The sequence below is a fragment of the Lissotriton helveticus genome, chromosome 12, assembly GCF_964261635.1.
Source record: "Lissotriton helveticus chromosome 12, aLisHel1.1, whole genome shotgun sequence".
Lineage (NCBI taxonomy): Eukaryota > Metazoa > Chordata > Amphibia > Caudata > Salamandridae > Lissotriton > Lissotriton helveticus.
The window spans coordinates 380,478,721-380,622,899 of record NC_136073.1 but is presented as its reverse complement, the minus strand read 5'-3'; positions in this window follow the sequence as shown (position 1 = coordinate 380,622,899).

Below are 144,179 nucleotides of genomic sequence, written 5' to 3'. Positions count from 1 at the left end.
CAACAGCCCTACAAGATAGACTGTATTTTATTCATGCTGCTATTTGTTCATACAGTAGAACAAGACTCTAATTGGTCTTTTTTTAATGTTTTATGAGAAAACTACATGCCTGGTGGTTCGGCGTTTGTTACCTCCGCCTGTATTGTTTATTGACAGTCGAGCGCTTGTAGCGTGACTGTGGCCTCTGGATCGTGCTACGAAAATAAATATGTGAAAGCGCTTATTAGCAAGGCTTGTGCCCAAAGGCGGAAAAAACCACCCGCCATCCATAATCGTTAAAGAGAAAAAATGCTAAAGAAGAAGGCAGACATACCTTTTGCGAGGGGGCACGCACTCGATGCGGCTTTCAACTTCCTTATTAGGCGAACCTTTCAAACATTCTTACGGGACTGTTGGAAAGGAATAAGAATAAGAATAAGCTAGTTTGTTTTGCCGAAGTTTAAGTTTTAAAGAAATAATAACTCTGTTTAGGCTCATACCTTTATTTCAAGATACATCAAAACTTCCTTTCTGATGTCAATCGCGGAATGGTGGCAGTGCAAACATGGCAGTTTTGGAAGGTATACTTGGGGGTTGTAGTTGGAAGAATTTGTCCGATAAGATTGTGAAAACATCTTGCTAGCTCTCCTCAACACTCAAGCTGCATTATGGCATTGGTGGTTTTTTTTTAATATTGAAGCCTTGACTAAAGTGGAAGCAATGTGCCTTGACAGTTCTCCAAGGTGTTTTTGGGAGTTGTGGTTGGATAAATAACCAATCAAATAGTTTGAATGTCTAGTGAGCCCACCTCGACACTCATGGTGCATTCTGGTATTTGCAGTTTTTAGTTTTTTTATTATTAAACTCTCGGCAGCTCAGTCATGCTATTAAGGCCAGTCAGGACACTATTGAATTTTAAAATCAAGTATGCTTCTTTTTGAAGTAAAGCATTCTCAATATCAACCACTTGCTGTGGTGTATTAAAGGATGCCAATACAGTCCATTTGAATTGGTGTTCATTATGCAATTTTTCAACAAAGTGCTCAACCATGGGAGCAGTCATGATCTTTTTCTTAATTCTGGAATGGTGTTGTGTGATTCTTGTGTTTATTTGTTGGTTTGTCTTCCCTATATAAATCTTTTGGCATGGACAAACAATTGCATAAACAACGTTTTTTGTTTTGCAGTTGGTAAATTCTATGTTTTTCCATTTGATCGTATTGTGAATGAACTCAGTACCTTCAATTATTGTGGCGCAGGCCACACAGTTGCCACAATTCCAGTAACCTTCAATTGCTTTTAGATTCCAATGCGATATAAGGTCATTGTTCATTTTTAGGAGTTGGCTGTCAGCTCGCACAATTTGTTGTCCTATGCTCTTATTTTTCTTCATAGCAACAAGAGGTTTTGGAAAAGGGCATTCTAGATTTTCAAGCAAATGCCAATTTTTTAGAATAATCTGCTTGAATTTATTAGTATCTGGAGTGAATGTAGATACACACACCAGTTTCTCAAGAGTACATTTTTCCTTAGTCTGTAAGAGGACATCCCGAGGAGTATATCTAGCTCTTTTGGTTGAACGTTTGAGCTTTTGGTTGAACGTTTGGGATACCCTCTCTAGATCATTTCATTACAGAACATTTCAACGTGCTCCTCAAAATCAATGTTCATAGAACAATTGCGTTTAATTCTTTACAGTTGCCCATAGGGCAAATTTTCTTTGGGGCTTTTCGAGTGAGCACTTGTGTGGTGTAAAATAGTGTTCTTATCTGTCTTTTTTCGATAAAGCGACGTCTTTAGCTCCGTCTCAATCGGGAAGATCTCAACATCTAAGAAGGTCAATAAAGTTTTACTGTAATTGACAGAGAACTAATGTCTTCATGCCATGTATTTAACCATTCATGGCATGCTGCTAACTCATCTGGAGACCCCTGCCACAGGCACCAGACGTCGTCAATGTAGTGTAACCACTGCTGGATTTTGTTTCTGAAAGGATTGTTATTAAAAATGACTTTCACCTCGTACTGGGCCATGTAGAGGACCGCCATTTCCGGGGCAAAAGGACACCCCATGGCGGTCCCCTTAACTTGAATGCAGAATTGATCCTCAAACTTGAAAAAAGTTTTTTTAGAGCAACTTCTGCTAGTTGTAGAATGAAGCTTGTAGGTACCCTATGGGGACGTTCCCTGTTCTCGAGGTATACTTCAATCACTTGTAGTGCTTCTTCCTGCGGCTTCTGGGTATATAATGATGTCACGTCAAATGACACCTTCAACTGTGTGAACTCCTCAAATGGGGGCCCTTCTATCTTATTGATAACATCTGTGGTGTCTTTCAGGTATGATGAAACATTGGCAAGGAAGGGTTTTAAAAATAAATCAACATATTTACAGATGGGCTCTAAAACAGAGTCACACCCTGAGACTATTGGTCTCCCGGGGGGGTCATTCAATCTCTTGTGTTTTTTTGGTAAAAAATACACAACAAGTGTTCTCGGAAATTTCTTTTGCAAAAATTCAAACTCCTTAGGTCCCAGAAATCCTTCCTCCAGCCCCAATGATGATATTTGTAATATCAAGTCTTGAATTGCAAGACTACACTCAAACTAATGATCTGACCCGAGTTTCTGGGGAGATCTGCTGTTTTTCTTGGTTGAGACACTATGGTATCTCCTTCTAGTTAATATTTCTAAATAATCAAACATTTGGTTAAGTGTGCTGTTTTTGTGGTACGATGGCAGAAAAGGACGCCAGAGCTCAATATAAAAAAATCTAAGGCAGAACGGGCACTCTATGACTCACCAATCAAGGCCAAGTCAGATATACACAGCACTATGGACATGATCCTAAAGAAATTAACCAATGTCCATGGCCTGGGGAAGTCAACAAAGCCGAACACTGATTCCATGCAACTAGAACTCACCGCCATCCGTGCAGACATGAACACAATTACTTCAAAGATTAATGATGCTGAGCAAAGAATAAGCGACATGGAAGACACCGCTTCTCTGGCCAACAAGGAAATAAGATATCTTTTGGATACTACAAGCAATCTCAAGAGACAAGCTGCTGATGTGGAGGATCGCAACAGGAGAGGCAATATTAGAATATTTGGGATTTCACAGGGCTTGGATCTTGTGTGACATTTCTGGAATCCTGGATACCCATGGTCACAGGAATAAAATTTGATCAAACCTTAAAACTAGATCGGGCGCATAGAGTTCCAACGTTTAACTCCTCGGCCAGAAAATCGTTTCGCCCTATCATTTGCAAACCACTGGGTACCAGCACACGGAAGCCATCCTTAACTTTGCTCTAAAAAATCGCCAAGTCTCCTGGGAGGGACAAAGAGTAACGTTTACACAAGACTATTCAAAAACCACCGTGGACACGAGGAAGGGATTTCTTTTACTAAGAGACAAACTGAGAGTCAAGAACATCCTATTTTCTTTTGCAGGTCCCGCAAAATTTAGAATCTTTGAAAATGGTAGCCACATTTCTTTACAGACCCAAATGACCTACCAAAACACTTGGAAACATCACCAGTTCAAAACATGAACCTATCATTAACAGCCTCGAACAAGAGGAAGTCATAATGTCCTTTAACCTCTTGGATGCTATGGGAATTCCCCTGCTGTGCTGGGATTTCGCGATCCTCGCACATTCATGACGAGCTGGGCTCGTCATGAGCGTAGCAGGAGGCTACTGCATGACGAGCCCAGCTCGTCATGAGCGTCGAAGGGGTTAAGTTTTGCAAATATTTCAAGATAAGATTCAAACTTATTACTAGTCATTTGTGTTAACAGTCAATGTGTTTCGCTAGAATATTTTCATGGTGTACAACTACTACACAATGTCAGTATGATGCTAAATATTCTTTTGAGTGGGTTTTTACTCTGAGGTATTGATTTCAGCCATAATTGGTGATGTCCATACACCTAGGTCATTTGGAGATTTGTTACTCTGTTTTTATGCAGTCTAACGCAGTTTTAGTCTAGGTTGGTTACAAGATCACATCTCTGCTTATCTCAGAAGTGAGTTCAGGATTAGAAGGAGAAGTGTGGCTCAATGGTTAGAGCGGCAGACCCTGATGCAGAGGTCTAGCCCGGGACCAGGGTTCAATTCCCGCCTCGGCAGGGTCTTGGGCTCAATTTCCTCGGACCTGATATTTCTTGTCTCGGTGCCTATTCTAATCATGGGTCCCACTCTGCAACTCTGGGCAATAGCTTGTTTAATCTCCACAACGGCCCCAACAACGCTAGGATGCCTGGCTTCACCTTGGGGGTACCCAGGAGTGGGCACTTCACTTGGTAAAGCCAGGAAGGGTTCCACAGCGGTATGCGTACAAGCGCCTGAGATACCCCTTCGGGGGAGATTTCGGGCGCTATACAAGTACTACTACATTTACATTTAAGATAATCAGTTGTAATCTAGTTTCTTGTGTTGTTTAAGTAAGTACTGAGGGACCTAGATGCAACTGCCAGTACACATATATGTTGCGAATGTTGATCTCGCTTGACTATAGTCACTTCAAAAATTGGAGGGCAATTACTGTTTCTGTGCTACTCCAGATTGTTAATACCATGTTATAACCCTCTTTGCTCTCAGAATGACGCTCCTGTCGTTGCAGCTGCTACACTCAAATTATTCAGGTATGGAATGGAGGGGGGGTAAAGCGACTGTGGGTAAGATTAATCTTGGTTGTTTTAATTCTTTGTCTGTTCTTTCTTTTTTTAATTTTTTTTCCTTTCTTTTCTTTTATGGTCTTCTAGGTCTTACTGGTATACATTGCATTACATATGCTAGTAGAGCCATAGATTTGGCAGTGTTCATCAAGGGACTCCCAGATCTGTCTAACATCCATATGGAGCTAAATAGGGGGGATACACATATATTATATGGGAGTGTTTATTATGACCAACACAGACTTCAACAATGACTCAGGTTAGATGCAATAATATTGCGGAGTACATCAACGTTGTTTCCTTAAATGTGAAGGGACTCAATCACCCAGTCAAACATAGGAAGATCTTTGATTACCTAGCTAAAACCAAAGGTGATATCATACTTTTACAAGAGACGACACTATCAAAGGAAGATGCAGCCTTTATTAAATATAACCGGATCTCACACGTTTCATGCTCACCGGCAGATCATTAAAAAAAGGCATTTTTACCCTAATAGCTAGGAAGTCTATCATATCCATTGAATCACAATCACATGATGATGAAGGAAGAGTAGTAGTTACTCATCTGAAAAAGGGTAAAGATCTAATACATGTAGTCAATATATATGACCCTAATACCGATGAACCCAACTTCTAGGAAAACATCTCAAACACTATCAAATATTTCCCCCAAGATGATAATATCATAGCTGGTGGAGACTTAAAATTACCACTAGATCCTATAATAGACCACTAATCCAAGTGTAATTACCAAGTCACTAGATCTCATGATATCATTCAGAAAATTTGTTCTAAATTCAATCTCAAAGATTCTTGAGGTCTCCAACACCCGGACTCTTGTGACTATACATTCTACTCGGCTCCACATAATTCTTATACCATGATAGATTATATACTACTATCTGGCTCATTCATGCATCTAATCGATCAAACAGACATCTCACCCAGGTTAGTTTCAGACCACTCATGTATTAACACCAAACTAGCTGGTAGCCACACTACACCCTCTCCTAAAAGATGGCGTTTTAATGAAGATGTCCTCTGAGATCCTTAGGACAAAAAGAGAATTGAAGAAGCAATTCAAGAATCTCATAAGCATTATGATCTCACGGAGACTGATGTTTTCACCCTTTGGGATGCTCTGAAAGCAATGATTAGGGGAGTCCTCATTGGGGTAAAACGAAAATCAATAAACAGCTTAACTCTGAGTTAATTAATTTGGAACGCGAAATTAAACTCCTGGAGACCTCACACGCTAACGCGCTGGACAACAATAATCTCCTTAACCAATTAGTACAAAATAAATATGAATATAATAAAATAGTAAGTAAACGGGCGGGAGAATGGATCAACAGGTTGGAAGCCCTTAAACTCTTTGAAGGTATTAGAGCAGTCAAGCTTCTAGCCTCCTATCTCAATCATAAACAGAGACAACACACTATTTCATCAATAAAAGACAACAATAACAAAATACAGAATAAACAAAAAGAAATTTTGAACACATTTAAGTAATTTTATGAAAATCTGTATAAGAACGAACAAACCCTTAATTCCGAAGAATGTGGCAGATACTTGGATACATTAAACCTCCCTCAGCTGTCTGAGGCAGGCAACCTAGCACTTGGAAAACCTATTTCTGACATGGAAGTATCCAACTCCATCAAATCATTGAACAATAATAAGGCTCCGGGCCCTGAAGGCTTCTCAGCAGATTTTCATAAGTCATTCGGAGAGTTAATCCAGCCAACCATGCTAAAAGTATTCATTACTATAGCTTAGAAAGGACACACAACCAATTCGATGAAGGAAGCCAACATTATAGTTATACCCAAGGAGGGGAAGGACCCTCTACTGCCAAAAAACTATAGGCCAATATCTCTAATTAATGTTGATTGCAAAACATATGTGAAAATACTTGCCACAAGACTTAATGGAGTCCTACCACATCTGAGCTCACAGGTTGAATTCCTTAAAAATCGAATGTCTAATGATAACACCTGCTTGCTGTGCAATGTCTTAGAACACGCAAAGTTGCGGCTAGTACCGACTATAGCAATCACTTTGGACGCTGAGAAAGTGTTTGACAGAGTATCATGGCCGTTTTTAAAACAATGCATGCACTCCTTCAATCTCGGGGGTTCCTACATTAATATGGTAATGGCTATGTAATCAACGCCTACTGCCCATATTGCAATTTATGAGACACTCTGAAGCTTTTACTCTTGAACAAGGTACCAGACAAGGCTGCCCTCTCTCTACATCACTTTTTTATTAGCCCTTGAGCCCTTAATACAGGATATCAAACTTAATAGCGAGATAAAAGGAATATACTTAAAGGACACCCTCGTTAAACTAGCCGCCTATGCGGATGATATACTTATAGTTACGGAAGACCGGAGTCATTCAATTAGTACCTTGATGCTAACCATAGAGAAATACTCAATTTTCTCGGGATACAAGCTAAACAGAGATAAATCAGGAGTAAAGCCCCCAAATGTACATAGTACCAGTGACATTTTAGGCAACCCGGGCCTTTCGTGGCAACCTGGCTACATAAAATATCTTGGTATTGAGTTTGGCAGCAATATAATCGACACTCTACTTCAGAACGAAGCCTCCACACTGGGGAAAATTAAAACCCTCTTAGATACATGGTCTCCAAAATGTATTACATGGTGGGGTAGAATTGAATCTATTAAGATTATGATCACGCCCTTAGTGAATTATTTAATTACCATGCTCCCTCTTTTATTAACCAATGATTTTCATCATAAACTAGATGTCCTCCTAACTTAGGGGCCGATTACGATTGCGGTGAATCCGCATCTTCGGGCCGGCGGAAGCCACCGTCGGCCCGGAGGATGCGTATTCACCGCTGCGGTGACTGAAAAGACCCCCGCCACATTAGGATGGCTGGGGGGTCCGCGGCGGATGGCAAGACCGTCCGCCGCTTTTCCGACGGTCGCGAAATAGTGCATACATATGGTGGCGGTGTCTGCGAGACACTGCCAGCCATATTATGATGCCCGCGGTCCCATGCCTAATGCCGCAGTGGAAAGGCATACGGTCTTTCCTTTAGGGGGCCCGTTGCGGGCCCCCAGGGTGAAGGGGGGGTGGGGGGGGTGCACATGGGGGGTACCTATGGTACCCCCCTGCATGTGCATGCACTAAGCGGCAGGCACCGTGCGGTGCCTGCCGCTTTGTGCATGCACATGCAAAGCATGCATTTTTAACCTTGCGGCGGGTGCTGCTTCAAGCAGCACCCGCCGCAAAGTTAAATATACAGGATGTGACCACCAGGGTGGCGGTCACATCCTAATTTGCACGGAGGGACCGCCGCTGCCCCTGCGGACGGTCCCTCCACCTCTGGGGTGGCGGAGGGACACAGGACCATCCGCCATCATAATAGGCCCCTAAATGTTTATGGCAAAGTAAAAAGGCCAGAATTGTTCTAAAAAAACAAACATTGGACAAATCCCTCTGCGGGGTTAACTTAGCCGACTTCAAAATGTACCAGACAGCTTTCCTGGCAAAACAAAGTTCATATTGGATTTTGCCCCCGTTAATTACTCTCCAGTATGGTTAGAGGTTGAAAAATCTTTACTTAATAACCTTCACCCGGTAGCCCTACTCACCTCTAAACACACAAGCCTTGTCTGTTCAAAATCCATATTAAAAAATCCTAAAGCAGCTCTACTGAAATTAGATAAGAAACTTAACATCAGTATGAGATGCTGTAAATCAGAATCGCTATGGGACAATTGCAATATTTTATACAAAGGGAAACCAATATCTTACGATACCTGGATTGATAAAGGGATCTTTTTCCCTCATCAACTAGAAAACTTAGCATACCCAATCACTTTTAGGGATATCCAAGCTAAATATAACCTAGAAAATATTGAGTTTTATAACTTTCTAAAGGTTAAGACAGCACTGTCAAAGGCTAAACTACATACCTCAGCTCCATCCTTGCCAAACTTTATAATGAAGGTTAATGAGTTGGGTCACCAGGTCTCTAAGATCTATAAACTAATTCACCCAAAGAACTCAACCCTTAATAGGAACCTTTTGTCCTTTTGGGTATTACACTCCTCTAACCCGATCTCTGAAACCAGTTGGCCACAAATATAGAGCTCTGTCACCAGAAGTAAAATATCCCCAGTCCTATCTCAGACAAAATTTTGGCTCCTACATAAGGCATATTGGACGCCGGCTCGCCTGCATTCGCTAAATATAAGGGATGATCTTGATTGCTGGAACTGCAAAGAGGAAACAGGAGACTTGGTTCATCTAATACTGCACTGTAAATGTGTTACAGTATATTGGAACAAGATATTTAATTTTTTATCCAAATTGTTTTCTTGTAATCTTAAAAAACTATTTTCCACTCTAATAACCGGCTATTTCGGTGTCGATACACTAAACGATGAGGATAAACCACTACCAGACTTTCTGCTTATGTCTGCAGTTAAGATTATCCTGAATAACTGGAAAGACACACAAAAGGCGACATTTAATTGTTGGTTGAACTGGATTACTCACCTTAGGGGCGCTGACAATATCGATCTCCAAAACTCCCCATGGAAATCTCACACTAGACACATGTGAGATAGTTTAGACACATATTTCAATATGCATAAACCTCCATGAAGCACCAGTGAGGATGTGTCGACATGGCCCTTTTCTTGACAATCCTGTGAGTTACATGTTTCGTTTCTGATTTTTATTCATCTCTTGACTTACTGTACAAGGGTGCTACATCACTACTACTATATAGTTTTTTATTTTTTTTATTTGTAGGAATTTTGTGATCCAGTTTACAACCAGTACATGGATTCTACTAACACCCTCACCCCCTCCCACCTCCCTCCCATAGGCCATAAGTGCAGCGCCATATAGAATACTCTTCCACAGCTATCTCCAATGGGTACACAGCCATTCAGCCAACAACCCCACGATGAGGGCAGGCGGCGTGTTAAGGGCACTGTAACATTGATACACACATAGCTCAGATTGCATAACGACAGTGAACTGATTCCACAACTCCCAAATTCCACAAACAGACCCATGATCCATCTGTTGCTGCAACTCTCGTGTTATCTAGCCTCCCCTAGGGTTACCTGCGTCCCCTCCCCTTGATCTGAGGCTGCGGAGGTCGTCAGGTACATATGGTACAAACCCCAAACGTTCTTTGGCCTACTGGTAGGGGGCGGAGTATAATTGGGGGGTTTTACCCAAATAGAGTCCCTGGGACCTGGGTTAGTTAAGTATTATGAGGAAGGGGTCCCATAGGGATGAAGAACACAAATTATAACTTAGTACAAAAAGCAATCACGTAGACATTGAATCAAGCCACCATGTTTTAATCACAATGGGGATGTATAACAAATAGCGACAGTAATCACGTATTAGAAATGGACAGGTGGAGCAAGGCCCCGAAGGGAGGGGGAGTGCGTGATGATGTGAGGATATTGTGATGAGGAAGGGTTTAGGATGACAGAATAATCAATACTTTAAACCACAATAGTTATGATGGTTACACATAATGTACAAGAAAGAACAAAAGAACTTTGGATTTCAAATCAAACTATATCATACTCCACACAGTACAATATATGAACGGTTAGGCCGTGGAGTTGACATTGTGAAAAAACCAAATAGTTGTCGACGTTTCGACCCTCTCAGAATTGCAGGTCCTATTCTATCCTTGCAGCGGGGTCTTCTTCAGGACAAGGGAGTTGGGGCAGACCACCTATTTCGATATACAATGTCTGGTATTATTATGCGAATAAAAACAAGGAATTTAATTGTATTTACTTGAATGGAGGAAAGCACACGGTTTAAATTAGGATGGGAGGGAACATGCACCAATGTAGAAAAGTAATTGTGACCCCCTACTTTTCAGATTCCAAATCGTTTTCAGTAAGGTAACGGTAGATATTCCTTTGTAAACCAGTCCGGATTTGTCATGCCGGTTACACCCCACCTGGTAACGGATCACTAGTTTCCCACGTTCCTTTTTTGAAATATATCTCACCATCCATGGTGTAATAATCTATTAATGACACCCGTTATTTAGGGGGTCACTACACGTGATGCACTAATAGCATTCCGCGCCCTCAGTTTGTCATATATGCCACCATTCACGGTGATGCGAACATCCGATTATTGGCACCCCACAAGTAGGGGGTCACAATTACTTTTCTACATTGGTGATTAGCCTTACTAGCCCGTCAGCTGGTTGCCCCGGAGCAAGCAGGTTTCATTCCCAGCAGGAACCTTACGTACAACATTCGCACTGTTTTAGGCACAATTCAACATACACGACAGGACAGGTCTGCGCTTGCTGTATTCCTCGACATGGAGAAGGCATTTGACTCCGTAGAGTGGCCTTTCATGCGACGGGTACTACAGGCCTGGGCCTTGGTCAACCATTTTTGCAAATGTTGGGAGCATTGTACCATGGACCGCGAGCCCGGCTACGGATTAACGACCTAGTGACAGACCCATTCCCTATCACTAGAGGCACAAGACAGGGGTGCCCACTCTCTCCCCTGCTATACGCGCTGGTGGCAGAACCGTTGGCTTGCGCCCTACGGGAATACCACGCCAATGAAAGCATCTGCTTCCCCAACTTCAAGATAATAGTCTCGATGTATACAGATGACACCCTGCTCTATATTAGAGAACCAGAAAACAACTTAGCGTCTGTGCTGCGAGAGGTAGTGCGGTTTGGTGCGCTTTCGGGCCTCAGAGTTAACTGGTCGAAGTCGTTAGCCTTCCCATTGACACCAGTTACACGACAGACGACAATGGAATTCCCGCTCACATGGACCACTGACACGGTCAGGTACCTCGGGATTCATCTCCACACGGACTCTGAGACCCTATTTCGAGCGAATTATGGCACGCCTTTAGTGGCTGGAAGATGACGTGACAGCATGGTGCAAACTTCCCCTCTCCCTCATCGGGCGAATAGCTATCATGAAAATGGTAGTGCTCCCCAGATTTCTTTTCTTATTCGCAGCCATACCGATGGTGCTACCTAAAACGTTCTTTCGGAGGCTGCAACAGGAGCTCACTAGACTGGCTTGGGCGGGCAGACTACCACGTGCGAAGTGGTCGCTCCTTACATTACCGTACAGCATGGGGGGTCTCGGAGCTCCGGATCTGGAATTATACTACAGAGTTGCACAGGCGGCGCATCTTCACACCTGGGTGCACGGGCACAAAGACATACCTCACCTGCAGATGGAGGCCTTATTTGCTCTCCCGTTGTCCCTCCCACACCTGCTCTTTGAACCTGTAGACAGACGCACAGGAATACTTGACTCACTGACAGCTACGACGCATTTGTGGCATAACCTCCTGCAGAGGCAGGGTGGTGCGTTGCTCTACGCACCCAGCATGCCTATTGATTGGGTGCGGTGGCTGCCCCCTATGCGTGAAAAGGGGGTGTTAGACGCGATGCGGCAACTGGGGATTAAGACTGCAGGGGACTTATTCAGTGCCGGGGTGGTGAAAACATGGGACCAAGCGCGGGCTACCCGGGGGGACCTTTCCCCACTGACGAGATTTCACTTCTTCAGAGTGAGACATGCTTGCACGGAACTTCTAGGGGGGGACCTGACGGAACCACCCGAGGTTAAGGAACTCACGTACATCATAAAGGTCACTACCCCTCAAAAACTACTGACTCATCTATACGCCTTAGCACTCTCGCACAGGGAAAACAGGTACACTAAAGCGAGGCTGGCCTGGCAAGTAGACTTACAAATGACGCTGAGCGACGATATTTGCAATTACTGCTGCACTAACACGCAGGGCATATCTCTGAATGGCCGACACAGGCTTGTCCACTTTAAGTTTCTTAACAGGGTATACTACACACCGTCCAGACTCCACAGGTATGGTCTCAGACCCACGGCAGAGTGTGACAGATCATGGGCGTCCGCAGAAATTTTTCCAGGGGGGGGCAAAATGTTAACATCATCACCATCCTCCGACATGATGTGTGCCAGGTGGGGCACAAGAAACACTGGGGCGCAGGAGGAGCCATGGGGGGCAGGAAGCAGGCCGCATATGATCTCATACACCATAGGGTTGTTGTTCCACAGCCATCTCTTTCTTTTGCGGCACCCCAAAATCCATAGTTGCCCTGGTCCCTAAAATTACCCGCTAGCACCCCAAAACCCATACCCACCCTGAACTCTAAAATTACCCCACCCCCCCAAAACTCATACCCTCCCTGAATCCTAAAATTACGCCCCTGGCACCCCAAAACCCATACCCACCCTGAACCCAAAAATTACCCCCTAACACCCCAAAACCCATACCCACCCTGAACCCTAAAATTATCCCCCTGGCACCCCAATCTCTAACCCACCGTGAACCTTAAAATGACTCCCTGGCACCTTAAAACCCACACCCACCCTGAACCCTCAAGTTACCCCCTGGCACCCAAAAAGCTGAACACTACATTCTGATTGTGTATCGCGCCGTCTCCCTGCTCAGGGAGGATCTGCTGGTCTGGATCGGCTTGCCCTTGTCCGGTTCTGCTCACCCTTCTCTGGAGCTGTTCTCCCTCTTCCGGACCCACCAAGCCTGCCTTCGTGCACACTGCCTGGACCTACTCTGACTGGCCTGGTTCTTTCTCCTTTGGACCTGCTGTCTTTACTGGTGGAGTTAGAACACAGGTCTCACTTCTCTGAAGCTGCTCTCCCTCACCCAGACCCCCCACTCCCCCTTCACTTGCTCTCTCATCTTCCTTCCTCCCTACTTCTTGGTCTCTCTTTCCCCACTGCTTCTATCTCTCTTTCTCTCCCCCCCCCTCTTCGTTCACTCTCAACCCAACCGTATCCACCATCTCTCCTACCCCTCCAAGTCTTCCTCTGTCCTCCCTCTCTCTTCCTCCTCCTCATGTCGGTGATAGGGAGCCCGGGGCCCTCTCTGAAAATGCGAGCTGGAGGTGACGTTAAGTGTGAAAGCACCAAGGTGTGAACCAGGAGAAGAGGCGGGGGAGGGGTTGGGCAACAGGTAGAGGGTTAAAGGGGGCACAGGCTCTCAGAGAGGTGAGACGGGGCGGGGAGCAGCCTGAGGACAAAAACAACACCAGAGCAAGAGGCAGACGCTACTCTTTTATTCAAATGTGACTATTCTTTCTGCTTAGAAGTTTACTTAACAGCAACTGTTCTAGGCAGTCAATCACTATAATCCAATAATTATTTGAAAAGACTTTGCCTCAATCTTGTTATTGTGTTAGAGCTCGCTATAAAGTCCAAGGTCTCCTGGCGCTTCTGACTAAATTATAAGATGGAGGGGGTGGGGGATCAGAGGGTACTCAGAAGGATCTAGAAAAGAGCAGAGTCTCCAGGTGTTGTCTAGATGTGACATGCGATGAGATGCACAGGAGTTCAGGAAAATTAAGCCCACGTCTTGTCCTACTGAACCCTAAAATGCAGAGGAGCTTCAGAATAGAACAAAGAGTGCGAGCTAGAGAGGAACCGTGGCTGGTGCACCATGTGTAATGCATAGTGGCATGGGCGTCCGCAGGGGGCAGGGCCGGCTTTAGCACTGGTGGCACCCAGGGCAGCAATGTTAGTTGGCGCCCCCATTGACCACCTCCACCACGGATTCTCTCCCTAACACCCTTTAACAGTGACCAAGTCTCCATAACCACTCTCTCTCAGATGCATTGAATTCGTTATATAGCGCTCCTCATACCATTAAAGTATATCAGAGCACTTTGCATCACACACACATCACACAGACAATCAATCATACTTGTGTAAATCAGTGTATAGGAAATGTTACATAAGCCAAAGGACAAAGGGGCATATTATCAAGGCCTAGTGATAATTTTATTGCCGCATTTGCGTCCGTTTTCGGACGAAATGCGACGATAAAAATATCGCTTAATTTACAAGAGCACGCTAACGCGTGTTTAATGGGATTAGCCCTGGTTTCAACATCGCATCACCTTGCATCGCTAATGAGATGCAAGGGAGGCGTGTCCCGTGAAACAACATGGGATATCATCACTAACCCTGATTCTCTCTATTTTCAAGTGTATCGCTAACACACATAGCGATATTATAATCAGCGCTAACCGGGTTTTTCGCCGGTTTGTAGCGCCTGCTATTTTCCTTACTAAGCCATATCTATAATGGGATATGGATTGTTATGCTGAGTCCACGTCTCCCATTATAGATTAGGTTTTCCCTAACGCGGTTTTCTATCGCTGGAATTACGGCGATTTTGACTCTTTCCGCCGCTTTTGCCTGGATTTCTATCGCCTGGGAGATGCGCCTTGCTGATAGTGCGCTCACCGGGCAATAGAATAAGGCGATATGCGGCGTTAATTTTTTGCACGCTACACACGGCCTGCGATAATTATCGCTGACCGTTGATGATATGCCCCTAAAAGTGTAGGGGTCACATGTCATCCATACTGGTAGGCAGTATAGTTTAGGAGTGCTTGGTGTGGAGAAGCACAAACTCATAGTCGAAAAAGAAACAGCATAGTTGGGAGTTTTCTTTAATAATAAGAATCCATTTCTACCCAAGTTAACCCTTTTTGCAACATTAATCAAATTTCTATACTTAGCAGAGTGTATGCACTTCTATGATGAAAATTAATACCTCACTATTCTATATTAGGACTTTAAGTTATAAATTGCAAGTAAGAAAAGGAAAGCTCTTTTAAAAGCTGATCTATTTACATTAAATGCACTCTTTAATCTACTTGGTACACGTTCTTTGCAGCAGGCATATTAACCCTCTGTACTACCTTCACAGAAGTAAAAAACCTCAACTACATAAAACTCTGATCTCTGGCCAGGAAGAACATTAATCACAGGAGTTATCTAGACATTTTTGTGAGGCCCCTTAATTGCAGGAGGAAAGGAACGTGCAGCAGGTGCTTTTAAAATCATAATTAAGATAGTAAACAGGCGCCCCCAGGAAGCCAGCACCAGGTGCGATGGCACCGGTCACACCACCCTAGAGCCGGCCCTGGCAGGGGGCAAGGAGGGGCGCTCCAGGGGGGGCAAGTGCCCCTCCTTGCCGCCCCCTGCGGACGCCCATGTGACAGATGCCATCTCCCGGGTGCAGACTAAGGCTAATCTAGTCGCCAGAACCTTAGCGTAGAGTTTCGCGTCAACATTGAGGAGGGACAGAGGACGATACGAGCTACATATATCACTCGGCTTTCCGGGTTTCGGAATGGTGACTATTTGCGCCTCTTTCATCGAGTCCGGCATCTTGCCCTCCACACAAATTTCGTCAAACAGAGTCGTCAAGTGTGGGATTAATTGCTCCGTGATTGCTTTATAGAAGCCTGCCGTGAGACCATCCGAGCCAGGCGCACTACCAGATCGCATGCTCTTTAGGGGGTCGGAGATTTCCTCTTTGTCAATCGGTTGCATTAGGAACTCCCTAGCTGAGTCAGGCAAGCAGGGGAGGTCTATGTGTCCCAAATAATCGTCTATTTCCTCATCCAGGTCCCCTCCCTGAGCTGTGTACAGAGTAGTGTAGTAGGTTTTAAAAGCGTGAGCTATGTCTTTGGGATCAGTCAGGGAGTCCCCCGTAGATGATTGAATCGCAGGTATGACCTGGCAGTTCCTCCCTCCTCCAATTAGCCTGGCTAAAAGTGTGCCTGGTCTATCACGTTCACCGTACGTCCTAGCAGTAGCGTATTTTCCCAGGTGTTTCACTTCCCTATCTGCTTCTTCATGATATTCTTCCAGTAACTGTTTAATTTCGGTGCTCAAGTCACAGTCTGCATTGTGTCTCTGCCGTTCTTCCAAGTCACCCAGCTGCCTCTCCAGGGTTACTAGTCGCGTGCGGATCGCCTTAAGGACTCCTGAGTGTTTGGAGATCGCAACCCCCCTAATATAAACTTTAAATGCCTCCGAGACCGTCTGGAAGCTGTCGACCGAGCCAACCTTGGTCTCGAAGAACAGGTCAATGGCTTCGGCCAGCTCCCCCCTAAAAATCGGGTCTAGCAATGAATACGGTGGGAACCTCCACGTAAAAGGTGGGATGGAGGCATGCTGGTTAAACAACTCCAGAAGAACAGGGGAGTGATCTGAAAGGGTTCGAGGAAGGACTTCGCAACTCTTGATCATTCCAACTCTAGCCTCGGTGATCAGCCAGTAATCGATTCTTGTGTGGATATTGTGGTAGGCTGAGTAATGGGTGTACCCCCCCCCCCGAGTCGGGTTCAAGGAGCGCCAGACATCACATAGTCCAAAACGCACCATAACCCCCTGCAGTTCCACCGCAGCCGCAGCTGGTTTGCGGTATGGGCCAGCAGACCTGTCCAGGGTGGGGTCCAGGGTCAGGTTCATGTCTCCCCCCCACAAGAGGTCGTCAGGGTGGTATCGTCTGAGCGTGCTTGCTAGTGTCTTGTAAAAATCGGGGGAGTCGAAGTTAGGACCGTATGTATTGACAGCCACAAGTGATGTTCCCCGACCCGTGCACCTAGATATGACATAGCGGCCCTCTGGGTCAGATTCTAGTGTCTGTTGCGTGAGCCGGGATCTGGGATTCCCCCATGTTATTACCCCCCTGGCGTGTGTAGTGAAGCCTGAGGTCGCTATATTACCCCCAGTCCCCTGAGCTGTAATGTTCTGCTGTCTATAGGGAGGTGTGTCTCCTGCAACAGGGCCACGTCTATATGATGTCGCTGCAAGTAGCTAAGTACCTTACGCACCTTTCTATGATCATTGAGGCCGCACACATTCCAAGTGAGCGCCCGTATTGAGTCAGGGCGTGCGGTAGTCATGTCAGTCGCCATGGTGTCAGATGCGCGATAGGCTCGCATAGTGAGTGTGTGTCATCAGTGTCGTCTAGGTGCAGTTCATCGTCGCGCTCTTGAAATGTTACATCTCGTGCTGTGCCGTGAGTGCTAAATAGTGCATAAGTGGAAGTGCCCAGATTGGCGCCGTCTGTAACTGGCCCGATTGCCCCCCTGTAAAACAATACCCCCCCTCCCACAGCAGACCATCCCCAACTTGGCCCTGCTTGAGTTTACACCTCCCTCCCGTGTACCCCAATTGACCAACATAGATCCCATCAGGAACCCATGGTGCTAACAGCGCTGGGGCAAAGGTTGCCAGATGTGTAACAGGTAACATTCGAAATAGAACAGTTTCTGCTATCCGGCACCCCGCTTCCTCACCCGTTACATGACTATTAACGACTGACCGTATCTAATTGTCTGCTTATGTAGGTGGGCATGTCCTGTCAGGGCATGATCGTATACCCCACAAAGTTCAACTACCCCCAGAGCAGCCAGTCTAAATCGTGGGCGTCTGCCCGAAACCCTCAGTTCGGTAGTGGTAAAGGAAGCAAATGCAAAAAATAAACATTACAACTTTATCATGGAACAGTCTCACCATGTCGCAAAGCCTCAGGCCTCACATAGAAGATCCTAAGGGTCTGCCCCCGGCACGTCTTGCAAGATCAAGGAGACGAACGTTCAACGCTCTTCTCCGGGGTCGTCTCAGCAGATTGGTGCAGGTCCAAGTTGCCCCAGGTGGTACAAAGGGCATGACGCCATCATCCCTGTTCTTCCAAGCCACTGTTAAGGTCCTGCTCCTCCGAGTGTCCCCTAGGGCTGTTCCGTTGTTCTTTGGACCAAGTCTTGAGTGCCTTCTGTAAATCTTTTGGGTCGGTAAAAAAATAGGAATGACCTTGTCGATTTATCCTCAGCTTTGCTGGATACAGCATGGCATAGTCCAGGCCTAGGTCTCTGAGTTGTCGTTTGTATGGAGCAAAGTGACGCCGCTCTTCATGCACCTTAGCAGTGAAGTCTGGATATATGGAGATGTTAGAGCCCTCGAACTGCAGTTTACCCTTCTCCCTGGCCACTCGCAGCGCCGAGTCTCTGTCCCTGTAGTTTAGGAGCTTGGCTATTATAGGTCTTGGGGGGGCGTCCGGGCTCGGTATCGGACCCAGCGTGCGGTGCGCCCTCTCCACTATAAACATAGGCAAAAAAACGACCTCTCCCAGCAAAGTTGTCTCGACAAAGAGCTCCATCTTACCCATTTGGGTCATTTCGGGAACTCCTGTGATTCGTATGTTGGATCTCCTGGAGCGGGCTTCCAAATCCTCCGATTTGTCTTGAATCACCTGTAAAATCTTAGCCATGTGTTTGCGATCTTTATCAAGTTCCATTTGACCTTCCTCCACTTCGGTGATCCGTCGTCCAGCCATGTCGAGGCGTTCCGCATGCTTGTCGACCCTTTAAGACATCCTGTCCATACGGTATGTAAGAGCATCAATCCTTGTCCCTAATGATGCCATGCTGTCTTGTAAGCCCTTTTCCATGCTAACTAGCAGTTCCTTAATGTCGGCATAAAACAAGTTGTCTTGCGTTGTGGGAATATGACCAGTTCCTGGCTCTCTGGTGCCCGTATCTTTATTGCGCCTCTGCTCGAATGGCAGTTTAGTTTGCGTTTTATCGCATTTCCCCGACGTGCTGCGTCGCTTCCCAGAAGGCCTGCTCCGCGTGTGTGAGCGTCAGAGGAGGGGACGTCTCAATGGTCACCGCGTTGCTTCCAAGACACTCAGGGTCTCAAAGATGCCTCTCCGCCAAGCAGCCTCTGAAGTCCAGCAGACATAGCAGGCGCGACCAGACCACTATGGGGAGGGAGCCGCAGGGCAGGGGCAATTGGCAATTAACTAACCTCTCGCAGTTAGTCAGTTATGGCTTAGTAGAGTGCAGCCTCCAGCCGGGCTTCTCCTCGTTATTGGTGGAAGAGGGGGTTTGGATGAGTTGTCTTGGTCTGCTGCAATGAGGCCCCTCTGGCCCTGATGACCACCTACTGCCTCTCCGACGCGCCCCCCCGATTTCCTCTGCGCTCACCACTCGAATCGGCTCCTGGCAGTAATGGCGCCAAGCGGGCCCACCGTCCTGGGGGGGAGGGGTGGGCGCTCCGGGCGAGGAAAGTTCTCAGGCAAATGTGATAAAGGCCCCAGCGGGTAGTAGATCAGGTCCGCTAAGTCCCGATGTGCTGCACCACAACACCTGGACCCACTCCAGCTTGCTCGGTTCGTAGTCTAGGATTCGCGCGGGCCTCTCACTTTCCGGCGCAATCTGGGGCCGCAGCGCCCGTTGCAGGCTTTTCCTCCCTCCGCCCGAGGGTCTCGCAGAGCCCGACAGGGTCCGACACTCACCGCTGTCTCAGCTCGTTGACCAGCTCGCCAACACAGTTCAGGTTCCCCGCCTCTGCAGTTTCCGGTCGCGCGGCTCAGCGCCTGCCGCACGTCGCGTGACGCACCCCGGGGGCAGGACTGCGCAAGGCCGCGGCTCCAGGGCCCGCACTCGCGCCGCGCCGGGGTTCCGATTCTCCTCACAGCGGTGTCAGGCGTCACTCGTTTTGGGCGTCGAGGGTGTAAGTGGTGCCCAGGAGCTGTGTGTCGCCCTCAGTCTCCAGTAGTCGCCGTTATAGAAGGATTATTGCAGGATTTTGTCGGGTGAGTTGGCGGAGCTCTGCCCTCAAGCGTCCGCCATCAACGCTAGCAAGCTCCGCCCCCCTACTACTATATAGTTTATTGCATATTTATGTTTGCTTACATCTTATGCGATATGTGTCAGATGGTATTTAAGGACCACTGAGTATCATATCAATGTGAATTACTGTGTATCTATTTAAAGGCTGTATAGAGTTAATGATACCATGCTGTTCGACATGTACCACAGTAATTCTTGTCTTCTATTTTAGTTTTCTTTCTAATTCAGATTTTTCTTTCCGAAACAACCAATAAAAAACATTTGAAATGGAAAATGAACTTAGTTTAGACACAAAGAAAGTTGTATGTGATGTGTGCACTAATGTTACATATTTGCATTTAAATGTAGTTCTTAGTCATACTTATACATACGTATTGAAGATTTAAACTGTATGCAATGTGTAATTTGACTCTAAAGTACTGACAATTCCCACTTATTAGCCTTTGGAAAGTGCACAAACATATTAAATGTGCAGCATTGATTTAATATGCTAACTTGACATTGCTAGGCCTGTATTTATTTCTCCATGAAATACTGTTTTCCATTTTCAGATTGTTTGTCTTTTTCGTGCAGGTGCGATTCATATGGTTTGTTAATTTGAGAATAAATATAACCCTTTACTAGTGCTAGAGGGAAAGCCTGAGAAGAAGACTTTGACAAGGAGCATGGAGAGCACATGGACAAGGAACAAAACCATTCCCATGTTTGTCTTGGGAGAAATTGTTAATGTTTCAACTCACATCGTGAGAGTGGGAAGGACAATGGAGCTCCTGATGATGTGAACAGAGGGGGTGTTACTTAGTAGATTTAGGTGGAACTAACTGGAGTTCACACTGTCTGAAGTTAAGCCATGTTCCTTTGGACTTTGAGAGGTTTAGACCTCTAAACCTATTCCCTTTGATTCTTTACTGAGAGTGGCGTAGGCTCATGGATGTCATTTGGGGGTAGACAGGAGTCGCACCCTCTGAGGCCAGGGATCACAAAGGAAGTGACGGGAACAGCAGAGAGAAAGCTAGAGGTCATAGCTTCGAACCAATACTATTAACTTCAGTTGCAAACTGATAGGGTGTGAGCAGCTGTGGCCCATCCATACGGGTGGGAGGACCCGCTCCCCACATTTTTCCTTGACAAGAAGAGTGTCTGTGAGGTTGAACATCTGTCAGCCTAACAGACACTCTTCTTGCTCAGGTCAAGCAGCCAGGAACAAGACATGCGATAAATGCGCAGGTGCCTGATTGCCTGAGCCAAACTTTGCCAGGCTGAAAATTTCACAGCTATGTGGGCGTGACCTCCTCAGTCTAGTAAAATTGTCTTCAGGCACCCCCCCTCGTGACGAGAGGGAGTGTCAATGAGATTACTGATCCCCCACTCTGTGATAAGGTGTCACCGATTGACACTTTGTCCTGGCACTTTAGGGCTTAAAACTGAAGTGCCTAAGTTCGAGACTCAATCAGTGATACCTTGTCACCTTGTCCCAGAGTGTGGTGGGGTCAGCCGTCTCATTGACCCCATCCCACGCCCACTCTGTGATGAGTGAGGGACTGCTGCTGTCCCCCATTGGCTGAGCCCTATGCATGTATAATTGTATTTATAGGTGTCGGCTATGGACAACATCTGCCCTGGAGTCTTATTGGAAGGGCATTAAAGACCTTCTAGTCCGGTCCCGCAGTGTCCAAGGAAATTTCTGTGGCTTTGTACTATCAATGTCCCAGGGGAAGGTATACCAACTGACCCCTTATTAGGCCCGGGTACTTAAATAGCTATCCTTTTTCTAATTCGGAAGTGGAAACCGCCATACGGCGTATAGTCCCAACAAAGGCAGCGGGTCCAGATGGCATCCCTGGGGACCTCCTTCGGGCAGACCCTGCAAAATGGGTGAAATTTATTTCGACCTTATTTAATGCCATTGATAACGGCTCCCCGATTCCAGATTCCTGGAAAGGAGCAGAGGTCGTCCCCATATATAAAAAGGGTGCTAGGGACGACCCTGCTAACTATCGCCCAATAAGCCTGATTGACTCAGTGCAAAAGGTTTTTGAGAGGGTGGTGTTGGAGAGGATCCTGGAATGGGCGGACAAAAACAATATCCTCTCCGACTACCAAGCCGGTTTTAGGGCTGGCACCGGGACAATCGAGCAGGTGTTCAGGTTGGTTCTCCTTTACTGGAAGGTGGTCCAGATAGGCAAAGGCAGTCCATACCTCGCATTTATAGACCTAAAGACTGCCTTTGACCTAGTCCCCCGGGGGCGCCTGTGGCAGGTATTGGCTGAACAGGGGGTCCCAAAGTATATTTTAAATTTGTTGGTGCGTCTTCATAAAGGCAACTACACCCAAGTTAGATGGGGCCCTCAAGGACAGAAGACGGATAGAATATCGGTGAACAGGGGTGTCCGCCAGGGCTGTGTATTGGCTCCCACCCTATTCTCTTTGTATGTGAACGGGGTGGTGGAGCACCTACAGCGAATGCCATCTGACGCACCAGCCTTGGCGGGCGAAAAAATCCCTACCCTCCTGTTCGACGATGATACCCACCTTATTTCTAAAACCCCAAGGGGCTTGCAGAGTCTGCTGGATAATTTCCAGTCATTCTGCACCAATGGAGGGCTGGTTATCAACTCTGAGAAGACAAAGTATCTGGTGTTGAATCCCCCAAAGAATCTCAGGACTCCACCCGTACTAAACTCTGTCCCACTAGAGAGGGTCACCACGTTCGATTACTTGGGCATTCGCATTTCTGATTCAATGCTTTGGAGCACCCACATACAAAAATGCTTCTCAGCCACAAAAGGGTAGTGGGGGCAATACTTAAAGACCACCGCACCACAAGCAGACCCATCGCTCACGCAATTGACATATATAAGGCTAGAGGAGTGAGTTCAGCCCTTTATGGCGCTGAACTTTGGGGCTTCTCCAGCTCAGATCAAATAGTAAGATCAGAAAACAAATTTCTAAAAGATCTCATGATGTTGCCCATGAGGACACCCACTAGGGCCCTGCTGCAGGACTTGGGGTGCCATTAATTTAGAGATTTAGCCAGACTTTGTCCCCTCCTGTTGTGGACCCGCCTATGGCGGACTCCAGAACTGGCAAAATATGCAATGGGGCTAAGAGAGATAATGAATATGGAAGGATGGCATAAAATTAAATGGCTAAAGGATATACAAGCACTGCTATGTGACCTTGACCTCCTAGAGGTGTGGACGAATAGAACTGCTCCACCAAAGGCAGAACTCAAGAAGGCCTATTGGTCCTGGGTCCGTACCAAGGGTTTCCTCGATCCGAAATTAGGCAGGTTATCTGAGGAGTTTATGCAACATAAGCACTCTACTTTCTACGAACCGTATCTAGATATCATCCAAAAACTGTATTACAGAGCACTGTTTTTCGTGTTCAGGGTTAGTTCGCTTCTCACTCGTGAAATGACCGCTTGCTGGAAGGCTCCCTACCAGACACCAGCCTCCTGCCCAAACTGTGAGGCAAATTGCGAGTCAATAGGGCATGTTATGTTCGCCTGTCCAGCTTATAAAGTGCCAAGAGAACGTTGGCTGAAACCACTCTGCAGGGAGTTGGGTACTCGTAGCCACTTTGTGGCGTTGCGCATTCTAAGATCTGACGCACGAGCCCTGTATGTGTGTGGTTTGGCCAAATACCTGAGTTGGGCTTGGAACATTAGATCGAGAACCCTTAAAGCCAATCCCCAAGCATTGACGCTGCTATGAGCTATCTGTACCTTGTGAATTGCACTTTCTCTTTCTTATGTTGTATACATCTTTTTAATGTCATTTTTAAAATTCCTTATCATGAAGATTTTAATCAAATTTGATATCCAGTCATTAGGGTATATTGACTATGTCTCGTCCTTTTTAATAATATTGCTTTTTAATTGGTGTATTACTGCTTTTAATATATGTTTTTATCGAAATAAAGCAAAAATGACTGACTGACTATCAATGCACTACTTCAAAGGTTAACATTGGGCAAATACTGGCTCTCTTCGGAGACCATGTTTTCGATTGGCATAGCCAGTATTAAAGCAATTTTTTGGGAGAGTGTTGCAATTGATACTATTATGCAGTGTAAGGGCTACCTATTTGTGGCCTTTATTCACCACAAACCAGTGACTCTCCATGAAAGTACCATTGATGAAATTGTTCCCTGTTTAGCTAGAAAACTATATTTACAGTTTAGGTATGAAACTGTACCTGTAAAAATATTTAGAAGCAAATGGCAACAGGTTAGTTGTACTAATGATGACATGTTCGCAGGGTGCAAAGGGGGTCCCAGACTCCCTTACTCATATTTTGTTTTTCTGCCCTCTCTAAAACTAACGGCGTGCAAAGTGAGTGTTCCCCTTTGCAAAAACCTGGGCACTAGGCAATACCAGGAGGCATTTAGATTACTGCAGTTCAACACCAGCCGGGTTGTGGTTTTTTGCCTGCCCAACTTTTTAATAGCAATCTGGATAAGGCACTTGAAATATTTACAGCCAGCTTTTAATCTGTGAAATGGACTATCTGATCTCTAGGATACACTGAGGTTGATTGTGCATTATTGTATGTATGTATGTGTATTTGTGAGAGAGTGTTCTGAATGGGTGTGTGTGCACACGTCGGTGAATGCAAGGGTGTGAGTGAGAGTGTATGAATGCATGTGTGGCCCCATCCCTGCTAAAATTACCAGCTGTCACTGAGCATGAGGCTTGCATGAGGGAGGATTGCATCAAAGAGGCAAAGTCAGACCACTTCCTGAATTAACTACATGAAATGGCCATGCGTATTCGATTAATGGGACACCAAAGGGAGTTGTCAAGATTACAGCAAATCTCTTGGCATGAGCACTGAAGCCCAGTAATCTTGCTGCTGTGAGTATCTGTTAAAGGACTCTCTAAGGCAACACATCAGCCGATAGGTGGTGGTGGATGCTGACTACCAAGCAGGTTCATTTGTGAATCAAGCCCATTGTGAGTATTAGGACTTACATAACTAATCAAACACTAAGAATGTGATCGGCACAGCTGGTTTTTAAACTGTAATAGAGGAATGCATAATAATAACTGACACATGATGGGTGTTCGAATATATCAGATAGAGGACTAGGATATCGTTCTCACACACATGTGATCTAAATTCGCAAAACAGTATATTTGTTCAACATTTGCTTCCTTGCTCATCCCTGCCTGATGCTATTTTTGGTTCACTGTTTTTTAAATTTAATACACAAGTATGATTTGTTGAGTGTAGGTGGGAGTACCCAGAGTCGATATATTTGACCAAAGTGGAGTTTCCCAACATCATAAGGGAAGAAGTTGAGTCAGAAAGGAGAACAAAAAACAAAACTGAAAATAAGGAAGAAGCAAACATAACAAGAAGACAAGAAGGAAAGCTAGTATTTGTGTACTGATGGGAGCATGTAGTTAGTAAAAAGTGAAAATATTGCTTGGTGGAGCTTTAAATGAATAGCTTTGGGAAGGTGGGATGATTAATTAGTGGCATTCTTTCAGTTGGTGAAACAATGGGTGTGCCCTCATACCCTGTTTCTTTTCTTAGTAATCAGCAAACCCTTGGTTTAATGAATGAGGTAAGAAATGCCCCCCATGTTTTTATGTTAACAGGATGTAATGCTAAATTTCATTTTTAATACTGCAAACTTGCATTGTGCTCTGAGCTTAAAATTATCTTAGATTAACGTAAGGGTTCTTTAAGGAGCTGGATGCTCTTGTGTAGCTCCATGTCTTCTGTAGACCGAGGCTTGTTGGCTCCATAATGATAATTATGGGTGCATCAGTACATCTGGGTGTGCGTTTGTGGCGTGCTTGACTTTTGTCAACAATATCTATCACATGAGGAAGACACTGGGTAGTCTTGAAAACATTTTTGTTTGAATTTCGAAGTTCTTTTCTCCTTTTGGCTTCTGGGGCAGGATGAATGGGGTTGTGTGGCAGGAAGGTGGCGCTCAATAATTGAGTTAGATTATTTGGGGGTCAAGTATATAATCACTCTAATAACACAAAAGGGTTAGGGAGATCTGTGGCAGAATGGGGTGTCAGAATATTTTGGTTTAGATGTTTGAGTGTCATTCATGCCATTTTTCTAACGATTCTGGGCAATCGTTGTCTTCGTCTTTGGCAGTCTGAAGTTGATCTAATAAAGCACCGGGTGTCTGGGTAGGTAAATATACCCAATACTTCCTAGTTAGTTATTTAATGAATTCAAAATGAATGCTTAAAAGCACTGAAATGGGCCAGTTATCGTTCAGTGAGCTAACTTTAACTTGCACACATGCTAGGCACTGCTGATGAACTCCCATATTACATCACTCATGGCATGTTTAATGACATAATCGAGGGCATCACAGACGAACTCATCCAAGTTACTTCTCCTCAAATTAGTCTGCAAACTGCTTGATCAATTTAGAAAGGAAAGAAATTTGCTGTTGGAAGTTCATGTTTTACCCAGTATGTCAGAGTTTATTCTCACATGGCTGAGAAAGCAAGTGTGAATTTACAGAAGATAGGCCAATTAGAGCGTATCTGGACACCAGAAAGTCTGACTAGCACTAGAATTTGAATGCTAATTTCTTGAAAACGGTGAAACAGATTTACACCACATCACAAACAGCATGCTTTCTGAGTAAAGATCTAGCTTTCTGGCAAATTTGGTGTAATTATGTGCAGCCCTTCTTGTGTATTGGACAACAAAGTTTCCCATTGTAATTAATATGGAAAATTCTCTCAGGAACTAAAATGGAAAATCAATGTTTTGGGTCAGGCTCATGCAGTGCACAGCATGGGATTGGCTGCCGGGCCAGACTGTGGCCAGGGCCTGTGCCCAACCCCCATGTCCAGTCAACCTCCCATAAAAACGGCCTTCAGCGGTGCACTGCATGCAGTTGGCCACAGTCTTTGCACCTGCCCCTGTGGATACTACCCCTGTGGATGGCGACCCTTGCAGTGGGTTCTATCGCTGCAATTTATGGCATGAGAAATGTTAAAAGAAAGACTTAGAGATGTGTTGATTTTTTTTAATAAGGCTTTTATGAAAATCATTTTTGTTAAACTTTGCAATGTGTGAATTTATATATTGTTCTTTGATTATAATTATTGGTGACTGTTTGACAAAAACAATAGGTCTGCTTTATATATGTTAATATGCAGACCCCTTCATAAAGGCCACTTCATAAAGGCAATAGGTCCAGTTTTTATGTTTTAGTGTTCTGACCCTTTGACAAAGTCAGTAGGTCTGTCTTACTTAAAATGAATAAATAAGTAGAAGGGAGGTCTCCTATCAAATCCAATCAGGGACGAGGAGAAATCAACGATAAAAAAAGGAGTAGTCCCTACCTAGCTGTGTTAAAAACATGAACACAAGTTGACAACTTGTGTTCATGTTTTTAGCACATCTATGTGTACCTATGTACATTTTTAAGTACATTTTTAATTGTATTTAATCGGCACTATATATTAATTTTTGTATATGTAATTTGTGAATTAAAAATTGTACAATTTTCTACATCTTGTGTTACGAATTGTTTTATGTACTTTTCCCTCGAATATTGTGAATTATTTTTCATGTGGTCATGGCATCCATAGGCTAATTGCCTTTCCCCCCCCCCCTTCCTTTTTTTATCTTTTGTAAGGAAGATACTTCATTCTTGCCAAAACTTTTGGTTAGCTAGGGACTACTCCTTTTTTTATCGTTACTTAAAATGAAACCTTTTATAATGCAACATCACATAGTCAGCTAGTGCATGCATGCCCGCTGGGGTTCGGGAGCAGTGGGGGGTAGTGAACCAGCGCGAAAGTTGAGTACCACTACATGCACAGCGATGGATATCATACTTTACTTTGAAAAAACATAGAAATTAATTGAAAAAATAAAGGTTAAAGTTATGTTCTAGTTAGGAAATGTAATTATATCTTACTTTTCCTAAAATAAACCATAGAAATTCACTGAGAAAACAAATGGTTAAAGGGACAATATAGTTAGGTGAGAATTTCCAGAGGGCATGCTGGTACAAGGTGATTTAAGAGGGATGATGCCCTTTGCCATCTTGCAGGACATGCTAAAGACTAGTAATCTTGATCTTCTGGTCCAAAAAGACTATTCCATTCTTCCTATGGGAAAAATGTAATCCAACCATTGGGCCATGGGGTGGATAGTATAGCTGTCTCTCAAATGAGTGGATCGTGGAACCAGGAAAAGAAAGAGGGAACTTCTTTGTTGTCTTCAAAAGGATCCATATATGGGTGGGCACACCTCATTTATATCACTGTAGCTAGCTCCTAGCAAACCACTCAACGGGGGTAGCTCACTTGATGAAGGAAATCACCAACTCAGTCAATCATCTACTCACTTGGAAATTCCCCTCATCAGTGTGGTCATCAAAAACATTTCTCAGTTTAAGCCTAGGCTTGCCTGGTCTGCCAAAACTATTCATCTTTCCTTTTCTGGGTGATTGGTATACAATTTAGATATTATTTGTTTTGTCTCCATGAACTCTCTTGACCATGAAGACACCTTTGAAGGGCCAGCTGCAAAGCTCCCAGCTCCTTCCAGTTCGATGTAGTCCTTGATTTCAGTTTCTATCATCACCCTTGTATTGACTTTAAGCCAGGGATTGCCCCTCATGGAATAATACCCAAATGTGTTGCCATCTATGACCTGACATGTAAATAATTCAGCTGCACTCTTCTGAGCAGATTGTTGGAGTACAGACACCCCTGAAGATTCTTTAGAATATGATCAGAAACGGGCACTATAACTTCAACTGTCTTCTTCGCTAAATCCAAGAAAAGCAAGCGATAATATATAGATGGATAAAAATGAACCTAAACCCATGAGAAGAAGAACACTGATGCAGCCATTAAGTCTAAATTAATGTAGCCATTAATTGCTGGGTATTTCTACCTCAACAGCAGAGAGATTCGAAAAGACATTTGCTTCCGCACCCAAGCCCCAAACAGGTTGGCTGCTCCTTTCATTTTCATGAATGAAATCTCCATGAACTTCAAAGCAACAGTCCATATTATCCTGAATTTCATTGTGTTGAAACTTCTACAGCACGGAACAGACTCAACATGTGTCAGCCATGGACCATCTGATCAATAGATCATGCCTAAGCCAATTGTTGAGATATGAAAGAATTATTTCGCCCTACGCTTTGTTGGATCCCTCAACTGGTGCCATCTTGATGAAGGAAGGCAGGGGAATTTTAGCTGAAAAGTAAAAATATAAACTGGAACAAAGATGTTTCTAATCAATCAAAGAGATGACAGGCATCATGGAAATTGATCACTGTCAGAAACTCACTGGATTGTACCAAAGGCAGGATTCTTTGCAGTGTCTTTATCTTGAATTCTACTATCTAGCCCTACTTGTTAAGGTTCTTGGAGTCCAAAACCAACTAAAAAAAACCTTGACACTTTTTAGCCCCGAATAAATAATTTAGAAAAGCATAAGTGCCTTATCTAGAGGATTGTTGTCTAACTATTCTTGTATCGCTACTTATGCTGCTTTTTTGTCTACCAATGCTATGGGCCACTGAGTTCTAGCAATCCATGAATCTGATGGAGTCTCAGGAAGTTGCCACTGATACTCTTGATAGACCATTGACAGGACCTATTCATGTGTCCCCAATCTGCCCCAGAACTTCTAAAAAATGAGAGATATTGTCCACAAGCTGCAAATCTCCTTCTTTCAATTGGCATGGTCAGAACCAATTTTGCAAAAATTTTCTTAAAGTGGGCTGAAACCTAATTTTCGCTATAGGGAAAGTTTGTAAATACTGCATAACCATTATTTTAAGAATTCTCTGATCCCTTTCTGGAAAAAGACAGTTAAGACATAGAGGACTGTCTTTTGACTCATGTCCAATGTTCAGTATTTATGGCACGAGAGAAGTACTAACAGACCTTTTGAGTTTATGCCTCTATTCCATTCAAAATGTAAATATTCCACCACCAATTAAGCTCTTTCATTAAGTGCAGTTTACCAGACAGATTAAAATACATCTGAAAGCACCCCGATTGCTGTTTAATCATCAGTAGAGTACTGGAATTAATTAGCTATCCTAAAAATGATTTTTGTCAAATAAAACTCCAAGGTCAAAGGTCAAGGTCAAAGGATCTTTATTCGGAATAAAAACATCCATAAAAGTGCATACAATTGCAATTTAAAACAATGCAGTATAATAATAATATGACAGCTGGAAAGAAAAGGCATAAACCAATCAATCTATTTCACATGAACACACAGAGTGTCCCTCCTGTTCTTAAAGACAACATTTTACACAATTAAAACTGTTTTCTAACAAACAGAGATAAAAAGATGGATGAAAAAATAGCAGCAACATTTAATTAGTCCTCATCAGTCATGTGCAAAGGAGCGAATAAAACCCAATGTGCAAAGAGAGCATTTATAAAGTGCATAAAAAAATACAGTGTGCGGATGTTATACATCAATATATAAAGTGGCTCGTGATCGAACAGCAGCTTTGAGAAAACAGCTCACTCTGAATATTACTTCATCAGATTCCAATAATAAAAAGGTTCTCAGTGCTTTTCTAAAGCAAGTCAACTTTTGTTTTCTGCAGTAAGACATTAAATAATGAGCAGAAAGAATTTTATAAAAACCGCAGAAAAACAAAAAGTGCAAAAGGCTCTGTTTCATGTTTGGGTTACAAGGACAATACAGGGTTTCTAGATGTTTATTGTAGCCCAAAGGAAAATTTAACAGATTTACTATGCTCCCATCACGAAAGCGAAACAGCAAGCTTCTGTTCCATCTGCCAAGGTGTAAACATAGATATCTGTGAGGAGGGCCTGGATGTTTAATTTGCGAATCAGAATAGCCCATGTATTTTGTGACAGTACACTTTGACAGATTTTTCCTTTCCCGCTCTTCTCTATACAAATGATACAGTGCCCTATGAATAGTAGTCTTGTGGGAACGATTTATTAAAGTGGGTGAAGTAAACAAATGACCATGACCTACGCTGTCAAGGCAATCTTTTACAGCTTTTAACCAAGGTATATAGTGTGCCCTGTCACATTTTAGGCAGTCCAAAATTATATCACGGGTCAAAGTGGCAGCCGGGTTAATCCATAATTTTAGCCAGAAGAGTGCTGGTCTTGATCTTACAAAGTCTTCTATATATGAGATGTTTAATTCATTATGACATATATATTGAGGAGAACAAATGACCCCACCCAGCACCTTCCGACAAAACCTGTTTTCTTCGGTTTGGAGATGGATACAATTTGTGTAACCCCAAACCTCGGCGCCATAAATACCAGTTGGGATGCATTGGGTTTGATAAATTCTTACTAGTGGTGTAATCACATCAGCGTGGGAAGGTTGTCGCAAAGAAGTGACACAATTTATAGCTTTACCCACCTTGTTCCTGGCATAAGAAACATGTGGTTGCCACGAGCCAGAGCTAGAAAATAGCAACCCCAGATAGGGAAAAGTGCAAGTGCTTTTCAAAACATTTGACCCTGATTTAATCTCAGCAATTTTATGTTTTTTAGGGCCACAGTTCATAATTAACGATTTTTTAAAATTAGTGGTCAAGCCTAGGTCTGCCATAAAATGGACAAAGCCGGAGATTAAAATACGGAGTGCCTTTGGTGTGCGGCCCATTAGGACCGCATCATCAGCGTAAAGGAGGGTAGGTATAGGGACTCCGTTCACATAGGGTACATCTTTTGTTAAAGTACTCAACGAGGAGCTCAAATTATTGATGTAGAGAATAAAAAGGAGGGGGGCCAGCACACATCCCTGTCTGACCCCCCTGCCAATGCTGATGTCGTCAGAGACTTCGCCGGATTGATTAATACGCACACGAGCTCTTAGATCACTATGTAAAAAAGCTAAAAAGTTCACCAAATAATCATCCAAACCATAATTAAGAAGGGTGGACCATAGACGGGAACGATTAACAAAATCAAAAGCAGAACTTAAGTCCATAAAACCAAAATATAAAGGAGATTTTTTAGCAGTATTATATTTTGCCATAATCAAACTCAAGTTCAAACATTGTTCCACCGTGCCAACATTACTACGAAAACCAAGCTGGCTGGGATGTAGAATCTTGCTCTCCTCCGCCCAAGTTTTTATCCTTTTAAAAATCACCCTTCCCAAAACTTTCAAGGTATTATCGATTAACGATATAGGGCGGTAACACCCAGGGTCCAGCCTGTCACCTTTTTTAAAAATGGGCACGATGGTGCTACAAGACCATGTTTCTGGTATTTGTTCATTCGTTAAGTTATTAAAAACATTACATAGCAATGGGGCCCAAAAGTTAAGTTCACACTTTAACTGATCGATTGAGAGCCCATCGGGGCCAGGCGCTTTATTTCCTGCACTTTCAGCTATGGCATCCTCGACCTCAGAGACAGAGATGTTAAGGGGGCTTAAAGGGAGGGTGGTTAAAGCGGGGTTGTCCGGTGTGGCGTAAATTTTAGCAAAATGTTCAACCCATGTGGGTCCAGTGATGTTACAATTAATTGCCGTTAAGTTCGACCCTATCGATCTTAGGTTCTTTACCTCCCTCCAAAACCCGGTAGTGTCTTTCAGTTCGGCCGAGCGTGCCAGGGAATCCCAGTGAGTCCTAACCAGTTCATTAGTTCTATTTCGTAGGATGGATTTATACTCTGTTCTGAGTAACCTTATTTGAAGGATATCTCTGGGTTCAGATTTTAAAGCAGCCCTTAACTTCCTATTTGCCTTAGAACAAGAGGCATCAAACCATCTAGGTGTTTCCTCAGATATCCTCGAAGCAGGTCTGGAGATCTCACTTTTTATTACAGAGCAGAGTTCACTAAATAAATTGATTATGTTACCCCCATGGTCATCGCTGGTGAGGCAGATGTCAATCAGGGCTGGATGTTTTTTGATGACCTTTACCAGGATTTCCCTGTTATTCACGCCCCTCCAGGTTACCCTCAATTTGTCACTTGATACTTCCAAGTTTCTTGCGCCTATTTCAGTTTGTGGGCATTTACCCCTTGGAAGTAGTATGTGAATTACAATAGGGAGATGGTCACTATATACTTTACACACAACCTCAGCCTTCGTTAAAACATTGGCGACAGTAGGTGAGACAAATACATAATCAATCGTGGTACCACTACCATGACCAATAAAAGTGGGAAACGGGGCAGTGCTGATTTCCATACCAGCATGCTCCATGCAATTTAAAAGTTCTCTACTTGCAAGGAAATTTAATAGTTCTATACCTCTTCTGCAGGGGGGGGTTCTAAAGTGTAAATGTGCATTGAAATCCCCTCCTATACAAATGCCATCGAATTTCCCATATTTCTGTCCATCCATAATTTCATCAATAAACTCAAATAAAAGAATAAAATTACAATTTGGTTGAGACAAGAAGTCATTATTGTAGAAATTGATCAAACATAGTCTTGTCCTATTGATGTATGCCAGTGCCATGAAACTTGGGCTATTAGTTTGAAGTAGGTTGATTTTTACTTCTGCAGATATTTTAACCCAGATGGAAAGGCCCCCACTGGGGCGGCCTAAGGGGGGGGCCGAGACAGTCCTGTTATGGCAACAGTACCCCTCGAGTAGCAAGTCATCGGTACACCAAGTTTCTTGGAACATCAGTACGTCGTGAGAAGAGACCCAATCCATCCAGGATGTAATTTCCATCTTGGCCTTCAGGCCAGCAATGTTCCAGCTGAGTATTGACAGGTTATTATCGGGCCTCAAGCAAGGGGCCTGGTCAGTTACTAGAGAAAGTAGTTTGCCCCTGTAGTTCACATGGTGTTTCAAATAAGAAAGTTTCAGATGTTAGTGGGGGTACCTCAGAGGATGTTTCCACTGTGGAATCAGAAGCCGGACACATAGAAACAGGTACTTCAATGGTGGGAGGCAGTCAATCCAGTGTACCCAAGTCGTGAAGTGGTGAGAACCTGTTATGTAATGGAAACACAGGTGGAGGCTGCATCATTCTGTGTGGGGGACGATAAAAATAATTTAACGATAAAGGGGTCACCAGAGTGGATGGGCCATGATGGACAAAGTTCTTGTTTAACAGAGACTTCACAGTACCAGGATTCCTAAAATCGACTTTAATGCAGTCCCCGTTAATGTTTTTAAAAAGGGGACCAACCCATGTTACTCGGCGTGTGGATATAATTTCTTTGGAAACATCATAACCAACCCCCTTATGCTTGGTTAGCCAGTCGATACATTTATTGTGCAATTGCACCCACGACTCTCCTTGCCCTTCCCTGAGAGGTGGAATCCCAGCCAGAACTAAAACGTAAGGACACGCCTCAGGTGGAAGATGTAAGGCAGGGCCTTGATGTTTAAAAGGCCTTGTGTCTTCATGTAGGGTCTTATTATAGCGCTGGCTTGGGTTTGAAGAGGCGTTCTGCGTTGTTGTACCTATAACGGAATTACATTTATGGTTGTTCTTAGGTGCACTAGTGACAGTGGAGGGCAAGGAAGGTTTACTTGGGGGATCAGGGGGATTACTTTCCCTTGTGCTGGTGGTCGCCACAGGTGGTACAGTTGTTGGCAAACCATTTGCAGCTTCTATTGCCTTAACCCTATTTTCTATCGGCGAATTGCCATTTTTTGTGTGATTACTGTTAGTGAGTGCGCGGGTAGTAGATTCCAGGTCTTTTAGCAGACGTTCACCTCTTAATTTATCCAGGGACACTGTGCCTTTTCTTTTGGCATCATCATTTTTAATTAGATTTTCCAGTCTGTCAAGTCTCTTAAAAATATTTTTAAATTGTTTGATCATTTGACCTTCGAGTTGTTTAAAAATTGTATCCGCAATGGTCTCCTTGAGATTTCCCTCAGATTTAGAGTGCGAGCTATTTACATTGAAAGAATCCGTCTGGGTGGAAATAGTCATTGAATTTAGACCATCATTGTTTATGACAACGACATCATCCAGATGGGGTTGAACCTGCTCGGATACTGTATATTGTTTTTGTTTCTTCCCCCTATTCCACATACTTTGTGGTGTTGGTTGGTTAACAGTCCTAGGGGGCTGCTTCCTTTTGTTAATATGTTGATTTTACTGGGCCTCTTTTACGCTTAGCTCCTGTATTCTCAGTGAGCTCAGTGGTTGTTGATAGAGGGGTAGGGTCCGGGGCTACGGCTGAGACTGTGTAGGTGATAGTGTTTTCGTCCTCAAGAACAATTGGCAAATTAACAGCAACAGATTGTTGTTTTTCCACAGTTACTTCGGGAAATATGTGCATGTTACCACTTAAATTGCCCGTTGCAGCTGGTAGGTTAGTGGTAGATGAACCCATTGAAAACCTCCTCTCAGTTTCAACAATCTCATTGAATGCAGTGTCTATTAATGCCTCAAAGGACGTAATGAGGGATGCAGAGTTTTCAGCGTCCTGGGTGGCAGTGTTTACAGTTTTGCTAGCAACATTACGTTTGGCCATGGTAACAGCCAACTAGCCAAGAAAAGTCTCACCTTTAGAGAGGGGCGTTAGAGATGTGGCCTGCCCGACCACTGTTGACCTCTGAGGGCCTCAGAGGGGCCCGCCCTTTGCCCGGGCTTCGCCCTGCGTCGCCCGCGCGCGTCCCGCGATGCGCGGACACCCGCTGCTTAAGAGCGCCTCTGGGCGCGGTCAGGGCGTCGGCGGCTTCCTGCCGCAAGCACTGCTGGGACCTGTAGTCCCCCTCACTCGGCGGCCGTGCCTGATGTCAGGAGGCTGACGGCGGCGGAGAGGGACCGGTCGCAATGCAGGGAGCCAGGTGAGAATAGGGCAGCCCCCGTGGTCAGCGTGCAAGGCAAGGCGAGGCAGAGTTCCAACAGGCAGCGTTCCCCCTCTGCTGATCTGCGGCGTTTGTAAAAAATAAAACTCCATAAATTGGGGTGGAGCGATCAAGCGAATAACTACCTTACATACTTTGTGTGCAGTACACATGAAGGTAAAAAAAACCACAAACAATAGCTGAAACTATGACACCATGACACATGCATGAACAAACACATTAAAATGCATTAACATGCAACAGGCTTATAAATGATGCACCATATATGGGTATTGTTACACCAATAATAACATGAAAGTCTGGGAAGAACTACAACAAACATTGAACTACAAAAACAAATTCAATATACAATCAAAAGCACATAGGAAATGTGCACCAATTCAGATATACCAAAACAATGCTGTTCCAGTATTGTTACTCTGGTAGAAACTAGGCTCACACCGAAGTCAAGTCCCCTGCCACGCAACCACCGCAGGTTATTATATTCAGATCACCAGAAAGTGACTGGATAGTTAACCATCTGTATGTCACATTCAACACAGGCCATGCAGTGAAGATCCCATTCAGTACACACAACACAGATATTGTCACAAAAGCAACAAGCAACCAGAATTAATATTTAAGAAATATCTAAATCCCTTTACCACAACAGCCACAATACTGTGGGCATTAAAGAGCACACTGTGCATGAGGAGGAACAAATAACATGAGATACACATTGTGTAGGTGAAGCATGAAGTGGTGAATTGGGTCAAATTCAGCCACCACAATTAACATACATTGTAATGAACATCATCACATTGCTCTTGCAACCTTTTCTGTGGATTTTCTAAAAAAACATACTAATACCAACCACCGCCTTCTTACCCATCATCATACAGACCCACTGCAAACAACTTGAGCTATGCAGCTCAACTAATTTAGGGGTGGCCACGACAAAGCACTATCAAAATGTATTTGCAAAACTACACAACTGGTAAGCCAACACCCATCCTCCCAAGCAGTGAACCTCCCACATCAAGCAAGTGAACAACCACCCAGGACTAAACCTGAGACAATCCCTACTCCGGAGGGACAAGGAATATGGCTATTTGCACAACAATAATGCCACATTTGAACCTGCCCCCATGATAACCATTAGCTTTCCCTCACACACAATTCTAATTATGCACATAGCATCTGAATCAAGTTATGACCTAAACAGAATGGTGTGCTGCATGTACATAGAATATACCTGCAGCTGCAGGCATTACACACCTACTTCAGTACACTTCTCAACCTGCACACACACATGCAATCTTACAAGATCAATTAACAAAATAGGAATGCAGTGGAATACATCTGTGTAATGTCCAGTTAACAAAAGTGCTCATAGTGTTATGAGCCCCAATGTACCCGAATATAGGCCTAGGTAGATACACAACCTTTTACCTACATTTGTCCTACCTTGTTCTACTTAATGGTTCTGGTGCTGACCTTTTACCTAGTTCTGTGCTGAATACATTTTGTGTGGTTTTCTAGCCTCATGTATTATGCATGAGGATTCTTGGTATCACAGCAGGATTATCATCTTCTGAATAATAACTCTGTACAAGAGTCATCACTTTCGTCATCCTTGTACAACAGGCCCACATTCTAGGTAGACCCCCTGAGGGCACTTTTTTGTTATATAAGCATCAAATCTTTACTGGGCAAACCAGAGTAGAAGCTTCCATGCTGATATGAGACACTGAGGTTCATGCACACAGACACTCCAGCCCGCAGTGGCCTGACATCCATCGCCGGGTTTGTAACTTGAGACTAAAATGGAGTCCTTCATTCTCTCCCATAAGGTAATAGGTTTGGCTCTTTCCTAGGAGGATTCTTGGCTATACACCTACGTGCTTGCAAGGTTCATTTAGGTACATTTAGTTAGGGTTTGCATCTTAGGAGTACTCATGATTACTGCCATGTTTCTATATGCCTGCATATATTCACTGTTTTAGCACCATGGTAGAATTCTACCTTGTATTTACTCTGTTGGTGCTTATAACTGTATATATCTGTTTCTGTCTAATGGTTGTTGCAGCACACATATTTGATACTAGAATGACGCTGGTTCAATAAATGCTTATTGAAAACTTCCACTCCATTTATTCTGTATGTTTCTCTGAGAGCAAGTGAGTACGAGGACTGAGCGAAAAGTAGTACACTGTTTTCACGTTCCCTGAGGGGTCAGGGTTGTCATGTTCGATATTTGCCCAGAATTGTTCCCTCCTATGTAAGGTTGTGAGGCTTATAGTGGCACTGTGAGGTAGCTGGTCTACAGACTAACATGTCCTTTGGTGGTGTCTAGAATCAGTCGGGACACCAATCTCTTAGTTTATGTTGTCTAAACGCGCAGATCCTATATAGATTTGTAGGAACTACATGGCAATAGCAATACAAAAAAGACTAATAACCAGGGACCTTTTGCACTTGATTCTATCAGGTGCAGCTACCCGGTGCATCCCATGACCCTACTTCATGAATGCTGGGACTCAGCACCCAGCACACAATGCAAAACTGCCTCTATCTGTCTAGCATTCAGACAATGCTTGCTTTACCTAACCAACCGATCAACAGGTCCCTCAACACGGCTACCAACTACTTGTGTGAGCTCATACAAAGAACAACCACAAACAAAATAAACATTGGCAAAGACAAAAGGGCAAAAACCAACACTAATACTGTTGGATTTGCCAATGCATGTTTCATGTATGTATTTGGAGCCCTTCAAACACAAATGCTGTAGATAGTGTAGTGGGTTTGTCGATAAGGTCATAAACTGATTGAATATTTGCACATGGAAAGGTTGTTGGTGCTTGAGGCATGGGAATAGAAGTTCAAACACAAACAAATCACATTACATAGAGAAGTGTGATCAACTAAACACAGGAAGTAGGAAATTATAAGATCAGATATTCAATCTTTTCTGCCTGTGAAGTTCAGGTGTCTGGGTAAAGGTTGTATTCAGCAGAAAGCATGTGTGAGGCGTTGGAGATACAGTCATGCAGGGTTATGGTGATGCAATGATGATGCAGTGCTGACGGTGCTTGTAGTGTAAGGTGACCTTGACTAGATGTGGCAGTTGTTTTGATTTGTTTGATGAGTCCCAGTCGGGTGTATTATTATTATTAAAATTATTATTATTATTATTATTATTATTAAAACAGTCTTGTATCGCGCATGGTTACCCTGGAGCATCCCAGCGCTTGACCAAACAGGGAAGGTTTCAGTGAGTGAGGGGCACAACGAATTAACAGAAGAGGAGAGTTTTCAGTTGTTTACGAAAGGGCAAAAGGCATGACTCAGAATGTAAACCTAGGGGGAGTGAGTTCCAAAGGGTGGCAACCTTTACGGAAAATCTCCTCCCTCCTGTGCGGGCCTTTTTGACCCTAGGGATCTTAAGAAGACGTTGCTGGTCTGAGCGTAGTGTTCTGTTTGCCTTATAAGAGGTGACCAGCTTTTGTAGGGCGGGGGGGCCTTTGCCTTGCAGGATTTTGTGTCTGATCTTAACTGCAATGCATCTTTCCTGATTCAGGTCCTTGCTGCTCAGCAGAACGTTGGTATGTGTGGTGAGGTCATAGAGTGTTGGGATGCCTGGGGAGTGTCAGTTGAGAGCATGGGCTGAGCAGCAAGGGAGCTGCTCCTGGTGGGGCTCGCATTATAGTCTAAGGACTATATCAATAAAGTACCATCTTCTTCATCTATACCTTGGCTACATGGACTTATTTACCCATATAACATTGGCGACGATCTGGAATAATCTACAAGTGCCTCTAGATAGACCAATTGAAATTTTGAAAATTCCTGAAGTAACTACAAGGTATGAACTTCATTTTAACGGTATGAACTTCATTTTAAGGGCATACTGGCACCATGTGAGCCCCACCAGTGACCTCCCATACGTCACCCACAACGCTTTCCTGCCAGTTCCTGCCTTACTCTTCTTTATACTACCTTTTGTCCTACTGCCTACTTGCCCTGTTGCCTGTACATTACACTTCTTCCTGCCTGCCACAAGCTACCATGGAAGGCACTACCCTTTTCCATTTTGAAGAGAGTCAAGGGCTACTACTACTACTTCATTCTATTCTGCGACCGTCAGAACTCACACTGAGCCTATCACTGCGGTCTTTCTGCCTACAGACGGTCTCTACACCTGGTGTAACCAGTGTTTCATCCTCTTGCTACCTTCTGCCCCAGAGTCTCCTTTTCCCTGCTCCTGTCTTCATGGAGAGGACTCCTACATTTGTTGACATTTTGGGAGAGTGCCTGCTGTGAACTGCCTTTCGATAATTACTATGCGCGATCAGGAGCGTATGTAAGTCTTGCTCTTACTCTTCGACCACATTTCTTTGCGTGGTTCGAGGCTTCAGCGGTGAGTGAATCATTTTTTTTATTTTTTCCTATATTTCTCTGGTACGCCCTTCAATGGCAGTTTAACTGTCTTTCCATAATTGTAATCGCTGCTTGAGCTCACACAGAGCCCGCACGCACTCTTACCCTCAATCCTGCTACCTAGCCTCGCAAGCCTTCATGTCTTTGTGACATCTCCTCTACTCACAGCTGCTTTCCTCCTTCCGGGCCCCTGCATTCATCGACGTGCCTGGAGCCTCCCGGCAAGGTATCACACTACGTGCCTCCATCTTTTCTGGCACCACCGGAGCACATTAAAGTCAAAGTGCTCTAGGACTTCCTATTTGTTTGTGTTATTCTGCCAACCATGCCACCCACGTTTCCTTTTCAATAAAGCTTGTGTGAGGTTCACTATTTCAACATTTTCTCCCCACGCATGGTTTTTCATTCAAGGTCATTGAAGCCTCTTTTGGATCATCATTTTACCCGCAGGTACTGTTTCCCTTTTCTAATGCCATTCAATGCGCTTCTTACTATGTGCAGCCATCCTTTAATATGCTTTGTCATTTTGAAGACATCGGAGTGGCTGTCTCCATTTTGGCACTGCAAGTACTGTTTCCCCTCCTTGGTAAATCTTCTGCCCTTAGTATATTTCACAGCAACTGTCCGTTCTCGTTTCTTGCCTCGGGTTCAGCTGACTGGTCACTCATCCAGCTGTGCCATCTTTTACTTTGCCTGCTGTACTATTTGGTATCTCAGCGTTTACAACTACTTTACATTAAGTTTGGAATGTGCACCATTTTAATGTGAACCACATTGCTAAATTGCGTTTGCTTGGTGTTCTAATGTATTTTGTGGTGACATGAGGTTTTTACATATTACTAGTGTGTTGTTATCTCCAAATGCTCAATTGCTTTAAATGTGTCATCGATTAAGGTTTAACTTCATGTGTGCTTCCTATGCGATGCTTCCTGTTTTGTTTTCATTACTAATCATTGCCTCCAAGTTTTACAGACATATATGAGTTTTAATGGTCTTGTGACTATGTGACTTTAATTGTCACCTACATTTCCTGTTTTATTTTACACTAGCTGTGCAGGCCACGCGTTGCTGTGGCTCAGTCTGGTTAAATGGAAGAGAAAGAAAAGAGTAAGCGTGCGTTTCTAATATGTTTAATTTCACAATGCTTGTGGGTATACAATATGTTTTTGTGACTATTGTCTCTATGCGTCCCTTGTAGTGGTGGCGCAGCAAGCAAATCAATAGGGTCTGTTCGGCCTTTCGATTAAACATGTGAGTATTGTACACACGTGTATTCAAATCCAATGTTGTGTATTTATTAACACACGCTAATGTTGCAAAGTGAACCAACTCGGCCCCCCTCCCTCCACCCACTTCCCGGTCTGCCATCCTGACACCAACTGTCCATCCTAATATATGTAGACTATTGTCTCTATGCGTCCTTTCTTAATGTTGCAAAGTGAACCAACTCCTCCCCCTCCCTCCACCTACTTCCCAGTCTGCCATCCTGACACCAACTGTCCATCCTAATATAGGTAGGCTATTGTCTCTATGCGTCCCTTGTAGTTGTTGCGCAGCAACCAAATCGATTGGGTCTGTTCGGCCTTTTGATTAAAAGCACACGCGTATTGGACACGCGCGTATTCGAATCCAACGTTGTGTGTATATATAAACACATGCTAATGTTGCAAACTGAACCAACTCCTCCCCCCTCCCTCCACCTACTTCCCGTCTACCATCCTGACACCAACTGTCCATCCTAATGTATGTAGACTATTGTCTCAATGCGTCCCTTGTAGTTGTTGTGCAGCAACCAAATCGATAGGGTCTGTTCAGCCTTTCGATTAAAAACACTCGCAAATTGGACATGCGCGTATTCGACTCCACTGTTGTGTGCATATAAACACGCGCTTAACCAAATCCAATGTTGTGTCAAAACTTCAAAGCAATCTGTGAACAACTTTCGGAGATTTAAAATTTTGGACAAACAAACATTGACATTTTTATGTGTCTGTTCGGGCTTTCGATTATAAACACGCGCGTATTCGACACGTGCATATTGGAATCCAACGTTGTCTATATAAAAATCCAACGTTGTGTCAAAATTTCACAGCAATTGGTGAAGTATTCATACACCAGCCACTGGCCACTTGAGTCCTAATACTAGAGCGATTAACCACTTCACATATATATCATCTGAGGTGGTTATAACATGGACTTCCCACTGTGTGAAGTGGTTCAGATGATGAATAGGGCGGCACAGAAAAGTAACTGATGGATATTTCTTCACACTGTGTCAATATCCGGTTTTAAACCCCAATGTTTGAGGCTTATACATAGAGCTATCAAGGCACACATAGACACATATTTCTTTCTTTTCTTTTGTCTTTAGACCCATAGTCACTCTATTGAGAGGCAACGCCAGCCAAGCTCTACACACAAGAGAGAATGCACGCGTTGAGCAGCTGAACAGCTTCTCCAGAAGTATGGCTCTCGAGTCGGTCCGACCCCCATCCTGCCGTCTTAAACTTGGGCAGACAAACAGTGAGCTGGGGAAGCCAGTATTACCTGCACCACAGAGAAAAACAAACAAAGCACACAGCGCCTCTTGGCTAGTACTCTGTCTCTTTCGAGTGAATTACGAGTTCTGCTATTCAGGGGATCGTATCCTCCACCGTCATGTGGGTGGGGGTTGCTGTCGTTTTAAATTACTGTGTGTGTTGAATGCCTCCTTCACAGTACAGTACCATGTGTCCCATAGTTTCATTAAGGGAGCCTGCAGTGTCTAAAGAGAAAAGCAAGGGGGCTGCCTAATGGTTGGAGGGAAAGGGCCCACCCTTGCGCCATTCCATGATGAATGATTGCCTAGTTAGCACGAGGGTTAACAAACCTAGGGGGGGTGGAGGAGGGGCTGCTCAGCATGTGCATTTTGTCTTGTATAGAGACAGTCTCTCTTGTGTAGAGCTTGGATGGCGTTGCCTCTCAATAGCCAATGAACGCCTCAAATCTGAGCCCTATGTTCTTACATGATGCGAGTTTTGAATACAGTGAGGAATAAAAGTTGTGAATTATTTATATTGCTTCTCTCTACAAACTTTAAAAACAGTTTCGGGGTGGAGGGAAAGGGCGCGCCGTCGCGCCATTCCAGGATTGATTGCTGCCTAGTTAGCATGAGGGTTAACGAACTGCAGGGGGTGGGGGGTGGACCGACTCGAGAGACATACTTCTGTCCCTCTGCGATGCCTCCCTGCTGCTTTAAACATCCTCCTGCTGCAGCCAGGGATGAGAATGTAGAAAGATTTGTGTTCTTAGATTGGGGCAGAGGCGTAGCTAGAGCTTCTGGCGCCCGGGGCTATCCCCCAGATTGCCGCCCATAGCAGGTAGCGCGGAGAGGGTGGATCTGGGGAAAAATTTCGGCGAGCAGCAGGGGTGGATTGGCAGGGTTTAAGTTACAACGCCACTCTCTACTCCACTGCATAAGAAAGGGTGTGAAACTGCGGCGTAAGCCTAAAGCAAACCTCGAAGGTCAAGTCTCAGTTGATGAAGGCCCACTAGCACTAAAATGGTAGCTAAATGCATAAGTAAATGTATCCCTTCCTTCCCTTCCTCCTCTTATACCTCTCCATACTGAACTGCTGCTACAAGACCACAGCAGTAAAACCATCCGCTAGACATCAAGCAGAACACCAAAACAACTCCCACATAGGTCACACTCTACACCCACACTCTACCAAACAACGACAGTATTTAGAAACATAAGCAAAGCTATAGCAATTGAACAGCTTCATTATCTCTTCCATCCATGCATCTATCTATTCATTCTTTCACCCTTCCATCCACCTACTGGCATCCACTGTTTCATCTTTAGATTCTGTCATCCATGCATTCTTTCATCCATCATTCAATATTTCCCCATTCTATCCATTTTTCTATCTATCCATCCATCCAATTTGCCATCGATCTATTATGCCATCCATCTGCCCTTCCATACAATCTAAAAACCAACCATCCACTCTGCCACCCATTGATCCATTCACTCTGCCATTCACTCTCTTTGCATCCATCCTCCACTCTTTTATCTTACCATCACCTCTGCCATTCATCGATCAACTGACATCCTTTCATCAATTCATTAACTCTTCCATTCATCCACTCAGCCATCCATCAGCCTACTCTGCCATCCATCCATCCTCCTATCCTCTCTTCCATCCATCCATCAATCCACTCGGTCATTCACCCTCTCTGCCATCCACTCTGCCATCCATTCACCATCCATCCACCCTGCCAGCCATCCATTCATCAACTCTTCTATCTATTCATCCAACCACCCATCCACTCTGCCATTCATGCATCCATCAATCCACCCACTCTGCTATTCAACCACCCATTCATCCACTCTGCCATGCATCATTCCCCTCCACCATCCATCCATTCTGCCATCCATCTGCTCATCCATCCATCCATTTATCCACTCTGCCATCCATCCTGCCATTCATTCATCAATCCATCCACTCTGCTATCCAATCATGCATTCAGTCACTTTGCTTTTAATCCATTCACGCTGTCGCGCATCCATTCATTTACTTTGCCATCCATCCAATCTGCCATCCATCCATACATTCATTCAATTTGCCACCCATCTTTTCACCCTGCCATCCATTCATCATCCATCCACTACGACTTCAATTCCCAGATCTTTCGCCCACTCATCCAGCCCTTTACTCTATCCTCCTTTCAGCTGTCCCTCCACCTATTCATTCACTCAACTATTCATCCATTTGTTCTGCCATCCTTTCACTTGTCCAGCCACCTATCCATTCACGCACTCACCCATCCACCCATCCCTTTACTATACTTTCATGTGTCCATCCATCATCATTCACTTCTTCTTTCACCCACTCATTCATCCACATATCCATTCATCCTCCTACTCCATCATCCCTACTTCCTTTTTTTCACCCTTTTCTTCCAACATTCCTTCTTTCTTTCCCTGTTCTATTTACCCAGCAGTCGGTTTTCCTCTGTGGCTGTGGGAGTGCTTCCGGTTTCCACGTGAGACATGACTGCATGTCAAAAACTAAACATGCACCTACATGATCTGTAAGGTCTGGATTTAATGAGCGAGCCCGCACCATCCAGCAACAAACCACTAAACAGCCCATTCTTGGATCATGGTGAGGCAGAGCATTCACTACAAACACTGTGCGAAAACACTTAAAGTTTTTTTGGGGGTGTGGGAGTTGGGCTACGCAAAACTCCCAGGCTCCCTGCAAAACCAAATGGGGGAGGGGCAGGGGGCTTAGGGGTGGTCAGAAAAGGATGGTGGAAGGAAGGGGCAGGGTGATGAGAAAGAGAATATGGACAGAAGCATCGGGATAGTTAGGCGCAGTGTGAAGAAATGTGCTGGAAAATGGGGGCGCCAGCTGAGTCACCGAGGACAGCTTCTTTCACCTCCACAGTGTCTTCCCTGCATGGGCAGAATCGTGCACACCGAGGAGGCTTGGGGCAAATGAAGTGGAAGCTCGCATGTCTAAAATAAACACAGTAAAAGAGGCTGTGTTTTTTCGTCTGAAATGTTCCTAGAAATCAGGGAATGGTGGTCTATTTTAGCAACGGATGATGTTTGGGGTCCTTCTTGCTAGTCCACAAAATGTAATGAACTGAATGTTTGCTTATTGTGGCGCTGGGAGTGAGCCTCGCATACCAGAGCACACGAAGACGGAGACGAGAGCAGAGAGACAGGCGGGGCGAACATAGGAGGATATTTGACTTTTTGGGAGCACTGCAGTCAACGTCGGGCATCGGAACGCTTAAGAGAAACTGAATGAACAAGTGCAGTCCTATCCTAACTTGCACAGTGCACTTACATACACGTGACGTGTGCAGTGCTGCTCGAGTAAATCCTGGGCTGACCACCAGTACCACGCAGCTGCCGCCCCCAAAATAGTGCCGCCTGGGGTGGACCGCCCCCACCGCACACCCCTAGCTACGCCAGTGGATCAGGGCAGACAAACAGTGAGCTGGGGAAGCCAGTATTACCTGCACCACAGAGAAAAACAAACAAAGCACACAGCGCCTCTTGGCTGGTAGTCCGTCTCTTTCGAATGAATTACGAGTTCTGCTATTCAGTTGTGGATATAAAACATCACGCAGCCTGTATTCTAAACTGCCCCAGAATGAAATATTTTCCAGGCTAATATGAGTTATTGACATTAAAATATATTCACAAAGTGGGATGCATTTCTAATCATAGAATGTCCTAAATATCCTTAAAAGTGGAATTGCAGGCCATTTGTTTCCCAGCCATGGAGTTTCTGTCAGCAATTCTCCTCCCTTTTTCCATAAGAGTAGTTCAAACATGAAAGGCAAAATATCCTAGTTTGCAACAATGTAGGCAGCATAGTTTAATAGTGATTGGTCTGCAGAAACAAACTCAGAATTTAAAACGTACTACCATGGTTGGGGAGTCTCTTTAATAATCAGAATTGATTTCTACCCAAATGAACCCTTTTTTACCACCTTAGGATAATCAAAGACTGGGGAAAAACCATAACGCCCCAACTTATACCTTGCAATTTGCATGCAGCTCGTAAATTATTTTTTGGCGCTAGACATCATGTACTGCAAATTGACACAAAAGAAAACATTTGTAAATACATTTCCATCAAGGGAAGCATGACATACTAGAAAGTAAGAAACCCCTATCCCACAAAAAGACATCAGTGCAATGACATACTGGCATTCTCAGAAGCAAGAATGGCCAACACTGTGTAATCTTTCTTTGAATCTCTTGGCCATTCCGTCATCAGCAAATATTGAACGGGTTTTCAGTGGTCTTCAATTCATTAACAAACCAGAAAGAGCCTTAATGTCTGCAAAGTCTCTTTAAATGCACATGTGCTTGTACTACAATGGCAAAGTTTTCAGATGACTGTATTGTGTTGACCAATAACAACCGGGCGCTGGTGTGCATTGTCAATTTAAATACATGCTGAAAAATACTGGCTGTAGCGGCGTCTTTTGCGCGCAAAAATAAATGTGGATAAATACAGAAAAAATGCCCAAAAAATAAATATGGATACATACAGACGGAAATGGGAAAAAAATAAATACCATAAAACCGGGAGCCCTAATTATAATCCAAGGACTACATCAATAAAGTACCATCTTCTTCATCTACACCTCGGCTACATGGACCTATTTACCCTTACAACACAGTCCTTGTAGATATTAACAGTAGGCATGAAGGTAACATCTGAAAGCAGGAAGATATAAATGCACTTAGTTTTTTAAAAAACGCTCATTTTGAAAAAAAATTAATTGGAAAAAAAAAGTTTCAAATTCGAACTTTGACCATTACCACAACCTGGCCTCATCACAGTGTCCTTACTGTCCAAATTGGCTAAGACTGGAGTTAAAACATTACATCGCCCTACTGAGATAAAGGCAATGCAAGGAAATGGCGGAGGATGAATTTATGGTCAAGTTCAACAGTAAAAAATAAGTTTTAAGTCAACATTTTTTTTCAAACGTTTTGCAGACTAGAGGTTTTTAAACTAAAAGCAAAATACAGAGGCAGATAACACTTTTGAATACAATGTTTCTCGCTGGTTGTATTTCTAAAGAAACAATTCACATTTTCAATTTAGGTTTCTTCCCAGTTCCATTTATAACAGGCTCCTGCCCTTAGTATGAAACTCTTTTTGTAGGCTGTCCTCACAACACTAATGTTGTGCATGGCTCAGTGTGCCTGCTGTAGTTATGTGCTGATCATGGTTCTTCTCACGGTTCCTTTTCTTTGCTTCTTCGGGTGCTTGATTGCTGTATTTTGTTATCATCGGTGGGCGAGGTGAGGCAGAACTGGTTATCCTAATGGGACTGAGACTCCTGCTTCTGTTGATGAAGCCGGTGTAATTGGTCATGTGTCATCTATCCTGTGATGTGATGATTGTGTTATCGTTGTGATTGCAACTGATTTCGTGAGTCTGAGTGTTGGAATACATCCCAATTGTGAATCCTCCCATGGATTTAAAATTTCTCCCATCACTCACGTTGTTTGCCACTATTACCAACCCCACATCAAGCCACATACTCGGCCAGGTGATTCTTAAATCACATTTATTACAGAATAGGAGTCTGCTCTTATTCACAATTGTTGTTTGATTCCTCAAAGTGTTAAACATAAGACCTTTTTTGTGTTTTGTACTGAGGCGTTGTGAAAAGTCAATTTAAGGATTATATAAATATTCAGGTACAAATAACCACTTGCTTTGCCACATTACATATGAGAATATTCAACAGATAAGGCCAAATTTTATGGCATGAACTGTAAATATATTCGAAATAGTTCCAGCATAGGATATTGTAAGTAACAAAATCGAAGCCAGTCAGTCCATTTATTTGTTTATTAGATTTGTCAATAAAACACCGAATGTCGGCTAAAAATGCTGGTCTGGAGGCTCTACCATAATAAATGCATAACAATGTAAACTTTACAAAATGCAGAGCAGATTGAGACATACAAAGGGTTAACAAAACAACCGCCTAATGCATATGAAACACAAAAATGCTAAAAAAGCAATATGACCCCAGGACAAGTTACTGAACCATGGCTACGAAAATTACTTTAATAAGGTAAACTGCTGTTACATTTAAAACTAAGAGTGGGCAAGGGAAGTTATTAGTCAGAAATAGTTTTTTGACTGATGTCTTCCACTAGATCTACATTTCACTAAAATAAGCTTCCAGTAAATTGAAATAAGTCTTTGTTCTAGGAATACTGGGAACGCGTTCATTTTCTGCCGTTTGAAACACAGATTAACACTAAAGGCAGAACTTGCATGACTGTTGCCTCTCTGAACATCTTCAATGAAGGTCCTACATTTTATTTTGAAAGAATGACTAAATTGCACGTTGTTCCCCTTTGTATACACAGCTTTGACCACAGCAAAAAGCCACAATGATACAGCTATTTCCAATGTTTGCACATTTGAGTAAACAGCACTCCATTCGCTCTGGCTAGGGACGTATACATACTGAAATTGTCTTTTTTCCTCTAAAACTATAGATATTTGTATTAAATGTTTCACAGAAAATGGAGGCTTAAGAATCACCCACCAGTGAATCCAAATAAGAACAGTCAAGGGGAGAACATGACCAGCAAGCTGTAGTTTGTGATTTCCTTTTGTACTTTTTTAGTATTATATAGTTTTAAAGCGTGCAAAGCTACCCAAGAGGTTTCCCAGCGCTATGTACGGGTTGGGAAGGCATCAGAAAGGTACAAAAGAGTTAGATTTAGAAGAGCCAAGTCTTTAGAAGTTTCCGAACAACTGAAATGGAATAACACACTCTCATAGAAGCAGGTAGTGCGATCCACAATCAAGAACCCAGATAAGAGAAAGATCGGCAGCCTTGTCGGGTTCTCCTGATTGGCACTACATATAAATTACTAATGCTTAATCGGAGAGAACAGCTGGGACAGTAGTGTGTCACCAACGATCTAAGATACTATGGGCCTGAGTTTGACAGAGGTTTGTGCATATAGCATAATGCTTTGAACTGGATACGCTTATTCACCGGAAGCAAGTGGAGGTCTCGAAGAAGATTGGATGTGGAGGACTTTTTCAGAAGTTGGAATAATAATCTAGCAGCTGCATTCTGGATTATCTGTAGATGTTTGAGTGTGGCCTTGGAGAACCCCAATATAAAGAATGCTACCATAGTCCAATCAAGAAGAATCAAAGCCTGCATTGCTGTTCACAGAGCATGAACGGCAAAAACCAAAGGATTGACTAAGCTACCTTTAAACACCAAAACAGGTGGAGGCTAGCTTCAAAATTTGATGATTCTTCAAGAGATTATCATCATGCAAAAAATCCAATTAGTTCTTAAACACAGAAACAGGGACTGGAGGAGTACCAAGGAGGTCCGGCCAGTGATGAGGGCCCCAAAGATGTTGCTCGCTAACAAAACTGATGTTTTATCTCCATTTAATTTAAGGGACTTCTTGCTCATCCAGGCAGCCACCTTCAAAAGGCAAATGTCCACTGTATCAGAGCTGTGATCCTCTTTAGGTGAAAGGCAAAAGATAATCTGAGTTGCCCGAGTTGAAAGTAGCTTAAAGCAGAGCTTCTGTTTACAAATTATTCCAAACTGGTAGATATAAAAAAAAGAGATTACCACTTGCTCTGTGCATTAGTAACTGCAAGGTGCTGTATACACAAGAATGTTACATCATCCCAAATTAGTAACTCATTTAAATCTTCATGGAAAAACATAACATAATAAAAGGATCAGGAAACAATTCAAGACAAGCATGTACAAACACACCAGGTTTGTTCTCGAACAATCAACTTTTCAAAACTCGGGCACTGGAAAAGACTTTGGGTTTTGGATCAAGGAGCTGCTGGAGAACATATCAAGAATGTCTACTTACACTGGTCCCGCTCTTCTTTTATCTTGAGGCTTCCTCTCAGATGGTCTGAAAGTAGAAAGCGGACAGTGAATATGCATCATGCATCAGTGACGGATTTCCCATGTATTACTTCCCTTAAATGTTTATTAAATCTATTAAAGCCAATTGATAGGGTACTGGTCTGTCTGTACTTGATATTTCCACCTAGACATCAGCTGCTTAACAATCACTGTAAGATGACTCTAAAGCGCCACAGGTATTCCAGCTTGGGACCATCCATGCCGCTATGGTGACACATCTACGCCAACCTATACAGGCTCACGACGACTTTACACCCGAACTCAGTCGGGAAAAAGGAAGAGATTGAATTTCCTGGAATACCTGTGGCTAAAACTCTTAAAAAATTCTTAATAATGGAAGCGTGAAAACTTATATGGGGAGGAATATATCATACTCATAACAGACCAACATAAGAACAACTAGGTGGGCAGAATTAAAAGAATCTATTTGGATAAAAAAGGACCCCATGTTTTCCGGGAAAAGATTGTTGTGCCCTGAAGAAACTCCCTGGATGGGAGTGAAACGCGTTGGCTGACCTTTTTTTAAAAATATTTTGTGATCTGTATTCTAAGAATGGACAAAAACAAATAAAGAACTTTTTTATATACTTGAACATCACTCTCCTTGGACTTCTGTTTGGTGCGCCCCCATAAACATTGAGTAAAATATCTATTTGATCTGGAAAGCACAGCAACGTCAAACAGCAGCTGATGTTGGGGTTGGGCAGCACAAAAAGGACTTATTTTGGAACTGGATTGTAGGTGCGGCGTTGTAAGGTCCGCTGCTGCATCTCTTGTTGACCTCACGTGAGTTTACTTCAATTTCCTTCCGTTCACCACACATGGGACACCACTAATCCAACTAGGCTGCGCCCTCTTTAGATCCAGATATCCCCACATTCAACCTCTTGAGGAGACCCCACATCCATAGGAGGGTTGAAACGTCGTTGAAAGTGTACAGAAAGGACCACTACATAGCCAGTGTTATTGTACACTTGAGCTGTCAGAATGTATAACTGAATGGTCACTTCTTGTACTTATGGAAACCTTTCACAAACATTGTTCACTGTGTATATTCACTTATGGTTCCATGCTTCACTTGGGGATACACTGCACTAAGTATACTGATTTTTGATTTTAAGAAAGGGATTTATACTATTCTTGTGTGCATATTGATATATAAAAACCAGAAGACCTAACTGTGTAGAGAGCTTTTAGTCCACATACATTACTTCATCGCTTACGAAATATAGCCATTGTGCATGTTTATTGCTAAAATTGTCGGTCCATTTTTCCACTGGAACCATTGTCCACAGGAGGTAGAGCCAGCATTGTGGAAGGCAAGCACAGTCCAGGAGCACTTTGTTGACAGTCTTCCTTCTCTTCTTTCAATGTGCAGGGCAGAGACATCAGACACACCGCAGGGGGTGGAGCCAGCATTGTAGAGGGAAGGCCCAGCCCTATCCAGGTCCCAGGGGCAACTCCTCCCTCCCATCTTGGATGCAGATCTCCCTATTCACCACCGGGCAGCCCCAGCCTGTCTCCTGGTATTCCCCAGTCCTGTCACACACAAACCCAGAAAAGGAATACACAACCTAGCAGAGGCGGGCTCAAATGGTTAGGCAAGCAAATACCTACTTTCTAAAAGTGGTATTTGCAAATGCAGAATATTAAAATAAACTTTACTAAAAGATTTATTTTATTTTTCTGAGTCCAGGCATACTAAACTCGAATTTCTACCATATTCTCTGAGTCTGTTAGGATTATAAAGTGTAATAATTCTAACAGCCCATTCTGGCCTTTGGAGAACAGGTAGCCTTGCAATAGTGAAAAACGAAAATGGCTGTAATTCACTATTAGGACATGCCACGCACATCAGGGCTTGTCCTACCTTATACTTACAATGCACCCTGCCCTTGGGCCTACCATAGGGGTGACTAATATGAAGACAAGGGAAGGTTTAGGGACTGGCAAGTGGGTGCACTTGCCCAGTCAGCATGACAGTATGAGACTGCACGCAGGCTCTGCAATGGCAGACCTTAGATACATTTTACAAGGCTGCTTCTGTGGATGGCACAACCAGTGCTGCAAGCCCATTAGCAGCATTTGGATCACACGCCCTGGGCACACTCAGTGTACTGTACTAGGGTCTGACAGTAAGCCAAACATCCAATCAGAGAACCACTAATCAATACATCAATTTACAGTAGGAAGCACGTGCACTGTGGCACTGGACAGCAGTGGCACAGTGCCCAAAGCATCTAACACCAGAAAAACACATGAGGCAACACCAAAAATTAAAGGGAGACCCACGCCAATGGTGCCAGATCTAACAGCAGTCCACAATCTGGGGGCCTCCGCCAACTTGTCTTTCTTTCTAGTGAGAAGAAGCAAAAGGTTTGCTTGTACCGTCAGTCCTAAAGAGTTTCTTTAAGTGCAGGGTAGCTTGCATGTCCTCTCAGGGATTGCTCAAAAACACCCAAAGACCTCCAGCCCTGTCTACTTGATAAACAAGTTCCCATGTTTTTGTTAATTGAGCATTGGTTGGTAAATTGTTAAGGTCTTATATGGCAGGGTCATGGTTAGTATATAACAAGAGGTAAACCTCTGTAGATAGCATGGCACTTTGCTTTGGAAGGTATTTTGCAGGATACAAAGAACATTAAATGTTATCCTATATATTATACTCGTTGGAATGTAAGACAAGTAGCTCAAAAGTGGCCGGTAGCAGTTGAATTGAAGACTCACAGGGGCCATTACTATTGGACTTCCTACACTTTAAAAGTGTTTACAAAATCCCAGGTATCTTTGGACATACTCAAAGCTCACCATGAGGAAGATCTCGACCCCTAGGCTTGATGCACTGCGTGATGGAGGAGATTAAGAAGTCTGGAACATAATGTGAGGCTCGCTGCAGGGTGAATTACAACGTTTCCTTTGTTGATGCAGGTAAGCAAGCCCACCAGACAGAGCCAGTCAAGGAGAGCTCATCACCTGAGCTTTTGTACATCCTTGTTGTCCTTCTGCACTGGGCCAGTGAATCACCTCCACCACCATAACTTTCTTTCACTGTCTCCAAGATATGCATTCCTATACGCTACAATTGGCACCTTACGTTGGGGGTGGTTCTATCACTTCAGGAAAATTTTCAGCAGTCAGACAGTCAAGTCATCATTTACAGAACTGCATTCCTGCTGGAAGCCATTGGCCAACATATAGTTTTATGTCCTGATCACTGAAAAAGTCGAACAAGTCAAGCCTGAGGTCTAGTGCTGGTTCATTCCTGTGCTGGTCGCAATTAAAAGTCTTGGGGCCCTATGTATGAAAATGTCCATTTGCGATTCTCAAATAGCGATGTTTTGCGAATCACTATGTATGTATGTAGGATTTTCAATAAATTTAGTGAATCCTACATATTCCTTAATTGCACATAGCAAATTGTGTTTCGAAATTAAGGAATACCTCCCCATTCATTCATATGGGCCTAGAGGCCCATAGGAATGAATGGGAAGACATTCTCAATTTGGGATTCTCATTTGAGAATCACAAATTGAGAATGCAATTTCAAGGGTGCCAGGGTGTCAAAAGGATACCCTGTTTCACATGAATTGAGCATGGGGGCAGATGTGGCGCACATACATGCCCTAAGGGCATGTATGTGAGTCACAAGGCACTTTGAAAAATGCAAAAAGGTTCATTTTTCAAAGAAATCGCAAATTACCACCAACTTGAAGTTGGTGGTAATTTGCGATTCCTTAAGTCCAAATTGCACTTATTCCGTGCTTCTTACATTGCATTTAAGGAATTACAATTTGGGATTCCTAAAATGCAATCGCAAAATAAGGAATCACAAGATTTGCGATTCCTTATTTTGCGACGGGTGTTTTGTGTCATACATTGGACACTGCTGATTTGCGATCGCGAACGCCGAAATTCTGTGAATTTCGGCATTTGCGATCGCAAAATTTACTTCATACATATGGCCCTTGGTGACTAGACTATTCAGTAACAAGACCATTTTGCTATCTTTTGCCCAAGTTGTCACACTGAAAACCAGACTTTGCTGGATCTAGATGTGGACTTCAGACTGCAAGCGAGACAGCAACCGAATACAATTTTCTGTAGGCAGGTAGATGAGTGAAAAGAGCACAAGGACACATGACAAAAAGAATCCTAACTAGATATGAAAAGAGAGGTTACATATAATACTATTCCTCCTATTGATTGTGTACCCCAATTCCCTCTATACAGCTCACTGCTACTTGACCAGCATGTGCAAAACCCAGTGCTGAAACCTAATCCACACTTCTGCCTGGGGCTGAAGTCATGGGGAACCTGAATCTCTGCTACTGTGTTCTTTCTTAAATTGGAGTGACACAGATTATTTGGCCTTGTGCAAATGCTCCAATGAGTATCAATTCTGTTGGCTCACTTTATGTGGCTTATTGTAACAAGATTCCTGCGCGTAGGTCATAGATGCAAAATCGAAACAGCAAACAGTGTTTTATCCTTCTGGGTCACATACATAAATGAAACTAAGTGGTGCATTAGTACAAATCTTCAAGCAGAGGTTTTTTCCATCCACATATCAGCTGACACATGAAGAGTTACACACCCCAGGATAAAATACCCCTGTATATAACATTATGTGGGAGCTTTCACTACTCAGATGTTAGGCATTCGATACAACCTACATTTGAAATTGAGGAAGCTTGTCGACCTGAACCTCAAAAGAGTCAACCCGCCTCTATCACCCAAGTCACTCGGATTCATCCTGGATAATTACCTCACAATCAAGGAACACATCACCAAGAAAATCAAAACGGCTTGGAATAGCTTTCTCTACTTAAGAAGTTGAAATCATTCCTCAGAAAGCTCACCATCTCTGGTGACTCTCGGCAACTCACAGCCAGCACTGGATACGAACAGGGGCAAAAAAGAAAACAAAACAAGGTATCAGGCCTTCTCCACATATGAACCCAAAATCTGGAATGGCAACCGCTTATTCACAGGGTCAGCCCAACCCTGCCCCAATTAAAAAAATAACTGAAGATGCATTTCTTTAGAGAAAACAACATCATGATGCAGTAATAGTGTGCTTTTTCTCTCAAAACCCAGCTACTCCTCCAATTACTTGTTGACTGTAACTTTGCCATTGCTCCTGTATACTGCCCTTTGGCTAGGCTTGCATTGTATACATAGTACATACATACATGAAGTAGGTTGTATTGCAACTGACAAGGTATTGTCATGGGTTGAAGTTAAGGTGCATGTCTCTGCCCTAATACAGGACTCTCTAGCTGTCAGCCCTTTCACCCATCCCCACATAATGAACTTCATTCCATACCTCCAAGCACTCCCTGCAACCAGTCAGGCCACACACAGCTGTAGCAATGCACTTTCATCCTTATCAGCAGAAACTTGCAGCATTCAATATAATTATTATTGTTGGGCGAAACACAACACTCTACCAATGCACCTCGGTACTACTATTGACCTATAGCAGCTCCGGCTATCTCTTTCACACACAAATACCACACTCTCCCACACACACATATATTCCCATAATTGATGCACAAAGTTGTGCTGGCCTCCATGATTTGCAGCGCCCCGCACCAATCAGTCAGGTAACTCAAATGTGTACTAGTGTAACAGACATGAACTACAGCGTTTTAGTTCTCGGTGTAAGACATACTGCACTGCTGGTACACTCTCATTCACTCCTTTCCTGCTTTCCAGCTGGGTCTCTCTCTCTCTCTCTCTCTCTCTCTCTCTCTCTCTCTCTCTCTCTGTCTCTCTCTCTTTCTGTCTCCCTCTCTCTTGCTCTCTCTCTCTCTCTCTCTCTCTCTCTCTCTCTCTCTCTCTCTATCTCTCTCTCTCTGTACACACTAACATGCACACACATTACCTCCTTGTCAGCCCTCCCCGTCCCAGTCCTAACCACATGAGCATAGCTCCTCCCACCAGAAACTCCCAAGCAACTTAAAACTTATCCCTTCCCTCCAGGCCACACCCATAACCTGAGGCATATAACCCTGTGACCCGTCTATCCACATCCTGTTTGTTTTTTCTGCGGAAAGCACTTCCAGGCAGACTTCGTCGTGGGGGGTGCTGGAACTGGCCTCCTTTCGGGTAAATGTGAAACGGGTTGTTGAGCAACCGTTTAATCCCCTTATGTGCCTATTAAACTTATGTGCATATACGTTTGAGTCCCTGCTTTAGCAGGACCATGGGGTTGGGGGGGTCCGGACTGCCTGGTGTCGGGTGTTGACTCCCTGCTGTGGCATCCCCTCTTCCGGGTTCGTTCCCTGCTCTAGCGGGAACACCCAGGGAGGGAGGGGAGGTGTGTTGTCCGCGGCTGGCTTTTCTGCGCGCCGAGGGCATGGCGGTTCGGCTTCTCCACAGGTGTGTGTTTGAAGGGCTTGGTGCTCGTCTCGTTTTCGAGCCTGTGTTTTCCCATTTTTTGTTTCCTGCTGGGCGGTCTATCCCTAGTGAGATCTTGTGTTTAATTTGGGCAGTGGGGGCCCAAAAAAAAAAGGCAAATTGTGGTTATGAGTCCTGCTAATAGTTTCCTACAATGGATAACTTTTTACAACGCTACGTTTATTTTTAAAAGGGCTCCCTCTGCTTACAGACCGTTGAAGGTTGCCATTTCAGGATGCTGGTGGGGCACCCTAGTGGGGGTTTCCCTGTCCTTTAGTCAGTCTGTGCTGGCTTTGGGGGTCATATGGTGCTTTCTTGGGCTCTACTCCCCTGCTCCCTGCAGTACTGTGAGGGCATTTGGGAATTTCTTACCTCTGTGTTCGCTGATTCCAGGGGCGGGGGCTTCTGGGTTCCTTCGTGTCTTTACAGTTGGGCCCTGTTCAGTCTTTTCCTTTTGTAGATTTGTAGTTGTCTCTGATTGGCCAGTTTAGAGGCCAACCTTCGGTCCTGTTTGAGGATTGGCTGTGGGTCCGGGTGGCATTACCTGCTGGCCTTTAGTTTTTTTTTTCTTGATTGGTCTAGAGTATTTCTTGGGGTCTGGTTCTCTGTTCTCCTGTTCACAACATGGAGGGTAGAGGTGCGGACGTACGTTAGCTCAGCTGTGAGGATGAGGTGGTGGTCGCTGGCTCTTCCCCTGCTCCTTCCATGGCGGGTATTCAAAAGATGATTGAGGCTGCTGTGGCGGTGGCCTTTGTGGCTCGTGATACCAAGGGGCCTAAGAAGCAGAAAGTGGATGCCTCGGAGGAGGACGATCCAGACATTGACTTTGATGAGGAGGTGTTAGACCTGGCATCTTTGGCGTGGTTTCCCCTGTCTTTTCGCCTTTTCCTCCTGTATTTTTGACGCTGTGCTGGATTTCGTTTTTGCTGGTTTAAATGATTTGGGGACTTTGCCACTGCTGATCAGTGTCAAAGTGCAAGTGCTCCCTGTGTAAATTGTAATTGTAATTGGTTATCCATGATTGGTATATTTGTATCACCAAGATGTCCCTAGTAAAGTGCACTGAGTGTGCCAGGGCTGGTGATACAAATGCTACTAGTGGGCCAGCAGCACTGATTGTGCCACCCACATGAGTAGTTCTAAAATGGTGTCTCAGGCTTGCCACCGCTGTGCCTGTGTGCAGTCTGTGAACTGCCATGTCAACCTGGTCAGTGTCCCCATTGACCAGGCCTAACCCTTCCCTTTCTGTACACATTGGTCACCCCTATGGAAGGGCTAGCTAAATAGAAACAAGAACTACCCTGCCAGGGTTTAATTTCAAGGTCCCACAAGGAGAGCCTTACAGTCAAAAGGCTTCTTCCCCCCTGAGAGAGGACGCCGCCCCGCGGTCCGTGCTAAACCCCGACGAGCCAGGACCATCCGTTGCTTCCCCCCATGATCCAGCCTGTACCCGACTCCGGTCGGGAAACATTGCGATGCTGCATCCTGTTAGGTTTGCCACACCAGAGACGCCATCCTCTCCATTGTCCTGAGGGCTATCCCTGGTTCATTCCTGACCATACATATAACCCGCTCCACAGTGAAGGAATTCGGAGCTGAATCTCCTAATATTTGATCCTGTGGAGGCCCTCTCATTCCTGAATCCTCTGGATTGAAGATCTCTCCTATCTAGACCCTATGAGCCCATGACCGCTGATCCGTTGATCTTAGAGCTCGTCGTGTATGCCCGAAAGACCCCATCAGACTAGTCGAGCACTCTACCTCTAAGAAGGACCTCGATACAGCCCTATCTTTGAGACTTTGCCTTTTATGTTCCATCAGGGCTATACATCGCACCCTTGACTACTGAAGCCTGAGCATTTAGAAACCCAGAAGCCGGACCCGCGAAAATCCACATCATCCTTTTTAGGAATCCCTGACTCATCTGACGCAGGAAATCCCCATTCATGCTGATCAAACTTTTACCTCGCCCCCTATTTATAGAGTGAAAAGTGTGTGTGTCCCCGCCCAGTGGTCCTCCTCGCCCTGATGAAGGTGCAGCCTAAATAGGCCCTGCATCGAAACATGTGTTGGCGTGACCCACATGGATGGCCCCAGTGCAGTCTCTGTTAAATTACCCCATCCACATTGTTTTGCCTCCATGTTGTAATTTCAGCCCTAGCAGCCAGAGATATGTCCCTTGCAGGCCTCAATGTAACCTTATAATTTTATATGTGTGATTGTATTACTTCTGTATTGAGTGAGGTTGAGAGTGAGTGCATTTTTAGTGGATGACTGTGGGAGTGTGTGGGACCTGAATGAATGCATTTTGCATAACTTTAACTTTGATATACTCTATATAAGAATGTTAACCAATGTGTATATATATTCCTTCTAAGCACTTATATGGACTTTCTATATAAACTCAAATCTAACAAATAATCAATAAATTACATATATTTTCATAAAAAAGGCATATTGATTTTGATTTTGTATGATGTATTGTCAGCTCTGATACGTATCCTTTGTCACCTCCCTTTTGACTGTAAGGATCTCCTTGTGGGACCTTGAAATTAAACCCTGGCAGGGTAGTTCTTGTTTCTATTTAGCTGTTCTTTCCCCATTTTCCTGCCAGCATCCTAAATCCCCTCGGGGAACCCCCTTCTATTCTGTTGTCACCCCTATGGAAGGCCCAAGGTACCCCCTTGGGCAGGGTGCAGTGTATGTGAAAGGTAGAGCATGTACTAGTGCAGGTGACATGCTCTGGGAGTGAATTAGAGCCATTTTCGTTTTTCACTATTGTAAGGCTATCTTGCCGTTAGGCTATAATGGGGAATGTTGGCTACAGTGACTACCTGCATATCTTCCCATAGGAGGAAGATAGGAAATAAAAGTCTGGTATCCCTGAACTCAGAATTTAATAACACATCTTATAGGAAAGGTGTTTTTTAAATCCTGTGTTTGAGAACAGCACTTTTAGAAAGTTGCTGTTCTCTAGTCTGACCTTTCTGTGTGCCTTGGCCTGTTTGTGAATTGACTGTCTGGTTTGTGAGTGACACGGGTTGGGTGGCTCCCAGAGGCTGAGTGGGCCATCTCTGGGCTGACTAGCTCCATCTGCATCTAGAGTGGTGGGAGGGGGTAGCACCTGGGCCTGAATAGGACTGTGCCTGCCTTCCACAATGCCGACCCCACCTCCTGCTGGGCGGCTGACAACCCTGCCCCTCTCTCTGAAAGGAAAGGAGAGGCCAGGAAAACAAAGTGCTCAAGGAACACACAGAACTGGTTCAGACCGGGCTCAGGGCCCTCCTGCACAAAGGGAACAAAGACTTTTAGGGGTATGAGTACAGGACCCCAGACTACAGAAAATTAGATCATCCTGGAATCAAGAAGAATCCTCTGCCAAGGAGAAAGCTGGGAGACTGAAGAATGAAGACTGTCTTGCTGTGTGCTTGTGGACTGACCTGCAGTTGCTTTGCTGCCAAGGAGAGGGGAAGGACTTTGCTTTGTGCTGTGTCCCCTTGCTTGAAGGAATCTCCAAGAGCCTGAGAAGAGCTGGCTCCCTGTTAAGAAGTCCCAGGAACAAAAGGACTTCACCCCCAGCTTCCCTGAACTCTGCTGAGAGAGTTCTGTCCTTCCTAGAGTGCTTGGGCCAATTGTGGTGCCTCTGGAAGTTTTACCTGTGCTTGGGAAGCTGGAAATCAAGATACTAAAGACTTTCTGCAAAGTTTCACACATCGCTTGCTTGCGGAGCGCATCTCCCTCAGTGCGAGGAAATTCCCGCCGTCGCGAAGGCCGAGATGGTCGCAGCGCCTGTTGCCGCTGCCAGAGTCGTCGCATCCTTCGCTTGCGGAACGTACTAGTCCGGTGCGGGGAAAGTACCATCGCTGCGAACTTGGTCGCAGAGCCTCTCGTCGCTTGGTGAGATCGTCGCACTGCTTGCTTGCGGACCGCATCACGTCGCTGCGAGAGTCGTCGCAGAGCCCTCGCATCGAGGGGCTGCGAGAGAAGATCGCCGCTACACCGCGCATCGCCGCTGCACCTGAGATCATCGCCGTCCTGAAGATCGCCGCATCGTACCTTTTGCGAGCCACTTCCATCGAAACCTGTGCACCAGAATCCGCACAAGGTATCGCATTCCTCCCCATACAGACCGGAGTCACCGCAACATGCCTGCCACATCCACCGGGGTTGTTGCATCGCCTCCCCAGGGTCTCAGGAGTGACGCATCGCTTGCTTTTCAACACTGCAGCTTTCACTTGGAACTTTTGCCGCATCTAAAGGTACTGTTGACGCAACTGTTGATTACTTTAACACAACCTTAAGAACTCTTTTGAAACCCTATCCTTGAACTGCGTATGTTGGATTTTTGTGTTTTGGTCTTGTGTAGTTTAGATTAAAATACCTTTATTTTTCGAAACTGTTGTGGAGTCAGTTTGTGGTGTTTTCACTGTGTTACTGTGGGAGTTGGTACAAATACTTTACATATTGCCTTCGATAAGCCTGACTGCTCGTGCCAAGCTACCAAGGGGGTGAGCAGGGGTTATCTGAAGAGTGTTCCCTCCTTACCCTGACTAGAAGCAAGGGTCCCTATTTGGACAGTGGTGCCTACCTCTGCCAACTAGAGACCCCCAGATCTAATAGGAGGTGAAGGGTCGTTTTGTCCAGAGGCAGACCTTTGCTGTGTTCTGCAGCATGTTCGAAAGAATTTGGGATTCCCTGGTCCCTGGAAGGTGGAGAGTTCTTCGCAAATTACCTAAAGAAAGAACCTGAAAGCCTCCCCATTCATACATCTGTGAGGAAGATGCTGGAGGGGGAGTGGAAGGATGTTGACAAACATGCCTTTCCCCGGTTTCTGGCTAAGGGGTATCCCTTGCAGGGATTCACTGAGGAATTCCCGGCCATGGTGAAGGTGAATTCCCTGCTTGTTGGCCCTGACCTGGTGGAAGGTGTTCCCGAAGGTTATACACTGGTCAGGCAGGATAGGGTTGGACGGATAGGGGGAGGGTTAGATATCCTGTTTAAGGAGGGTCTGGTATGTCACACCACCAATCTAACTGATCCTAAGGAAACCTTTCAGGCCCTTCATTTCTCCATAAATGGGCCCTATGTGGTCCCATTTACGGGTATCCTTCTCTACCGACCGCCGGGGTCTAGAAAAGATTTTGAAAAAAATCTGCTCGGCATTTTAGAACCCTATTTTGGTCGTGAGCACCTAACGATTCCGGGGGACTGGAATTACCATCTGGAGGACCTGGAGTCCAAGGAATCCCTCTCCCTCCTGGATACTTTAACTGCTTGTGGGCTACATCAGCGAGTAAAGGGGGCCACCCACCAGGCGGGTCATACGCTTGACGGGATTTTCTCGAATGACGGGAGGCTGACTGTTAAAGATCCGCTTTCTCTCTCCTGGTCCGATCACTTTGCTGTCCCGATAGAGCTGACCTTTACCTCCAAGAATAGTAAAATAAGAGAAGGGAGTAAGAAGGAATCTCGGAGAAATTTTCAGAATATCTTAAATGAGTCACTTGCCCCGAGGATTCCTAGTGAGGCTATTGTCCGGGAGGAAGATGTAGGTTTGGCGGTACATCAACTAGAAACCGCCGTCAAAATAGCAATGGATGAGCTGGCCCCGGCCTCTCTGCGTTATTGCGCTAGGAAGAGGCCATCGGCCCCTTTGTTTTCTGAGTCGCTAAGGCTTTTTAGGCAGGGAGTCAGGAGACAGGAACGCCTCTGGCAGGCCTCCTGGGATCTCGGGGAAAAAGAAGCTCATAAAACATTACTGAGGAGGTATAAGGCGGAGGTCATCAGAACCAAGCAGGAATATTTTTCAACTCTCACTGCCTCCCTGTCCTCCTCGAAAGAGCTTTTTAAAATCGTTGACTCCCTTAGCTCCCTGCAGATGACTGACCCCGTCATTGGGTCGCAACAGCTCTGTAATGACATTGCCCAATTTTTTCAATCAAAAATTGGGGATATCTACACTGCGTTAGAGCGGCAGAAATCCTCCTTATCCATTTCCCCTCCTCTTTTATCCCCCCGCCTATTGGGGGCTGAGGTCTCCTCGCAGGGCAGTTTGTGCAGTTTTCCTCCTCTCTCTCTTTTAGACCTGGAGAATCTTCTTGGTAGGATTAGGTCAGGCTCCCCGCTTGACCCATGCCCTCTTAAGCTCCTAAAGCAGTGCAAGGAGACTCTGTTGACGCCACTTTTGGAGATCATGAACAGGGCGATGAGGGACGGGATCTTTCCATCGCAGTGGAAGAGGGCAATGGTGAAACCACTGCTGAAAAAACCCACGCTGGATCCTGGTGTGTTAAGAAATTTTGCCCCATTTCCCTGCTCCTAGCTCCTGCGAATATGCTGGAAATACATCTGAACCAGCATCTCTCAGCCTTCCTGGAAAACTCCGATCTTTTTGATCATTCATAGCATGGCTTCAGGAGGGGGCATAGCAAGGAGTCTGCCCTAACCATTGTGCTTGATAACATCCGCACTAGAGTGGATAAGGGTCAGACTACCCTTCTCGTCCTCCTGGATCTCACTGCTGCGTTTGACACCCTCTCTCCCTCAGTATTAACATCTCGACTGAGGGAGATAGGGGTGGAGGGGTCTGCACTCAGCCTTCGTGCCTCCTTCCCTGATCGGAGAGAACAGAAAGTCAAGCTGGGGGAGTTTCTATCTCCATCCCTTCCTGTGCACTGTGGGGTTCCTCAGGGGTCGGCATTAAGTCCGACCCTCTTCAACATCTATGTAACCCCACTGGCCAGGCTTATTAGATCTTTTGGGATGGAGGTAGTCTTCTATGCCGACGATACCCAGATCCTGGTGTCTCTCGCCCATTCTGTCACGCTGACTGCCTCCAATTTTAGACTATGCATGGAGGCAGTCACCCAATGGATGATTAGCAATTCATTGAGGCTTAACGGCGAGAAGACAGAGATTCTGGTGTTCGGCGGAAAGAAGGAGATATGGTCGGCAGAATGGTGGCCCTCCTCGTTGGGAGTCTGCCCAGTTCCCACGGACCTGGCCAAGAACTTGGGAGCCCTGATCGACCCTTCGCTTAGCATGCAGCAGCAGGTGAACAGAACAATTGCTACCTGCTGGGGTGTTATTCACAACCTTAGGAAGATCAAACACTACCTGTTTTTGCAAGCGAGAAAGCAAGTCGTTGTAGCCCTTATAGGGTCGAGATTGGACTATTGTAATGCGTTGTATGCAGGGATCAATAAAGGCCTGCTGCAGCGTTTACAAATGGTCCAGAACGCCGCAGCGAGATTTGTTTTAGACCTGCCCAGACGTTCATCAGCCTCCGCCGCTAGGAAACTCTTTCATTGGCTTCCGATGGAGGATAGGATCCGTTTCAAAACTCTCTGCCTGACATACGGAGCCCTGGCAAGAAAAAGGCCGAGAGGAATAGGAGATCTTTTGGTCCCTTATAGCCCTTCCAGAAATTTACATTCGGCTAAGAAGTGCTACTAGTACCCCGCATTCGTAGAGCTAAGTGGGGGGGCAGAGCTTTCTCGAGTCTTGCGCCTAAATGGTGGAACACTCTTCCGGAAGAAATTAAGTCTCTGCCCACCATGCAAGTCTTCAAAAAGGCCTTGAAGACTTGTCTCTTTGCCAAAGCCTACTTGTAGTTTTGTTTTTTGCCTTTTTTGAAGACTTTTGTATGTTAGGCGCCTTGATGCCTCCGGGTTTTAGTTGCGCAATATAAGTTGTCTTTCATTTCATTTCATTTCGTTGGTATGGCGTCTCAGAGCCTGGTGGTGTCTGAGGATGCGGTTCCTTCAGATCCTGGGGACAAGCGGGTTGAGGGGGCCTTGAAGCGGTCCTTTGCTGCCTCTAACCTTGCAGTTCGGTCGGCTGCTTACACCAGCTATCTTGTTCAGTCGTTTCTAAAGGACTGTCAGGGTATTTCTGAGCAGCTCATGCGGGATGAGGATCCCTCAGAATCTTTGTCCATGTTGGAACAACAGTTGCGTTTCATGGCAGATTTGTCCTTTGACTCCCTAAGCGCTGCGGCGGCAGCTGCTGGTGCCTATGTTGCTGCTGGGAGGCAGTTGTGGCTTAAGTCTTGGAAGGCGGAGGCTGCTCAGAAGGCTGCTGTGATGAAGCTTCCCTTCACAGGCTCTAAGCTGTTTGGGGAGCCGTTGGAGGCTTTGATAAAGAAAACAGCTGAGGACAAGAAATTGTTAGCTCCGGTCCGCTCTTCTCAGATGGGGAAGTTTGCAAGTTATAAACAGGCTTTTGGGCTTGAGTTTCAATCTAAGATGGCTGCCCAGCCCTTTCTTGGTAGGGGACGTGGTCAGGGTGTCCCTTCCTTCCACAAGTCCCGGGGACAAAAGAGTACTTCCTCTTCTGCAGGTCCCTCCAAGTTGTGACTATGTGGTGAGTTCCTTGGGGGTGCCAGTTGGGGGTCGCCTCACCTCTTTTTTTCCTGTTTGGAAGGAGTTTGTTCAGGATCAGTGGGTCCTGCAGGTCGTCCGGCTGGGCTACAGAATACAGTTTGGAACTCCTCCGGTGGATGTGTTCAGAGCTACATCTGTTCCCAGGTTTCAGACAAGATGTCGTGCTTTTTTGGACGGAGTTCGGGACTTGGTGTCATAGGGGGCTGCGGTGAAGTTACCTATAAGTCAACAGGTCGGGAGGTTTACTCAATCCTTTTTTTTTATCCAAAAGCCAAATGGGGGCGTCCGTCCTGTCCTGGATCTGAAGGCTGTGAACTTGTGTATCCCTCATCAGTCCTTCAAAATGGTGACTCTGCAGTTGTGGGGGATTTCCTGGCTTCACTCAATCTCCGGGGCGCCTATTTTCATGTGCTGGTGCACCCGGATTCGCAGAGGTTCCTGCATCCAGGGATGGATCATTACCAGTTCCAGGTATGACCGTTTGGCCTGTCTGCCTCTCCGAGGATGTTTACTAAAGTGTTGGCACCCTTGGTGTGTTTCTTGCATGCTCGGGGTATAAAGGTGTTCCCTTACTTGGACGATTGGTTGATTTTTTCCTCTTCTTTCCTTCAGGCTCAGGCACATTTCCTGAAGGTTTGCAGTCTACTTCAATGGTTCGGGTAGATTCTGTACTTGGAGAAATCCCGTCTTTGCCCCACTCAGGAACTGCTGTTCATTGGGGGGGGTGTTCAACACCAGGTTGGGGAAAGTCTTCCTGTCGGAACCCCGCAGACTGACTCAGATGCACGATCTGAGAAAGGTGTTGGGGGCTCAGTCTTCCACAGCTCGCCAGTGGTTACGTGTTCAGGGGCTAATGTCGGCTACCGTGATGATTGTACCTTGGGCCCGTTTACACCTATACCCCCTGGTGAATCATCTTCTGAGGCATTGGGATCCGGCCTCTCTGAATTACGAGCTGTTGATACCGGGGGGTGTGTCCATAGCCCGGGAGTTGTCATGGTGGCTTGTGGATTGGAACCTCTTGCAGGACACGCCCTTTGTGTCCCAGGAGAGGTTCGTCCTGACGACCGATGCCAGCAAACTGGTTTGGGGTGCGGTTTTGGGTCAGGAGTCGGTGCAAGGTCTTTAGTCTGTGCGAGAGGCAGACATGTCCTTGAATTGGAGGGAATTGAAGGGAGTTCAGTTGACGTTGGCTCATTTTCTGCCTTGGGTCCTCCAGAGGGATGTGATGGTGCGGTCGGACAACATTGTGGTGGTGTGTTATATCAACTGCCAGGGGAGCGTGAAGGCGGCTTCCCTCAATTTGTTGGCACAGCGTATCAGCCTGTGGGTGGAGTATCACTTGTTGTCTCTGAGGGCCTTACATTTATCGGGGATTTTGAACTCAGAGGCGGATCGTCTGAGCACCGTATTTCCCTACCGGTCGGACATGTGCCTGTTGCAGGACGTGTTTGGTTGCTTGGTGGCCCGGTTCGGGATCCCGTTGGTGGACCTGTTTCTGGCCCCGGCGAACGCCTTGGGGGAGGAGTTGTGTTCTTTGGTTCGGTTGGCCGTGGTTTGAAGGGTGGATGCCCAGTCCTTCAGGTGGGAGGGGGGGCCTGATGTATGTCTTTCCCCCAATTGCTCTGATTGAGCGTTTTCTGCTGAAGGTCAAATTGGATCGGACTTCGGTGATCCTGGAGGCTCTGTATTGGTCCAGGAGGCCTTGGTTCCCTCTGTTATTGAAGTTGAAGGTGGGGCCTTGCTGGAGGTTGCTGGTGGTCCCTTGTTGTTTCCCCCTCTGTCTCGGGGGTGTCTGGTCTGCCTGCAACTAGCGGGTTGGCTGTTGAGAGGATAAACTTTGTGTTATTGGGGTGTTCTCTTTCGGTGGCTGAATTTATTCAGCGATCCAGGTGCCCTTCGACTCTCAAGTCCTATGCCAGACATTGGGTATCTTTTCAGTCTTGGTGTACGGCACGAGGGTGGTCTGCATTGGGGGTGGATCCGGTGCATCTCTCAGAGTTTTTGAAGGACAGGTTTGACTTGTGTCTAGTTGTGTCCTCCCTGAAGGCTCAGTGGGCTGCTATTCCGGCTTTTTGGGGTTCGATCTGTGACCCAGTGGTTCCCCTGGTGTCCTGATTGTTACAGAGTTGTTTCCTTCAGAAGCCTGTCATTCGGTCCTTTGCTCCTTGTTGGGATCTGCCTCTGGTTTTGGGGGCCTTGCAGGGGCTCCCCTTGAGCCTCTGCATGGGGTTTCTTTGAGGTTTCGGGCAATCAAGGTGCTTTTCCTTGTGGCTATTACCTCGGCTCAGCAGATTGGGGAGTTGGGCTCCTTACTTTGTTTGGTCCCTTTTAACGTTGTTTTCCTGATCGTGTGGTTCTGTGGCCTGATCCTTCCTTTGTTCCCAAGATCACTTCCTCTTTTCACTGCTCTGCGGATCTGGTTTTGCTTGTTTTCTGTCCTGGTCCTCTTTCAGAGGTTGGGGTGCGGCTGCACTGTTTGGACGTTCGGAGGGCTCTGAAGATCTATTTGATGCATACTGAGCCTTTTCGTAAGGTGGAATCCCTTTTTGTGACCTTTGGGCTAGATGGTCAGGTTCTGAAGCCTTCTGGGGCTACCCTCGGTTGTTTACTGTGGTGGGCTGTGGGTGCCGCGTATGAAGCTTGTGGTGTGTTGGCTCCTGGGTCTGTTTAGGGGAGTTCGATTCAGGGGGGGCGGCTTCCTGGGCTTGTTTTTAAGGGGCTTCCATGGCTGAGATCTGCAGGGCTGCTACCTGGAGTTCTCCTCACACCTTTATGTCCCATTATCGTTTGGTGGTAGGGGGACTGATTCTGCTGAGTTTGGGGACACTGTGTTGCGTTCTGCTCCGGTGGTGTGATTTTTTACTGTGCTGTAATGCTACTGAGTGAAGCCGATTCTTGCTTTGGTATCTGCTCATGTGGTTAGGACTGGGATGGGGAGGACTGACGAGGAGGTATTGACCAGTTACTCACCGGTAATATTCATTACTCTGAGTCATAGCCCTCCCCGTCCTAGTCCAGGTTCCCATCCCTACCTCCCTGCTCGGCTTCTTGTGCTTGGTGGTACAGGATGTGGACAGGCGGGTCACAGGGTTATATGCTTCAGGGTATGGGTGTGGCCTGGAGGGAAGGGATGGGTTTTATGTTGCTAGGGAGTTTCTGGTGGGAGGAGCTATGCTCATGTGGTTAGGACAGGGAGGGCTACGACTCACGAGTAATGAATATTACCGGGGAGTAACCGATCATCTCTACCCATACACTCACTCATGACCACCAGCAAACCAATATTCCACACCAGACGGAATGACGGCTACAACAGAGCTCTTTAGTAAGGACCTGCAGGTAGCAACTAAAGGTGTTTCAGTGTTGATGCTTATGCGGTTACTCCACTCACATTGAAACGTGTTACTCCTGTTAGCCATCGCTCAATGACTTACAATGAGCTTTACTAAGAATCTCCTGACATGCGGCCCTCATGGACATACACACAGGTACCAACACTGTGAATGCACTAAATGGGGAAGCCATTCCTTTAGGTATTTGTGATTGACAAAATAATACTTTTGCCAGTAAACTCAATTCTGAACTGCTGGGTGGTACTCCAGTCATTGTGATATACACAGACACACGCATGGGCACACACTCATATGCCTGTCCCTAGAATACACGTCTGGGCTGGATGACAGTTGGGCTTTGTGTATTCACTATAGACAGTCCCATACAAAGGGAGCTGATGTGTGCCCTGAATATTCTGATGGCCCATCACCAGGCTGGGGGTCTTCCTGAGCTAGAGTGGTGAGGGGAGTTGACACTTGCACCTGAATAGGGCTGTGCCTTTTCCCTCAAAACAGGCTGCATACCCCCATAGTGTATCTGGAGTCAGGATCAGGAAGGGCAGTGTTTGTGCACTACAAAGACCTTTCTTTGAAGTCTCCCAATTTCAAAGGCTAAAATGGGTATAAGTACTGGACCTTTGAGACCATCTACTCAGAACAATTCTGGACTGAGGACATTTTGCTAAGAAGATGAACTGTTGTGCTGCCAGAGAGACTGCCACGTTGCTGCTTGCTCTGCTGTTTTGGCCCGCTGCTTCTGTCTTGGGAGGGAGAGTACTGGACTTTTCTCTCTGCATCTTGCTTTCTAAGGTTCTCCAAGGGTTTGAGTTGAGCTTGCATCCTGATGGAAGTCTCACAGCTTTTAAAGACTTTACGTGCAGTGCCTGGGATTTTCTTCTGAGAGTCCTACTCTGCCAAGTGGTGTCAAATCCAGTTCCTAGGGCCCCTGGCAGTGTGTTTGCTGAGCCAAACAAGAAGAAACCAGCACATCGACTTTGAGTGTGACTTCCGAGCCAGTGCCACTCTTCGACACCGCATCACTGCCTACGCTGCAGCCATGATCCCAATTGAACAGATCAACGGCGACTTGCAATTAAGGCCCCAACACCACTGCAGCACCACCAAAGATCCACCATAGCATGAGTCTCAAACACTGCGTGATCAAAGTCTGTGACGCGCAACTTTGACTACGCCGCAGCACTTGTGGCCCTGTGTTGTGACATCAACACCACAAAGGCAACGCCTGGTGGCTTGACCTTTGATTCTTCCTTGACACAGCACAACCAGTGGAACCGACCCTCACCCCCTATGCTGCTTCACCTCCCCTGTGCCTTGCAACTTCCCTCAGCATCAACGGCGCAAAGTCTCTGCACCACCTCCAGAAACCGACACTGCACTCGCTTCAGTGGTGCCTCACCTCCATTTTGCAACGCATCATCCCAAGCATTGACATGTCAATGACATGCACCAACAGTAAGGAACCAACGCTGCATTGGCCTCAGTGACGCCTCACCTCCGCGGTGCCTCACAAAGTCTTTGCTTTGTCATCATGTCCAAGGTTCTGTAACCTCTTTCTGCACGATTCCGTAGCCGCCTCACCCTCCATCGTGGTCAGCCCCAAACAATGATATACAAATTTAGATAGTATGTCATTATAAGCCCACCAGAGCTTTGTGTTTCTAAGCACTATAACTGCATTATATCTTCAACAATTTGTAACTTGAGTTGTGTATGTTGGATGAATGTCGTTTTGGTGTTGTTTTACTCAGACAAATATTGGCTATTTTTCTAAAGTGGTGTTGGGTACTTTTGTGGTGTTTTCACTGTGTTACTCTGTGTGTGTGTGCACAAATACTTTACAATTTGCTTCTTAAGTTTATCCTGACTGATCTGAGCCAGGCTACCCGAGGGTGAGCACAGGTAAACTTAGTGTGTACTTCATTTACCCTGACTAGGATTCTGGGCCCATACTTGGACAGGGTGCAAATTTATGCCAACTAGAAAATCCATTACTAACATGCTCACTGATATCAGCAACTTGATGTGTATACACTTACAAGCACACACACATTCAAGTACACACACTATCAGCATTCAAAACTTTTTTTTTGCTTACTTTAATGGTTGTTTCATCTGGGGAAGCAAAGCAGCAGCCTCCCTCCCTATCCACAAGCATCATCAAAAAGTCACACACTGGGGGGCATGGCCTAGTGGGCCAACATGGCGGACACTTGCTAGCCAGGCTCCTGACAGTCACTACAATATTCAGTCATTATCCTGCCCATATCTACTTAACATCGCCATCGGCGCCCAGGGCAAAGGGCAAATTGATGAGCAATTGTGAGTGCTGCAAGGTGGCTGCACAGGGCCTGCTGTGGCAGAGGAGCGTTCGGCAGCTCGCGGTGGCTTAGACTGGACCTCCGCGGCAGGGCCTGACATGGGATTCGGAGGGCCTGGTCTACTGGACTAGACCGTGGCTACCGCCTACAATCAAGGCCTGGGGACTGGTGCGGCTGCCCCAGGAGTGACTTCGCAGGGCCCAGACCCCCAAAGCAATACCTATGATGGGCCGTGCAGCTGGAGGTCCCAATGCCGTTGTGAGCTGCCCAGCGAGAGGTGAGGCACGGCGCTGGCATTGCAGGGGCCTGTTGGTGCTGTGTCTCAGCCTGAATCTCCTGCGGTGGTGAGTGCAAGGAGTGTGGCCGTCCCACCCCATTTTGAGAACTGTGTAAGTTGGGCTCTCTGGGGTCTGAGGAACCTAGGGCGTGCATTGGTCACTGTGGGCCTGGACATGCGGGCCTTGCGGCCGAGTGAGCACAGGCCTATTGGTTCCAACCCCCCTAGTGGCGGGGGGGCTATCAAGGCCTTACAGATTATGGCAGCAAGACTGTCTTTGACCGCACCCTCCAGACCATCCCACCCACTAACATAAGGAGCATCGTGTCCGCTCGGGCCCGTGCTACTGGGAGGACCCAATTGCGGATATGGAGCTCCCTGTTTCCTGATGATTGCAACTGACATGAGTACACCACTATTAAGAGAAGCGATGCAGGGTCTGACAATTGATGGACTGGCTAGGACTTCTTGTTTAATCAACATTTTGTGAGAGGTGATGTAAAAAGAGGGGTCATATTAGGAAGACGTTTGCCACCAAGATGATCTTGTCCAGGCAGGGTGAACAGAAGGGTGGCACTAAAAATGGTGTCATGACAACCACCCTTAAATTCAGGAAGTATAGGAGAGGGGGCTTGAAATTAATTGAACCTGGATTAAATGCAAAAGTAGCTGTAATTTATGGAGAGAGGTGCCAGAGAGCGAGAGACACTTTATGAAGACAAATGTTGGAGTGAAGGGGTTACAGTAAGGTGGCCAGAGAGGTGGGAGGTTGTAGAATCTTATGATTTATTAGGGTTGATACCATAATTACTAATATAGCAGTTTTACTGCTTCTCCTTAAAGATCTGTACTCTGACAACAATGGCTCATCCTCCAAAACCAGGCCTCTCGCACCTGACAAAGATGCATATTCCGACATCAAAGCACTCTTTCATCTACCAGTAGCCTTTATTCTGACACATATATGTTTAAACTCTGCTCGGGCCCTTCATATCTGTTAGAAGCCCAAACTTTGATATTGGGGACCACACTAGCTAAAATATTCTAAGACCACAGAGCCCCAGTTCACCTACTAGAAGACAATATATGGATACTTTCAAAACTCTCCCTCCAGACATCTGTAAGAAAGTACACCATAAGCTCTGTTCTAGAAACATGCACTCCTCTCTCTACATTACTAGGAACCATAAAGTGAGCTAAATATTTAAAATACAGAAAGCGGAGCACCAGCCATCCTCTCAGATCTGCTGTTCACAAAACTGTACACCGAGAGATGGTAAAAGTACGCTTCTCCAGAGTGAATCTTCTTGAAGATCACACTGATGATTATCATAACCTAAACACATTCAAAGTTATTTGTATTCCTGCAAGAAAAAATGTTTTAGATTCATATAAAAAGGCAAACTTTCCTTCAACCTGGAGATTCCATAAATGCAGTGCTCATCAGCCCCTGTTAGACATCGTAATGCAAGATATGTAATTTCACAGGAGATCAGCTGCACAATATTACAAGTGTTACCTGAAGATTTTTCACTTCAACTAGATGGTACTCAGAGGTGGCCACTGAAATCACTCCACCAGCCAGATGAGTTGATTCCATGCTGGGTCTTTGATTTGTGGCCCATCATCAATTCCACCTGCTACTTAAAGGGAGATAAAGACCATAGAAAGCAACTCTCTAAAAGCCCTGAAGGTACAATATTAGGCTCATCTCTATTTCGATTAAAGCTCAAATGGCAGGAGCCATGAACTTGACTGGTGCTCCAATTCACAATAAATAGGAGAAGGAATTACCCTAGAGCATATCCTTTAGACCTTGACCTCAGGAGGAAAATCAAGTTACATCTCAGAACTAATTTCTGAAAACAGTTTTTACTGGTGTCAAACATATGTGTCTTCATTTGACCTTTTCATTTAAACAGTAGTATCTCTGCTGGTCATTTGTGGTTTCATTTTTATGGGATTGTTGGTGGCCCATGACTTTAGGCGTGATACTTGCTTGTTGGGTTACACATCTCACCAGGGGATGCAGAGCAGCTGCAAGGGCTGTACTTAAACAGGGCTCCCAGGGGTAGTCATGCTCCTTCACTTACCCATTGGCAGCTCTGTAATAGGGGTTTGAAGTATGCACTGGTGTCACTAGATGCAGCAGTAATTTCTTCTGGTAATTTCTCAATGCAAAACCCTCATGCTACCTCTAATTGACAGCTGAAAAGGTTTTGGGCCCTTGACACCATGTATTACCCTAAGGAGACTTTAAATAAATATGCCCAGTCAAAATTGCAATTATTATTTAAGCCAATAAAGAGAGTTGTTGAGTATTTTAAAGGGTTTTATTTTCTAGTCAAAAATACATTTTTCTCTGACCCTTTATTCATTAGTAAAATATCAATCAGGTAACAGAATTTGGAAAACAGGAAAAATAGCATTAATACAGAACATATCTGCATATAAGCATCGCATGTAGAAAAGAAAATGTGGCGCATAATGGCAGTCAAAACTCTTAAAGAGTTTCTAAGAAAAATAGTCTTACAAGGCTAATCAATAATGAAATAGTTTGCAAAAATCTCCCATAAAGAGAAATAAATGCATAAGACAAATACATCTTTTCAGACCTAATTAATTAGTCAAAGTAAACTTAAAGTTTAGCATCTAAATCTAAAAAGTCTTTCTATCTGTTGCTGCTCTCTGCATCTCTGCCACTCTGATAGGAGCTGCTCCTTGAAAGCACCCCCTCTTTCAACAGATCTTAAAGGAATGTGGCCTGGTGCCAAAATATGACGTGCTAGGACTCTCCTCGGAAGCAATCTCCAACCTCAGCTATCTCCTGCGACGTTTCTCGTACCTAACCCATATGAATGAAGCAGAGCCTAAGCCAAAGCCAAAATGAGCTAGAGCCAACCACCCCCCCAAAGAGGTCATTATTTATACTCTAATTCTTGGCAGACTACACAAAAATGTTGCATCTTCAGGAAAACTTGTGCATGATTGGTCAGCCACGATGGCATGAGGTCTCACTATCCTGACTTATTCTAAAATCCTGACTATACCAGTTTTAACAAAAGAAGCATAAATGAGTAAAAACATGTTTTAAGTTTGCAACATTTGCTAGGAAAAATGTTTCTGTCTGATTTTCCTTCCTGTCATATCATAGACTGGACGGATACTTTAACTAACTCGGGTACATTGGCACAATCCGAAGAATGTACAGTTCACAGTGGCCTTGACTCCTTCATGTCTTGAGGAAAGCTGACACAGTCTGCGCATGCTCTCTTCTTTTAATGCAAGTCACAGCCTTGCTGGATTCACAGGCAGCCATTTAATTGTAGGCCCAAAACAAAACAAACACAAAAGAGAATATTAACCCCTTTAGTGCTTCTGTCGGCCAATGGCCGTCAGAAGCACTACCTCCCTGGTGCTGCGCACGTCCATTGGACGTCACCAGGGAGGGTTGTAATTAATTATTTCCTGCCTCGCACCTGTTTTTTTTTTTATCATTTCTTTCCGTGGGGGAGACGTGGAAGGCTTTTAGCTTCATCGCCCGCCCCCCCTCCCGCCCATCTGTGACGTCAGCGCGCCACGAGGCGCTCTGACGTCACTGAGTTCCCCACCGGAGCCGAGGACAGCAGCAGGTAAGGCCGCGCTCGACTCCGAGGGGGAGATCTTTGTGAAAACAGCCTCCCCAGCTTTCAGGGAGGCCTCGTTTGAAAGGGGAGAATCTCCCCTTTCAAACGAGGCCTTCCTGAGAGGGTTTCCTGGCCGTGGATCGCAGCAGCGCTGCGATACACGGCCAGGAAACCCCACTAGACACCAGGGATGTCTTTGGGGGGGTCGGCCTTTGTGGTGACGGGTCGTCCCCCCCCCTGGGGGCACATTTTTTAATTATTTGTCTTTGCTTTCCCTGGGGGGGTGCGATCGACCCCCCAAAATGTTGATAATACGCAGTAAAAAAAAAAAAAAAAATGGCGGCGATATTTACAGGGGGTCGGTCCTTTTGATCAGTGGCCGACCCCCTCTGGGGGACATTTATTTTTTGTATGTATATTTATGAAGCCCAGACTTTACCCAAAGGTCTCTGAGCGCCTGACATTACATTACATGAGGCAAACGTGCCAATTGTGAGCAAACAAATACAAGAGGTAGCACACAGTACATTGCAGGAGGAAAAGGTGATGTGTGTGCAGGTTACAGAAGCATACAAAGTACAAGTTGAGTATCTGCCATTGCAGTGTTATACCTGTAACTCAAGATCAAACGTTACGTAGGCAATGGTGGCACTTGTGCAAGTATCAAAAGCAATCAAAATGTAAGATTTGAAAAAAAATGACGTGTGCATGTTACAAAAGTCAAGAGCGCTTCGCAATAGGATCAGTACTGATACATGATGTGAAAATTGTAACTGATCAATTTACAAAACATTAGGGTACATGAGGCATAAGTGACAATTGTGAGCAAACACATGCAAGAGGTAGCAAACAGTTTATTACAGGATGGAAAAGGTGATATGTGTGCAGGTTACAGAAGCATACAAAGTACAAGTAGAGGTATAATACTGCAATAAATGGCAGATTTTCAAACACAAGATCAAACGTTACGTAGGCCATGGTGGCACTTGTGTAAGTATCTAAAGCAAACAAAATGTAAGAGTAGAAAACTGTGTAATAGAAAAGTGACGTGTGCATGTTACAAAAGAGTACCAAAGACAAGTAGAAGGATAATCCTGCAATAAATGGCAGACACTCAAACCACAAGAATACACAGGAGGCACTTACATAGTCATGGAGAATAGAATTTTCTATAATGCAAGGGGTTCCTTCAGATAAAAGAGAGCGCGTGAATTGAATTTGGAAGTGTCTTTGAAGGAGGAGAATTTTGAGGTCAGATTTGAGTGCCTGGGAGGAGGTGGTGGTCTGGCGCTGAGGCGGAAGTGACTTCCCGATTCTCAATTTTTTTTGAAAGTAAATGAAAAATGGTACTGATATTGACAGGGGGTTGGTCCTTCTGATCAGTGGCCGACCCCCTGTGGGGGACTGCAATCAAGTATGGGGGCATACTTGATCATTTATGTGCCTGGATTTAACTGGGGGCGAGATCGCCCTTCAAATATTGAAAGAAAAATGTAATGAAAAATGGTAGTGATATTGGCAGGGGGTTGGTCCTTCTGCTCAGTGGCTGACCCCCTGTGGGGGCAATGCTGAAAATCTATATATATATCGGAAAATATTGGAATTTCTGTTGGGTTCACCATTGGCTTCCAGGAGAGCCATAGGCATGCACATAGCAAAGTGCATATGTGAAGAGGTTAGTCGGTTACTGCTTTTGTGCCCTTTTGTTTTTCGTGCTTTCCCAGTATAAGGACTCAAACTATATTGCCTACCAGTATAGATGGCATGTTACTGCTAGACTACATCATGTCCTGTATGATGTAGCATTTCCTATAAAGTGATGTGCAAATGTCTCTGTGCAATGTGTGTGTTGTAAAGTGCTCTGACACGGTACACTGGTGTGAGTGTTATTATAAAAGTGAAAGAATCTGAGACACAGTTGTTATTGAAATTTGAGGGGCACTATGGAGCTTGTGAGGGAATCCATGGCAGAGGTGGTCATTGATGGGCTTCCTTTGAGTTATAATATAGCTTGATTTTCATTTGGAATAGTAAAGCGGTGATATTGCAACAAAACACTGGTCCACCTGGAAGGGCGCCTTTTCTTGTAATTATTTATGTGGATATATATATATATAGGTATATATAAATTCAGAAACACAAAGGATGCTGCACTCCAGAGATTGGTTTCTGCGTTGTTTTATTTTCACCACAACAGGTGGTGGTGAAAATAAAGCAACTATGAAACCTGTAGTGCGGCATCCTTTGTGTTTCAGAATTTCAATCTTGGGTAAGGTTTCTACCCGTTGCTGCCTGCACCAGGTATTGAGCATGCTGACATTTTGAATTGTTATATTTATATATATATATATTTACTGAGATATTTCTTAGTGCTGAAGATCTGTATTATGTAGTCAGGTAGGTGGATTAGTAAAGCCACACAGTAGAAACACTTTGTAACAGATTAAGTGTATGTGAGAGAGGGGCTATGGAGAGATGAGGGGCACGTTTGCAAGAATGGTAGTGGGCGCATCAAAGGTGGTCATAATGTGCAATTGTAAAGCACACGTTCCTCCGTAGGCATCTTGGTGCCAAAATGATGGTCGCACTGGCTCCCACCAGCGCTAAAAGGCTGCGATGATGGGTATGTGGCAAGGTAAAGTAATACTGCGTTTTTGTTTCTTTCTTTCTTAGTCTTTTTGGAGAGCGTACTGATTTTGCAAAGGTAAGGTGACTTCGTCATTATTGATTGAAACACTTTACTCTCGCACACACCCACTTACACTTTAAAACCAACAATCTATCTGCCTTCTACATAGGTTAGTGTTTTAAAAGGATAGTTTAGGCACTAAAAGAGATGGCCCATCGTTGGATGAATGCCACCCAGGCCCTAAATCTGGTTCTGGAGTCCAGCTCTGAGGCAGGATCAGAGACTGAAACAGCAGATACTGAAACAGCATCTGAGGGAGAGGACAACGGAGCCGAATCTGGGAGTGAATTTTCAGTCGGCGCAGTTCAATCCGATGACTCATCGTCCAGCGATTCTGAAGGAGACGATGTCAGTGGTGCTGTCCCTTTGCCAGCACAGTCTGTGCAGCAGGACACCCGTAACCGGTTACCTCAACCCAGAGTGCAGGCACGTGCGGCTGCACGCACAGACGGTGTGCTGTCTTGGCAGCCTCCCAATTTAGTTCAGCCCCAAATTCCGCCTTTCACTGGCGATGCTGGATGTAAAGTTGATACTGCAAATTTTTTGCCAATCGACTACTTCCTTCTCTTTTTTGGGGTTGACTTTCTAGACAAAATTGTGGAGCAAACAAATTTGCGTGCCGAACAATTTCTGAGGGAGCAAGGAGGCACTCTAGGGCCTCATTCTAGGGTGCGCAAGTGGACTCCCACTTCTGTGGAGGAGTTGAAGATATTTTTAGGCCTCACGCTTAAAATGGGGATAGTGCATAAACCAACCTTGGTATCCTACTGGTCTACTCGCACGGTTTGGTTAACCCCCATCTTCGCTGCATACATGAGCAGAGATCGTTTTTTGCTTTTGCAGCGTATGCTGCATTTCAATGACAATTCTGCTGCATTGCCCCGGAACCATCCAGACCATGACAGGTTGTTCAAAATTCGGCCTGTTGTGGATCATTTGTCTGCCAGGTTTCCAGAGGTTTGTACTCCTGGAAAGAATATAGCCATCGATGAGTCCTTGATCTTGTATAAAGGGCGGCTGCTGTTTAGGCAGTACATTCCGAGCAAACGTGCTCGCTATGGCATCAAGCTGTACATGCTGTGTGAGAGCACGACTGGCTATGTGTATAGCTTGAGAGTGTATACAGGGAAGGACACATCTCTTAACCCTGTAGGTTGCCCTCCTATGCTAGGGGTCACAGGAAAGATCGTATGGGAGCTTGTCCAGCCACTCCTTCACAAAGGTTATAACCTTTATGTGGACAATTTCTATACAGGAGTAGAGCTGTTCAGTGAGCTCTACAAAGCTGGCACCGTGGCTTGCGGTACAGTTCGTTGTCACCGCAAAGGATTTCCGCAGGAGCTTGTTTGCAAGAAGCTCCAGAAATGCCAGAGCCTTGCGTTGCGTTCCAAAGAACTGCTCGCAGTCAAGTTCTCAGATAGGCGTGACGTGTATCTGCTCACTACAATTCATGATGAGAGCACTTCCCCTGTCACGGTTTGGGGTCAAATGGCCGAAGTCCACAAGCCCACCTGTATACTTGATTACAACAAGTACATGGGCGGAGTGGACAAGAACGACCAGGTTCTTCAGCCATACAATGCGAGTCGTAAAACTCGCACTTGGTATAAGAAACTGTTTACGCACCTGATGCAGATGTCAACATACAATGCGTATGTTGTTTATCGTCAGACCACCGCAGGAATTCTCATGTCTTTCCTTGACTTTCAGTTGTCCGTGATTGAAAGTCTTACTGCAACAGAAGCAGAGGCCTCTACTTCATGTGTTCTGGAGGACGTGGCAAGGCTGCAGGAGCGACACTTTGCCGATAAACTTCCTGCAACAGCCAAAAAGGAGCGACCATGTCGTCGTTGTAAAGTGTGCTCAATGCAGGGAAAAAGGCAGGAGAGTCGTGTTTACTGTCCTCAGTGCCCAAGTACGCCCAGCTTATGTTTTCCTACTTGCTTTATGTTGTATCACACTAAAGCAAAATACTGGGAAATTGACTGAGGTGGAGCTGACAATAGGTTAACCGTTCAGTTGGTGTGAATGGATACCTACTGTCTGTGGGCCACACCTTTATCTGTTTTCAAAACTTGGTAGTTGTTCTGTTCGCCAATTGACAAGTGCATTATAGTTCCCATGCTGCTCATACTGGTGGACAGAACATATGCCACGTTGTCATGGAGTTTCCCATTCCACCGTTCATCGTAGTTTATGATGTTCTCTTTAGGAAGTTTTTGAAAATTCCAGCATGTTTGTCTTAGTTTCAAAGGTAGATATGCTTGCTCAGCTCGAGATATGGCCTTGCGGCATACTCGGGCACCCCCCAACTTGCATCCACACACTGGAAGGAGTTGGATAGAGCATTGTGAGAGCATTGATTGCTCGTGGCAGAAATGATCACTCAAGCTTCAAGTTGCTAGTGATTGAAGGCATTAGTATAGAGGTTCTTAACAATTTGATAGGGTTAGTGTGGACTCTGAGGACAGACACACAAACGGGTTAGAACACCTTACGGTATGTATGCTTTCCAATGGATATTGCAACGGTAGAAGGCAGATAGTAAAGGTAGTATAGATACACGTTCTGTCTTTTTTCTTCCCCATGGATTGAAATCCATTGCTGCCACATTCACACTGAATTTCCTGTAGCACTTATGGGTCAATGCTGCTTGCCATGTTCATCCTCCGTTAGAACTTAGTAGATGGTCAGTTTGCTGTATGATAAGTGCATTACAGTCACTGCACATAACGGTTTATTGCACATATGCTACGTTGTCACGGACTACCCTTGGTTCACATTACTCCGTTCATAGTTTATATCGTTATTTTTTGAACATTTCCAGCATGTTTGTCTTAGTTTCAAAGGTAGATATGCTTGCTCAGCTCGAGATATGGCCTTGCGGAATACTCGAGCACCCCCCAACTTGCAACCACACACTGGAAGGAGTTGGATTTAGCATAGTGAGTGCACTAACGGTGCATGAAAGACATGTCTTCCTGAGCCTCATGTGGCTGTCATGGAAGCCATTAGTATAGGTTCACTGGGCATGCGTTTGGTAACGTTCTGGAAGGTGGGGGTAGAGACTTGACAGGTTGGTAAAAAGTCATTATGTCTTGTGGCATATGACTTATGATATGTTTTGAACATTTTCAGCATGTTTGCCTTAGTTTCAAAGGTAGATATGCTTGCTCAGCTCGAGATATGTCCTTGCGGAATACTCGAGCACCCCCCAACTTGCATCCACAAACTGGAAGGAGTTGGATTTAGCATAGTGAGTGCACTAAAGGTGCATGAAAGTCATGTCTTCCTGAGCCTTGTGTGGCTGTCATGAAAGCCATTACTATCGGTTCACTGGGCATGTGTTTGGGAACATTTCTGTAGAAGGACGTTGAGACTTAACAGGTTTGTAAAATACAGTCAAAGTCATTATGTCTTGTGGCATATGAATGTGATGGGCCCTTGCATGGCGGCAGTATTTTTCTGTGAGTGCAAGTGAAATGGTTGTTTGGGCCCGTGGCTGGCGGTATGGAAGTCTTGTGTGTGGTGTGTGAATGGCGTGTGAATGGACCATAAAGTGGTTGGTGCCGTGACGTGGCTTTATGGCTCCCCTTCAGAAGGCTTGGCTTTAATATTTTAATATTTTACGTATTTGTCCTTTGAAGCCATCGTTTCTGGAGGTGCTAAAACCAATCTGTGTAAGTGGTGGATTTGCTTTATCAAATTAGTGTTAGATTTATATTTGTGTTGGTTTAATGGTCTTTTGTGAGTTTTTGTTTTTTTTGTTAAAATGGGTAGCAGGGGACTTTCCGCCCCACCTCAATCCTCACATAGGCAAACTTTTACATTTTTGAGTAGTAGGAAAACCATTGTCAAAACCACCAGCTTTTGCAAGAGGGGTTACCTGGGTTTTTGGCCCCGTGCTAGACGGCCATCTAGGGAAACCTAGCAAACCCACACATTTCTGAAAAGTAGACACCCGGGGGCTTCCAAGGAGGTATGGCTTACGTGGATCCTCCAACGTTCCTTTACCCAGAATCCCTTGCAAACCTCATTTTTTGCATGCAAAAAATCAGTTTTTTCACACGTTTTAGTGTGGGAAAGCGTGGCATCACTGGGCTCACACAAATTACCTCCCACCCAGCGTTCCCCCAGGTCTCCCGATAAAAACGGTACCTCACTTGCGTGGGTAGACATAGTGGCTGCAACAGGAAACGGTTCAAATCGTACGGTGGTGAATTTACATTACCTTATTGCAAACCTACCTTGATTTTGGGGGGGGGCATCTGAATTTGTGGCCCGGGGCTCGGTGGTATTCTTTGCAAAGTAGCAAACCCAAACAGTTCTGAAAACTAGACACCCGGGGGAGTCCAGGGAGGTATGGCATGCATGGGTCCCCCAATGTTTTCCTACCCAGAACTCCCTGCAAACCTTAAAATTAGGTAAAAATTGCACTTTTCCAAACTTTTTGGCGTGGGATCGCCGTGCCGGCAAAAAAGTCGTACCACCCTGCATTCCCCTTGTTCTCCCGAGTAAAAGGATACCTCACTTGTGTGGGTGCCCCAAAGCAGAACACGCCAAAAATGAATTTTGAAAAAAGTAGTTTTTACTCATATTCACGTTTTACAAATTAAGCACCCCAGCCTAAGTCACATGCCTTTGGCCCACCGACACAAGTGAGGTATCATTTTACTCGGGAGAACAAGGGAAACGCTGGGTGGTAGGACATTTGTTCCGGCAGCGAGATCCCACCCAAAAAAGTATGGAAAAGTGGGTTTTTTGACCAAAATTTCAGGTTTGCAGGGGTTTCTGGGTAGGAAAACATTGGGGGACCCACGCATGCCATACCACCCTGGACTCCCCCGGGTGTCTAGTTCTCAGAACTGTTTGGGTTTGGTAGTTTCCAAAGATGCCTGCCAAGCCCCGGGCCAAAAGCTCAGGTGACCCCCTCAAAAAATAAGATTATTTGGCTAAAGGTAATGTTTTCGTCTCCACAGTATGAATTGGGCCTTTTCCTAAAGCAGCCGCTATGCCTACCCACGCAAGTGAGGTACCATTTTTATCGGGAGACCTTGGGGAACGCTGGGTGGGAGGTAATTTGTGTGAGCCCAGTGATGCCACGCTTTCCCACACTAAAACGTGTGAAAAAACTGATTTTTTGCATGCAAAAAATGAGGTTTGCAAGGGATTCTGGGTAAAGGAACGTTGGAGGATCCACGCAAGCCATACCTCCTTAGAAGCCCCCGGGTGTCTACTTTTCAGAAATGTGTGGGATTGGTAGGTTTCCCTAGATGGCTGTCTCGCACGGGGCCAAAAACCCAGGTAACCCCTCTTGCAAAACCTGGTGGACTTAAGATTTTCACCATTGTTACATTCACCAGCTTTTGCAAGAGGGGTTACCTGGGTTTCTGGCCCCGTGCGAGACAGCCATCTATGGAAACCTACCAAACCCACACATTTCTGAAAAGTAGACACCCGGGGGCTTCCAAGGAGGTATGGCTTGTGTGGATCCGCCAACGTTTCTTTACCCAGAATCCCTTGCAAACCTCAATTTTAGCAGAAAAAAAATCAATTTTTTCACACGTTCTAGTCTGGGAAAGCGTGGCATCACTGGGCTCACACAAATTACCTCCCACCCAGCGTTCCCCCAGGTCTCCCGATAAAAACGGTACCTCACTTGCGTGGGTAGACATAGTGGCTGCAACAGGAAACGGTTCAAATCGTACGGTGGTGAATTTACATTACCTTATTGCAAACCTACCTTGATTTTGGGGGGGGGCATCTGAATTTGTGGCCCGGGGCTCGGTGGTATTCTTTGCAAAGTAGCAAACCCAAACAGTTCTGAAAACTAGACACCCGGGGGAGTCCAGGGAGGTATGGCATGCATGGGTCCCCCAATGTTTTCCTACCCAGAACTCCCTGCAAACCTTAAAATTAGGTAAAAATTGCACTTTTCCAAACTTTTTGGCGTGGGATCGCCGTGCCGGCAAAAAAGTCGTACCACCCTGCATTCCCCTTGTTCTCCCGAGTAAAAGGATACCTCACTTGTGTGGGTGCCCCAAAGCAGAACACGCCAAAAATGAATTTTGAAAAAAGTAGTTTTTACTCATATTCACGTTTTACAAATTAAGCACCCCAGCCTAAGTCACATGCCTTTGGCCCACCGACACAAGTGAGGTATCATTTTACTCGGGAGAACAAGGGAAACGCTGGGTGGTAGGACATTTGTTCCGGCAGCGAGATCCCACCCAAAAAAGTATGGAAAAGTGGGGTTTTTGACCAAAATTTCAGGTTTGCAGGGGTTTCTGGGTAGGAAAACATTGGGGGACCCACGCATGCCATACCACCCTGGACTCCCCCGGGTGTCTAGTTCTCAGAACTGTTTGGGTTTGGTAGTTTCCAAAGATGCCTGCCAAGCCCCGGGCCAAAAGCTCAGGTGACCCCCTCAAAAAATAAGATTATTTGGCTAAAGGTAATGTTTTCGTCTCCACAGTATGAAATGGGCCTTTTCCTAAAGCAGCCGCTATGCCTACCCACGCAAGTGAGGTACCATTTTTATCGGGAGACCTTGGGGAACGCTAGGTGGGAGGTAATTTGTGTGAGCCCAGTGATGCCACGCTTTCCCACACTAAAACGTGTGAAAAAACTGATTTTTTGCATGCAAAAAATGAGGTTTGCAAGGGATTCTGGGTAAAGGAACGTTGGAGGATCCACGCAAGCCATACCTCCTTAGAAGCCCCCGGGTGTCTACTTTTCAGAAATGTGTGGGATTGGTAGGTTTCCCTAGATGGCTGTCTCGCACGGGGCCAAAAACCCAGGTAACCCCTCTTGCAAAACCTGGTGGACTTAAGATTTTCACCATTGTTACATTCACCAGCTTTTGCAAGAGGGGTTACCTGGGTTTCTGGCCCCGTGCGAGACAGCCATCTATGGAAACCTACCAAACCCACACATTTCTGAAAAGTAGACACCCGGGGGCTTCCAAGGAGGTATGGCTTGTGTGGATCCGCCAACGTTTCTTTACCCAGAATCCCTTGCAAACCTCAATTTTAGCAGAAAAAAATCAATTTTTTCACACGTTCTAGTCTGGGAAAGCGTGGCATCACTGGGCTCACACAAATTACCTCCCACCCAGCGTTCCCCAAGGTCTCCCGATAAAAATGGTACCTCACTTGCGTGGGTAGGCATAGCGGCTGCTTTAGGAAAAGGCCCAATTCATACTGTGGAGACGAAAACATTACCTTTAGCCAAATAATCTTATTTTTTGAGGGGGTCACCTGAGCTTTTGGCCCGGGGCTTGGCAGGCATCTTTGGAAACTACCAAACCCAAACAGTTCTGAGAACTAGACACCCGGGGGAGTCCAGGGTGGTATGGCATGCGTGGGTCCCCCAATGTTTTCCTACCCAGAAACCCCTGCAAACCTGAAATTTTGGTCAAAAAACCCACTTTTCCATACTTTTTTGGGTGGGATCTCGCTGCCGGAACAAATGTCCTACCACCCAGCGTTTCCCTTGTTCTCCCGAGTAAAATGATACCTCACTTGTGTCGGTGGGCCAAAGGCATGTGACTTAGGCTGGGGTGCTTAATTTGTAAAACGTGAATATGAGTAAAAACTACTTTTTTCAAAATTCATTTTTGGCGTGTTCTGCTTTGGGGCACCCACACAAGTGAGGTATCCTTTTACTCGGGAGAACAAGGGGAATGCAGGGTGGTACGACTTTTTTGCCGGCACGGCGATCCCACGCCAAAAAGTTTGGAAAAGTGCAATTTTTACCTAATTTTAAGGTTTGCAGGGAGTTCTGGGTAGGAAAACATTGGGGGACCCATGCATGCCATACCTCCCTGGACTCCCCCGGGTGTCTAGTTTTCAGAACTGTTTGGGTTTGCTACTTTGCAAAGAATACCACCGAGCCCCGGGCCACAAATTCAGATGCCCCCCCCCAAAATCAAGGTAGGTTTGCAATAAGGTAATGTAAATTCACCACCGTACGATTTGAACCGTTTCCTGTTGCAGCCACTATGTCTACCCACGCAAGTGAGGTACCGTTTTTATCGGGAGACCTGGGGCAACGCTGGGTGGGAGGTAATTTGTGTGAGCCCAGTGATGCCACGCTTTCCCAGACTAGAACGTGTGAAAAAATTGATTTTTTTCTGCTAAAATTGAGGTTTGCAAGGGATTCTGGGTAAAGAAACGTTGGCGGATCCACACAAGCCATACCTCCTTGGAAGCCCCCGGGTGTCTACTTTTCAGAAATGTGTGGGTTTGGTAGGTTTCCATAGATGGCTGTCTCGCACGGGGCCAGAAACCCAGGTAACCCCTCTTGCAAAAGCTGGTGAATGTAACAATGGTGAAAATCTTAAGTCCACCAGGTTTTGCAAGAGGGGTTACCTGGGTTTTTGGCCCCGTGCGAGACAGCCATCTAGGGAAACCTACCAATCCCACACATTTCTGAAAAGTAGACACCCGGGGGCTTCTAAGGAGGTATGGCTTGCGTGGATCCTCCAACGTTCCTTTACCCAGAATCCCTTGCAAACCTCATTTTTTGCATGCAAAAAATCAGTTTTTTCACACGTTTTAGTGTGGGAAAGCGTGGCATCACTGGGCTCACACAAATTACCTCCCACCCAGCGTTCCCCAAGGTCTCCCGATAAAAATGGTACCTCACTTGCGTGGGTAGGCATAGCGGCTGCTTTAGGAAAAGGCCCAATTCATACTGTGGAGACGAAAACATTACCTTTAGCCAAATAATCTTATTTTTTGAGGGGGTCACCTGAGCTTTTGGCCCGGGGCTTGGCAGGCATCTTTGGAAACTACCAAACCCAAACAGTTCTGAGAACTAGACACCCGGGGGAGTCCAGGGTGGTATGGCATGCGTGGGTCCCCCAATGTTTTCCTACCCAGAAACCCCTGCAAACCTGAAATTTTGGTCAAAAAACCCACTTTTCCATACTTTTTTGGGTGGGATCTCGCTGCCGGAACAAATGTCCTACCACCCAGCGTTTCCCTTGTTCTCCCGAGTAAAATGATACCTCACTTGTGTCGGTGGGCCAAAGGCATGTGACTTAGGCTGGGGTGCTTAATTTGTAAAACGTGAATATGAGTAAAAACTACTTTTTTCAAAATTCATTTTTGGCGTGTTCTGCTTTGGGGCACCCACACAAGTGAGGTATCCTTTTACTCGGGAGAACAAGGGGAATGCAGGGTGGTACGACTTTTTTGCCGGCACGGCGATCCCACGCCAAAAAGTTTGGAAAAGTGCAATTTTTACCTAATTTTAAGGTTTGCAGGGAGTTCTGGGTAGGAAAACATTGGGGGACCCATGCATGCCATACCTCCCTGGACTCCCCCGGGTGTCTAGTTTTCAGAACTGTTTGGGTTTGCTACTTTGCAAAGAATACCACCGAGCCCCGGGCCACAAATTCAGATGCCCCCCCCCAAAATCAAGGTAGGTTTGCAATAAGGTAATGTAAATTCACCACCGTACGATTTGAACCGTTTCCTGTTGCAGCCACTATGTCTACCCACGCAAGTGAGGTACCGTTTTTATCGGGAGACCTGGGGGAACGCTGGGTGGGAGGTAATTTGTGTGAGCCCAGTGATGCCACGCTTTCCCAGACTAGAACGTGTGAAAAAATTGATTTTTTTCTGCTAAAATTGAGGTTTGCAAGGGATTCTGGGTAAAGAAACGTTGGCGGATCCACGCAAGCCATACCTCCTTGGAAGCCCCCGGGTGTCTACTTTTCAGAAATGTGTGGGTTTGGTAGGTTTCCATAGATGGCTGTCTCGCACGGGGCCAGAAACCCAGGTAACCCCTCTTGCAAAAGCTGGTGAATGTAACAATGGTGAAAATCTTAAGTCCACCAGGTTTTGCAAGAGGGGTTACCTGGGTTTTTGGCCCCGTGCGAGACAGCCATCTAGGGAAACCTACCAATCCCACACATTTCTGAAAAGTAGACACCCGGGGGCTTCTAAGGAGGTATGGCTTGCGTGGATCCTCCAACGTTCCTTTACCCAGAATCCCTTGCAAACCTCATTTTTTGCATGCAAAAAATCAGTTTTTTCACACGTTTTAGTGTGGGAAAGCGTGGCATCACTGGGCTCACACAAATTACCTCCCACCCAGCGTTCCCCAAGGTCTCCCGATAAAAATGGTACCTCACTTGCGTGGGTAGGCATAGCGGCTGCTTTAGGAAAAGGCCCAATTCATACTGTGGAGACGAAAACATTACCTTTAGCCAAATAATCTTATTTTTTGAGGGGGTCACCTGAGCTTTTGGCCCGGGGCTTGGCAGGCATCTTTGGAAACTACCAAACCCAAACAGTTCTGAGAACTAGACACCCGGGGGAGTCCAGGGTGGTATGGCATGCGTGGGTCCCCCAATGTTTTCCTACCCAGAAACCCCTGCAAACCTGAAATTTTGGTCAAAAAACCCACTTTTCCATACTTTTTTGGGTGGGATCTCGCTGCCGGAACAAATGTCCTACCACCCAGCGTTTCCCTTGTTCTCCCGAGTAAAATGATACCTCACTTGTGTCGGTGGGCCAAAGGCATGTGACTTAGGCTGGGGTGCTTAATTTGTAAAACGTGAATATGAGTAAAAACTACTTTTTTCAAAATTCATTTTTGGCGTGTTCTGCTTTGGGGCACCCACACAAGTGAGGTATCCTTTTACTCGGGAGAACAAGGGGAATGCAGGGTTGTACGACTTTTTTGCCGGCACGGCGATCCCACGCCAAAATGTTTGGAAAAGTGCAATTTTTACCTAATTTTAAGGTTTGCAGGGAGTTCTGGGTAGGAAAACATTGGGGGACCCATGCATGCCATACCTCCCTGGACTCCCCCGGGTGTCTAGTTTTCAGAACTTTTTGGGTTTGCTACTTTGCAAAGAATACCACCGAGCCCCGGGCCACAAATTCAGATGCCCCCCCCCAAAATCAAGGTAGGTTTGCAATAAGGTAATGTAAATTCACCACCGTACGATTTGAACCGTTTCCTGTTGCAGCCACTATGTCTACCCACGCAAGTGAGGTACCGTTTTTATCGGGAGACCTGGGGGAACGCTGGGTGGGAGGTAATTTGTGTGAGCCCAGTGATGCCACGCTTTCCCAGACTAGAACGTGTGAAAAAATTGATTTTTTTCTGCTAAAATTGAGGTTTGCAAGGGATTCTGGGTAAAGAAACGTTGGCGGATCCACACAAGCCATACCTCCTTGGAAGCCCCCGGGTGTCTACTTTTCAGAAATGTGTGGGTTTGGTAGGTTTCCATAGATGGCTGTCTCGCACGGGGCCAGAAACCCAGGTAACCCCTCTTGCAAAAGCTGGTGAATGTAACAATGGTGAAAATCTTAAGTCCACCAGGTTTTGCAAGAGGGGTTACCTGGGTTTTTGGCCCCGTGCGAGACAGCCATCTAGGGAAACCTACCAATCCCACACATTTCTGAAAAGTAGACACCCGGGGGCTTCTAAGGAGGTATGGCTTGCGTGGATCCTCCAACGTTCCTTTACCCAGAATCCCTTGCAAACCTCATTTTTTGCATGCAAAAAATCAGTTTTTTCACATGTTTTAGTGTGGGAAAGCGTGGCATCACTGGGCTCACACAAATTACCTCCCACCCAGCGTTCCCCAAGGTCTCCCGATAAAAATGGTACCTCACTTGCGTGGGTAGGCATAGCGGCTGCTTTAGGAAAAGGCCCAATTCATACTGTGGAGACGAAAACATTACCTTTAGCCAAATAATCTTATTTTTTGAGGGGGTCACCTGAGCTTTTGGCCCGGGGCTTGGCAGGCATCTTTGGAAACTACCAAACCCAAACAGTTCTGAGAACTAGACACCCGGGGGAGTCCAGGGTGGTATGGCATGCGTGGGTCCCCCAATGTTTTCCTACCCAGAAACCCCTGCAAACTTGAAATTTTGGTCAAAAAACCCACTTTTCCATACTTTTTTGGGTGGGATCTCGCTGCCGGAACAAATGTCCTACCACCCAGCGTTTCCCTTGTTCTCCCGAGTAAAATGATACCTCACTTGTGTCGGTGGGCCAAAGGCATGTGACTTAGGCTGGGGTGCTTAATTTGTAAAACGTGAATATGAGTAAAAACTACTTTTTTCAAAATTCATTTTTGGCGTGTTCTGCTTTGGGGCACCCACACAAGTGAGGTATCCTTTTACTCGGGAGAACAAGGGGAATGCAGGGTGGTACGACTTTTTTGCCGGCACGGCGATCCCACGCCAAAAAGTTTGGAAAAGTGCAATTTTTACCTAATTTTAAGGTTTGCAGGGAGTTCTGGGTAGGAAAACATTGGGGGACCCATGCATGCCATACCTCCCTGGACTCCCCCGGGTGTCTAGTTTTCAGAACTGTTTGGGTTTGCTACTTTGCAAAGAATACCACCGAGCCCCGGGCCACAAATTCAGATGCCCCCCCCCCCAAAATCAAGGTAGTTTTGCAATAAGGTAATGTAAATTCACCACCGTACGATTTGAACCGTTTCCTGTTGCAGCCACTATGTCTACCCACGCAAGTGAGGTACCGTTTTTATCGGGAGACCTGGGGGCACGCTGGGTGAGTGGAAATTTGTTGATCCACGCAGATTCCAGAACTTTCCACCACAGAAATGTGAGGAAAATGTGGTTTTTTTGGTCACATTTTTATGTTTTCAAGGGATTCTGGGTAACAAAACCTGGGGGTAGGCAGGCGAGTCACCCCATCCTGAATTGCCCTGGGTGTCTAGTTTTCACAAATGTATAGGTTTGCTAGGTTTCCCTAGGTGCTGGCAGAGCTACGGCGCAAAAACAAAAGGTAGTCTTTTTGTCCGAATCGTGCTAAATTTCACTGGGAAATTGAGGTGCGACCATGCTGCGTTTTGCGCTGTTTCATGTCGCAGCCACTATGCCTACCCACGCAAGTGAGGTACCATTTTTTTCGGGAGACCTGGGGGCACGCTGGGTGAGTGGAAATTTGTTGATCCACGCAGATTCCAGAACTTTCCACCACAGAAATGTGAGGAAAATGTGTTTTTTTGGTCAAATTTTTATGTTTTCAAGGGATTCTGGGTAACAAAACCTGGGGGTAGGCAGGCAAGTCACCCCATCCTGAATTGCCCTGGGTGTCTAGTTTTCAAAAATGTATAGGTTTGCTAGGTTTCCCTAGGTGCTGGCAGAGCTACGGCGCAAAAACAAAAGGTAGTCTTTTTGTCCGAATCGTGCTAAATTTCACTGGGAAATTGAGGTGCGACCATGCTGCGTTTTGCGCTGTTTCATGTCGCAGCCACTATGCCTACCCACGCAAGTGAGGTACCATTTTTTTCGGGAGACCTGGGGGCACGCTGGGTGAGTGGAAATTTGTTGATCCACGCAGATTCCAGAACTTTCCACCACAGAAATGTGAGGAAAATGTGTTTTTTTGGTCAAATTTTTATGTTTTCAAGGGATTCTGGGTAACAAAACCTGGGGGTAGGCAGGCGAGTCACCCCATCCTGAATTGCCCTGGGTGTCTAGTTTTCAAAAATGTATAGGTTTGCTAGGTTTCCCTAGGTGCTGGCAGAGCTACGGCGCAAAAACAAAAGGTAGTCTTTTTGTCCGAATCGTACTAAATTTCACTGGGAAATTGAGGTGCGACCATGCTGCGTTTTGCGCTGTTTCATGTCGCAGCCACTATGCCTACCCACGCAAGTGAGGTACCATTTTTTTTGGGAGACCTGGGGGCACGCTGGGTGAGTGGAAATTTGTTGATCCACGCAGATTCCAGAACTTTCCACCACAGAAATGTGAGGAACATGTGTTTTTTTGGTCAAATTTTTATGTTTTCAAGGGATTCTGGGTAACAAAACCTGGGGGTAGGCAGGCAAGTCACCCCATCCTGAATTGCCCTGGGTGTCTAGTTTTCAAAAATGTATAGGTTTGCTAGGTTTCCCTAGGTGCTGGCAGAGCTACGGCGCAAAAACAAAAGGTAGTCTTTTTGTCCGAATCGTGCTAAATTTCACTGGGAAATTGAGGTGCGACCATGCTGCGTTTTGCGCTGTTTCATGTCGCAGCCACTATGCCTACCCACGCAAGTGAGGTACCATTTTTTTCGGGAGACCTGGGGGCACGCTGGGTGAGTGGAAATTTGTTGATCCACGCAGATTCCAGAACTTTCCACCACAGAAATGTGAGGAAAATGTGTTTTTTTGGTTAAATTTTTATGATTTCAAGGGATTCTGGGTAACAAAACCTGGGGGTAGGCAGGCGAGTCACCCCATCCTGAATTGCCCTGGGTGTCTAGTTTTCAAAAATGTATAGGTTTGCTAGGTTTCCCTAGGTTCTGGCAGAGCTACGGCGCAAAAACAAAAGGTAGTCTTTTTGTCCGAATCGTGCTAAATTTCACTGGGAAATTGAGGTGCGACCATGCTGCGTTTTGCGCTGTTTCATGTCGCAGCCACTATGCCTACCCACGCAAGTGAGGTACCATTTTTTTCGGGAAACCTGGGGGCACGCTGGGTGAGTGGAAATTTGTTGATCCACGCAGATTCCAGAACTTTCCACCACAGAAATGTGAGGAAAATGTGTTTTTTTGGTCAAATTTTTATGTTTTCAAGGGATTCTGGGTAACAAAACCTGGGGGTAGGCAGGCGAGTCACCCCATCCTGAATTGCCCTGGGTGTCTACTTTTCAAAAAAGTATAGGTTTGCTAGGTTTCCCTAGGTGCTGGCAGAGCTAGGGTGCAAAAAGGAAAGGTAGTCTTTTTGTCCAAAAAGTGCAAAATTTCACTTGGAAATTGAGGTGCGACCATGTTGCGTTTTGCGCTGTTTCATGTCGCAGCCACTAAGCCTACCCACGCAAGTGAGGTACCTTTTTTTTCGGGAGACCTTGGGGAACGCTGGGTGGGTGGAAATTTGTTGATCCACGCAGATTCCAGAACTTTCCACCACAGAAATGTGAGGAAAATTTGTTTTTTTTGTCAAATTCTTAACTTTGCAAGGGATTCTGGGTAACAAAACCTGGGGGTAGGCAGTCGAGTCACCCCATCCTGAATTCCCCTGGGTGTCTAGTTTTCAAAAATGTATAGGTTTGCTAGGTTTCCCTAGGTGCTGGCAGAGCTAGGGCGCAAAAACAAAAGGTAGTCTCTTTGTCCAGAAAGCGCAAAATTTCACTGGGAAATTGAGGTGCAACCATGTTGTGTTTTGCGCTGTTTCATGTCGCAGCCACTATGCCTACCCACGCAAGTAAGGTACCTTTTTTTTCGGGAGACCTGGGGGAACGCTGGGTGGGTGGAAATTTGCTGATCCACGCAGATTCCAGAACTTTCCACCACAGAAATGTGAAGAAAATGTGTTTTTTTTGTCAAATTCTTAGCTTTGCAAGGGATTCTGGGTAACAAAAACTGGTGGTAGGCAGTCGAGTCACCCCATCCTGAATTCCCCTGGGTGTCTACTTTTCAAAAATGTATAGGTTTGCTAGGTTTCCCTAGATGCTGGCAGAGCTAGGGCTCAAAAACAAAAGGTAGTATCTTTGTCCAAAGAGCGCAAGATTTCACTGGGAAATTGAGGTGCTACCACGTTGCGTTTTGCGCTGTTTCGTGTCGCAGCCACTATGCCTACCCACGCAAGTAAGGTACCTTTTTTTTCGGGAGACCTGGGGGAACGCTGGGTGGGTGGAAATTTGCTGATCCACGCAGATTCCAGAACTTTCCACCACAGAAATGTGAAGAAAATGTGTTTTTTTTGTCAAATTCTTAGCTTTGCAAGGGATTCTGGGTAACAAAACCTGGTGGTAGGCAGTCGAGTCACCCCATCCTGAATTCCCCTGGGTGTCTACTTTTCAAAAATGTATAGGTTTGCTAGGTTTCCCTAGGTGCCGGCAGAGCTAGGGTGCAAAAACTACAGGTAGGCACTTTGCCAAAAAAGGGTCAATTTGTAACTGCAAAATTTAGGTGTGACCACGTTGCATTTTGCACTGTTTCCTGTCACAGGCACAAGGCCGACTCACACAAGTGAGGTACCGTTTTTATCGGGAGACTTGGGGTAATTCAGATTTGTAAATCAACTGTTATTACCAATTGAGCTTTCATGCATTTCTCCCTTTCAATGAAAGACATTGTGTAAAAAAAAAATATTTTTGAAAAATGACCAATAATTCTCATGCTAGTATGAGTATTCCCAATTTTGAAAATTAGCAATTATATACTGTTTCTGAACTCTATAATTTGTACCCAATTCAGAAATACATAGGTGTCTTTCATACAGATTTTTCCATGTATACATTTTCCAAGACAAAGTGCTCTATACCCAGTAAATAAAAAAATACCATTGCAAGTTGCTGCTCAGTTTTTGGATCTGGGTTCGTCGGGTTCTTGGTGAAACTACAAGTCCTATATATCCCCACAACCAGGAAGGTCTAACGGATGTAACAGTATATTGCTTTCCAAGAGCTGTCAAAATTAGAAAAAGTTATAGGTGAAAACGTCGTGACAAAAGGCTGTTTTTTTCAACAAATTTTCAATTATTCCAATATTTACCTGTTAGTTTCTGTAAAGAAACCTTCATGGATTTAGACAAATGACCCCTTTCTGAATTCAGAATTTTGTCTACTTTTCGAAAATGTACAGCTTTCCAGGATCCATTATTGCTTTCGAACTCATTTCTACCATTAACTGGAAGGAGGTGGAAAGCTCTAAAAATAGCAAAAATAGGCTATGTCCCAGAAAAATGCCAAAACTGTGTGAAAAATGTCGGTTCTCTGACAAAAGACTGTCATTCCCTAAAAGCTGAGAAAATGGAGATTTCAGCCCCACAACCCCTTTTTTGATAACTTTTTCAGGGAAAACCCCAGAGGCTTTCATTTGCAGCCCGTTTTTCCCATTTTTCTGAAAAAAACTAAAAAATCACTATATTTTGGTTAATTTCTGGGACCCCTCCAAGGGAATCCACAAACCCTGGGTACCTTTAGAATCCCCATGATGTTGGAAGAAAAGGACGCAAAAATGACATGGATCCCTTATGTGGTCAAAAAGTTACAGAGGCCTAATCGCGAACTACTACAAATAGCCAAAAAAGGGCTCAGCACTGGGGGGGAAAAGGCCCAGCAGTTAAGGGGTTAATTTCATGTAAATCAGCCATTATGTTTCCCTCCCTCATACCAATACTCCTTATAAATGTTTACCTAGCCAAGCAATTAGTTTAAAGCAGCTTTTATGATTGGTTATGTACAACATACAAAAATGTGCAATGTATAACATAACATTATTATGCATTAGTGTAAATTTTAAAAGCGTACACAGTTAATACAGCACACACAGTTAATACAGCGCACACAGCAACATGCTTTAATGTTTTTGATAGCTTTTCATGCAAAAAAAGCATTTAGCCCAATGTGTAGTGTTTGGTGCATTTGTTAATTTACACACATTATAAAAAGAGGTGTTTTAAACTAAACATGTTTATCAAAATATGCAACAAGCCAAAATCTCTTAAGACAGAAATAGTGAATTTAGATTACAAGGATGAGCTGGGAAGAGAGAAACACATTCTATTAATATTCAAAGCTAAAAAGGCCACGTTTCTCTCCACTGCAAAACAATTTTAATTCAGCACAAGCATTTCAGACTGACTAGGCCTCACTTTCATATTTTTCATGTGCCATGTTTTTAACTTGCACCAAAATGTGCGTGTCAATTTTAAATGCAGTCTGTCTGAAGCACAAAAAATAAAACAATGCCTGACTCCAGATGAAATCTGCTCCATCACACTCCTGTTCCCCCGAAATTAAGTCCATGAATTCAGATTGATGGATTGAAGCGTGGGTTCAACTCCAATGGCTTAACACATTGGAACTGATTACGATGTTGGACGTACTTGAGTCCGCCCGACAGTGTATTGGTCTGAAAACATTCCATCAATATGTCAACATTTCCAACCTTACAATTAGGATGTGACCATCCATAGGGCGTTCGGAAACATCCATTTGGCTATGGTAGCTTGTGCGGCGGGCAGAAAAGGCCCACAGCACAAGCTGCCATACCAAAATGGATGTTTGTAAACATCCCTGAGCAGTGTTGCAGACACCTTATGGTGCCTGCCACATGGTGCAGGAATGTTTAGGGAGGCACCATTGGTGCCTCCAGGCCCTATAGCAGAGGCCCAGGGGGTGGGGCCTCTGCTAGGGGCCCCAAATGTTGCATGTCAAAAAGGCCGACATGAAATCACTGTCGAAATCGAGATTATAATCTCGACGGCAGATCAGCTGTCATTAAGGGATAATGTTGTCTTTCCAATGCACCAACGGGCTCCACTGAACCTGTTGAAAGTGCAGCGGATAGTCCTTCCACCTGCTGCATCATAATGCAATAGGCTGACCGCAAAGTCAGATATCGGTGGGTCCGACATCGATGGGCCATCGGTGTTGGACTCATCGACATCACAATCAGCCCCACAGTCTTTTATCTGAGGAGGATAAGCCTGCAAGAAGCACTTTTTGAAGTCGCAGTCAGTTGTATTTCAAAATATCAAAAATGCGCACATACACGTATATCAACTCAAACATATTTACTTCTACTATAGCACAAAGGTAATCGCCATAGAAAAGTATAGATATACTAATCTGATTCCTCCATCAAATTTCATTCATGCTATAGTGCAATTCGATACTGCTGGTCTCAATATTTTGACATCAAATGCCAAAGTCTGCCTGAAGCACTCATGGTTTGGTGTATAACACCCCCAGTCCAGTTAAGCGATCTTGCGTGATTACATATATCACTGTGCCAGCTAGCCCCACACCTTTTCAGTCTCACCAGGTTAGCAGGGGAATTTCTGTCAGTGCTGCAAAGTGGGTGCCACATCCCAGGTTTTGGCTGCACTTCTGGCTGCCCTCTAGCGTGTAGCACTTTCCAGAGTGGTGGTAGAAGCACGTCTGACAGCTGGTAGAAGGGGTTTGCATGGGGTGATGGTAGTGCACACAACACGGAGCTGGTGAGAGTTGGTTCTAAGGGAATGGGTGGGTTGGAACTGTGTTGCTGTAGGTGCGTCTCCTCTTGGGTCAAGACTCTGTAGGAGGGATTTGCTTTTTTGCCCAATGCATGCAAACGCCAAAAGTGGGTACTATTGTTTCCCTTGCAATGCAGCTTGAAATGCAGAGGTTTTTTCCCTTTCCCTGTGTGTCAATAGTAGTTGATTTTTCTAGCCACAGCGTTTAAATCATCATGGAATAGTCCTTTTCTGAGTACGATTTGGTTTCAAAGTGCTACTTGATGTTCCCATTGATGTGAAACCTAGAAACTGTTTTATCCAAATGATGATACTAGTAACTATAATGATCATGCACGTTACACCAAGAACGATTTTCAAATGTTTTCCCTTATAAAATCTGTAATAATGAATGGCAGTGCTTCATGTATTCTTTTAAAATTTTCCTAGCTTTTATCAGTCATCAGAATTCAAACATTGAGTATATGTAGATGAGAGGGGCCGTATTAGGCTTTTTAGGAGCAACTTTAAGGAGCAACACACAAGTGAGGTGTCCTGCTTGAACTAGAGCGGTTACATTTGTGACAAAAATGTTGAGTAGCAAACCATGAGAAAGTGTCTGAGTGCCACCTATGAGGGGACTTCTTTACCTCTCCCAGAGGTCCTAAGCGGGCTTCAAAAGAAGCACAAAAATGGATGGGAGAAATTATAATAACTTTCATTAGATATGATGCACGAATCGATTAAGGATGCATTGTATATAACAGTGCATGTAAATATAAATACTAAGGGATCATTCAAATATGTGTGGTATCCCAGGCAACTGGATAAAATTGGCAGAAGACCCATTGGTGTGAACTATGTGTATTCTCCAAAGTATCTGTAAGTTTTGTGTCATTTTCACACGGGTTACACACACTCCTCAAGGTAACAACTCCATGAATTTGCATACACGTCTGCCTTCGGCAGGTAAATCTTTATATGGTGGTTTGGTTCAGATGAGGTAGTGAAGGCAGTGCCTCCATTTATACCGGTGCTTGATGGCCCCCCGCGAGGGTCTAAATGACAGGTTTAACACAAAGGTCATTATTCTATTCATCATCTAGCTAGAAAGATTCAGTATCCAGTTCTCAGGGGCACAAACTAGTGGAAGGGGATATGAGAGAGTAATTGACTTGGAACCATATCATGATATAGATACAGGAACATAAAAGACACAGCATTTGGTTTTCAGACCATGAGAGACCTGGTCCATCAGATAAGCAGGTATTTAAAAAAGACAGCAGTCTATAAAAATGGACTTAATGTAGGATAAATACATTATGGAGGTTGCCCTTTTCATTTCGACTGAAGGATAATATCACAGTCTTTAGGAAATCTTGGCTGGAGTGGGTCAAATATATTAGAAGGAGTTTTCCTTGTGCACTACCAAGGTAAATGACTACTTTATGCTCCCTCTCTGGAAACAATTTTCAGGAGATGGGTCATGACTTTGACACCTTTCAAGGATTGAACACGTATCAGTGCTAGGTTAGGCATTGGATTTTAATTGTGAGCAGGGGGGTTATGGGAGGTTTGGGTGAGTAGCATTATTAAAAGAAAAAGTATGTACACATTGATATTAATTGACTAAAGTACGAATTCTGCAACATTTTAATTGAAAATCATTTCTATATGTTTGATTCATTTTATATTGCAAAAATAGTTATGAAATGCTTTAGGAAAATATTTTTTAGGGACTGTTGGGTGTTATGGTTTTCGGTGGGTACTGTTAATTTTCAAGTTTATATTAATTATTCTTCATTGTTTCATAATTTAAATTTGCCATGTTTGATTTTCACATGTATTTGCTTATATGTCTTATAACTTTACAAATATTTTTAGTGGGACAGTTTATCGGGGGATTGGATGGACAGTCTATTCATTGAAAGGAATGTCCTTCCTTAGGGTTTCTCCTTTTGAGGCAATTTTTAGAAAAATACTAAAAACCTTTTTTAACTCTGCACTCTAACCATGTGCTCATCTGACCTATGCCGCTATCACCGGGACATATCTCCCGAGGCAGGTGCGCTCTCTAGAAAATGTTTTGTATTGTATTGTTATGTACTCAGGAAAATATTTCTGTGCAGAAAAACAATAAATTGGACCGGTGAATGCCAGCTTTGTTCCAATAAAATGATGGTCAAGGAATTAATACGTGCAATTGCTAAGCAGACGATGCAGTGATTTAAAAAATTACTACTACATTTCCAATCAGGATAATTTACATTTGTATTTACACATTTAAAAATATGACATTTTAAGATAACCACAATAAACAATGTTGAAACCAGTTCGAACAATGCTCAATCAGGAGACAATTATAACTTGTTCAATAATGTGAGTCACAAAAAATCAAGGGATGGCCAAAGTCCCTCAAAAAACCACACAACATCAATAAGTCAGAAAGGAACATCCTTACAGTCCCAGTCCACTGAGAAATACTTTTTTTTTTGTCCAGCTCAATGCTTTACTTTGATAATAACCAGCAATTTAGTGCACAGAAAAAACGCAATACTTTGTAGAGATCCTGGACCCTCCTCCGCTCATCCCTGGTGTTGCTCCTTTATAGACTAGGTAGGTTCCCCCTTTCTGTGTCTGTGGTTTTTCTGGGTGAGTATCAAGGTACAGGTGCAGATCATAACTTATTCGTTCATGGGCTCAGTTTCGTCATATGTCCCTAGGTGTTATTTCTCACCTCTATGGAGCAGCTGGCAAGGATCCATTGCATTCATCTGGCTCATTCCTTCTTCCAGGGAGAGATGCCGGTAGGAGGTTCTCCCACTCATGTCATAAAGTAGCAGGAAGCAGTGGCAGCAGGTGTAGGCATGCAGGGATCCGGCGGTCACAGGTCTCTGTCTGAAAGAGCCTGGTACTTGGCTTCTGGGACTTTAGGTCATGTGGTCAGAGGTCACAGTTTGCCTCACTACTGTCTCTGGGTTTAGCAACCCCACTACTGGTAGAAAAAAAATGTTTTGTTTTTAATGTTTTTTATTTAACGAAACAATGGTAAAAATAAATAAAACACCATATTCAAAAGATATACACATAAGGAAGAATAATTACAGAAATAATTGATTACATACGTGGGGATGAGAGCAAAACAAACCAAAATACATTTTGAGTATTATTAAATAGACCTTAGAACAATGATCCCCAAATTGAATTAAGTTTGCATACAGGAGGAGCTACGCGAGCGTCCGTGATGGCCGCGTGAGCACAGAGCTCCCCTGACCCTCGCCACTCTTCGCATTTTATCCTGACGACATCCTGAATTTCTGGACGCCTTATTGCAGAGGAACCTTAGCTGATGCCATAACTCTTTTCAAATTTTGATTTGGACTTTGGGAACTGAAACTACGTCGTTTTATACTTTTGAGGCCCACCCGGCGGTGAGCCGGGGTCTTGGTGGATTGTAACGCCGGGACGGAGTTGAACAACATCGGCGGAGGGGTTTTCCCCCAGTAGCCCTACTTCAACTTTCAGTTTCGCTTTCGATTTCTGGCATTGTCGAACTGCGGGGCAGTTCCCATCGGTGTCCAGCCGGCTCAGTTGCAGTGTGCCTCTGCCCCTTATGCAGTCGGGTCGGGCCGTGACTCTGCCTCGGCCACGCGAGCCTGTTTTTGTGGACTGTTGTTGCCTTGCCCGCTAGCGGCCATTTTCACTAGGTCTCACGGGTCCCTCCGGGGCGCATCTTCTAGCATGGCTGCCAGGATCGAAGCCGAGAAACGGAAGACTAAGACGCCCCTCCGAGGGGGCCCGGTCCAAACCAACATTATGGACCGGTACACCCTATCTAAAGGATCTCCTGGTGGCGCTAGCCACCCCCGGGGGACCCCAAGGACGATTCCACCGCCTCTTCGGATCTGTCTCTTCAGGACATCATGGGCGCCATTGCCAGTATGAAGGAGACCATAGGTCAACAGTATGAGGCTCTTGCCAGTAAAATCGACACAGTGGCAATCGATGTCACCCTGATCAGAGCCGACCTAGCTAAAACCAACGAGAAGGTGAAATCGTTGGACCTGAAGACTTCTAGCCTCACGGCCGATGTGTCTGAGCTTCAGACCGAGACTGGCACTCGGAAATCGGCTAATGATCTTCTTTCTCAACGGTTGGAGGATTTTTAAAACAAGGCAAGGCGCAATAACATTCGCGTGATAGGTGTTCCAGAGAATTCCAAGGATCTCCCGACGGATCTCCTGGTTGAGGATCTTGTCCTGAACCATCTTGCCCCTTCTGGACTGAGCAAGTTCTTTGCAGTGAGCGCCCCCATCGAGTTCCGGGTGGTAAGCCTAAACTGGGCGCCCCTCCGAGGCCTATCATCGCAAAACTTTTTCACTTCAGAGACCGTGATGCTATCCTGCAGGCTTCGAGGGTGAGCGGCCCGGTGAAATTCGAGAACTCTACAGTCAACTTTTACCCGGACTTTACTCAGCTCGTCCAGAGGCAAAGGATGGGTTTTCAGGGGGTAAAGCGACGTCTTCGAGACCTGGGCCTGAAATACGCAATGCTTTTCCCTACTAGGCTTCGTGTGGAGTATGAGGAACGGACACTTTTCTTTGATCGACCAGAACCTGTGAGTGACTGGCTGGATTCTATGCCTGCCCGGAGCGATCGCACTGAGCACCCTGGTGGTGCCGAGGGTGGTGAGCCTCAATAAAACTGATGACTCGGCCCCTATTTCCCGATACTTGACATTGGTCAGCTGGATTCTAAGCTTTTTCTACGTATGTTTCTCATTGCTGTTCTTACTAGGGTGTCGTGGGAGATGGGCCTCTTTCCTCCTCTGGGGTCTTTCTGTAGATTGGGACTGTTAGGGCGACAGGCACACTGCATGTTGGGGTGGCTATTTAGTCTACTGCAGGGGTGCAGGGAGGGGGGAGTTGTAACGGGAGTTGGTTGGAGTGTGGGAAGGGGTGTTTGTGAGTTTGTTTTTCTTTCTCAAGGCGACGTATTGGTTTCTTTCAAGCTTCGAATGTTCTGCTCTTTGTGGGGTGACTCATGCATTATCTGTTGGGATGGGGGTAGTGGGTTGAGGTTAATGTCTTGGAATGTTAATGGATTGGGCGACCGCATAAAATGGGGTGTGGTGCTGCAATATCTGCGTCGCTTGTCTCCTGACGTGGTACTTTTGCAAGAGACGCATTTGGTGGGAAATATGTGTCAGGCTATGAATAGGTGGGGTTATCGACTGGTTGCACACTCCGGGTTTACCACTGGTTCTAGAGGGGTGGGTATTTTGGTTCGGTCTTCTCTCCCTTTCGAGATTGATGACGTAATCCTCGACGGCAGAAGGCGCTACGCCGCCCTCACCGGTAGGTGGGAGAGTAAGTCCCTTACTTTGCTCACTGTGTACGTTCCACTGGGTCTCCAGACTTCTACCTTCTCAGATATTGGTCCTCTGTTACTGGAGCTCCCTGACAGTATCCTTCTCATGGGTGGGGACTTTAATGCGGTACTTTCTGGCACTTTGGATCGTCACCCCCCCAGGGATATTTCTAACTCTCAGTCATGGCTACGTGGGTTCCTGGACACTTTTGGTCTGGTAGAATGCTGGAGACTGATGCACCCGACACAGAGTCAGTACACCTTTCACTCTGGGGCCCATGGGAGTCTTTCCAGACTTGATTACATTCTCATGCCCGCTGTCCAATCCTCTTCTGTTAGGGAAATTAGACACTTGGCTCGGGGCACATCGCGTTGCCTTGCCTTTCTGAGGAAGATCGGAAGTGCATGGATGCCCCGCTGTCCGTGGATGAGATTGCGATCGCGATTCGTTCTCTCCGTTCGGGCAAGGCTATGGGCCCGAACGGCTTGCCTATCGAGCTGTACAAACTGCGACCTGATAGAGTCGCTCCATATCTCCGTGATATGTTTCTGGAGTCACGTGACCTGGGCACTCTCCCCTGTGACCAGCGTCTGGCAACGATCGCGGTCATTCCTAAGGAGGGTAATCCTCGGGACCTTTGCGCATCATACAGGCCCATCTCCCTGTTGAACGCGGAGCCTAAGGTTCTTGCTAAGGTTCTCGCTAATCGTTTGCTCTCTGTTATCTGTGACCTGATCCATCCGGATCAATCCGGTTTTATACCACATCGTAACACTGCCCTCAATCTGAGGTGGCTGCATGGTGTTCTCGCGAGAGCAGGGTCTCTTTCGGAGCCGGCCATCTTGGCCTCCGTGGACGCCACGATGGCCTTTGATACGATTGAATGGCCTTATCTCTGGGCCGCCCTTGCGAAATTCGGTTTTGGTTCGGAATTTGTCGGGTGGGTGCAGCTCTTATACAAGGAACCGTTGGCGCAGGTCGTTGCCAACGGTCGTGTGTCGGCACCCTTCATTCTCGGGAGGGGTACCAGACAGGGGTGCCCGCTGTCCCCCCTTCTCTTTGCTCTGGCTTTAGAGCCGCTTGCGGCCTGGCTCCGATGGGAGCCGTCGATAAAGGGCATCCGGTGGGCCCCCGATTTTGAAGACCGAGTTTCGTTGTATGCAGACGATATTCTTCTGTATCTTACCTCTCCCCGTAAGTCTCTTAACGCCTTGTTTGATGTCCTTTCTTCGTTCGGCAAGAATTCCGGATTGATTATAAATTGGTCGAAATCCTGTGTATATGCCATCTCGGGTGGCCTTCCCTCGTTGCCAAGTAGATTTCCCATTCAAATTTCTCGTTCCGGTTTCAGGTACTTAGGAATTTTTATATCACTGGATCCGGCTGCCCACTATGAACATAATCTCCTTCCTCCTCTCCGTAGGTTGCGACTAGACGTGGCCCGGTGGCGTAAACTGCCGTTGACGCCACTCGGCCGCGCCGCACTTTTTAAAATGATGTCTCTGCCTCGATTTCTGTATACACTCCAGAATTCGTTCGACGTCATTCCAGCGAGCTATTTTCAGGAGGTGGAGGGCTTACAGAGACGGCTCGTCTGGGACGGCCGTGCACAAATTGCTCTCGTAAAGCTGACTCTCCCCTGGTATGACGGGGGCATAGCGCTCCCGGATATCAGGCGATATTATTGGGCCTCCCTGCTGTCCGCCATCAATCACGCATTGTATGCCCCCAGTCCGAATCCGGCTTTCGAGATGGACAGGCATCAATTGCAGGGCAGTGACTACAATAGGGCACTCTACTCTCGGGCAGCAGGGAGTGATTTGACTGGACCAACTAGGATTGCGGTGCGTGTGTGGAAGGATGCGAGTGCGGCCATGGGATGGTCCGATCGATTGACACGAGCTACCCCTTTGTATGCGTCCGAAAGACTGGGGAGCCTCTGGACATCGAAAGGTTTTGAGAAGTGGGACATGATAGGTATAAGCAGAGTGGGAGACCTCTGGGTGAAGGGCGCGGTTAAGTCATTTGCGGTCCTTCAGAACGAGTATGAGTTGAGTGATAGAGAGTTTTTCAGGTATGCACAGATCCGCCATGCCCTGACGTCGGTCTTTGCCGCCGGCACTGATGTTCCCGAGTCCTCCCCGCTTGAGGACCGTGTACTCGATGGTCACCTGCCCGATAGTACGATATCGCTAATATATAAGAAATTGATCAACGTTCGGGCTGATCTTCTTGTGCGTCTCAGGGTGGCCTGGACTGGGGATGGGCTGGAGTTGGATGACGAAGACTGGCAGTCGGCAGTGTCTTCCCCAAAGGAGGTCGCCATTCCCGCCCGTCTCCGTTTCGTCCAACTTAAAATTCTTCATTGGGTGTATGTTACTGGTCCTCGATTGGTTGCCATGGGCTTTTCCTCGGATGGGTTGTGTAAACGCGGGTGTGGTTTGAGTGCCACTTTCCTTCATATCATTTGGGAGTGCCGGGACGTGGCTGCATATTGGACCCGTGTGCATGCAGTGATGGAGTGTGTTACCGGGGTTGCTCTGCTGCCTGATGCTCGGAGATGTTTGTTGAATGTGTGGGAGCTGAATGATTACAGCGTCGCCCAGACCCGGTGGGAGGCCCTCGGGAACATGATTGCGAAGAGAGACATCGCACAGCGGTGGGGTTCCCGACGGGCCCCCACCGTGTCAGTGTGGAAAGAGAGTATGGACTGGTGTATGTTTAGGGAAAAGACCGTGTATTTGGCTAGGGACAAACCTAAGGCGTGGAATAGAATCTGGAGTCAATGGAATGCTTATCGAGGAAACATTTGCACACCCCCACTGGATGACACTCTGGATATTTCTCCGTCCCCCTGATCTGGCATTCCTGGATAAATCTATTCTTCTCCTGATTCTCCAACTTCCCCACTGACCCTACCCCCCCAGCGGTTTCCGTCGATTTCCTGGTCATTTATCCTTATTATGGGTCCCCCCGTTGGAGCAGGCTTCGTTTACAATGGTTCCCGCCTTGAGCTTTGTTTGTTTGTTTCTTTTTTGTTCTTCTAAAAAACAAAATCATGATATCCTTAGTTCATCCTGTGTTGCAGAGCCTTTTATCCTGTATGTAGCCAGGCCTCTGGGCCATCGACCGATACTTTCTGATGTTTTAACATGCTTACTATACTCTAGCGGCCGGCCCCTGTGGTTGTAGGCCTATACTTGTAACCTTATTTGCACAATAAAGTTTTTCCCCAAAAAAAAAAAAGTTTGCATACAGAACAAGCTCCCCTCGATTTAGCCAGCGCTAGTTCCATATCATATGTCTCTCTAACTAATAAGCACCAATCCATGTCCGAAGGAGGTTTTGATGAGATCCAGAGCTGAGCAATTGTCAGTCTTGCAGAGATCAATAAGATAGTGAATAGGTCTTCGGGTTTTTATCTCATATTCCGACCGCCCATCATTATATCCATTGTTGAGAGAGATATTCCCATCCCCAACTTCTGAGACAACACTTGAGCAACCTTCTGCCAGAATGTTGCCAGTTCTGGGCTTGTAAAGAACATGTGTTTTATGTCAGCTGCGTATAAATCACATCTTGGACATTTTGTCTGATCACTGGCCAAGTTATTTAATTGCCCACTCGCTATTCTTTATGGCGTGTAAAATACTAAACATATTGTATGGTACTGTTGTAGTCGCAGATCAGAAGAGTGTACAGCCTTATTTATAGGGCTGAGAGCTTGTGATATAGTGTTAGCCGAGACGGATGTCCCCATAACCTTACTCTAATGATCAGCTAGTCTCGCACAATGGTCTAATCTGTAAGTACTCAGACTTTTGTACGCTCTACTAATCAGTGATTTATCATTACTAGCATGTAAACAATGCCATATGTTAGAATCAGATACGTTTGTCATATTTAAGTACCGTATGAAGTAATTGCGAATCTGATCATATTTAAACTGCATGTTATCTGGTAGTTTGTATTGTGTCTGCAATTTTTCAAAAAAGATAAAACCACTGTAGTCATAGAGATCCCCTAGACATACAACCCCATAGCTAGTCCAGCATTTACCAACAGCATTGTGGAATATTTCTGGCAGACCTGAATTGTACCGGAGGGGTAATTTATCATGAAAGAGCGATGTATTACACTTGAGCAAAATAGCCCACCATATAAATATGCTATCTCGTGTGGTCTTGAATTTTACCCTTTTGTAGTAATTCGGGTCGTTAGTTCTAAAAAGAAACATATTTCATTCTTCAACCAGCATAAATTTATGACAAAAAGCGCTACTCGCAGAATTAATGAAGCTGTGAAGACAACCAATAAAAGCTGACCAAAATACATTTTGAAATCAGGAAAATCAAGACCACCTTGGTTGAAGGGGAGTTTTAGAAAATCTATTGCTCGTCGTGCTTTCTTGTAGCCCCATATAAAACTACTTAAAATTCCATCCAGCCGACTGAAGAAAGAATTAGTCACCCGCAATGGGATAGACCGAAACAAATAAAGAAATTTGGGCAGGATCTTCATTTTTTTTATATTGATTCACCCAGCGATACCCATAGGCAAATTATGCTAATTCTTGAGTGACTTGATTGTCTCTTTCAGCAATGTTTCGTAATTCAAAGAGATTATCCTATCTATCCGTGAGGTCACTTTGACACCCAAGTAAGTAGTAGCCGAGCAGACCCCCTGTATTGAGTCCGAAGATTTGTGGTTTACAAGAACTTGGGTTTTAATAATATTTAGTTTATACCTTGAGATTGCCCGAACCTCCCTGCTTTTTCATTTATCACTTTCATTGCCTCTCCCGGTTCCGTTGAAAACACTGCAATGTCGTCTGCATACGCGATGACCTAAAGAGAATTTGCCCCTAGCATAAAGGGACAAATTAGTGATTGATTTTGCAAAGTCGAGATAAATGGCTCTATGTAGAGAGCGAATAGCAGTGGTGAAAGGGGGCATCCCTGACGAGTACCACGAAAAATTGGAAAAATTGGGGATTGGGGGATCGTAATCTAGCATACGTTATTTTAGTGCAAGGTTGATCGTACAAAGCTTGTACCCTTTCATAAATTGACCTTTGATTCCAAAGGCTAAGAGTATGGTCCACAGAAAGACCAACCCCACTCGGTCAAATGCTTTTTCAGCATCTAACAAGATCATACTGAGTGGGGTTGACCTTAAGTTTGCCACATCGAAAGCTGTCACAGCCATATTTAGGTGAGCAGTGGTGTCTCTCCTTTGAATAAACCCATGCTGGTGAGGGGATACCAAACTAGGCATTTATGGAGCAAGGCGGCTCGCCAGGATCTTGGCAAAAAAACATTGCATCGGTATTGATAAGTCAGATTGGTCGATACGACCCGCACTTGTCCGCTGTTTTTTTATCTTCAGAAAAAAGACAATTTGCGTCATATTCAATGATTTGGCAACCATACCCCCTATTCCGATAGATCCTATTACCTGGCTAAATGATAGTAGTAAGTCATCAATGAAGGTCTTATCAAATTCCAAGAGTATGGAATCTTCTCCTGACGCTTTGTCTGATGGTGAAACACTAACTGCAAATTAAGCATGGGCGTAAAATCCGTTCCGCTCGCGGATTTTGCGGATTTTCGGTAAATTCGCAATCCGCGAACTCTCGCGAACTTACCTAAAATTCGTAAATCCCTGCGAAGCGGATTTTTTTGCTTGGTCGCACTTGCCAACTAGAATATTTTACAATTTCGCGGGAATAAACACTTGCAAAAACGTAGATGCGGCGGGCAGCGACAATCTCGCAATTGCGAGATTGCAAAATTTGCAATTTCGCACAAGAAATCCACCAGCAGGCAGCATAAACCTTGAAAATTATGATTTTTATCAGAATAACTCATCAGGTTGACATTTGCCTGCACTTTTTTTTTGCAAGGAGTCCATTTGGGGGGGGGGGTGGGAGGAAGGAAGTGCCCCACAGTCTCCAACTTCCTGTTCCTGTCCAGAAGGCTCCTCTCAGTGCTTTCTTCATGTGCTGGTCACTTTGATTTGGATCTTGACCTGGAAGCACTCAGCAGGTGCAAAAGTTCAATCTTATCATTAGTAACCATTCCCTGTAGTGCCTGGAAGGATTACTTTTTGTGGATGCTGCTGGATATTTGGATTTTTGCTAAACTGAAAGCACTCAGCAGGTGCAAAAGTTCAATCTTATCATTAGTAACCATTCCCTGTAGTGCTTCCTGAGGGGCCCCTTCAGAGTTCAGTTGCCTACTTGCAACTATTCTATGACCCTGCTCTGACCCTCACAGCAGGCTCAGAGAAAGCAATTACAGATAAGGAAGCAGGTTCCAGTCAGGAAGTTCAAATTCAGTAACACATTAATCAGCCCCTAATTCATGTATGTCAGTTGAGGCAGGGCAGGTGTGCTTTTCCACCCATAATCTACAGTGATGAACTAGAGGGTGGCATGGGTGAGCCAGAGGGTGGCATGGGTGAGCCAGAGGGTGGCAGTGGTGAAACAGAGGGTGGCAGTGGTGAAACAGAGGGTGCTGTGATGAACCAGATGTAGAAACAACATGTTCGCGACCGTTGCTACCCGAAAAGTAAGTTCGCGTTTGCGAACTGGTACAAAATACTCGCGAACTGGCAGAAATCCTTGCGAACACAAAAAAAAATCCGCAAATTCGCGAGAGTTCGCGGATTTTGCGGATTGCGAATTGTAGTATCTATCCCATAATCCATAATACAATTGAAAGCTCCCATCACCAACCGTTCCCCCACCCAATTCAGCAGTTCCATATTTACATCATCAATTATAGTGGGATCATCTATGTTAGGACCGTACAGTGAGCAGAAAACATATTTTTTTTCCTTCTATCTCCATCTCTGCAATGGCCCATCTGCCCCCTTTATCAGACATTGTCTTACCCACTCCAGCTCTGAATCATTTATGCTTCAAGATAGCAACCCCACGTATAGAAACATTTTGTGCCGAGCTCACTACCACTTCGAATCCTAATTGTTTTAATAGATCTCGGTCTTTGTACAAGATATGCATTTCCGATAATATAACTATCTGAGGATTACACATTTTTAGTTCCTCTTCAACTAATTGTCTCTTATTCCTGCCATTCTGACCTGCCACATTCCAGGCTAAACATTTAACCCACCCAATCTTGAAAATAATTGGAGTGGCAGCTAACTGGAACCCAGACCCTGCAGTAGCTCCCAAGACGAGCCCATCCCTACTGTAGATTGCAAAGAGAAAGGGAAAAAAAGAAGAAAGGAAAGAAGGTATGAAGAAAAAAAGATAGTTTAGCCTATCTATAGATCTAATACAATGAAAACATTAATGAAAAAAGGAAGAGACAGAAAGAAGAAAAGTAGTAGAACCGACTTTACTCCCCCGATGTTCCAACCAGCCAATCCCCAAAAACCTCAAACTTTATCTTCATTTTTATACAGCCCCATCTTTCTGCCATTTATACAATGTTTCTTTTGCTTCTGTTTCAGAGAGAAAAAAAAAAGGTTTGCCCGCCCCTTATGATCTTCAGACGAGCATGTTTCTGCAAAAATGCTTGAGCCCTCGTGGCTTTTAATGGATCGATCAACTGCCATCTCCTGTCCCTTGTTGCTTTGCAGAAGTCTGACACATTTTTTTTCCGAAAGATTCCACAACTACCGGTGATCTTGGACCTGCTTTTAAAGAAACTGCTTGTCTTAGCAAAAAGTTTCCAAAGTAAATCAAAAACGGCCTAGCGAGTATCTTGCTGACGCTGTACCAACGGAAGCCTATGGGCCCTTTGTATCTGGCAGTCCCAGTCCCAATACCGGATATCTGGGAAAGCCTTCTGCAGAACCTGAACTATGAAGGTTCTGGGGTCTGACCCCTCTTGACCTTCGGGGATTCCAAAAAATTTTATATTTTGTCTTCTATGTCTATTTTCTAAGTCTTCAGGTTTGAGTTGTATACTCCTAAGCTGGTCTTCATGCTGCTGAACTGAGCTTGCTACTTTGGTAGTAGCTTCCTCTGTACAAACTACTCTCTGCTGTCGTTCTGTTATCTCGTCTGTCATGGTCCCAACTTCCGCTTTCACATCTCTCAGTGATTGTTGGATACTATGACCTATTGGGGCAGCGACCTCAAACAGGTACAAGAGAAAAAGAATTGGTACCTTCAGCAACTCCCAGAAAAAAGAATTTTAAATCTAAAGTCACGAAGGATACGAAGAAGGTGCAAAATGTATCTAACACGGGGTTGGGTAATAGGAAAACAATACAAACCAAATACTTATCAGGCAATAGCCCCATACGGAGATGGGTACAGTCTAAAGGGTGAATCAAGACTGTGATATCTAGACTAGCGGATGTTGGCTTAACAGATGACGCTATTAGTGCTGTTAAGGCAGCAGGTAGTTCAGAATCTGGTCCAGAGCCAACTACAGTAATACCACCTTAAGGACCAGGAGATGTAAGCTATAATGGACTGTCTCTGGTATTGGGACCCTCTCCACTATCTCATATATCTTAGTTGGTGGAAGATGTTCAGAACAAAAGGGCTCATGATAATGAAGCTTCAATACAGTCATTGATTCTACAAGATCTGATAGATCAAAGGGAAGAGACACAAGAGCTTTTTGCCCAAGTTAGAGCAGACAATCATAGTATCCGAGAAATACTTTCTATTACCATATTGTACCTGTACTCCACGTTCATTCAAAACCCCCTACTCCCTCCAGCACTATTCGAATACTGTCCTCTCTTGCTTAGTGGCTATGTCTTCCCTATAAAACTTCATTCACACCTCACATATGTAAGTGAAATTGTTTTTCATTGACCAAAGATTGCCAAATGTCCTTCCTTGCTTCGCTTCCTTGCACTACATATTAAGATGTAAGAAATTAAGAGAGAAAGGAAGGCCAAGATTAAGAAATTGGGAAGGCCAAGTCAGATGATTTAACTATTCCTTAAATATGGCCGGCTTACTATGCACTCAGTGAAATCGAACTACACTTTGAGCCATCACCTTTGCAATAAAAACCAGAGTTTTATCTGGCCTGTTACCTCAAGTCATCATAGCTCTCTAATATCTTCTTCCAATAATGACCCAATGCTACACAATTGCATCAGAACGTGCCTTTTGGCCGACAACCATTGCATTTTTATTCTCAGAAGAAAACATTTGGCTTAGTTTAACAGCCTGTAACATAAACTGGAGCTCAAACACTACTGCAGTTTATTGAAAATAACAGTCTGCAAAGTGTAGGTTTGAGTGATGGATTTATAAAACAAGATTTCGTGAAAGTCAGACAATTCTGGAGCAAAATCTCATTGTTGCAGTTTTAAAAAAAAATCATAGGCTGGAAACTAGACATACATGTGAATATTTATATACCAGGGATCTAGACTGCCTTAACTTTAACTTGCGATCCTCGGTACGCTGAATACACTTGACTTGTTACCCAATTGCCATTAACTGTGGATATGCTATGACAGTGAATAACATTTTATTTGTTGGTTTTATTAAATAATCTGTTTTATGATTCTATTAATGATGAAAAATATATCTTACCGACTATAACGTACTATTATATTTACAAGCATTTTGTAGAGCATCATTTATCACCAGGTAATTATACCAGACATAGGGGCCGATTAGGATGGCGGACGGACTTGCGTCCGTCCGCCACCCTTGAGGAGGAGGGAACGTCCGCAGGGGCTGCGGCGTTCCCTCCGTGCTGATTAGGATGTGACCGCCAGGGTTGCGGTCACATCCTCTATTTTTAACATTGCGGCGGGTGGAGCTTCAAGCTGCACCCGCCGCAATGTTAAAAATGCACGCATTGCATTTGCATGCAGTAAGAGGCAGGCACCGCGCGGTGCCTGCCGCTTTCTGCATGCAAATGCAGGGGGTACCACAGGTACCCCCCATGTGCACCCCCCACCCCCCTTCACCTAGGGGGCCCGCAACGGGCCCCCGCAGTGAAGTTCCGTATGCTTTTCCACGGCGGAAAACCCGCCGCGGAAAAGCATACTTTACAGGCCATCCTAATATGGTGGACGGTGTCTGACAGACACCATCACCATATTAGAGCTTTTCCGCCGCGGTTGTAAGCCAGCCGCGGCGGAAAAGCTGCGGACGGAAACCAGGACCCACCAGCCATCCTAATGTGGCGGTGGGTCTTTGGTCAGTCCGCTGCGGTTTTTCCGCATCCTCTGGGCCGGCGGTGCCTTCCGCCGGCCCCGAGGATGCGGAAAAACCGCGATCCTAATGACCCCCAGGGTGTGGTCGACTGAGCAGTTACACTTCTTACCCACCAAAAAAATAAAATTGTAGGGTACTTATGTGAACCCTCTTGAAGAAGCAAACATCAGATTATTTTGCTAGTAAAGTCCTACGAGGAAATTGATAAACCAATAAGGTATTCAAGGCAAATAATGTCATACTTGCATACTCCTAATTAATAATAAAAATATAATTACTCGCATACAGCTGCTTAGCCATATATGATATAAAACACCTCTTTCATTTTGTTATGTGTCAATATATAAACTAGTTCGAGATACCCTGTATGCCCACACCAAAGATATTCATTGAAGACAAGATTTCATGTGAAATAAAATTAATAGTTTTCAGGGAAGTAGAATGTCCTCGTCTGTTTTCCAGATGCAAAATAGAAATAGGCCAGGCATTGTCAATCTAAAAAGTCTTGGGTGTGTTTGGCATTTTATAGCAGACGGGAATCATTGCTGAGGGAAAAATTTATTATGACAAAAAAAGAAAATTGTTAGGATACAGCAGAATAGTTTTGTAAAGTGCGCTTTCACTTCATCTCAACCCTCAGACACTTTTTACTCACCTCGTTTTAGACCTCTGCTAGAGACTGAAACCTACACAGTTGCCTTTGACATATTCTTAAATGTGCACGGTCTCTCTTTCACCTTTGTACATCCTTGGCTATTGACATGAATGGGCATGAAACCAGTAATATCTGCTTCAGGAATCCCATTTCTATTAAAATGCTCGTAGAGAAGCATTGTCTGTGTGTGTCAGAAGAAGTCCCTGCCCGCATGCCTCATTTTTCAGGAATGTGGAATTTGATAATCATGTGGCACCAAGGGACATAGGCGATAGAAATACCATGTCTTCTAACTCGATCTGCTAGGAAATGAAAGTATATTTTAATTACTTGTTTGTAGCAGTATACAAAAAAAAGATTTAACTATGCGTGATACTCCTAATTATGAAACCAGTTGGGTGCTATATGTTTGGAAATCATTATAGTATAGGAGGTTAAAATCTCTAACTTTAATTCAGTCAGTCAGCTAGACTAATATTAATTTCCTGGTTAGGGTATAACGGAACGGATGTATGACATTACAACGCATGCTATTACAACGCATGCCTTTACGACGCAAGTTTTACAACGCAACTTTTACAACGACTTGCGTTGGGGGTCGCTGGATAGTGAATAGTTTAATTTACTATTCCAACTCCAGTCCCCGTGGATAGTAGGGAAGGTGTTGGAAACTATTCCCTATCCTAGAGCGCCCCCCAGCGCAAGTCGTTGTTAAAGTTGCGTTATAATGGTTGCGTCGTAAAGGTACTTCGTTGTAACAGTTGCGTTGTAAAGGGTGTTTACCGTAACATGGATAACAACATACTATTGAGGCCTCGCTGGAATATCCCATCAAGGAGTGCACAGAAAGACATATTAATTATTTATTAAGTGAAACAGTATTTGTTGTACATAGTCTTTATTAAAAATTACGATTGTAAACAGATCAAATCAGCACAGATACCATACCACATACGTTTTCTGTAGATGTTTTTAGACTCAAAGAAACGAGAAACAGTTCCCTCAATCCCACCCCACCCTCCTTCTGCTCTTGTCATATATTGGACGTTTGGCTAGGCTGCACCCTTGTGGTATTTATTTATCATTATGAACATTATCGGATAATAATAGGTCTCTTCATGGGGCAGTTGGTAGGTGTACAATACAACTTGAAAAAAACAGCCGGACACCATCCATGATAGGCACTCATCTCACCCCCAAACCTCTCAAGGTGGTGAGGAGTTCGGGGGTCTCTCAGCGCCGCCAACATATCGGTCCACACTCGCAGATCATCCACAATGTTGTTGTCGCTTCTAGAATGCTTAACCCCTTCGACGCTGATGACGAGCTGGGCTCGTCATGAGGTAGCCTCCTCGCACGCTCATGACGAGCCCAGCTCGTCACGTAACATGCGATTTAAAAAAGCTCAGCGTACGGGCGGAATTCCGCCCGCACGCATGCGGTTAATGTGCATTTCCTTCACCACAGCCCACTCTGAAATATCTCTGAGCCAGTCTTTAACCCCTTCGCTGCTTCAGTCAGCCAACGGCCGTCGCAATCACTACCTCCGTAGTGCTGCGCACGTCCGTTGGCCAACGCTGCCCCGCCCACCTAATTAAACCACCGCACCGGGGCCGAATTCACGCCGCAGTTAAGCGGTTAAAACAGGGTGGCTCCGGGGCCAACCATTTGATGACTATGTGGTATTTAGCCAATAGCATCCCTAGCATCATGAATTTCCTGCTAAGCTTTCTCTACATCGGTGATGAGACCAATCCCCACAGAACCAGCTTAAGGTTGAGTTGCACCATCTAACCAGTAGCTGGCTTTAGACTTTCCGCCACTTCTTGTCAGTTAAGTACACTGGATGAACAGGACAACGCCACATGAGCCAATTTACTCAACAATAAACCCATCAAGACCCTAAGTGTCATACTTGACAAAAGACTCAACCTACTCTCCCACATCAACTCCATTGCTAAGAAAGCACATTACCAGCTGCGCCTTCTGTGGGGGATCCGTTGGTTCTTCCCGGAGAAAGACCTAAAAACATTGGTCCAATCGCTAGTTCTCTCTAGACTGGATTACTGCAATTCTCTTCTGACTGGGTTACCCAAATCTCACCTCTCCCTCATCAAATCCGCCCTCCATTCAGCAGCTCGCTTTATTTCAGTTTCCAAACGAAGTGACCACATTACTCCTATCCTGTCTTCTCTTTGTTGGCTTCCCATTGAGGCAAGATCTATTTACAAAACTGCCTGCATCACCCATAAAGCCTTGCACACTTCCTCCCCTCGTTACCTGGCGAATAAACTGAAAATGTCAGGAGGTTCTAGACTTTCTTGGAATGCGGAAAAGGTTCTGCTTGAGCCCCCCTCCTTCAAAAGGGAAAGATCGATGGCTCAATCGTTCTTAGGTAATGCGGTGAGAATCTGGAACTCGCTTCGCCATTGCTCCGTGCCACCACCTCCATCCGGATTTTCAAACCTGACCTCAAATCTCTTCTCTTCCAAAGACACCTTCAGAACAAATACCCTCATTCTCAGACCCCTGTAGGAATTTAGTTCATCATTGTAAATTTGTATTATATTCTTGTTCATTCCCCACCTTGATTGCTGTGTTTGATATTGTGCTATTGCCTATATGGTTTTACCCTACTTCTCATGTTTATTTTTGTAACATTCAATTTTGTACCATTTCTCTCATGTAACGTAACTGGTTCTATTGTACAGCCCTCTAACACCTTCGGGTGAAGTCAGCGCTATATAAAAATGCATTAAATAAAACATGTATGAAAGTGGCCTCCACTCAATGGGCATAACTCGTCGCAAGTGTGGGGTATATTATATGCGGGTTTTTGGGCATAAGCTATGCTTGATAGATATATTGAATCAGTTTAAATCGAGCGTTGGATGGGACCGGGGTCACACCTCTGTGAACTCTTTCCCACTCTGTGGCTGTAAGAAGCTTCTCTAACACTTCTCCCCACCTGTCCTGTATTTTTAGTGTAGGAGGAGAGAGATCATCCTTGAGATATCGCTTGTCTCCCTCCCACCATGGTCAACATGTTAATGTCTGCCATGAGGTGGGGCATCTGAAAAGCACGGGCAAAGTTCCCATGCCGTGGACGAAAGGTTTGCGTAGTGCAGAAACTGCCCTATGCCTAAGGCGAAGGACTCAGTAGCGTTGTCCCTGATTATGAACCAGCCATCTGGGTAAAAGTCTCCGTGTTACAGACACCTCTCTGCCATTGTTCCAAGGACATTGCCTTAGCCATATGCAGGAAAGGCTGCAGTGTCCAGATGTGCATGTCAGTTGCATACAGAACGCAAGGGATCACTTGATTCACCTCCAGTTGCCAGATTTCACAGATGTGCTTCACCACATATGTTGTGTCTGATGGCACTCACCAATAAGGTGGCTAGCCTCTCAGTTCCATTGGAGCCCTTCAGCAATAGTTTTTTGCAACTGTCATTGGCCTCAAGCCAGTGTATTTCATGGTGTAAGTGAACTGCCATATACAACAGGTTCATGTCAGGTAGCTTCCCTCCCCACCCCTGCCAAGTCAATTTTAACATAGGTAGCCCAAACCAGTTCACTGTATCGACCCACCGCCATTAGGCTATGAGCTTGTTAATTTCAAGAAAATAGCAGTGGGGGATCTCATAGAATGTGCCCTGCAAAGTGTCGTGGGAGCAACACCATTTTTACAATGCCAACTCTGCCCATTAGGACACAGGCAGCATCTTCCAAAACCTAATAACCAGCTTCATACTGTCAGCCACCCGGCCAATATTGAGAGCTGTGAAATCTTGCTCAGTATGTGCGAGCCTGATTCCCAGATATCACACGTTCTTTGTCTCCCAGGGAAGTCCTGTGGCTGGCAGTTCATCCGCCAGCATCGCTGTACGCGCCCCCAGGGGAAATAGACTGGATTTGGTATGATTGACGAGAAGTTCGGAGACCTCCCCTAATTCTTGCTGAATGCAGTATGATGGCCAACAGGTATTCTGGCTGTCACAAATGGAAAAGACCGTCATCCATGTACAATGTGAGATCACATGTTGGGTGCCCCCCACCGAGTTACCCCAGGGTTAAAGCACATGTCAGAGCATACATGCCACTGCCTCCATCGCTAGGGTAAATGACAACAGTGACAGTGGGCATACCTGTAATGTACTCCTGAGGGGAAGCACCACTTACATCGGATACATCGCATCGCGCTGCCATTGCAACGCGGCTATTACATCGCGCCCGTCAACGCATCGCATGTCTTCAGGACGCATGCAAGTACATCGCAATAACATGTACATCGTGAACTATTACATCGTATTGCACAATTCAATGGATACATCGTGAACTATGAGCACCGCGTTAACGATTGCTATAAACAAGCGTATTAAACAAGCAGCAGAATTGTGTTTAAACATGAAAAGCAGAATTGCGTATTCAAGCAAAAATGAAAAGAAGAATTGTGTTTATTTAATTAAACAAGCATATTCAAGGAGAAATTAAATTAAACAAGCAGCAGAATTGGATACATCGTGAACTATGAGCATTATTTTATTAATTAGAATTGTGTTTATTTAATTAAATATTAACGTATTCAACCAACATTCGTGAACTATGAGCAGCAGAATTGTGTTTAAGCACCGCGTTAACGATTGCAATACTGCAACAACAGGTGGTCTGACGGACGTGAACTATTACATCGTATTGCACAATTGAATGGATACATCGTCAACTATGAGCATTATTTTATTAAATATTAGCATGAAAAGCAGATATTCAGCAATTACAGCGTCAATAACTGCACCAACAGGTGGTCTGACGGAAAGCTAGCCAGGCTTTGGTGCTGTCAGACAAGGTTCGAGCCTCCTATCTTCCCTTCATATCAAGAGCATATATATTTTATAATTAATAGCATGTAAAGCAGAATTGCGTATTCAAGCAAAAATGAAAAGCTGAATTGTGTTTCTTTTATTAAATATTAACGTATTCAAGCACAAATGAAATTAAACAAGCAGCATTCGTCAACTATGAGCAGCAGAATTGTGTTTAAGCGCTGGTGGGTGGGTGCCTGGAAGGATGGATGGATGGGTGGGTGCCTGGATGGATGCATGGGTGGATGTGTGGGTGCCTGGATGGATGGATGGATGGATGGATGGATGGATGGGTGGGTGCCTGGATGGGTGGATGGATGGATGGGTGGGTGGGTGCCTGGATGGATGCATGGGTGGATGTGTGGGTGCCTGGATGGATGGATGGATGGATGGGCATTTCTAAATTGTGGGACGAGTGGTCACGGAGCCATATTCTATCTTTCGGTTGAAGAATACAAGTTAAATAAATCCGAGTAGGTACTCATTGGAGACATACGTAGGGGGGGGATACTCCCCCTACTTTGTCTCCCTCCACTCCCCGCTTCCCCTGGGGAGGCCTGACACCCCTCCCTCCTCCGTGTGACATTGTTAGTCTTTGCCGTAGGACTCCTGACAGCTCAATTTTCTCTCCACCAGCCCTGCTTCTGTTTCATTTCTCTCCACCTGTCAGCCCGCCCATGTGTCCCCGTCTGTAACCCTCACCCCCACCGCCTGAGCGTGCCTACAGAGTGGTCTGCCACAGTGCCACTCTTCCGGTGTCTGCCAGCCCGTGCCCCTCCCCAGCGTCTGTCGGGTTTCACCTACCTCTCTCAATGTCTGTTAGTCTGTCCCACCACAGTATCTCCCCCCCCACACACACTTCCTCCTTCTGTGGCTGTCATCGGCCGTCTTCCCTTCCCTCGTTGATTCCAGAGGCTGTCAGTCAAAGTATTCACTCACCTGCCAGCTGACAGCCTGGCCACAAAGAAGCCTCTCTTTACCAGCACTCCCTCCGCCCACCTGCTGCCAGAGCACCCAGCGCTGGAGCCATTTTATTATGTTTGAGTTTTAGGGGTGAAGGGGGTGGGTGCTGGGGAAGGGGGGTGGGGGGGGGGGAGGCATCCCTTTACTTTACACAGAAGCATCTTAGGATGGGGAGCTATGGGAGAGAAGTTAAATGCCACGGGTTAACTACTGGAACAGATGAGAGGGCAAATGATATACGATAGACATTCAAATGTCCCTGAGGTAAACATACATTAAAGGCAGACAGCGGCGATATGAGAGGGGAGGAGAAATGTAAATACCACAGCGGTGTACATTCAGAGAAGGACATGCATCTCGGATATTATTTGAGTGCAAGATGGAGTGGGGAAGCAATAGGCTGTCCTCTGCAGGCAGTCGATGCAAGTATTAGCCCCCCCTCAGCAGACTTATAGGAGGACTGTGGACGCCGTGGACTCATGTAACCTACGTCTTGTATGTTTGGAATTGGCTGGGTGCTCCCGATCACCCTTCTTGGGCGCTAAGTAAAACTGTTGCTACAGAATACCATGAATATTGAATATATACCCCCCAGCCCCCGAACAACCCATTGGCTATAACGAATTTGAACGTGCGGGCTAAACCATCGCGTTGTCATGTCGCGCGATGTAAGGTCGCCGATGTGACACGCGATCCTATTGCATGGCCGCATTTGCGTTGCAACATCGTGCGATGCTAAAATGGCCGATGTGACTGCAATTGCGATGTAGTGACGGCGATGTAAATTACCACGATGCAAGTAAGTGCGATGGATCGTCATACAACCACTCCTGAGCAGGAGGAAACTATCCAACACTGCTCTCCCCATCCATACCCTCATCCCAGGATCCCTATACAGCAGCTTCACCCACTATATGTAGCGGGCACCATTGCCCACTTTCTCAGGAACCAACAAAAGATAGCTCCATTCTACCGAATCGAGCGCTTGCTCGACATCTAGGAATACTAGGGCATAAGAGTACTCAGCTAGATGTTGTGTCTGATATACATGAGAAAGACATCACAGGGAGTATTCCACTTTGGAATAAACCTGCATTGATCTGTGTATTAGTGCCAGAAGGTGTTGAGTGACTGCCCAGCAGTCACTTAACTAGCACCCCGCTTAGTATCTTCACATCTTTATTTAACATGGATAGTGGGTGGTAGGAGGAGGAGGTGGTCTCCATCGGCTCCCTACACGGTTGAGGAATCATTGCCAACATCACCTCACTTATCTTGTCTAGGAGTTGTACCCTCATCAGGGCCTCATTATGCACTTCCAACTATTTTTCCACCCGAGTGCCACGTTAATGTAGTGAAATTCTGCAGGCAGCCCATCCCCGCCTGGAGTCTTGACCATTTTAAGGCCATGTATGGATGCCACAATCTCTTTTTTAGAGATGGGCGTTTCCTTGGTCTTGTGGTCTTCTTTCATGAGTCATGGCATTGTCACCCCTGCCAAGTATGTGTGCCCCCTCTCGGTAACATTGCTTGGCTAAGCCATGTACATTCTACGAAGATGGGATACGACCACAGTATTAATGCCAAGCTGAGTACCGACATTCATACCTGTATCAAAGAAATAGGTGTGCGGAGACATTCCTGCTTCCCCATCTCGGCAAGTAGTGCCCCTGCCATGTCCCCTCCTGCATGGAGCCTCTGGTGATGGGCTGTATGGATGAATTTCTCTAATCTGCGCCAGTCGCTTCCTTTTTGCATTGCTGCCATTCCGTCAATTTATCAGGGTCAACTGGCAATACCCTCTCCGCTTTGCACAGGGTGTCCTTGTGGCTGTCGAAGCTCTGCTCAAGTTGTTTCCTTATCCTGTAGGTGATTTTCAGGCATTCCCTGTGCATTGCCACCTTTATGACATCCCAGTCTATGGACCTACTCCCTGCACTGCACCAGTTTTCATCAAAGGAATGAGTCAGTTTCTCATCCACCACTGATGTGAATACCGGGTCCGAGAGGCCTCCACATGGAGCCTCCAAACTGGGATCGATGACCGCCTGCATCCCAGATCACTTCTCAACAGCACAGGTGAGCGGTCCAATAAATACTGCACCAAGTACATCACTTCGCTCGTTCCCTGTACAAGGGGAGTAGGGATGAAGCAGTAGTCTAACCTACTACAGATCATGGTGGAAGGAGTGTAACAAGAGTATGCCCTCTCTCCCAGTTCTCTCTCCAAATGTCCACCAACCCCAGTCCTTTCACTGTGTCCTGCAAGGCCCCAGTCATGGCCGGTTCAGTATTAAGTCTAGGGTGTTCATTATTAATGGCACCATTAATCACACAGTTCAAGTCACCCGCTAGGATTTGATCAGCAGAGTGAAACACAGTTGCTACCTGTACAAAGAAATTTGGGGAATCTATATTTGGTGCATATATATTTGCTAGGCAGACACCTCTCCCATCTAGTGCCCCAAACAGGATCATGTATCTGCCCTCTGTGGCAGTTTCATGTCCCTTGTGGCAAAACAGGACCCCTGGGGCGACCCAAATCCATACTCTTCAAGTGAATCCAGAATGGCAAGTGGGGTAGAGCTGTCCCCTCCATCTATTTCTTAACTGTGGCACAAAGTTCCCCCAGGCATGGGTGTCCTGCGGAAAGGCTATAGAAATACCATATTGTTTTATGTTAGCATACACCCTGTGTATTTTTTCCAACCAACCAATCCTCTGACATTCCACATCAGTAATTTCAATGTGTTACCCACCATCCTTCTCTATGCCCTATACAGCCCTTCCCCTCCACTGGCGATCTCACACAGGTTAGCCCACCTAGAAGGTGACTGGTGTAGTGTCAACACATGCATATTCGTACAAGAGGATTTCAGAGTTCCTCAGGACAATAACCTAAGTGCATTGCCAGTTATCCTCAACCCCCCCCCCCACACACACACACACTGGAAGCAAATGCAAACAACCTAGCCTTGCAACTAGCAGTTTGAGAAACCATATCCATGTCCCATCCCTCCCAAAACAAACTTGTGTGCTTTGCAAGAGGATTGCAGTCAAAAGTGATCCAAAAGGCCAGGGGTGCTAAACTTCATTAGAACATAGTTTACTGTCCACAGGAATCTTACATCTAAAGTAGCTAATCAAGATAATTTTGAAGTCGCTGTGCTCTAGGTTGCAGAAGGCAGAGAGGGCCAGTGGATAAGTTCAGGTTAGCCCCCTGGGCCCTGCATCACCCCCACATGCCTGAAAGGTATTAACATTCAGCCACAAAGAATACCTCTAGTGGGTCGATTCAGATTCAAGGTGGGCCTACAACTGTTCTGTTGCTTCCAGGCTCAGGGTCTCTTCTGTTGTGTAAAAACGATTTCCTCATGTCCAGCACCACATCCATGCCCATGAGGGAGCCATCAGAGCATACAACAATCCGTCCTGTCTGCCCAAGGCTGTCCAGGCTGGTTGCTCACACGTCCAGTCAACATAGTCGTGCAGACTGTTGTCTCACCATCTTCCAGTCATTCCACTTCCCATTATGTTTGACCCGGAGGGAGGGTGTCTCCAGATTGTCTACTCAGTCATTCACCACCTCTGGGGTGTGAAAGAACAATGCTTTACCCTCGTGCAACATTCACAACAGTTAGTATTCTTAACTACTCCTGTTCTGCTGACAACCACCTTTCCATTCGATGCATCTGTAGAAAGGAACACTGGAGAGAAGCTCTGTGCCATCTTCCAATTTAGACAAAGAAGATTTGCTTTTTGCTGACCAAACCAAACATGCCAAGATGACAGCTTTGACACAGGCTACATTTAATGTTATGCTAGTCTAGACATTGCTCTAATCCAACTGGGGCCTCACCTTAAATATATTCAGGGAACGTTCAGACCACCTAGTTGCAGCTTTTGATCCATGGACTGAGAAGTAGAGAATGGGAAACTAGTGATTCTCCTATTTACCATTGTTCTTGCTTCCAACAGATTTATAAAAGGCAGCTTCTTGATCTATTCTGTGGGATAGCAGGGCGCTCTTTCAGCTGACAGTGTTTTGCCTACCTGCTTTTGGAAGCACCCATGCACCAAGACTCATGGCTTGCTAACTATGGAGACCAGAAAGCAAAGAGGGTCCAAAGACATTCAGGGCCCAACACACAAAGATAAACTTAGAACTTAAGTCTAAGCACCTGAAGCCTAAGCTTGGTTCTCACAAAGGGACTTAAGAGTTGTATCATTATGCCTTCGAAGTTTCTGCTCCAAATGCGGATATTCCGCCCGAGTAAGGCAATTCCACCTCAAGTGTGGTACCTCCGCAGGCATAAAGGTACTTCTCGTAAATCCCTCTGTGAATACTGAACTTCAACTTGAGGTCTAAACATAGACTTCAGGTCAAAGTTTTCCTTTGTGAATCCGGCCCTCAGTGAACACTCTTGGAGGCAATGTGCCAGCCTACTTTACAGCTTGTGCCATGTTACACTCATGTGCCATTTTAGACTCGTACATAAGTACATGAAATGAAAATAGGACCATAATCCTAATTCCAAGGCGTATGCAACATTAGACAGGTGCCATCTTGTTTCCCAAATTTAGGGCCCATAATTGAAAATGAATTACTAGAATAGGTTCTCAGACAAAAAACAGTATGCACCATCTTTTTTTTCCTAAGGTGAGTGAGAATAAATGCAAGAAGCAGGATACTTCTTGTACCAACGTATCCAAGCCACAGAAAATCAATGAGAAAATCAACTCAACCATAAAGTATTAAGATTCCTGAACTTAACATCATTCAAAAATTCACCCAATCGCTAAAACGATGGGAAAAACCTCCAAGACAGGCATCAGTTTGCGCTCCTCCTACAGGTAGAGAGAAAGGAGCAAACAGGTAAGAAGGGAAAGATATTGAAATGAGAGGGAGGAAGGGCAATAATTACCATCATAAGAAAGATTAAGTACAATTGAAATCAGTAGAAAATGTTGGCTAATTCATTACATCAAAGCGAGATGTGGAATAAATCTCCTATCAAAAACTGTCATTCATAGTCTAAATTCAAGGCCCAATCTACGGCTTTTTATTTCATGATGCACTCTGCCTCCAGACGTTGTGGACGTAATTCCATCTTTCCTTCTCTAGGATTAATGCATGTATTGTCAATTATGGGATTTATAATCACAGTGTAGTTTCTTCACATCTGAGGTGGAGATATGGACTGCAATAGACATTTCTTGTTGCTCGTTTTGTCAGCTTTTAAATGTTCTGAGATCCTCTCCTTTCAGTGTCGAATGGTAAAGATGAGGGCCTCATTTATGAAGTGTGTTGTAGGGCAACGCCGAAAGGGAACCTTCCTGCACAAAAACAATCACCAGAGGCTTTTTTCCTCTTCCTTTCTGTGTTGCCGAATTCACACATAGAAAAGGGAAAAATTAGGAGAAATAAAGATGTTTCTCTTCGCTGTGCCTCCCTTATGCCTCCCAGCATACGTTTTTGACACTGCCTCAGATTTATGATTTCTGGTAAATATGGGGCAGTGTTAAAAAGCCATGAATGTTGCTGGGAATGCCCCCAACAACACCCATTGCACGCCTAAGGAAACTATATTTTACAAGGCAGCATTGAGACAAAAAATTTGGCTTAATGCTGCCTCGTAAATATGGAGCAGGCTCCTGCGCCACGGAACGTCACAAAAAGTGTTGTTCCCGCAGTGCAAGGGACATCATAAATGAGGCCCTGAATGTGTGAACTTTTAGCATCTAAAATTGAATTGCAATTGTTTTTTTGCGATGCATTCTACTTGCCAACATTGCACCTGAAACAAATAGTTCCGAATCTAAAAAAGCAACGCAATTCCTTCTGACTTTACAGTGAATTTCATATTCTTATCTTTGCTATTCAGATACGTAACAAAGTCTTGCAGTCTGTCTCAGTTCCAGCCCAAATACAAGAATATCATCAATGAATCTGCCCCAAAAATAATATTTCAACCCACCTTGAACCACCTAGACCCAAGACTTTCTGACAATGGAACCACCCCATAAAGAAAATCACACACAAGGGTGCAAAGCTGGGGCACAACTCCGTTCACTGTAGCTGAAAGTACCAGGTTTCATTATATAAAAATACATTATTTTCTAGTGTGAGTCTCGTCATGGCCAAATGAATTTGGATATGCTCCAGGTATTCTGCTGGTCTTATATTATGGAAATGTTTGAATGCCTCCAGACCCAAGTCATGGGTGACATTGGTGTAAAGAGAGCACCTTACCCAAGGTCCACAAAAACATCGAAAACCCACCTGGTAGACCTATTGTCTCCGGATGTGGATCTGTTCTTGAGCCCCTTGGACACTATGTCGACCATTTCATAAAGGAGTTTGTACCCCGCACTGAATGCTATATACAGGATAGCACGGCTATGTTCAACATGATAGAGGAATACCCTTTTGACGCCACATCCGAGATCCTTTGTACCTTGGATGTGGAGTCCCTTTACACCAATATCCCCCAGGTGGACTCTCTGTTGGTCATAGAAAAAATTCTGGACACACGTTCCCACCCTCATGCAGTTCCCACACTGTTCATCCTGCAATTGCTAGAGATTTGTCTCACTAAAATTTTTTTTTGGTTCAATGACCAGTACTATGGCCAAATAAGGGTCACCTCCATGGGAGCAATTTTTGCCCAAAAACTGGCCATTCTTTATATGGACCACCTCGAGTGTCAACGCATCTTGTCCTCTATAAATCCTTTCCACAGTGACATTGCCCTGTGGAAGAGATATATAGATGACATTTTTCTCATCTGGCGTGACTCCCACGATCACCTTTTACAATTTCAACACTGGTTGAACAATAACTGTAATGGTCTTCAGTTCACCTTGTCCACCAATCAGCAGCAAATTCCCTTCTCTGATCTTAACATCCTTGACAATGATGGAAAATTGGTTACTAGCCTTTACCGCAAGCCGACGGAACGCAATACTTTGCTTAGTTACCAAAGCCATCATCCCAGGGCACTGAGAGACTCTCTTCCCTACTCACAGTTTCTCCGTATTCAAAGAAACTGTTTCCACAAAAAAGACTATTTTAAAGAAGCAGGTACTCTTAGCAATAAGCTCTTAGCAAGAGGTTACCCTAGAAAACTCATCCGTCGTTCAATGAAATGGGCTTGGTACTGTCCAAGAGAGACCCTACTGGAAGCAAAAGAGAAAAAAGCACAGAACCGATTAGTTTGTGTTACTACTTTTACCCCAGTCTCAAATGCCATTAAAAAAAGCATCACTAACCATTGGCCTACACTCAACGCAGGTTGTCTGAACTTAGAACGTCCCCTTTTTGCATTCAAAAAGGATAAAAACATAAAAGAACATTTAGTGAGAGCAGCTATTGCCTCTGAAAACGCCAAGGGTACTATCAATGAACTGTGGGGGCTCCCACCTCTAACTGGGCATGTCAAATGTGGCTCCTGCATTGTTTGTGAGTGTACAATTGAAGGAAAAGATTTTATGTTTGGCTCAATTATTTTTCACAGACAACACTTCACCAACTGTAATAGTGCCAATATAATCTATGCAATCTTCTGTCCTTGTGAACTGATATATATAGGACAGACTACCCAAAAGGCACGCCTGCAAATAGGCCAACACAAAAGCCGAATTCGATGCAAGACACCCAATGCGCCATTAGTTGATCACTTTGTGGAGAAGAAACACACTGAAATGGACAATTGTTGATGTGGTGAAAAGTCCACCAAGAGGAGGTGATCTGAGTGCACTTTTGAATAAAGAGGAGTTGAAATGGATACTTTGAACTAAAAGTATCCACACTGGACTTAACAGACTTGAGGACTGGACTTCGCTCCTATAATCCTTGATTTTGAAATAGACTTTATCTTCAAATGAACTTTTGGATTGGAGTATGTAAAGTATCCAATTGATAAGGCTCCTTTGGCCTTGCTATTGGGTTAAACGGTTAAATGTACATATAAACTATTGTTATGTTATGCTTTATTTTCCTTCCTTGCGCATATATCGTGCACAGTTCATTCACTTCATGCACCTTCTATTGAATCACTCCTTCACTGTATATATAATTGCACATTCTAAGATGGCCGCCTTAGTTTCTCAACCCAGTGCCTCCATCAGACCCCCGGGTCACGTGGTAATGATCACATGATCGGTTTACCCTTTTAACGTAGTAATCCCCTACGCTTCACTGTCCACTTGAGCATCGGCTATTTGGCGGCGGAATCCCATCGCGGTAATTCCCCGGTAAGCACCACCCCTTACCCCCTAGTTTCGTAGCCCTCGTCTAACTAAAGCGGCTGGATCCTTAAAAAATCTCCCTCCGTTCTGCTTCACAGGGGCATCAACTGAATCCCCATTTTAAGCAGACCTGCATTTGCGGTAAGCTTACCCCGCCCGATCTGGGCTTGCTTGTTATTCTTCGCGGAACCAGCTCGGTCTCTCATGCTGTATTTTTTGGTTTTTGATATAGGTCCATGTTACAAAATTCATAAAGCGGACTCTTTCACAGATGTGAACTATTGTGGTAAGCCTTGCACTCGGCTATTCGTCTCCCTGCTATAATTACTAGGCGGGCACATTTCTCCACACCCGTTTGACTGTGATGTCGTTTAAGTGCACGGGTCAACCATTTCTTCGTTCACGCCAGAATTTTTACCATCGGTCGTGGTTTCCTTTAAGTGCACGGGTCGACCATTCCTTCGCTCACGCTAGAATTTTATTTCACCCTCTTTCATTTCACCTTGTTATCCTCACTCTTCGTGCCCCATAATTAACGTCCACTTGGTTGATATGGCTCACGGCCCTCCACGATAATTAGCGTGTCCTAATGTTAATGCTCATATATAAGGATTAATTGAACTCGGCAGACTTGTCATGTATGTTTTTTAATTTTAATTTCTTTTAACTTTCATATGAATGTATTTCTCATGACCTTTTGTACTTTTCCTCCCTATTACCCACCCCGTTTTTTCCCCTCTTAACTTTATTATTGTTACTATTGTATTGTGTTATTGTTTGTATGGTTCACTAATATGTTCGGGCATGACTGTGGTTTCAGTAATTTAAAGGCATGAATGTCTAATGTCCTGATGATGATCCCGCTATAATTTAAGGGGATCGAAACGCCGTCGACACCTTACACTGGATGATTTAATTTCAATATTTGCTAAATCACAACAGTGTATTCTTTGCAAATATTTGTCTGCAAAACTTGGAATATATGCAGACTGCCTAAGCTTGCCTCACCTGTCTATGTATGTCACAAATGTCCCTGTACAGTAGTAGGACACAGGCTGTGTCCCACTTTGATATTGTACTGAATTGATTGATTATACCTACATTTGTGTTATTAAACCCTGTCCGGCTGGACAGACTATATGGATTCCAATCTTGATCTATATGAATTTTTACTATTCGCTACCTGTTAGGGACCACTGTTCCTGAAATAATATATACACCCAAGGTCCCTGACATATTGCTCCTTTGGGTATCCCTTGTACTATATAACAATTGGTGTAAAGAGAGACAACACCAAGAGTTACCAGGGTCATAAACCATATCACTCATCGGGTTCAGTATTTGCTTAGTATTCTGTATACATGATGGTAAAATAGCCCCAAAAGTTTTTAGGATTACATCAACATGCTCCATCAGTCACTCTGTAGGCAAACCAATCCCAGGTATGATAGGGTGACCAGGTGGAAAGGGCATCTGTTTATGTACTTTGGGCAGGGTGTAAATGCATTGGTACTTGGTGTTATCCACTTTTAAGTACTTACAGCCATCCCCATCCAATAAGCCACAACAGACCAGCCCTTAAGCTTTGTATTAATCAAATGGCTGACATTAATTCTGGGGTTACTGTCCAACCTAGAATAGCACTGTCTGTCAGATGGTTTTGACATAACCTCCTTGTCGTATTCCTTTTTGTCCATTATAACAATACTACCTTCTTTGTCTGCCTCACTAACGATCACACTTTGAACTTGTTTGTTTTCATATAAGGCATTTCTTTCTGATTTGGTCAAATTGTCATAGTCGCTGGATATTTTGTGTTCCAAATCCTCCAACCATATATCTAGAAGTTGGCTAAAAGCAGGAAGGTGCTGGGTCATGAGCCAGCACGAGCTGTGATGACTAGGTAAGGGACCAGCTTGGCTGGACAGAAGTGGGCTCCCCACAGTTCCATTAGATTAAAAAAGAAAGCTCTGCGTGGCCTTGGAGGGACCGAAACACCCAAAATACAATTAGAAAAACAAGGCCCAGCCCAGGAGTTACCTTCCAGCAGTGCCATTAGTTTAACCCCTTGCATGCGGCCGCTTTTCCCCCCCCCGGTGCTGAGCCCTAATGAAAACGGGCGTGGTCATGACGGAACGGTTCCGTCATGAGCACAGCTCAACCGTAGCTCATGACGGAACCGTTCCGTCATGAGCACCGAAGAGGTTAAAAAAAGCAATGCGGTCTGTGCCCATGGTGAGTCTAGGGCACCCGGATAAAAAAGGAAATTACTCATGGCCTTGCCACTTTAGTGTTGAAGCGCAAAGGCTTCTCATATAATATTCATTGCTGCATCACAGAAGTGCCCCATAATCCTTTGCAAGGAGTTTGTCAAGAATACTCTAGTTCTCAATGTGCTCCAAAGAGTCATAGGGGCACCACCAGCAATTAGTGTAAGTGTTGTGGGCAGCTGCAGGGAGCCCAGCAGGCTCCCAGGAATGTTTAAACAAGCATTGGCATAGCCAATAGGTCTTGCCTTCGGGACCTTATAAGTGATTAGCTAGAGGTTTTGCCTTTGCCTTTGTTTTCAAGCTATGTTGTAGAGCAATGTGGCTGCTGTGTATGTAGCATGTTCAAAAATGACAATAAAGAAGACTGCCCACTTTATTTTGTAGGCATGTGCATGCATTACCATGTCATATGGCACATGCACCTTTTTTTTGCTTTTGTGATCCAAAAAGGAATTCAATTGCTCTCGCATTTGCTTGAGTTAGAGTTATTGGCATTTAAAATGATAATGTGTTTTACTCGTTTGTTATGGAGTGTATGGTGTGTAGTGGAATTTTGTTAGTTGGATTGGTATTGTTAGTTAAGTAATTGTGCGGCATATAATCGTGGTGTGGAGTGGATTTGTGTAGTGGAATTATGTGGCTTGAGACATATTTGAAATATGTGGATAGTAATTATGTGGTATTGAGCATATTGGAATTATGTGGAGTGGGACTGGGTGTGATGGTGTGTAATTATGTGTAAAGGTATTTTATGGTGTGGAGTGGTACGTGGTAAAGGTTAAATATGTGGTGTGCAGGTGAATTTTGTAGCATTATGTGCAATTATGGAGTGGATGTATGTGGTGGTATGTCATTGTGTTGTTGAGTTGAATTAGTGGGTTTATTGGTAAATTAAGTGGTGTGAAATGGAAATGTGTGGAGTTGAATTGTGTGGCGTGGAACTGTGTGACGTTGAGTTAAAGAGCAATGTGAAAGAGAGATAAGGGAATGAAGGGAAGAAAGGGTTTAGGAATTAAGGGAAGGAAGGGAGGGAAGGAAGGGAGGAAAGATGAGAGGATGTGAGGAAGGAAGGGAAAGAGGGGCGGAGTGAGTGAGGGAGAGAAAGAGGTAAAAGGGATAGGAGAGAAAGCAAGAAGAACAATAAAAGGACTTTGTGACAGGACGAAAGGTAAGATATGAGTGACTGGAATAAGTGAAGTTGAAATTGTGGTTTAGGAAATAAGGTAGGGGTATAGGATTAAGGAGTGAAGAGAGGAATTAGGAAGGGCAAGAAGGGAGAAGGAGGAAAGGAGGTGATGAAGAAATGTAGGGAGGTAGAGAGAAAGATAGGCAGATGGGACAGTGGAAGTAAATAGGAAGGAGGGGTTTGAGGGAAGGAGGAAACGAGGAAGGGGGAAGAGATGGTTTAAGTAATGAAGAGTGGGAAAAGGAGGGAGGGTTGGGAATGAAGGAAAATAAGGAAGGTAGGAAGGAAGGAAAGAAGTTTGAGGGATAAAGGAGGCCAATAAGGAAGGGAGGAACAAGGGAATAAGGTGTAGTGAGAAAAGGGAAGGGTGGGTCTGAATGAATTATATATGGAGGATGGGTGGAAGAAACCTGGAAAGAGAGAGTTAAAGAACGTAGGAGGTTAGAGTGGGTTTAAGGGAAGGAGATCAACAAATGTATGATAGTCATATGATTGGTACTTATTTATTCGGGTTAGGATGCCAACTGTAAAAAGGAGAATGTTATATTATATGAAGTAAAACAGACAATTGTTTAGGAGTACTGACCATACCTATTGTTCATAGATGATGGTGAGAATATTTGTTGTGTGCATGCTGTTTGTAGAGGCTGTGGAGTTGCTTGGTAGATGGGGGAAATTGTTGTGGATGCCAACGACATTGAGTTTAGTATATGGTGAATGTTTTGGATGTGTCTTTGGTTGAGCCTTCACGAGGGAGAGCATGTTTACATATGTATATAGTGGGAAGTTGACCGGAGGGTATTAGAGCACTATGGGGCAGATATATGAAGGCCTTGCGCCGCCGGTGCGTCACTTTTTCCCATGTTAAAAATGACGCACCGGCGGCGCAAGGCCTTCATAAATCTGCCCCTATGTATGAATAGCAGTTACCTATTTACTCAAGGACACAGTGCTTGATTTTACTTATAGTGTCCCCGGCCTCACTGAATGTGTCCCACCGCTCAGCAAAACTCCTACTCACACATTTTAGAAAATTACAGAAACAGAGCTGGCGCGCTATCGTATACCACTCTTAAAACATGGGTGCAATGGCCTCACACCACATCAGAGCACTGCATAATGCCCAGGTACTATCTGACTCTGGAGGAGTGAGGTTACTAACAATGCAGCAGGCACACCTGACAAGCAAGCAAGGGAAGAATCAATGGGACACAGCGCGCTCTTCCACAACCGTCCATTCCGTATGACATGGGACACCTTTTCCGTGTCCCAAAGGATTTTGCTCGGATACCATTAGCACCACATTGGAAGGAATGTTCAGTCACGTCCAAACGATGTCTGGAAAAAATAAGATGGTGAGACTAGAAATGGACTGCCTGTGGAGAAACTGAGGTAATGCTAGACAGGCAGCTGGCTCTAACGTGGACATGTGCAGAGGAAATAGTCGCATGTCTGGCCTTCCTGACATATGAGTGGATCTTCAACAGCCCCGCCAGCCAGCTAAGCAGATACAGTGATTGGTGTGTCAGGGATGTCTCAGTGGTACATAAACCGCCCCTCTCTGCTATCTCCTCACAGACTGGGCCCGCCTCCCTCTAATGATGAAACCCCGTGCCCCTTTCGAATGAGCCACAGTGAGTCTGCAAGCCTGTCACCCCCCTCCCCACTGCAGTGTACCTGTCTCCTGCTGCAGGGTGGGGTGACGCCACAACCCCCCACACACACGAGCGCCCCGGCATTGTCACAGCGGGCTGTCATTTGTTACAGCGAACATGGCTCCGTGCCGGCGCCGCCCGGATAACAATCCCCAGTGACAGCACTAAAAGCATGGTGTGTGTTTGTGCTGGGAGGCGCCAGGCTGGGGACGGGAGGGGGAATGACACACATTTTTTCACGACTCAGATGTGTTGTTAAAATACCAGCATATCAGAGAATGGGGAATCAAAGTAAATTCAACTGTATACAGATCTCCCCAGCAGGACTGTGAACCTGCAGAGCTGTCTAGTCAGCTAGAAGATGTTGCAGCCCCCCCTTCCCTCCCATTTTGAATGGGGAAGAGCAAGAGTGTCTGTACGGATAAACAAAGTTGCCAGGGGAGAGGAGAGGGTGGAGCTGGCGGAAGATGGAGGGAGGGGCAGGTACTGCATGGCATCACAGTGCTCTCCTTGTTACTGACGTGCGACCTCAGAAGATAACCCTCCCTCTGACTACCTCCTACCTTCTGCACCAGCAGCTCAACATCTAAGGGTCCCATGTTATTTTTTTTTTGGGGGGGGGGGAGTGGTTAATTGAAAGATGCATGCCAGCGCCTGTCTTTAAACAAATATAACTAGCTTTTTTCAGCAGGGTTTCAGGCGGAGTGAAAACTCGTTTCCTTTTGTGACTGACAGTGCCTCGAATTCTGGAAGCAATATTTATATTTTACTATTTCACTCTTATTATAAATATTGTTATTACATTTATTGTGAGTGAGCATAGACAGTAATAACGTTCAAATGCAGTGATGCAATATTTCCATAGCACTTAGTAACACAGGGATGATTCTTCGAAGCGCTGTCTTTCCTCCGTCTAAAAACGTACGCACACACACTAACCGCTTTAAGAATGATTTTTAAAAAATGTAGGTGGAACAAGTAGAAGAGAGCAATTTAGAATCTGGTAAAGTAGCCTTCAGGGGTGTGTTCTAGCTACGAAGACCCGCGCGAATCCTGCATATTTTAACCCACGCAATGCAGGCTCTGCCTTTTATCAGCCAGACATCAATAAAAAAGGTACTGTAGAATGGAACATTAACCTATGTGAGAAGGGTTACAAAGCTGCAAAATTTTGACAGGGTAGATTCTGCAAGAGGGGGAGACACTGCGTGGGTGACAAACACGTCACTGCTAATTAAAACCACATGTCCCCTGCGCGCCTCTCCTGGTTCCCGAGAGTAAAACGCTCTGGCAGAAAACCTTTCAGAAGAAGCTGGGACATCCACACTCCTTTGGCCAATTGTGTACTGAAGCCAGATGCAAAGGCCAATCGCGTGTGAGCCCCACATGCACAAGCTTTTACTAAACCTGAAGAAAGCTGAACTGATTCCAAGAGGTCGATTTTTTTAGAGCAGCGCATGCGCTGCTCTAGGCTCGACCTAAAAAACACTGCAAGTCTCCCAGGTGACTGAATGCATGACCCCAGGGCAGTTTACTTTCATTTTTAAAGCACTCCAAGCTTGAGCTTTATGCTTTAGCTGGAGTGCGGGAGCAGATTGTAGATTATTAAGGAATATAGTGGATTATGGTTATTATTAAATTAATATTTAACTTTTTGGCGAAGCCAACAGGTTTGTTTTATATGTGTTGATGTGCTGATCCCTGATAAAGCTAATACGCCTTACTCTGATATATTCTCAAAGTCAGTAGGTCCTGCCTTACTTAAAATGACACCCCTTTATACTGTTATTTCACATTGGAAAAACCTCAGAAATTCTCTGAAAAAAGCAAAGCTTAAAATGGTGTGATAGATTGGTGAAAATGTCAGTAGAAACATAACATTTTAAACTTAAAAAAACACTGAAATTCACCACTTATAGTTAAGCTAAGTAGCTATAGCTTACACCCTCCCGATGCACTGCTATGGCCTTACATATTTCATCTGTCATCGCATGTTCTATGACATCATTCATACCACCACTGATGACAACACTTTGCATGGCAGGGGCCTGAGCTATAATTACAGTTCTTATGGAAACATAGGTAGACAGCATCTCTAACCCTCAGAATTGGCTTCTGCTCTGGAACTTTGGCTATTTTGCAATTGTAAGTGGGTCTTGTAGGATTTCAAGACACACTTCAGAGTTGACTTGTGAATTTTAGGCCTGAACATGTAACAAAAGTTGGTGTGACATGTTACCAATACAGCTTTTAACACAGTGTCATGGGGCTTCTTGCCTGACCTTTTGCCACATTTTTAATTCCACAAATGCGGTGTTGGCTCCTGGATTAGAGCGGAGGAGCACTGCCCCACCCCCCAACCCCACTGCTGCAGAAAGCATGAAAAATAAAATGGGAATAACATGATTTTATTGTCATTTTATTTTTTACTATCTGTGGAATGGATGTGAGGGCGGGGTGGGGTCATTGTGTCCTTGTTGCCAAGCATTGAAGAATGGCCACCAGTTTGAAGTGTGCATGCCAGGTTGGCGGCCAGTTATCTTGCTACAGCTAGCCTGACATGTGCAATTCAAATCTCTCTAACCCAGCTGACTTAGCTGGGTTGGAGAGCAAGCACAGGCCTCCAGTGCCTTTCGGAGTGCTGAGCTGTCCTGCTCTACCCAATCCAGATGCCTCACTTATGCTGATTACTATTTGGAGCAGCATGATAGAAGCTCCTGGATTGATTAGGCTGGGCATGGGGTTCTGCTTAGGGGTGGGCGGATTTTGCGCAATTGCGTTACGCAAATCTCTGTGAAACGGTAAAAAATCTCAGTGAACATGCAGAAATTCCGCAAACACGCGGAATTGCTTGTTCACGATGCTTTTTACCTGTTCGCAATTGCTGTTTGCGTGCTCGGGGGGAAATATCTCACAAACACGCATTATGAGAACGAAAACAAGCAAAAAATGTCGCAAAGTTGCGGAACGCCGAATTTTGGGCAATTCCGCGTTCTCCGCAGAACGCAAAATTACCCAAATTCTACAAATTCCGCGAGCCGAATGGAATTTACCGCCCAGGCCTAGTTCTGCTCTGGGATGCACACTCGGAGCCACGTCTGATATCCTCGTATATTTAGTTTTACCCATACCTTCTACAGGTTCATACAAGGCTAAGGCAGCCGTTCTGTGTACAAGTCACGGAAAAATACTGTCCTTATGAGAGGGGGGAACATCCAGATGCAGGGACCAAAGCTTGCCTCGAGAACACCGGAAAACATCTGCCTTAACACAGGCGGAGATCTTCGACTTTGTCCCTCGCACTTTTTACATCCCTACTGTCTTTTTTGCAGAGCTGCTGGTGTACGTAAACAAGGAGGTCCCATTATAGCCCACAAACCCCTCCCACTGTCCTAATGAAGCAAATGGTGTGACTTAGCAGTCATATTTCTCTGGTATTGAGTTTATGGTTCCTGCTCTCTTGCAGTACTTCACTGTCTGGGCCAGAATCTCCCTGTAATATGTTCGGTACTAGCATATGACTGCATGCAAAACAACCCCTGCATTTCCCAATATTTATAACCCTGAAATAAGTGGAAAGAATGAATATGTGATACCAGGGCAGTCATGTGCAAAGGTTTGGTCCCCTGCTTGGGTCGGAACACATTCTAAAGATGTCTTGCAAAACTAGGCCCTTTCTTGCAAATTCCTCTTATGTGCATAGGATACTCCTAGTGCCCAAGAGAAGAGAGAGTCCCCGTCATGCACAGCAGAATCACATGCCTGCGCACGGCGACAACTGATTCTTTCCAGTTAGGTGTGTTTATAAGTTTTGAGAGAGCAGGAGCTCTGTTACTTCCCTCAATTTTACACACTTAGAAATCAAGGTAAAAATGTATTTGATGAGCCACCAGAGAGTTATGGTCTGCCCACTCACCAGCCCTGTAGTGTGAATTTTTATATCATGTAGCTTGCAGCATACTGGGTTAAAATCGATTAAGAATATTAAAAATGGGCTTTGTTTCGTGAACTGCAGGCAAAGAAATCACGCGCTTCTAACTTATCCAAGAACCCATGTGGGAAATTAACTTTTACCAGTTTGTCTTATAAATTTCCACTTATCACCCTTATGTACCAAAGTTATGATGCAGAGAGTGCAGTTATCCAGACACACTGTCTGGTGGGCCACCAAGTATACATGAATGGATCAGATTTCTCACTCAACTGATACCCAGTGCTTTAAATTGGAATGTAGAAGTGCTGGTACTCACTACCTGGCAGTGGCGGTGGGTAAGTTTAGGAGGGAGGGGAGTGGATGGAACACACAACGCACACACACACATACATACTCACAACCATGCATTCACATGCGTGCACACATACCAACACATCCATTCATAACACTCATTACCAAAAATTCGTACATACACGCACACACGCACCAAACATTCATTTTTTTTAAAACACACACATGCACACTTACCTGCAGCTCTGTTGTGAAGGTCCCTGGAGGCTTGGGGCTGCTGCCTTCCCTCATTGGTTGACCTAAGGTCAGCGAATGAGGGAAGGCAGCAGTCCCAACGTCAGCAGAGAGTGGGATGGGGTCAGTGCGACTGCTGACCCCACCCCACTCTGTGATGAAGTGTCACTGATTGACACTCGACGTCCCTGGGAGCTTCAGACCTTAAAACTGAAGTGCCCAGGTGTGAGGCAATCAGTGACACTTCCCCCCATCACTGAGGGGAGGGTCTCAGGGACCTTTGCGGAGCTGAGGAGGTCATGCCCACAGGAGCTGTGATTTTCTTAGCCCAACAAAGTTTAGCTCAGGCAGTCAGGAGCCTGTGCATTTATCGCATATCTGGCTCCTGGCTGCCTGACCTGAAAATGAACAGTGTCTGTCAGGTTGACCTTTGTTCAGATTGACAGACTGTTCGTGAGGGGCAAAAGGAGGTGGGGCATGGCCCTTCATCCCCAACCCACCGGCTGCGGCTGCTACCCGGATTACCTGTTTCTTTCTGAAAAGTGCCAGCACTCGTCCATTAAATGTATTGTAGCAGGGGAGATAAGAGCAGATACTTTCCCTTGCATATTAAACAAGTGCAGGCACTCACTACAGGACAGTACCTGCCCTTTTAAAGTGCTGATGATGCTAGACTGAGCCCTCCCAATAATAAGCTCTTCTCTAGCACTACACACTTATGGCAGCCACAGCTTGCCTTAATTTTATACCCCATGGGTCTCACGCCCACTGACACCAAAGCAAATTTACCTCAGTTTGAAAGACTCATGGGCTCACACGGAGCACTCATTAGTCCCACAACCTTATGGGCCCCTGGCCATCCAATCCTGGGCCTCTCTGCAGAGTGCACAGGGCAGTGGTCACCTGTTCCAGTTGTAATTGTGATTCTGTACATAAGAAATTGATGGTGGTACTTTTTTCAAAATAATGACATTGCACATGTAAAATAAATTTCGTATTCAATCCCTATTTATGTCATCCCTAACATTTACGCCCTACCACGTTCAATTGTAGCCAGCCGCCACTCCATATATGAACAGTAATGTCTCGCACTGCCATTGGGTATCTTACTTTTAAAGTACTTACGCAGGTTTTGCTATTTTTTTACCATGGACATTCCTAAAAGTAAAATCTAAAATTACAGTTTAACAATTATTCATCAAGTTTTTCAAATGAAGCACATGCAGTGAGAGATTCTCAGCAATCTCTTGCAATCAAGAAGATAAAAGTGGAAGCTATGCAAAAGCCAACAAAATTCTGGTAACACGAAAAAAAGTGGATTTTCTTACAGTTGCCAGCTATAAAGCCTTCCTGCACCAGAAATGTTGAAGACGCCTCGGTAGGCTAGTTTGAATCTGTTGTACCGGTCTAGAAATGGCCGAAACTCCTTGACCTTGCAAGTACTTCAACCAGGTCAGAGTTTTCAGATTTCTGTAAGGCCCCTCAAATGCGAGCTTCAACTTTACAGCCCAGTTTCACTAAACCTTTGCATTGTCCTTGCATCATGCAAGGCGACGCAAGGACAATGTAAAAGATTGAATAAGATTTACAAAGCCATGCCAGGGATGGTTTGCTCTATCTTGGTTATCATTGTTAAGAACTGTAGCACTACGCAGCTGCTTGCACTGCATTATGGTACATTTGGACCTGGTAGGCATTCTGGGGCAGATTTACAAGCCCCTTGCGCCAATTTTGCGTTACTTTTCCCATGTTAAAAGTGACGGAAAGGTGGTGCAAGGGGCTTGTAAATCTGCCCCTCTATTTATAGAGCATGGGCATTCTTAGGCATCCACCTATGTTTCTGATGCAATTCCCGATTTACAATGGTTTGTAACTTAGGGATTGCGTCATATAGGTAAGCCTCACAGAGGAAGGTGTAACGAGGAGAACATTTTTTTTTCTCCTTGGTAGTTACTTTTCTATGTGTCATGCATTCTGCATCACACTTACCCCCACATGCATCATTGTAGGAATTTGCGATTCCTAAATTGCGAAAATTAAGGAATCGCAATTTAGGAATCGCAAATTCCTATGCATCAAGAAATCGCTAAAGTTTTTGCGATTCCTTAATTTTCTTTATTTGCGATTCCTTAATTGCAAACCGCAATTAAGGAATCGCATTACATTGATTCCTATGGCCCGTAGGAATCAATGGGAAGGCATTCTCATTTTGCGAATTCGCAATTAAGGAATCGCAAAATGAGAATGCAATTTCAAGGGTGCAGGGGGGGTCCAAAGGACCCCCCCCTACACCCCTGAAATGTCACGTAAGTACATTTTACTCACACACATGTCCCAAGGGCATGTATGTGTGTAAAATATAAGTTTCAAAAATGCACTTTTGTGCATTTTTGAAACTTTTCGCACATTAACATGAAGGTTTCCTTCATGTTCATTTTCCCCTTCCAAATTGCGAATTCGCAAATCAAAAATAATCATGCATAGCATTTAAGAAATCGCAAAATTTGCAATTTCTTAAATGCTATCGCAATTTAAGAAATCGCAAAAAATGGCGATTTCTTAAATTGCGAAAAATGAAAAAAAAATGATGCATCCCAAAAAACGTTTTTGCATTCGCAAACGGCAGAATTTTGCGATTCGCACCGTTTGCGAATGCAAAAAAGCTTGATGCATGTGGGCATTAGAAATAGGAAAATGCCTCTTTGGATTGTTTTCTGCAGCAAAACAATCCTCCACTCGTGCTAGGTAGCACACAGTATGCCAGCGTAAGGAGAGAGCAGAAATGCTTCATATCTTTGTAAACATAGAGCATTACTGCTCTGTTGTTTTCATACAACGCAGCACATCAAGTTCCCTTGCTGCGCTGCAATGTGTGAAATAATAGAAAAAATACCCTTACATATCTAGCACAGTGGAGACAGAGACTGCCAAAAAATTAGCAAAGTACAAAGGGTGCTTTGTTCACAAAAGCAAACCACCTCAGGTTGGGGTGATATTTACTGCTAAAAAGGTAAGATACTTCAATAATGTTTTACTTTTTACAGTTTCCTATAAATTTACGTTTTTTTCCACATGCTTGAGGCCTCTTATTCTGGCTCTCTTTCAAATGATTTGAGCTATTTTTCTGTGGCCTCATTTTTATCAACTGGTCTGTGTTATTTTGTGGCATTTAAGGAACATATATTTTCCCTTTTTCACAAACCTGTTTGAAACTTTTTTTCAAGTTTTCAACTGTAGTGCTTTTTGAATTGTTTTATTCATGCACACCCCTATCAACACCCACGAAGCTGTGCAAAGGAGTTTTGGGCAAGGATTTTGCAAGAACTTAGCCATATCACACAAAATGTGTTTGTGTTTCTCCCTTGAGCCTGCCAAGATGATTTTGCAAACAGTGTTTTCTCAAAATATGCCAGAGGTATTTTTTTGATGAGTTGAATCTGGCTCGGATTTAAGGAACGGTTATCTGATACAAAAATGTAATGATGCATTGGAAAAGGGGAAGACTGGGTGTGGGTTTAAGCCTGGTATATGAAAATATGGACATATAGGGAGAGTATTCACAAAGGTAAACTTATACGTGAGTAAATCTACACGTGTAAGTTTACATTATGCTTTTGAGTAAATTTACTACTCTTGGCTTTTCACTATTTAGGAGTGTAAAGTTACTGAAAACTATAGATGTGATGTCTCCACTCCTGTAAATAGTAGGTGGAGTCAAATGTATGAGCTTAAAGTTACTACTACCCAAAAAGAAGCAATAGTAAGTCCATCACCAGACACAGCCAACTACTGATACTGCAACTCTGTCCCATAGAAAATAATGCTGGCAGGGGCTTAAAATAGCAACCTCAGGAAATAATGTTAAGTTAAATTAAACTATTTGGACTTTTTAAATATATCTATATATCTATATATGTATGTATATATCTATATCTATATATATATATATAATGTAATGTAAAGAAATTTAAATATAATTAAATTATTTTAAAATGTTTAAAGACATCTTTAAATTAAAAAATATATGCACTTTTAATTTGTAAAAAATGAATACAATAATTTAAAATAATTCTATTCATAATTATTTGTATGTTTTCATACATAACAAACCAAAACACAAACATTTTAAACATTTGACTTCAGGTGGGGTTTTTCTTAATAAATCTTGATTTAATTTAATACGTTTTAATGATTAAATATTTAATTCACAATTAAGTTAGTAGTGCTGTAACATTTCTTTTTATTTTGTTCTTACAATTTCCTCACAATTTGCCATTGGGGGCTCTCTAGCCTAGGGGTGTAAATTTAGCTGGGGAAATATACAGGTACATTAAAAAAAAAAAAAAAACCTTACTAAACTTAAAAAAAAATTGTAGACACATTTTTATGTTAAATATTATTGCAAATTAATGTTAAATATTTATTTTAAATGTAGACCAAAATACAAAATGCTACAGTATTAATGAATTCGTTTAAATGTAATTTTTGTAATAAATTACAATCGTTTTTTTAAGGTTTAAAGTAAAGTTTTAGCTAATTTTAATACAAATTAAGGTTACATCGAATCTAAAATTCAAAACAGAATGTTAAACTGTCATAAAATAATCATATATTTTATTATTGAAATCTTTTTCTAACATGATTTTGTACTTTAATCTATTTTAAGGATTATAATTTAGTTTAACATTGTGGTTATATTTTAAGTCCCTACCTCCATTATTTTCTACCAGAGGGTATTGCGGTACCTGTGAGTGGCCATGTGTGGTGGTGAATATGCTCCAGCACTGAGCCAGAGTCCACTTATGACCGTTTTGGGTCCTTTTCGGCTGCAGCACATTTAGAAGTGTATTGAGTAGGAATGGGCTTAATCTTTTGTGGGTGGGTGCACATCCCTTCCTAAACCCCTCCTTAAACTTCCTGTACCCCCTCCTTATTCCACCTTTAACCTCACCCCTTTAGTAGTAAGTATTCCCCATTTTCAAGGCACTCCCCTCTGTCCCTCACCATTTACTGCTAAAATGTAAACTTACGCGGTGAGGATTTCCCAGTTTGGGAGGAGATCCCTGCACAGAAAAAGATAGAGGCTGTGACTTAACAGCTGAACATATGCTTGTGAGTAGCATTTTGTAATACATTAGTAGTACTATTGTAGTACTACAAAATGCAGTTTGTGAATAGGCTCCAGTGAGAGGTATCTTGCATTTCAAGTCAGAAACTTGAAATTTTGAGATTGGTAAATCTTCAACCCACTTAGGACCTCATTACAAGTTAAAGGCTATATTCCTTGCCTAATGCAAACAAGAGTTTGCTCAGGGAGTGGAATAAGTTGCCTGTCATTTTTCCCTGATAAAATCCAGCAGATCAAACTTACCGAAATTTATGAAGGGGAATGATGTTGTTTTCCGGGGTCACTGTACTGAAATTGTGACAGCTAGAGTGGAGGCAGCATCAAGTCCTTTCCATTCTGTTGTTATGGCTCCTCTTTGCCACACAATAGAAATTGTGAATGTAACTGTATTTGTTTCTACATATATTTCATGATTAACTTAGATTAGCGTAGTTTTATTCATGTATTTTATATTTAAAGATTAACTTATTTTTATTCATGTGTTGCAAATTAACCCCTTGGGCGCGGCCGCGATTCTGCACCTGTGTTGCCGTTTTGAAGAGTGGGCGGGTTCATGACAGCCTCCCGCCGTCATCAACACACGAGCACTGTGATGCATGATGGATGGGGGCCGTCATCAGCACGCAAGGAGTTAACACAGCATTGCACATAGGTGTATGGTTTGATGATCACTGTGATGCGGGTCAATATTTACTTGTAAGTTTGAGCTACCTAACACTTTAGCCCTAGCTTCTGCAATTTACACAAAAATAGGTGCACACATACGGGGCTGACGTTTTAAATTAATTTGTTTTTTATTGGAATGGCATCATTTCTTTAAAAAAATCAATTGGTCTGTAATGAACATTCGTAATATCATGTATTGTGTATTGCATCCCTGCGTATTTTCCCTTCTTGAGGAGTCTTGTTTATCTCTGTGTCATTTGGCCCAGTTTCATTTCCATCTCAGTTTCTCCTCTTCAGTCAAGCTTCTATAAATAATATAAATTTCTATCCATTCCCCATATACATTCTCTTGGTAGGCCTTTTGAACTTCACGTGTCCACGAATGGCTTTCAATTGAAAGTCAATCCTTGGTCCATTAGACCAGCCATTTATTTAATCCACAGCCAAACGGAAACTGGATACTATTGGCACTCTTCTCTTGTGCCATTTATTTATGTTGTCCATGTTTGCAGTTTTATAAATAAAGCTCCCACACTTCCATTTTTGCTGATTTTTACAGCCAAATACAGACAGAAAACATAGGGGTATATTCACAATTTCAGTGACATTGTGGTGGCGATAGGAGCCTCGCTTTATTCACAAGGCAGCGTTAAGCCACTTAACGTGGCTCAACGCAGCCTTGTGAATAGTGTTGCCTTGTGAATAAGGCCCCCTTTCAGGCTGTGTTTAGCGTGAAAGGGGCATGCAGTGGGTGTTGTGGTGGGCGTTCCACTGCAACAACCATTGATTTTGTCGCTGCCCCTATTCACAAGGGCAGCGTAAATAGGAGGTAGAGCCAAAATTAAGACCAGGAAAACGTTGGTCTTAAGTTGGTCTTAAGTTGTTTTTGCAGCACACATGGAAAATGCAAAATGCCATGGTTTGTTTATGTACAGGAAGGTGTACATGAACAAATCTTTTTTTTGAATGCCGTTTTGTAACTTACATGTGTGCTGCATGAAGCAGCACACATGCAAGTTAGAAACTGGCATTTTAGGTTTGTTTATGTGCAGGAAGGGACACCTTCCTGTATATAAACAAACCTCCCCGCTTGCAGACATGTAGTGGGTTAGTATTACTTTGTTATGTGTAAGAATGTTTACCTGCTGATATTCTGTGCCTCGCTTCTGGAGTGTGAGTCCTCTGAGGTTCGATCTGGTAATGCCAGTTGCGGATCGAACCTCCGAGAGTACACTGCTCTTCACCGTGGCTACATTCATATGAATATTTAAATACATTCATATTTTTTCTGAAATTGTGGTCTTCATCATTAATACCAGTCTACCACATATTGGCGATGTCTGGAGAACTCTTGCAGCCACAAATTCGGTCACGTCGAGGGAACACCATGCATCCTGGCTGACAAATCCAGATTTCCTTCTTTCAGAAGTAACTCTGCCTCGCCGGAAAACTGGAAGCAGTGACGGACAGCATTAGAAGCCGGTAGGATCGCCGGTCTTCTATTATTTGGCTAAGGCAAGCATTGACTCACGCGCTTGTCTCTCGCGCTGAGTGAGTCTCGGATATAAAAGAGGCCCACGCGCTGATTCTGCGGGTGCATTGGAAACAAGGTTCTACGTGCTCACGCTGCGTGAGGATGTCGGCAGCCATCTTGGCTTGGGAAGTACATTTGAGCGGTCAGATTTCACGATCAGCTGGTTGCGTATC